A 144,179-nucleotide genomic window follows, 5' to 3' on the forward strand; every position below is an offset into this window, starting at 1 on the left:
TCACTAATGTTCACACTGGTAAACTAACATCAGATATGTTCATACTGGTAAACTAACATCACTAATGTTCATACTGGTAAACTAACATCACTAATGTTCATACTGGTAAACTAACATCACTAATGTTCATACTGGTAAACTAACATCACTAATGTTCACACTGGTAAACTAACATCACTAATGTTCATACTGGTAAACTAACATCACTAATGTTCATACTGGTAAACTAACATCACTAATGTTCACACTGGTAAACTAACATCACTGATGAGTCACTGGTAAACTAACATCACTGATGAGTCACTGGTAAACTAACATCACTGATGAGTCACTGGTAAACTAACATCACTAATGTTCACACTGGTAAACTAACATCACTGATGTTCACACTGGTAAACGAACATCACTGATGAGTCACTGGTAAACTAACATCACTGATGAGTCACTGGTAAACTAACATCACTAATGTTCACACTGGTAAACGAACATCACTGATGAGTCTCTGGTAAACTAACATCACTGATGAGTCACTGGTAAACTAACATCACTAATGTTCACACTGGTAAACTAACATCACTAATGTTCATACTGGTAAACTAACATCAGATATGTTCATTCTGGTAAACTAACATCACTAATGTTCACACTGGTAAACTAACATCACTAATGTTCACACTGGTAAACTAACATCACTGATGTTCACACTGGTAAACTAACATCAGATATGTTCATACTGGTAAACTAACATCAGATATGTTCATTCTGGTAAACTAACATCACTAATGTTCATACTGGTAAACTAACATCAGATATGTTCATACTGGTAAACTAACATCACTAATGTTCATACTGGTAAACTAACATCAGATATGTTCATACTGGTAAACTAACATCACTAATGTTCATACTGGTAAACTAACATCACTAATGTTCATACTGGTAAACTAACATCACTAATGTTCATACTGGTAAACTAACATCACTAATGTTCATTCTGGTAAACTAACATCAGATATGTTCATACTGGTAAACTAACATCACTAATCTTCATACTGGTAAACTAACATCACTAATGTTCATACTGGTAAACTAACATCACTAATCTTCATTCTGGTAAACTAACATCACTAATGTTCACACTGGTAAACTAACATCACTAATGTTCATACTGGTAAACTAACATCACTAATGTTCATACTGGTAAACTAACATCAGATATGTTCATTCTGGTAAACTAACATCACTAATGTTCATACTGGTAAACTAACATCACTAATGTTCATACTGGTAAACTAACATCACTAATGTTCACACTGGTAAACTAACATCACTGATGAGTCACTGGTAAACTAACATCACTAATGTTCATACTGGTAAACTAACATCACTAATGTTCATACTGGTAAACTAACATCACTAATGTTCACACTGGTAAACTAACATCACTAATGTTCATACTGGTAAACTAACATCAGATATGTTCATACTGGTAAACTAACATCACTAATGTTCATACTGGTAAACTAACATCACTAATGTTCACACTGGTAAACTAACATCACTAATGTTCATACTGGTAAACTAACATCAGATATGTTCATACTGGTAAATTAACATCACTAATGTTCATACTGGTAAACTAACATCACTAATGTTCATACTGGTAAACTAACATCACTAATGTTCATACTGGTAAACTAACATCACTAATGTTCACACTGGTAAACTAACATCAGATATGTTCACACTGGTAAACTAACATCACTAATGTTCATACTGGTAAACTAACATCACTAATGTTCATACTGGTAAACTAACATCACTAATGTTCACACTGGTAAACTAACATCACTAATGTTCATACTGGTAAACTAACATCACTAATGTTCATACTGGTAAACTAACATAACTGATGTTCACACTGGTAAACTAACATCACTGATGAGTCACTGGTAAACTAACATCACTAATGTTCACACTGGTAAACTAACATCACTGATGAGTCACTGGTAAACTAACATCACTGATGAGTCACTGGTAAACTAACATCACTGATGAGTCACTGGTAAACTAACATCACTGATGAGTCACTGGTAAACTAACATCACTGATGAGTCACTGGTAAACTAACATCACTAATGTTCATACTGGTAAACTAACATCACTAATGTTCACACTGGTAAACTAACATCACTAATGTTCACACTGGTAAACTAACATCACTGATGAGTCACTGGTAAACTAACATCACTAATGTTCATACTGGTAAACTAACATCACTAATGTTCACACTGGTAAACTAACATCACTGATGAGTCACTGGTAAACTAACATCACTGATGAGTCACTGGTAAACTAACATCACTGATGAGTCACTGGTAAACTAACATCACTGATGAGTCACTGGTAAACTAACATCACTGATGAGTCACTGGTAAACTAACATCACTGATGAGTCACTGGTAAACTAACATCACTAATGTTCACACTGCTAAACTAACATCACTAATGTTCATACTGGTAAACTAACATCACTAATGTTCATACTGGTAAACTAACATCACTAATGTTCACACTGGTAAACTAACATCACTAATGTTCATACTGGTAAACTAACATCACTAATGTTCATACTGGTAAACTAACATAACTGATGTTCACACTGGTAAACTAACATCACTGATGAGTCACTGGTAAACTAACATCACTAATGTTCACACTGGTAAACTAACATCACTGATGAGTCACTGGTAAACTAACATCACTGATGAGTCACTGGTAAATTAACATCACTGATGAGTCACTGGTAAACTAACATCACTGATGAGTCACTGGTAAACTAACATCACTAATGTTCATACTGGTAAACTAACATCACTAATGTTCACACTGGTAAACTAACATCACTGATGAGTCACTGGTAAACTAACATCACTAATGTTCATACTGGTAAACTAACATCACTAATGTTCACACTGGTAAACTAACATCACTGATGAGTCACTGGTAAACTAACATCACTGATGAGTCACTGGTAAACTAACATCACTGATGAGTCACTGGTAAACTAACATCACTGATGAGTCACTGGTAAACTAACATCACTGATGAGTCACTGGTAAACTAACATCACTGATGAGTCACTGGTAAACTAACATCACTAATGTTCACACTGGTAAACTAACATCACTAATGTTCATACTGGTAAACTAACATCACTAATGTTCATACTGGTAAACTAACATCAGATATGTTCATACTGGTAAACTAACATCACTAATGTTCATACTGGTAAACTAACATCACTAATGTTCATACTGGTAAACTAACATCACTAATGTTCACACTGGTAAACTAACATCACTGATGAGTCACTGGTAAACTAACATCACTAATGTTCATACTGGTAAACTAACATCACTAATGTTCACACTGGTAAACTAACATCAGATATGTTCATACTGGTAAACTAACATCACTAATGTTCATACTGGTAAACTAACATCACTAATGTTCATACTGGTAAACTAACATCACTAACGTTCATACTGGTAAACTAACATCACTAATGTTCACACTGGTAAACTAACATCAGATATGTTCACACTGGTAAACTAACATCACTAATGTTCATACTGGTAAACTAACATCACTAATGTTCATACTGGTAAACTAACATCACTAATGTTCACACTGGTAAACTAACATCACTAATGTTCATACTGGTAAACTAACATCACTAATGTTCACACTGGTAAACTAACATCACTAATGTTCATACTGGTAAACTAACATCACTAATGTTCATACTGGTAAACTAACATAACTGATGTTCACACTGGTAAACTAACATCACTGATGAGTCACTGGTAAACTAACATCACTGATGAGTCACTGGTAAACTAACATCACTGATGAGTCACTGGTAAACTAACATCACTAATGTTCACACTGGTAAACTAACATCACTGATGAGTCACTGGTAAACTAACATCACTGATGAGTCACTGGTAAACTAACATCACTGATGAGTCACTGGTAAACTAACATCACTGATGAGTCACTGGTAAACTAACATCACTGATGAGTCACTGGTAAACTAACATCACTAATGTTCACACTGGTAAACTAACATCACTAATGTTCATACTGGTAAACTAACATCACTAATGTTCATACTGGTAAACTAACATCAGATATGTTCATACTGGTAAACTAACATCACTAATGTTCATACTGGTAAACTAACATCAGATATGTTCATACTGGTAAACTAACATCACTAATGTTCATACTGGTAAACTAACATCACTAATGTTCATACTGGTAAACTAACATCACTAATGTTCACACTGGTAAACTAACATCACTGATGAGTCACTGGTAAACTAACATCACTAATGTTCATACTGGTAAACTAACATCACTAATGTTCATACTGGTAAACTAACATCACTGATGAGTCACTGGTAAACTAACATCTAATGTTCATACTGGTAAACTAACATCACTAATGTTCATACTGGTAAACTAACATCACTAATGTTCATACTGGTAAACTAACATCACTAATGTTCACACTGGTAAACTAACATCAGATATGTTCATACTGGTAAACTAACATCACTAATGTTCATACTGGTAAACTAACATCACTAATGTTCATACTGGTAAACTAACATCACTAATGTTCATACTGGTAAACTAACATCACTAATGTTCACTGGTAAACTAACATCACTAATGTTCACACTGGTAAACTAACATCACTAATGTTCATACTGGTAAACTAACATCACTAATGTTCATACTGGTAAACTAACATCACTAATGTTCATACTGGTAAACTAACATCACTAATGTTCACACTGGTAAACTAACATCAGATAATGTTCACACTGGTAAACTAACATCACTAATGTTCATACTGGTAAACTAACATCACTAATGTTCATACTGGTAAACTAACATCACTAATGTTCACACTGGTAAACTAACATCACTAATGTTCATACTGGTAAACTAACATCACTAATGTTCACACTGGTAAACTAACATCACTAATGTTCACACTGGTAAACTAACATCACTAATGTTCATACTGGTAAACTAACATAACTGATGTTCACACTGGTAAACTAACATCACTAATGTTCACACTGGTAAACTAACATCACTGATGAGTCACTGGTAAACTAACATCACTGATGAGTCACTGGTAAACTAACATCACTGATGAGTCACTGGTAAACTAACATCACTAATGTTCATACTGGTAAACTAACATCACTAATGTTCACACTGGTAAACTAACATCACTGATGAGTCACTGGTAAACTAACATCACTGATGAGTCACTGGTAAACTAACATCACTGATGAGTCACTGGTAAACTAACATCACTAATGTTCACACTGGTAAACTAACATCACTAATGTTCACACTGGTAAACTAACATCACTGATGAGTCACTGGTAAACTAACATCACTGATGAGTCACTGGTAAACGAACATCACTGATGAGTCACTGGTAAACTAACATCACTGATGAGTCACTGGTAAACTAACATCACTAATGTTCACACTGGTAAACGAACATCACTGATGAGTCACTGGTAAACTAACATCACTGATGTTCACACTGGTAAACTAACATCACTGATGAGTCACTGGTAAACTAACATCACTAATGTTCATACTGGTAAACTAACATCACTAATGTTCATACTGGTAAACTAACATCACTGATGAGTCACTGGTAAACTAACATCACTAATGTTCATACTGGTAAACTAACATCACTAATGTTCATACTGGTAAACTAACATCACTAATGTTCATACTGGTAAACTAACATCACTAATGTTCATACTGGTAAACTAACATCACTAATGTTCATACTGGTTCATAAACTAACATCACTAATGTTCATACTGGTAAACTAACATCACTGATGTTCACACTGGTAAACTAACATCACTGATGAGTCACTGGTAAACTAACATCACTAATGTTCATACTGGTAAACTAACATCACTAATGTTCATACTGGTAAACTAACATCACTGATGAGTCACTGGTAAACTAACATCACTAATGTTCATACTGGTAAACTAACATCACTAATGTTCATACTGGTAAACTAACATCACTAATGTTCATACTGGTAAACTAACATCACTAATGTTCACACTGGTAAACTAACATCAGATATGTTCATACTGGTAAACTAACATCACTAATGTTCATACTGGTAAACTAACATCACTAATGTTCATACTGGTAAACTAACATCACTAATGTTCATACTGGTAAACTAACATCACTAATGTTCACACTGGTAAACTAACATCAGATATGTTCACACTGGTAAACTAACATCACTAATGTTCATACTGGTAAACTAACATCACTAATGTTCATACTGGTAAACTAACATCACTAATGTTCACACTGGTAAACTAACATTACTAATGTTCATACTGGTAAACTAACATCACTAATGTTCACACTGGTAAACTAACATCACTAATGTTCATACTGGTAAACTAACATCACTAATGTTCATACTGGTAAACTAACATAACTGATGTTCACACTGGTAAACTAACATCACTGATGAGTCACTGGTAAACTAACATCACTAATGTTCACACTGGTAAACTAACATCACTGATGAGTCACTGGTAAACTAACATCACTGATGAGTCACTGGTAAACTAACATCACTGATGAGTCACTGGTAAACTAACATCACTGATGAGTCACTGGTAAACTAACATCACTAATGTTCATACTGGTAAACTAACATCACTAATGTTCACACTGGTAAACTAACATCACTGATGTTCACTGGTAAACTAACATCACTAATGAGTCATACTGGTAAACTAACATCACTAATGTTCACACTGGTAAACTAACATCACTGATGAGTCACTGGTAAACTAACATCACTGATGAGTCACTGGTAAACTAACATCACTGATGAGTCACTGGTAAACTAACATCACTGATGAGTCACTGGTAAACTAACATCACTGATGAGTCACTGGTAAACTAACATCACTAATGTTCACACTGGTAAACTAACATCACTAATGTTCATACTGGTAAACTAACATCACTAATGTTCATACTGGTAAACTAACATCAGATATGTTCATACTGGTAAACTAACATCACTAATGTTCATACTGGTAAACTAACATCAGATATGTTCATACTGGTAAACTAACATCACTAATGTTCATACTGGTAAACTAACATCACTAATGTTCATACTGGTAAACTAACATCACTAATGTTCACACTGGTAAACTAACATCACTGATGAGTCACTGGTAAACTAACATCACTAATGTTCATACTGGTAAACTAACATCACTAATGTTCATACTGGTAAACTAACATCACTGATGAGTCACTGGTAAACTAACATCGCTAATGTTCATACTGGTAAACTAACATCACTAATGTTCATACTGGTAAACTAACATCACTAATGTTCATACTGGTAAACTAACATCACTAATGTTCACACTGGTAAACTAACATCAGATATGTTCATACTGGTAAACTAACATCACTAATGTTCATACTGGTAAACTAACATCACTAATGTTCATACTGGTAAACTAACATCACTAATGTTCATACTGGTAAACTAACATCACTAATGTTCACACTGGTAAACTAACATCACTAATGTTCATACTGGTAAACTAACATCACTAATGTTCATACTGGTAAACTAACATCACTAATGTTCACACTGGTAAACTAACATCACTGATGAGTCACTGGTAAACTAACATCACTGATGAGTCACTGGTAAACGAACATCACTGATGAGTCACTGGTAAACTAACATCACTGATGAGTCACTGGTAAACTAACATCACTAATGTTCACACTGATAAACTAACATCACTGATGTTCACACTGGTAAACGAACATCACTGATGAGTCACTGGTAAACTAACATCACTGATGAGTCACTGGTAAACTAACATCACTAATGTTCACACTGGTAAACGAACATCACTGATGAGTCACTGGTAAACTAACATCACTGATGAGTCACTGGTAAACTAACATCACTAATGTTCACACTGGTAAACTAACATCACTAATGTTCATACTGGTAAACTAACATCAGATATGTTCATTCTGGTAAACTAACATCACTAATGTTCACACTGGTAAACTAACATCACTAATGTTCACACTGGTAAACTAACATCACTGATGTTCACACTGGTAAACTAACATCACTGATGTTCACACTGGTAAACTAACATCAGATATGTTCATACTGGTAAACTAACATCAGATATGTTCATTCTGGTAAACTAACATCACTAATGTTCATACTGGTAAACTAACATCAGATATGTTCATACTGGTAAACTAACATCACTAATGTTCATACTGGTAAACTAACATCAGATATGTTCATACTGGTAAACTAACATCACTAATGTTCATACTGGTAAACTAACATCACTAATGTTCATACTGGTAAACTAACATCACTAATGTTCATACTGGTAAACTAACATCACTAATGTTCATTCTGGTAAACTAACATCACTAATCTTCATACTGGTAAACTAACATCACTAATGTTCATACTGGTAAACTAACATCACTAATGTTCATACTGGTAAACTAACATCACTAATCTTCATTCTGGTAAACTAACATCACTAATGTTCACACTGGTAAACTAACATCACTAATGTTCATACTGGTAAACTAACATCACTAATGTTCATACTGGTAAACTAACATCAGATATGTTCATTCTGGTAAACTAACATCACTAATGTTCATACTGGTAAACTAACATCACTAATGTTCATACTGGTAAACTAACATCACTAATGTTCACACTGGTAAACTAACATCACTGATGAGTCACTGGTAAACTAACATCACTAATGTTCATACTGGTAAACTAACATCACTAATGTTCATACTGGTAAACTAACATCACTAATGTTCACACTGGTAAACTAACATCACTAATGTTCATACTGGTAAACTAACATCAGATATGTTCATACTGGTAAACTAACATCACTAATGTTCATACTGGTAAACTAACATCACTAATGTTCACACTGGTAAACTAACATCACTAATGTTCATACTGGTAAACTAACATCAGATATGTTCATACTGGTAAACTAACATCACTAATGTTCATACTGGTAAACTAACATCACTAATGTTCATACTGGTAAACTAACATCACTAATGTTCACACTGGTAAACTAACATCACTGATGAGTCACTGGTAAACTAACATCACTAATGTTCATACTGGTAAACTAACATCACTAATGTTCATATGTAAACTAACATCACTGATGAGTCACTGGTAAACTAACATCACTAATGTTCATACTGGTAAACTAACATCACTAATGTTCATACTGGTAAACTAACATCACTAATGTTCATACTGGTAAACTAACATCACTAATGTTCACACTGGTAAACTAACATCAGATATGTTCATACTGGTAAACTAACATCACTAATGTTCATACTGGTAAACTAACATCACTAATGTTCATACTGGTAAACTAACATCACTAATGTTCACACTGGTAAACTAACATCACTGATGAGTCACTGGTAAACTAACATCACTAATGTTCATACTGGTAAACTAACATCACTAATGTTCATACTGGTAAACTAACATCACTGATGAGTCACTGGTAAACTAACATCACTAATGTTCATACTGGTAAACTAACATCACTAATGTTCATACTGGTAAACTAACATCACTAATGTTCATACTGGTAAACTAACATCACTAATGTTCACACTGGTAAACTAACATCAGATATGTTCATACTGGTAAACTAACATCACTAATGTTCATACTGGTAAACTAACATCACTAATGTTCATACTGGTAAACTAACATCACTAATGTTCATACTGGTAAACTAACATCACTAATGTTCACACTGGTAAACTAACATCACTAATGTTCATACTGGTAAACTAACATCACTAATGTTCACACTGGTAAACTAACATCACTAATGTTCATACTGGTAAACTAACATCACTAATGTTCATACTGGTAAACTAACATAACTGATGTTCACACTGGTAAACTAACATCACTGATGAGTCACTGGTAAACTAACATCACTAATGTTCACACTGGTAAACTAACATCACTGATGAGTCACTGGTAAACTAACATCACTGATGAGTCACTGGTAAACTAACATCACTGATGAGTCACTGGTAAACTAACATCACTGATGAGTCACTGGTAAACTAACATCACTAATGTTCATACTGGTAAACTAACATCACTAATGTTCACACTGGTAAACTAACATCACTAATGTTCACACTGGTAAACTAACATCACTGATGAGTCACTGGTAAACTAACATCACTAATGTTCATACTGGTAAACTAACATCACTAATGTTCACACTGGTAAACTAACATCACTGATGAGTCACTGGTAAACTAACATCACTGATGAGTCACTGGTAAACTAACATCACTGATGAGTCACTGGTAAACTAACATCACTGATGAGTCACTGGTAAACTAACATCACTGATGAGTCACTGGTAAACTAACATCACTGATGAGTCACTGGTAAACTAACATCACTAATGTTCACACTGGTAAACTAACATCACTAATGTTCATACTGGTAAACTAACATCACTAATGTTCATACTGGTAAACTAACATCAGATATGTTCATACTGGTAAACTAACATCACTAATGTTCATACTGGTAAACTAACATCAGATATGTTCATACTGGTAAACTAACATCACTAATGTTCATACTGGTAAACTAACATCACTAATGTTCATACTGGTAAACTAACATCACTAATGTTCACACTGGTAAACTAACATCACTGATGAGTCACTGGTAAACTAACATCACTAATGTTCATACTGGTAAACTAACATCACTAATGTTCACACTGGTAAACTAACATCAGATATGTTCATACTGGTAAACTAACATCACTAATGTTCATACTGGTAAACTAACATCACTAATGTTCATACTGGTAAACTAACATCACTAATGTTCACACTGGTAAACTAACATCAGATATGTTCACACTGGTAAACTAACATCACTAATGTTCATACTGGTAAACTAACATCACTAATGTTCATACTGGTAAACTAACATCACTAATGTTCACACTGGTAAACTAACATCACTAATGTTCATACTGGTAAACTAACATCACTAATGTTCACACTGGTAAACTAACATCACTAATGTTCATACTGGTAAACTAACATCACTAATGTTCATACTGGTAAACTAACATAACTGATGTTCACACTGGTAAACTAACATCACTGATGAGTCACTGGTAAACTAACATCACTAATGTTCACACTGGTAAACTAACATCACTGATGAGTCACTGGTAAACTAACATCACTGATGAGTCACTGGTAAACTAACATCACTAATGTTCACACTGGTAAACTAACATCACTGATGAGTCACTGGTTAACATCACTGATGAGTCACTGGTAAACTAACATCACTGATGAGTCACTGGTAAACTAACATCACTGATGAGTCACTGGTAAACTAACATCACTGATGAGTCACTGGTAAACTAACATCACTGATGAGTCACTGGTAAACTAACATCACTAATGTTCACACTGGTAAACTAACATCACTAATGTTCATACTGGTAAACTAACATCACTAATGTTCATACTGGTAAACTAACATCAGATATGTTCATACTGGTAAACTAACATCACTAATGTTCATACTGGTAAACTAACATCAGATATGTTCATACTGGTAAACTAACATCACTAATGTTCATACTGGTAAACTAACATCACTAATGTTCATACTGGTAAACTAACATCACTAATGTTCACACTGGTAAACTAACATCACTGATGAGTCACTGGTAAACTAACATCACTAATGTTCATACTGGTAAACTAACATCACTAATGTTCATACTGGTAAACTAACATCACTAATGTTCATACTGGTAAACTAACATCACTAATGTTCATACTGGTAAACTAACATCACTAATGTTCATACTGGTAAACTAACATCACTAATGTTCATACTGGTAAACTAACATCACTAATGTTCATACTGGTAAACTAACATCACTAATGTTCATACTGGTAAACTAACATCACTAATGTTCATACTGGTAAACTAACATCACTAATGTTCATACTGGTAAACTAACATCACTAATGTTCACACTGGTAAACTAACATCACTGATGAGTCACTGGTAAACTAACATCACTAATGTTCATACTGGTAAACTAACATCACTAATGTTCATACTGGTAAACTAACATCACTGATGAGTCACTGGTAAACTAACATCACTAATGTTCATACTGGTAAACTAACATCACTAATGTTCATACTGGTAAACTAACATCACTAATGTTCATACTGGTAAACTAACATCACTAATGTTCACACTGGTAAACTAACATCAGATATGTTCATACTGGTAAACTAACATCACTAATGTTCATACTGGTAAACTAACATCACTAATGTTCATACTGGTAAACTAACATCACTAATGTTCATACTGGTAAACTAACATCACTAATGTTCACACTGGTAAACTAACATCACTAATGTTCATACTGGTAAACTAACATCACTAACTGGTAAACTAACATCACTAATGTTCATACTGGTAAACTAACATCACTAATGTTCATACTGGTAAACTAACATCACTAATGTTCACACTGGTAAACTAACATCAGATATGTTCACACTGGTAAACTAACATCACTAATGTTCATACTGGTAAACTAACATCACTAATGTTCATACTGGTAAACTAACATCACTAATGTTCACACTGGTAAACTAACATCACTAATGTTCATACTGGTAAACTAACATCACTAATGTTCACACTGGTAAACTAACATCAGATATGTTCACACTGGTAAACTAACATCACTAATGTTCATACTGGTAAACTAACATCACTAATGTTCATACTGGTAAACTAACATCACTAATGTTCACACTGGTAAACTAACATCACTAATGTTCATACTGGTAAACTAACATCACTAATGTTCACACTGGTAAACTAACATCACTAATGTTCATACTGGTAAACTAACATCACTAATGTTCATACTGGTAAACTAACATAACTGATGTTCACACTGGTAAACTAACATCACTGATGAGTCACTGGTAAACTAACATCACTAATGTTCACACTGGTAAACTAACATCACTGATGAGTCACTGGTAAACTAACATCACTGATGAGTCACTGGTAAACTAACATCACTGATGAGTCACTGGTAAACTAACATCACTGATGAGTCACTGGTAAACTAACATCACTAATGTTCATACTGGTAAACTAACATCACTAATGTTCACACTGGTAAACTAACATCACTAATGTTCACACTGGTAAACTAACATCACTGATGAGTCACTGGTAAACTAACATCACTAATGTTCATACTGGTAAACTAACATCACTAATGTTCACACTGGTAAACTAACATCACTGATGAGTCACTGGTAAACTAACATCACTGATGAGTCACTGGTAAACTAACATCACTGATGAGTCACTGGTAAACTAACATCACTGATGAGTCACTGGTAAACTAACATCACTGATGAGTCACTGGTAAACTAACATCACTGATGAGTCACTGGTAAACTAACATCACTAATGTTCACACTGGTAAACTAACATCACTAATGTTCATACTGGTAAACTAACATCACTAATGTTCATACTGGTAAACTAACATCAGATATGTTCATACTGGTAAACTAACATCACTAATGTTCATACTGGTAAACTAACATCAGATATGTTCATACTGGTAAACTAACATCACTAATGTTCATACTGGTAAACTAACATCACTAATGTTCATACTGGTAAACTAACATCACTAATGTTCACACTGGTAAACTAACATCACTGATGAGTCACTGGTAAACTAACATCACTAATGTTCATACTGGTAAACTAACATCACTAATGTTCACACTGGTAAACTAACATCATATGTTCATACTGGTAAACTAACATCACTAATGTTCATACTGGTAAACTAACATCACTAATGTTCATACTGGTAAACTAACATCACTAATGTTCACACTGGTAAACTAACATCAGATATGTTCACACTGGTAAACTAACATCACTAATGTTCATACTGGTAAACTAACATCACTAATGTTCATACTGGTAAACTAACATCACTAATGTTCACACTGGTAAACTAACATCACTAATGTTCATACTGGTAAACTAACATCACTAATGTTCACACTGGTAAACTAACATCACTAATGTTCATACTGGTAAACTAACATCACTAATGTTCATACTGGTAAACTAACATAACTGATGTTCACACTGGTAAACTAACATCACTGATGAGTCACTGGTAAACTAACATCACTAATGTTCACACTGGTAAACTAACATCACTGATGAGTCACTGGTAAACTAACATCACTGATGAGTCACTGGTAAACTAACATCACTAATGTTCACACTGGTAAACTAACATCACTGATGAGTCACTGGTAAACTAACATCACTGATGAGTCACTGGTAAACTAACATCACTGATGAGTCACTGGTAAACTAACATCACTGATGAGTCACTGGTAAACTAACATCACTGATGAGTCACTGGTAAACTAACATCACTAATGTTCACACTGGTAAACTAACATCACTAATGTTCATACTGGTAAACTAACATCACTAATGTTCATACTGGTAAACTAACATCAGATATGTTCATACTGGTAAACTAACATCACTAATGTTCATACTGGTAAACTAACATCAGATATGTTCATACTGGTAAACTAACATCACTAATGTTCATACTGGTAAACTAACATCACTAATGTTCATACTGGTAAACTAACATCACTAATGTTCACACTGGTAAACTAACATCACTGATGAGTCACTGGTAAACTAACATCACTAATGTTCATACTGGTAAACTAACATCACTAATGTTCATACTGGTAAACTAACATCACTAATGTTCATACTGGTAAACTAACATCACTAATGTTCATACTGGTAAACTAACATCACTAATGTTCATACTGGTAAACTAACATCACTAATGTTCATACTGGTAAACTAACATCACTAATGTTCATACTGGTAAACTAACATCACTAATGTTCATACTGGTAAACTAACATCACTAATGTTCATACTGGTAAACTAACATCACTAATGTTCATACTGGTAAACTAACATCACTAATGTTCACACTGGTAAACTAACATCACTGATGAGTCACTGGTAAACTAACATCACTAATGTTCATACTGGTAAACTAACATCACTAATGTTCATACTGGTAAACTAACATCACTGATGAGTCACTGGTAAACTAACATCGCTAATGTTCATACTGGTAAACTAACATCACTAATGTTCATACTGGTAAACTAACATCACTAATGTTCATACTGGTAAACTAACATCACTAATGTTCACACTGGTAAACTAACATCAGATATGTTCATACTGGTAAACTAACATCACTAATGTTCATACTGGTAAACTAACATCACTAATGTTCATACTGGTAAACTAACATCACTAATGTTCATACTGGTAAACTAACATCACTAATGTTCACACTGGTAAACTAACATCACTAATGTTCATACTGGTAAACTAACATCACTAATGTTCATACTGGTAAACTAACATCACTAATGTTCATACTGGTAAACTAACATCACTAATGTTCATACTGGTAAACTAACATCACTAATGTTCACACTGGTAAACTAACATCAGATATGTTCACACTGGTAAACTAACATCACTAATGTTCATACTGGTAAACTAACATCACTAATGTTCATACTGGTAAACTAACATCACTAATGTTCACACTGGTAAACTAACATCACTAATGTTCATACTGGTAAACTAACATCACTAATGTTCACACTGGTAAACTAACATCACTAATGTTCATACTGGTAAACTAACATCACTAATGTTCATACTGGTAAACTAACATAACTGATGTTCACACTGGTAAACTAACATCACTAATGTTCACACTGGTAAACTAACATCACTGATGAGTCACTGGTAAACTAACATCACTGATGAGTCACTGGTAAACTAACATCACTGATGAGTCACTGGTAAACTAACATCACTAATGTTCACACTGGTAAACTAACATCACTAATGTTCACACTGGTAAACTAACATCACTGATGAGTCACTGGTAAACGAACATCACTGATGAGTCACTGGTAAACTAACATCACTGATGAGTCACTGGTAAACTAACATCACTAATGTTCACACTGGTAAACTAACATCACTGATGTTCACACTGGTAAACGAACATCACTGATGAGTCACTGGTAAACTAACATCACTGATGAGTCACTGGTAAACTAACATCACTAATGTTCACACTGGTAAACGAACATCACTGATGAGTCACTGGTAAACTAACATCACTGATGAGTCACTGGTAAACTAACATCACTAATGTTCACACTGGTAAACTAACATCACTAATGTTCATACTGGTAAACTAACATCAGATATGTTCATTCTGGTAAACTAACATCACTAATGTTCACACTGGTAAACTAACATCACTAATGTTCACACTGGTAAACTAACATCACTGATGTTCACACTGGTAAACTAACATCAGATATGTTCATACTGGTAAACTAACATCAGATATGTTCATTCTGGTAAACTAACATCACTAATGTTCATACTGGTAAACTAACATCAGATATGTTCATACTGGTAAACTAACATCACTAATGTTCATACTGGTAAACTAACATCAGATATGTTCATACTGGTAAACTAACATCACTAATGTTCATACTGGTAAACTAACATCACTAATGTTCATACTGGTAAACTAACATCACTAATGTTCATACTGGTAAACTAACATCACTAATGTTCATTCTGGTAAACTAACATCAGATATGTTCATACTGGTAAACTAACATCACTAATCTTCATACTGGTAAACTAACATCACTAATGTTCATACTGGTAAACTAACATCACTAATCTTCATTCTGGTAAACTAACATCACTAATGTTCACACTGGTAAACTAACATCACTAATGTTCATACTGGTAAACTAACATCACTAATGTTCATACTGGTAAACTAACATCAGATATGTTCATTCTGGTAAACTAACATCACTAATGTTCATACTGGTAAACTAACATCACTAATGTTCATACTGGTAAACTAACATCACTAATGTTCATACTGGTAAACTAACATCACTAATGTTCATACTGGTAAACTAACATCAGATATGTTCATACTGGTAAACTAACATCACTAATGTTCATACTGGTAAACTAACATCACTAATGTTCATACTGGTAAACTAACATCACTTAATGTTCATACTGGTAAACTAACATCACTAATCTTCATTCTGGTAAACTAACATCACTAATGTTCATACTGGTAAACTAACATCAGATATGTTCATACTGGTAAACTAACATCACTAATGTTCATACTGGTAAACTAACAGATATGTTCATACTGGTAAACTAACATCACTAATCTTCATTCTGGTAAACTAACAGATATGTTCATACTGGTAAACTAACATCACTAATCTTCATTCTGGTAAACTAACATCACTAATGTTCATACTGGTAAACTAACATCACTAATGTTCATACTGGTAAACTAACATCAGATATGTTCATACTGGTAAACTAACATCACTAATGTTCATACTGGTAAACTAACAGATATGTTCATACTGGTAAACTAACATCACTAATCTTCATTCTGGTAAACTAACATCACTAATGTTCATACTGGTAAACTAACATCACTAATGTTCATACTGGTAAACTATCATCACTGATGTTCACACTGGTAAACTAACATCACTAATGTTCATACTGGTAAACTAACATCAGATATGTTCATTCTGGTAAACTAACATCACTAATGTTCATACTGGTAAACTAACATCAGATATGTTCATACTGGTAAACTAACATCAGATATGTTCATACTGGTAAACTAACATCAGATATGTTATTCTGGTAAACTAACATCACTAATCTTCATTCTGGTAAACTAACATCACTAATCTTCATTCTGGTAAACTAACATCACTAATGTTCATACTGTACAGTTGACACCGACGTGTAAAACATTAAATCTTTATTCAAAAACAAAACATGAAAAAACAAACAAGACAAACGTTCAAAATGTAACATAAATTGTATGTGAAGTTGCCAGATCTGCCTTCTATGAAACTTCATGGAACTATTTCCTGATTCATATTTTAAGTAATTCAAAGCAGTTGGTCACATAATGATATTTGAAGGGTATGAATGCATGTCACAGACAGGCTCAACAATATGACTGATTCACGATGCCTTTAAATCACTGTCCAGTGTGTCTCTTGGCTCATTTCACTAACGGTGAGACGCCAGCTACAGAGGAATGACAGACTCACCATAGCTGCCTCTGAAAACCTGATACATACACAGAGGTATTTAAGACAGACCTATCAACTTGAAGATCCCACTACTTTAACACATTAGGATGGATGAAAGAGAAGGATCCCACTAATCTATGACATTAGGATGGATGAAAGTGAAGGATCCCACTAATCTATGACATTAGGATGGATGAAAGAGAAGGATCCCACTAATCTAAGACATTAGGATGGATGAAAGAGAAGGATCCCACCATTGCTTCAGAGCAGTGGAGATCTTCAAGGAATGAAGATGTTCAGACAGGGTTTTACAAATACTACTGAACAAGAGTGCTTTATCAAGAGTGCTTTATAGTCCAGGAGACGAGAGTAATGTAGGTCTAATCCAGGTTAGAATGATTCCACCTCATCACTTTCACACACTCTCTCTCTCTCTCTCTCTCTCTCTCCTTCTCAGTTCTGGCTGAGTTTAGTTTTGGTGGCGAAGTCAACACTGAGTTTCCTCATTACCTCACCGTGGCTCTGACCCACCAGGTTTTGGCGAACACTGCCATAGTTCTCCTTGACAAAGTTGGCAAAGGGTGTGGGCGCCCGGGGCTTGGCGGGGGTGAGCAGGACCAGCTGACCCGTACAGAGGGCACACACAAACCTCTGGGTGTCCAGAGACTTAGAGTGACGACCGAGTCTACAGAGGGGAGGAAGAGAACAGTTTAGCCATCAACTGGTTTTAGAGTTTAGCCATGAATTGATGGGAATCCATGGTAGATTGAGGGATTCAACTACCTAGTCTGACAGTATAACTATAAACTGTGACAATACATACGGTAGTTTAGTCTCAGGCAACTAATAGAGCAATAATATAATGCAATTTAGTGGACACTTATCCGCAGTGATTAACACAGTGAGTATATATTGTTGGTGTACGTGACCCCTGCTGAGCCACACAGGACATTACTTCATTTGACGGAATGACTCCGTTTCCTTGGATTAAATAAATACATTTTAATATCCCCAAACTGCATTTTATTTGCAGCACTAAAACTAGCATTGGTGTAAGTGTAAGCCGGGGACAGACAGGACGTTAGTGTGGACCTACGTGTTTTTGCAGCGGCTACACTGGTACTGGTACTTGTAGTTAATGTCGTAGCTGTGGCAGCGGGTGACCACAGGCAGCTCGGGGTGTGCCAGCGTGGCCTTGCGGGCGTACAGCTTCCAGAAGGGGCCGTGTCCATCCCTCACACTGTTGATCAACCAGGTGGCAGCGTGACACATCTCATGGACTAACGTGTCACGCAGACGGTCTGGGAGGAGAGAAGGGGGAGGACGGGGATTGGAAGAGAGAGGAGAGGAAGGAGAGAGGGAATGAGGGAAGGTGGGAGATAAGAGATATTTGAAATCATACAGACACAGGCTATTCACATTAAAGTTGAACTTTAAATGACTTACATTAGAACCTAATTTAAAATGTTACAACACACATTTAATGTCATTAGTTCTTCAACCAGTGAAGCCTTACCTGCAGAGTCACAGACTTTCTCCGAGAGTTGGATACGTGCGTATCGGTTCCCTCCTCCTCTCTCCTGCCCTGTGATGCAGTAGCCAGCAGTCTTTCTCATCTTGTTATTCCAGCTCACTGACATGTTACTGGGCAGCTGGGGAACAAAGACGCTACAAAGGTAAGAAGAGGTAAAACATGCAAGATAATCCCAGGTCACATGATGGTAAGATACAAGTCAACACAAAACACTTTATAAGATTCCATCTTTATCTCCAAGTGATCTGGCAGTATATGTATGTGTGTGTTTAACACTGTATATATAGCCTGTTGATGGGTTGACTTCTAAACGTGAAAATATGAAATATCCTTATTCACGTCACTGAGGGAGAGAGGGGAACGTAGAACGTTTACATTCTGCACGTCACTGAGGGAGAGAGGGGAACGTAGAACGTTTACATTCTGCACGTCACTGAGGGAGAGAGGGGAACGTAGAACGTTTACATTCTGCACGTCACTGAGGGAGAGAGGGGAATGTAGAACGTTTACATTCTGCACGTCACTGAGGGAGAGAGGGGAATGTAGAACGTTTACATGTCACTGAGGGAGAGAGGGGAATGTAGAACGTTTACATTCTGCACATCACTGAGGGAGAGAGGGGAATGTAGAACGTCTACATGTCACTGAGGGAGAGAGGGGAATGTAGAACGTCTACATGTCACTGAGGGAGAGAGGGGAATGTAGAACGTCTACATTCTACACGTCACTGAGGGAGAGAGGGGAATGTAGAACGTTTACATTCTGCACGTCACTGAGGGAGAGGGGAATGTAGAACGTTTACATGTCACTGAGGGAGAGAGGGGAATGTAGAACGTCTACATTCTGCACGTCACTGAGGGAGAGAGGGGAATGTAGAACGTTTACATTCTACATGTCACTGAGGGAGAGAGGGGAATGTAGAACGTTTACACGTCACTGAGGGAGAGAGGGGAATGTAGAACGTTTACACGTCACTGAGGGAGAGAGGGGAATGTAGAACGTTTACATTCTGCACGTCACTGAGGGAGAGAGGGGAATGTAGAACGTTTACATTCTACATGTCACTGAGGGAGAGAGGGGAATGTAGAACGTTTACATGTCACTGAGGGAGAGAGGGGAATGTAGAACGTTTACATGTCACTGAGGGAGAGAGGGGAATGTAGAACGTTTACACGTCACTGAGGGAGAGAGGGGAATGTAGAACGTTTACATTCTGCACGTCACTGAGGGAGAGAGGGGAATGTAGAACGTTTACATTCTGCACGTCACTGAGGGAGAGAGGGGAATGTAGAACGTTTACATTCTGCACGTCACTGAGGGAGAGAGGGGAATGTAGAACGTTTACATTCTGCACGTCACTGAGGGAGAGAGGGGAATGTAGAACGTTTACATTCTGCACGTCACTGAGGGAGAGAGGGGAATGTAGAACGTTTACATGTCACTGAGGGAGAGAGGGGAATGTAGAACGTTTACATGTCACTGAGGGAGAGAGGGGAATGTAGAACGTTTACATGTCACTGAGGGAGAGAGGGGAATGTAGAACGTTTACATGTCACTGAGGGAGAGAGGGGAATGTAGAACGTTTACATTCTGTCAGAGCATGTTATTGTTAGACATCAGGGCTCCTTTGGAAAGGAGAAGGGCCACTGTCTGGTCGTTACACCAGAACTTAATGGTAGGAAGAATGTATATGGTGGAGACGATGAAGCTGGGAATGTTACTGAGTAAAGGGAAAGGCAATCGAACGGGTGGAGAGCTGTGGATTAGTGAGGAATGAGAGGTCAGGTCACATTAAGGCAGAAGGAACAGTTTACTGCCCACATCACTTAACTTCCTGCCTAGCAATAAAGATGTGATGTTTAGAGGGAAGGAGGAGTTGACCTAAATCAGAGTATCTATACTGGTGCTGGTGGGAACATGTCTTTGTCTGTTCACCTGTCTGACCCACTGGATGAATAAACTTGGTTTGAGCATTTCATAGTTGTCCGTCAGTTTTGACCCTGTTATTAAGAACCTAACACTATGTATAGTTCAAGTGTGTGTTTACCTTGCTGTCGAACACGCTGGTGTTGTACAGGCGATACAGTTTGCTGGTGAGCTCCTCCTTGGTCTGTTTGAAGTTGCGGCTGTAGCTGGAGCCTGGTCCAGACAGAGACTGGAGGAAACACCCAGGAGTCATACACCCTGCTGATACACTGAGGAGAGAAACACCCAGGAGTCATACACCGAGGAGAGAAACACCCAGGAGTCATACACCCTGCTGATACACTGAGGAGAGAAACACCCAGGAGTCATACACCCTGCTGATACACTGAGGAGAGAAACAACAAGGAGTCATACACCCTGCTGATACACTGAGGAGAGAAACAACAAGGAGTCATACACCCTGCTGATACACTGAGGAGAGAAACAACAAGGAGTCATACACCCTGCTGATACACTGAGGAGAGAAACAACAAGGAGTCATACACCCTGCTGATACACTGAGGAGAGAAACACCCAGGAGTCATACACCCTGCTGATACACTGAGGAGAGAAACACCCAGGAGTCATACACCCTGCTGATACACTGAGGAGAGAAACACCCAGGAGTCATACACCCTGCTGATACACTGAGGAGAGAAACACCCAGGAGTCATACTGAGGAGAGTAACACAGCCTGGAGTCCAACACACTGAGGAGAGAAGACAGATTTAACCACACAAACACTTCACTGAACCTATGTATTTAGATCAGTGTAGAACAGGTGAAGGAGAGGAGACAATATTGAGCTACACCCTGCCCTAGGCCCTGGTCAGTAGAGTATTGAGCTACACCCTGCCCTGGTCAGTAGAGTATTGAGCTACACCCTGCCCTGGTCAGTAGAGTATTGAGCTACACCCTGCCCTGGTCAGTAGAGTATTGAGCTACACCCTGCCCTGGTCAGTAGAGTATTGAGCTACACCCTGCCCTGGTCAGTAGAGTATTGAGCTACACCCTGCCCTGGTCAGTAGAGTATTGAGCTACACCCTGCCCTGGTCAGTAGAGTATTGAGCTACACCCTGCCCTGGTCAGTAGAGTATTGAGCTACACCCTGCCCTGGTCAGTAGAGTATTGAGCTACACCCTGCCCTGGTCAGTACACCCTGCCCTAGGCCCTGGTCAGTAGAGTATTGAGCTACACCCTGCCCTAGGCCCTGGTCAGTAGAGTATTGAGCTACACTACCAGGCCCTGGTCAGTATTACCTGGAGGAAGAAAGGCCGCTGGTCTTGAGTCTGGATTCCGGCTGGGACACAGCGGGTTTAGAGACGAGCAGCCGCACCGGGGTCTTCAGATCCAAGGGCGTTCTCACCAATGGCCGAGGGCACACCTCTTTCGAGGCTTTTTGCCGTGGAGCTGACAGGGGGGGCTTCTGATTGGGCCCTGGATTGACACACACCAGGAAGCAGCAAATGAGATGACACGATATAGAAACGAAAAAGGAAATGTACCAATTAAAGACCACAGCTGGCAGAAGCCTTGTTGGTGGACACGGTCTGAACAGAAATATACGAGTTATATTGAAACATGTTGGGAGCAGTATACCAGCGTGCAGATTTACTCTGTTACGTTACCCTCTCTGATCTAACACCTTCTTAGGTATGTGCCTCCCCATTTTACAGAAAGAGCCCCCTGTATTACACTCATTATGGCAACTGCTCGACCTCCGACCGCAAGGCACTACAGAGGGTAGTGCGTACGGCCCAGTACATCACTGGGACCAAGCTTCCTGCCATCCAGGACCTCTATACCAGACGGTGTCAGAGGAAGGCCCCCCCAAAAATTGCCGAAGACTCCATCCACCTTAGTCATAGACTGTTCTCTCTCTGCGATCGCACGGCAAGCGGTACCGGAGTGTCAAGTCTAGGTCCACATAGACTCTGTACCGGTACCCCCTGTATATAGCCTCCACATTGACTCTGTACCAGTACTCCCTGTATATAGCCTCCACAATGACTCTGTACCGTACCACCCTGTATATAGCCTCCACATTGACTCTGTACCGTAACACCCTGTATATAGCCTCCACATTGACTCTGTACCGTAACACCCTGTATATAGCCTCCACATTGACTCTGTACCGTAACACCCTGCATATAGCCTCCACGTTGACTCTGTACCGTAACACCCTGTATATAGCCTCCACATTGACTCTGTACCGGTACCCCCTGTATATAGCCTCCACGTTGACTCTGTACCGTAACACCCTGTATATAGCCTCCACATTGACTCTGTACCGGTACCCCCTGTATATAGCCTCCACGTTGACTCTGTACCGTAACACCCTGTATATAGCCTCCACATTGACTCTGTACCGTAACACCCTGTATATAGCCTCCACATTGACTCTGTACCGGTACCCCCTGTATATAGCCTCCACATTGACTCTGTACCGGTACCCCCTGTATATAGCCTCCACGTTGACTCTGTACCGTAACACCCTGTATATAGCCTCCACATTGTCTCTGTACCGGTACCCCCTGTATATAGCCTCCACATTGACTCTGTACCGGTACCCCCTGTATATAGCCTCCACGTTGACTCTGTACCTTAACACCCTGTATATAGCCTCCACATTGACTCTGTACCGTAACACCCTGTATATAGCCTCCACATTGACTCTGTACCGTAACACCCTGTATATAGCCTCCACATTGACTCTGTACCGTAACACCCTGTATATAGCCTCCACATTGACTCTGTACCGTAACACCCTGTATATAGCCTCCACACTGACTCTGTACCGTAACACCCTGTATATAGCCTCCACATTGACTCTGTACCGTAACACCCTGTATATAGCCTCCACATTGACTCTGTACCGTAACACCCTGTATATAGCCTCCACACTGACTCTGTACCGTAACACCCTGTATATAGCATCACTACTTATTTTATTGTAGCTCCTTAATTATTCTGAATTGTTCTTATTTAATACATTTTTTACTTCAGCTTATTTTTGTAAATACTTTAAAACATTTTACTAACTGCATTGTTGGTTAAGGGTTTGTAAGTAAGCATTTCACTGTAAGGTTGCATTCAGCGCATGTGACAAGCATATGATTTTATTACTGTGACCTGTGTTTGGGTCTTACCCGTATTGTGTTTGGGTGTTGGGGCCTTACCCGTATTGTGGTTGGGTGTTGGGGCCTTACCCGTATTGTGGTTGGGTGTTGGGGCCTTACCCGTATTGTGTTTGGGTGTTGGGGCCTTACCCGTATTGTGTTTGGGAGTTGGGGCCTTACCCGCGCTGGGAGTTGGTTCCTTACCCGCGCTCGGAGTTGGGGCGTTACCCGCGTTGGGAGTTGGGGCGTTACCCGCGTTGGGAGTTGGGGCGTTACCCGCGTTGGGAGTTGGGGGAGTTGGGGGGGCGTTACCCGCGTTGGGAGTTGGGGCGTTACCCGCGTTGGGAGTTGGGGCGTTACCCGCGTTGGGAGTTGGGGCGTTACCCGCGTTGGGAGTTGGGGCGTTACCCGCGTTGGGAGTTGGGGCGTTACCCGCGTTGGGAGTTGGGGCGTTACCCGCGTTGGGAGTTGGGGCGTTACCCGCGTTGGGAGTTGGGGCGTTACCCGCGTTGGGAGTTGGGGCGTTACCCGCGTTGGGAGTTGGGGCGTTACCCGCGTTGGGAGTTGGGGCGTTACCCGCGTTGGGAGTTGGGGCGTTACCCGCGTTGGGAGTTGGGGCGTTACCCGTGTTGGGAGTTGGGGCGTTACCCGTGTTGGGAGTTGGGGCGTTACCCGTGTTGGGAGTTGGGGCGTTACCCGTGTTGGGAGTTGGGGTGTTACCCGTGTTGGGAGTTGGGGTGTTACCCGTGTTGGGAGTTGGGGTGTTACCCGTGTTGGGAGTTGGGGTGTTACCTGTGTTGGGAGTTGGGGTGTTACCCGTGTTGGGTTTAGGTGTTGGGGTGTTGCTGGTCTTGTGGTTCTTCTTAATTCTGTCCAGTAAGCTGAGGAACTCTTCCTCTGAGCTGGCTGAGTCCTCCACCTTCGACGGGGCTGAGTGGGTCCGCTGTGGAAGGGGGGTCAGGGAGGGGGTGAAGGAGGAGCGGAGAGGAGGAGGGGAGGGAGAGAGGGTAGGCAGAGGAGGAGGGGAGGGAGAGAGGGAAGGCAGAGGAGGAGGGGAGGGAGAGAGGGAAGGCAGAGGAGGAGGGGAGGGAGAGAGGGAAGGCAGAGGAGGAGGGCAGGGAGAGGGAAAGAAGATGTTGCCCTTCTGGTTACTTTGTAGGACGTTGACTTTGTGCGTCTGTGGCGGCGGCTGGTGCACAGGGTGGCATGTCCTCCACGTGCTCTTCATCACAATACCATCATCTTCTTCACTGTCGCTGAGGAAAACTGGAGTGTTACACTGGGACAAGGGTCTTCTGACCGGGGTCTGGAAGGATGACGGCTTAGGGGTCTTAAAGGCACCTGTAGAAGACAGGATGAGTCTCCATGTAACGCTGTAGGCCGAACAACTCCCCCTAGCCATGACAATATATCATATTAACCAAGGCGTCCTGGGTATTACTTCAAGTCTGGCTATGCAAATAGAAGTAATCACAGTGCTGAACTGAAATCAAGCAGAAATAACTTATTAGAAACAGATTTCAGATTATTACAAGCAAGTATGAGGACAGTCAACGACAGGGTGTCAAAAGGCAACCGATACCCTAAATAGTCCTCCACTTTTGAATAGAGCCCTATTCGCCCTGGTCAAAAGTAGTGCACTACATAGGGAATAGATTGCCACTAGGGAAGCAGTCGATGTTACCTTTAGAGGTAGGTTTTTTCTTCCTCTCAACGACAAAGTCATCATCGGAGGAAAAGCTGTCGACAATGAAGTTTCTGAGGCTGAGGAAAAAACAGGAGATAAACCTGAGTATTTAACACAGGATAGGGACCATATTCACAGTAAGAGGTTGGGACCACTGTACCGGTCTCCACTGTACCTGTCTCCACTGTACCTGTCTCCACTGTACCTGTCTCCACTGTACCTGTCTCCACTGTACCGGTCTCCACTGTACCGGTCTCCACTGTACCGGTCTCCACTGTACCGGTCTCCACTGTACCTGTCTCCACTGTACCTGTCTCCACTGTACCTGTCTCCACTGTACCGGTCTCCACTGTACCGGTCTCCACTGTACCGGTCTCCACTGTACCTGTCTCCACTGTACCTGTCTCCACTGTACCTGTCTCCACTGTACCTGTCTCCACTGTACCTGTCTCCACTGTACCTGTCTCCACTGTACCTGTCTCCACTGTACCGGTCTCCACTGTACCGGTCTCCACTGTACCGGTCTCCACTGCCACGCTCGGCTTCCTTAGGCTTCGGCTTGGGAGTTTTCACACGGCTCAGGACTTCAGGGGCACCAGACGAGACAAGGGAACAATAAACATGTCATCCCCCATAATGCATCAGCGCCAGTTATACCGCTCGCTTGGCCTTCTCCTCTCTGCTGTGACTAACACATTTCCGTTAATTACCTCATCATTCACCAGAGATGAGTCAAAATCATGTGACTAACGTACGAATGTATGAAAAGGCGGGTGGAGATCGATCTACAGTCCCCTCCCCGATTTCTTCGTGGGGACAATGACACGAGTTTGGAGATGTGGAAGGGACCTGGGCCCGGTTTCCCCAATAGTGATGGAACTTACGAGTGTTTTAACGATGCATCTTTCCTACAACGGCCCAAGACGTAAAATGCGTTTCCCAAAACCCCACGCAGAGAGAACATTCACCAAGTACGTTGTTGGAGAATGTGTCCATACTGATATGTGCAAGGACTACTGTATGTAGGCTATTTATAATATAGACCTATAGTCTATACTGTAGTTAGGCTATTTATAATGGAGGTAGGCTATTTATAATATATAGGCCTATACTGTAGGTAGGCTATTTATAATATATAGGCCTATACTGTAGGTAGACTATAATATATAGGTCTATACTGTAGGTAGGCTATTTATAATATATAGGCCTATAGTCTATAATGTAGGTAGGCTATTTATAATATATAGGCCTATAATCTATAATCTTTGGAGGGAGCTGAAAGTCCGTATTGCCCAGCGACAGCCCCGAAACCTGAAGGATCTGGAGAAGGTCTGTATGGAGGAGTGGGCCAAAATCCCTGCTGCAGTGTGTGCAAACCTGGTCAAGAACTACAGGAAATGTATGATCTCTGTAATTGCAAACAAAGGTTTCTGTACCAAATATTAAGTTCTGCTTTTCTGATGTATCAAATACTTAGTCGTATGAAAACTTTTGGGCACCCCTCTTGAGGCTGCATAATAATTTACTGTCGTCACAAAAAATGATCACAGTGGCATGCCATTCATTTTCTTATAAGAGCTGAGTACTGGGGTATTGTCCAGACAAAGATTTTTAGTGTAGCAATATTAAGTTGTAGGAAATTAAATCAGATGTGAAAAATATGCAAAAATGTGGGCACCCTTGTCATTCTGATGATTTGAATACCTGTAACTACTTAGCACTGATTCATTGGAACACACAATTGGTTTGGTGAGCTCATTAAGCCTTGAACTTCATAGACAAGTGCATCCAATCGGGTGCATCCAATCTGTCGTGGCAGAATCTTTAGGTAACATTTATAAATAAGATATTTTATTTATATTCATAAGCTTAAGTGGGATAAGTTACTTGGGCCCAGAGAGGGGAGAGGTCGGGTTAGTCTTATCTGTGAATGTGTCTAACTATTCCTAAACCATGTGAAGGAATGGTGTGATTAATGGGGAACCAGTTAGGTTGGCTCCACAATGTCTGTGTACAAGTCACGTCTCTCTGTGATCTTGTCCAGGAGGGGGTGTATTTGATATATGCCATTGGATGAGGTAATGTTTTTGGTTCTAAGTGGTACTAAGAACGAGATAGGAACTTAGTTTAGGAGACCAAACTGAACAATAATTTATAGCCAATGCTGTCTGGCTATGTGTGTCTGCTATAAAGGATCTCAGTTGCCATTATGTAAGCACTCTCAGAGAATTCATTTATGACACTGAATTGATCTGAGAGTCACAGGGCTATGGTGAAGCTCATATAATTAAAGATGGCCTTTATGATAACTCTGACTTGTGTGTGGTTTGCGCTCATGATTTGGTAATACAGGACATTTCCGTGACCAATCATGAGAAAAGGTATTTAAGGCCAATTGCAAGTTGTTGTTCTCTTTGACTCTCCTCTGAAGAGTGGCAACATGGGGGCCTGAAAACAACTCTCAAATGACCTGAAAACAAAGATTGTTCAACATTATGGTTTAGAGGAAGGCTACAAAAAGCTATCGCAGAGATTTAAGCTGTCAGTGTCCATCGTGAGGAACATAGTGAGGAAATGGAAGACCACAGGCACAGTTCTTGTTTAGGCCAGAAGTGGCAGGCCAAGTAAAATATCGGAGAGGCAAAGGCGAAGGATGGTGAGAACGGTCAAAAACAGCCCTCAGACCACCTCCAAAGACCTACAACATCTTGCTGCAGATGGTGTCACTGTGCATCGTTCAACAATTCAGCGCACTTTACACAAGGAGAAGCTGTATGGGAAGAAGCCTTTTCTGCACACACACCACAAACAGTCGCTTGAGGTATGCAAATGCACATTTGGACAAGCCAGCTTAATTTTGGAATAAGGTGCTGTGGAATGATGAACCAAAGATTGAGTTATTTGGTCATAATAAGGGACGTTATGCATGGCGGCAAAAGAACACAGCGTTCCAAGAAAAACACTTGCCACCCACAGTAAAATATGGTGGGGGTTCCATACCTAGGATAGGATAAAGTAATCCCTCTCACCCCCCCTCCCCCTGAAAAGATTTAGATGCACTACTGTTCCACTGGAGGTCATAAGGTGAATGCACCAATTTGTAAGTCGCTCTGGATAAGAGCGTCTGCTAAATGACTTAAATGTAAATGTAAATCATGCTGTGTGGCTGTGTGGCCAGTGCCGGTACTGGGAATCTTGTTCAAGTTGAGGTTCGCATGGATTCCACTCAATATCAGCAGATTCTTGGGAATAATGTTGAAGAATCAATCACAAAGTTGAAGTTACGCCGGGGCTGGATATTTCAACAAGACAACGACCCAAAACACTGCTCAAAATCTACCCGGGCATTTATGCAGAGGAACAAGTACAATGTTCTGGAATGGCCATCCCAGTCCCCAGACCTGAATATCATTGAGAATCTGTGGGATGATTTGAAGCGGGCTGTCCATGCTCGGCAACCATCAAACCTAACTGAACTGGAGATGTTTTCTACGGAGGAATGGTCCAAAATACCTTCATCCAGACACTTATTAGAGGCTATGGGAAGCATCTAGCTGTTATTTTAGCAAAAGGAGGCTCTACTAAATATTGATGTGATTTTTCTATTGGGGTGCCCAAACAGATTCATACGACTGTTTGTCATGCAATAAAATGCAAACTTAAAAATCATACAATGTGATTTTCTGGATTTTGGTTTTAGATTCCGTCTCTCACAGTTGAAATGTACCTATGATAAAAAATTACAGACCTCTACATGCTTTGTAAGTAGGAAAACCTGCTAAATCGGCAGTGTATCAAATACTTCTTCTCCCCACTGCAAGTGTTTTCAAGTACAATTTTAGTAAGGACTGTTTTGGGAAACAGCTGTGAGATTTAACGATGCTCCTACGAAGGTTCTAACAACCTTCGAACTTAAATGCATTTAGGAAACCGGGCCCTGGACAGTCAGAAAGACTTCTGTTCTTTGACTTAGAAATGACATGCATCAAATTAGACATGGCGAAGACCCATTTACATACAACATTGTTTCAATGAAGAATTCTGAAGCCTCATTGGGTTTCAGAATATGATGACAATGATCAAAACATGACTTCCCCAATACTTATGTCAAGGCACCAGTATGATACTTACAGTTTTCAAAGTAGTCATCACTGTCTGAGCTTAATACAAGGACTGGTTCACTAGAGGGGAGAGAATCAGAGAAGAAACAATAACACATTTAGTCCAATTGAATGACTAGATAGAGAAAAGGGGATTAAGGGCACTATTCAATCCGTATCGTGGAAGTTCAGTGTTACAGCGCGATTGAAATTTAAAGGCAATGTTACCAGGTTAGCGGAGACCGCATTCACGGTAAAATATGTCGGCACAATCGGACATTGATTGAATAGAGCCATAAGACGACAAGGCTTTTAAGGCTGGAAGTAGGACTGTGACAGTTATGGAATTTTGAATGACAGTAATTGGCCAGCCACGTGAGAGCTGTCACTAATAAATGCAAAGAAATTAATCAAATAAACAACAATTGTAATATTCTATTCTCCTCTGTATGTGCTGCCATAGAGATAGAATGAATAGAACGGGTGTCCCCATTCAGGTCAATTATGGCATAATGGGTGGACTGGCGGCCATTGTGAGTGTACCCAGATGAACAAAGCAGGAAGTAAAATGTGCTGCGATTTGTTGATTGAACTCAACTGACATTTTAAAAAATATATTCCGTTGCATGAGCCACATCACTTGAATGAACATTCTACATTTCCATGGAAATTACTGCAACACAATACCAAACAGGAAACAAGACACCCCACTCCCTCATTTTTTCTGGTTACGTTACAGTCAGCTGCTATTGTATTGGTGTCTATTGGAGAATCACCCCATTAAGCACACCAGAACTGACCAACTTTTTTTTATGGTAAAGTGAATGATCTTCATTTATCCACCGTGTTTGAAACGGACTCAACAGGGCACTAATGCTGTCCCATCTTTTTTGTTTTTTTACGGGTATTTTATTTTCATGACGGTCTTCATACATAACCGTCAGTTATATAATAATACGGTAATTGTGCCAACCTTAGCTGGACAAATCACTACTTTACCTGACTTTCTTAGCAGAACTGCAATGTTTCCGAGAAGCAGTTTTGGGTGTAGCCTGCTCCACAAGAACTACAGACAAGAAGAACATGGAGATTCATTCATTCAACTACATTATTTCAATGGATAGCTGCCATAGGCATACATGGTTGTCACCATGACAACCATAATCAGGAGTTGGCCAATGCTCATACAGCTCTGGACCAGGTGTAAAGGAATCTTCCAGGTGAACAAAAAGACAGCAGTCGTAGGTAAAGTCAAGCAAAAACCAATCCAGGTTTAATATAACTCGCAACAAGGTGACACCCTTCAGCACAGAAGCAGAGAACATGTTTAACAGCCCTCTTGGAAACAGCCCTTTATATCCTAATAGTCTAGTAACCCAACCCACCGACTCTCACTTACACTGGTCAAAATCATCGTCACTGGACTCCATGAACACCTTGGTCCTGTAACCGTTGCCCTTGGAGACCTGGTTCTCTTTCCCTGGGCCTCTGTCATCCTCTTCCTCAGTGTCGAGCAGATGTATCTGGACTGGAGGAGGAAGGTTTTGAGCACCCCTGGAGCCATGACAGTCTGTGGCCAGACGCCGAGTCTTACCGACGCTCTTAATCAGCTGCAGAGAAGACACAGGATGTGTTTGAAATAGCACCCTATTCCATATAGTGCACTACTTTCGACCGGGGACAATAGGACTCTGGTCAAAACAAATAGTGCACTATTCACCCTATTCCCTATATAGTGCACTATTCACTGTATTCCATATATAGTGCACTATTTTTGACCTGGTCATAGGAAATCGTGTGCAATTGATTAAGATAATCACTGGAGGTTGTAATTCATGTGCCTTAGTAAAACCACAACATACCCGTTGTTCTGCTGTTTCCAATCCTCCCTTCTCTGACCAGCCCAGTTTCTCTGCAACTCTTTGAAATAATCTGTGATTATCATCATCCATGGTCTCTCTCTCTCTGTCTGTAAGGGGGACAATATAACTATTATCTGGAGACAACACGGTAAAAACATGTCCGGGCTGCGAACCCACGGATTGTTAGCAATGCCCTGGCCAGCCCTCTTTGGGCAATGAAAACAAACAAGACACATTTTGATGATGCAGTATCTTGATTAGCTAACAATAGCTAGTAGCAAGACACATTCTTGTAGCAGGCAAATGTATTTTAGCTAGGTATTTGATTATGCACGGGGTGTAAGTAGTAGCCTAGCGAGCTAATCGTGTGCGCTATCCGATATATCCTTGGGACGTCCCTAACCTAAAGCCTAACTCCAACTAACCTAAACCCCAACTAACCTAAACCCTACCCATTACTCTTACCTAGTATCGTCGAGATCCAGGCTTCCATAGACGTGATTTGAGGTATTGCAACGTTAGACTAACTCTTACCAAACCATTTTAAATGTAAACTTCAATGAGGGGATATGAACGACCCAATGATACCTGATTGGGCGCTAGCTAATGCCTGCCACTAAAACCCTTATAACCACGACTGTAAATAAATGCTAAACGTTACCGTTTCTCAAGTTTAACTCAATATGCATTATTATTTGTTTATTCAATATCAGATGTTCGCGAATCGGGACATAACGTTACCTTTGAAGATGATGGTCAATACATTTGCTTTGGGCCCAAGTCTCGGATAGCAACCGAAAGACACCAAACGAAGATTCAAAACGGTGCACCGGAAGTTCTCATAGGCCGAGCGGAAAACTAGTGGTAATGACGTAGATAAAGTTACACAGAACAGGTTTGAATTGACGACATGCAATTGTATTAACATAAATCATTCATGTGGCATCTTGGCAAGATAGAAGCCAAAAGTACACGATTGTAAATATACAAGTAGAAAGGCAACGCTGCAATTGTAATGTTGAATCCCATAGCAGTATTCTCTTTGTACTAAATCCCAAAGTATTCTCTTTGTACTAAAACCCAAAGTATTCTCTTTGTACTAAATCCCAAAGTATTCTCTTTGTACTAAATCCAAAAGTATTCTCTGTGTACTAAATCCCAAAGTATTCTCTGTGTACTAAAATCCCAAAGTATTCTGTGTACTAAATCCCAAAGTATTCTCTGTGTACTAAATCCCAAAGTATTCTCTTTGTACTAAATCCCAAGGTATTATCTTTGTACTAAATCCCAAGGTATTATCTTTGTACTAAAACCCAAAGTATTCTCTTTGTACTAAAACCAATAAACTAGTTAGCTTTTTCAAATTTTGTAATTGCATGTTTTAGACAGGACCTAGAGAAGAACACTTTGGGATTTAGTTTTAAACCAAATATTTATTGAATTATCATTGACTTTATCAGATCCCCAAAAGCTCACTCTCCCCATATCTGAAGAGGTTCCTCCTGAGCAGCAGCACTGAGGAGCAGAGCCCCAGTTTGAGGCAGGAGGACCCAGAGCTCACACACATTAAAATGAACAGGGGGAAGAGGAACTCAGGACCAGTCAGGAGGAAGAGCAGCTTCAAGGACTGGGGGAGGCTAATATCATAGAGTTCAAATTCTCTCCTGCATGTGTGGAAAATGACTGATCAGGAGAACCCACCTCAGCCCTCATCTTCACCAAACCGTGGAGGACGGAGAGAGGGACTCTCTAACCCACCAACATAACTGAAGAAAACAGACTCTGATGGAGAGGATTACAGAATATCCGAACCAACCAGTGACTCAACCCCTCTGCAGTAAATCCAGACTGTTCTGCAGCTCAGAGTGAAAACAGGGTAAGTGATGAAGTGGAGAGTGGAGGATGACAGATGTCAGGGTCTAAGATACTCAAATCAAAGAGGAAATGGACAATGAAAGAAAGCTGTGCTGGGGGCAGGATGGCCACAAAAAAATATAGCTCACCTGCAAATTCACAGTAAAGAAACATTTTATTCTCATACTTCTGTCCAATTCTTCTCTAAAAATATGAGTCCCACAGGGGGAAAAAATCATATCGATGCCAAAAATGTGGCAAACAATTGACTCAAAGACGAACCCTTATTTAGTGGACTACTTAAAAAACTAAAATATCAAATAAATATGTATATGCAAATATACCCAGTGTATTTATGCAAATGCTGCACATACAGTTGAAGTCGGAAGATTACATACACTAAGGTTGGAGTCATTAAAACTCATTTTCAACCACTCCACAACTGTCTTGTTAACAAACTATAGTTTTTGGCAAGTCAGTTAGGACATCTACTTTGTGCATGACACAAGAAATGTTTCTAACAATTGTTTACAGACAGATTTGTTTTAATTTATAATTCACTGTATCACTATTCCAGTGGGTCAGAAATTCACATGCCCTAAGGTGACTATCTTTAAACAGCTTGGAAAATTCCAGAAAATTATGTCATGGCTTTTGATAACTGGATTTTGTTCATCATGATACAAGTTATTGCACAGAAAATGACAGAATGTTTTATTAATTTTGCAGTTTGTTGAACTTTCTATTTTGTATTTATTATAGAACTACTACTTATGGCTAACAAGTTATTACATTTATAAAATCTATTTACAGCCGCAGTTCTGTGTACACCGTTCAGAACATCTATTTACAGCAACAGTTGTGTGTACACCGTTCAGAACATCTATTTACAGCCAGTTCTTGTCTTGTGTACACCGTTCTGAACATTTACACATTTTGAAAATCTACATGGTTTAAAAAAATGTTTTTATACCAAATTGAGAAAAACATCTGTAAGGTGGAAGCAGTATTGGGGGAACGTGCCCATACACTACCCTGATTAAAGCAGAAAAACTATCACACATTCCAAGAGGTTTACCATATGTCTTTATTTCAACAGAAATGGAGTCCGAGCCTTGCAGCATACCAGACAAAGCTTCAATAAAACAGTTCACAGAAAGACGAGTACAAAACTAAAACTGCTTAGAAAATACTTACTTAAGCCATTCCTGGTTCGAGTGATAAAATCAATCATTATGTAGGGAGAGGTGGGCATAACTACGGGTGAAAGAAATGCAGGGCCTTTCAAATGGGTCGTACTGACAAGAACCTCCCGTCTGTCCAGTTTATCCATACGGTTTGGTCTTCACCAGCATAGAGTGACATCCAACAAGAGGACAAAGCAATTGAGAGTATTTTTTTAGTTTTCTTACATCGAAACATGACAAAATCCTTAAAGTTGGCATTTGGTAGTGGAAGGGAGTGGTTATGATCTTTCTCTCTGAAATGTGATACTAAACACCGACATCTACTCTCATCCTGAATAACCAATAGCCTAAGAGGAGAAAAACCAAGAGCAGCCACAAGACTAAAAACAAAATGTTGAAACATGTTGAAGCGGATTCAGCGTTTTTCGACCAGACTTGGTCCCTTTATACTCTCTTACCCCAGATTCAATTATTATATTGACATGGAAAAACATTGCTGCAGACTTGTGTAACAAGTCCCATATACACACAGAGAGAAGAAGAGAAAAGGCCACGGGAGCCTCTTCCAGGCGCTGGATGGAGAGGGGGAGTGTTCCTCCTCCTCGTCCTCTCGTACCCTGTATGGAAGATGTGGTTTGGGGAAGAGTCTCAGGTGAAGAGCAAAGTGCTTCAGGCTCAGTCTGGCTCAGGGAAACAGACATGGATGGGATATGACTAGAGTGGAGGAGGGATGAGGTGGGATGAGGTGACGACACGGTGGACACACCTGCAGGCTCTACAACAGAGAAGAGTCCAAGTCACAGGGGAGGGGAAGCAGAGTTGAAAGGGGCTAAAGAAGAGCAGATAGGAGCAAAGCTTTGGGCAGGAGGGGTAGAGTGAAGGCCGAGTGGGGGTCAGAGTTCCAGCCCAGACTCTTCCACTGCTCTAGAGGGGCTGGAGTTGGACAGGGTCAGGTGGTGAGGTTAGAGGTCAGGGTGGGGGGCGGCGTGCATCGATCGATGGGACATCTGGTCAGGGGCTGCATCCCATATAGCACCCTGTTCCTTTTTTGTAGTGCACTACCTTTGTCCACATCCTCTTTAGGTCCTGGTCATAAGCAGTGTACCGAATAGGGTGCCATTTGGGACGTACCCAGGGTCCGGGACTTCAGGCGCTCTCGCTGCTCTCGACGGGCTGCAGTTTGACCAGGTGGTCTGGCTTGCCGCCGCTGGCGTGACGCTCCCACATCTGCAGGTAGAGCTTCTCCAGATCCATCGTGTACTGCTTGGTGTTGAACAGAGGGCTGCAGATACGCTGCTTCCACACGCGGGACCGGATCATCTTCAGACTGGGGGGGAGAACCGGGTCAGTTACAGCAATGGTGAGAACCGGGTCAGTTACAGCAATGGTGAGAACCGGGTCAGTTACAGCAATGGTGAGAACCGGGTCAGTTACAGCAATGGTGAGAACCGGGTCAGTTACAGCAATGGTGAGAACCGGGTCAGTTACAGCAATGGAGAGAACCGGGTCAGTTACAGCAATGGTGAGAACCGGGTCAGTTACAGCAATGGTGAGAACCGGGTCAGTTACAGCAATGGTGAGAACCGGGTCAGTTACAGTAATGGAGAGAACCGGGTCAGTTACAGCAATGGTGAGAACCGGGTCAGTTACAGCAATGGTGAGAAACGGGTCAGTTACAGCAATGGTGAGAACAGCAATGGTGAGAACCGGGTCAGTTACAGCAATGGTGAGAACCGGGTCAGTTACAGCAATGGTGAGAAGAGGGAGAGATGCTCAACCACAGAAGAGATGGAGAGACAGATGGAGTGTGAGAAGAGGGGGTGATTTAGATAGAGCTAACTGGAGTGTGTGTGTTGGTCAGAGACTCTTACTATTCCATGTCACAGCCCAGTTTGACAGCCACGTCCTCATATTCCTGTCTGGTGTGGGCGATGAGCTCGGGACAGCCCAGACACTGTAGCTGAGAGGCTGCCACGCGCGACGCCAGGGTCTCACCTGTACGGGCACACGGCACATTTAAACCACCGACCTGTCGTTCACACACACACACACACACACCACTGCTATTACAACACACGTCACCTTTAAAACACAGACCTGTCGTTCACACACACACCACTGCTATTACAACACACGGAACCGTGCATCCCAATTATCTCTCCTTTCTCCGTAGTTCCCTTCATGCATTACAACTGGAAATGACTGGGACATAGAAACCGCTTCTAACCGAAGTCAACACGTTCTAATTTATGGAGAGTCGTGAACACTTCAGGAGGAAACGTCTCTGCGATCATACGCCGTCTCACCTGGCATGGTAACCATGGGTGTCCCGGCCCAGAGGACGTCCATGCCGGTGGTGTGTCCGTTACAGAGGGGCGTGTCCAGACACACGTCGGCCAGCTGGCCCCGTCTCACGTGCTCCTCCTTGGGCGCCACGGGAGAGAAGATGATGCGGGAGCCGGGCAGGCCGAAGTTCTGGGCGTACTGCTGGATGTTGGGCTCGCCCACCGCAGGGAAACGCAGCAACCACAGAATACTGTTGGGAACACGCTTCAGGATCTACAGGAGAGACCGGAGACGAGGTCAGTAAGAGGTGCTGTGTGTTTGAAACGGAATTTAAATGGCACTACTGTTGACCAGGGCCCCTATATAGTACACTACTGTTGACCAGGGCCCCTATATAGTGCACTACTGTTGACCAGGGCCCCTATATAGTGCACTACTGTTGACCAGGGCCCCTATATAGTGCACTACTGTTGACCAGGGCCCCTATATAGTACACTACTGTTGACCAGGGCCCCTATATAGTACACTACTGTTGACCAGGGCCCCTATATAGTACACTACTGTTGACCAGGGCCCCTATATAGTACACTACTGTTGACCAGAGCCCCTATATAGTACACTGCTGTTGACCAGAGCCCCTATATAGCACACTGCTGTTGACCAGAGCCCCTATATAGCACACTACTGTTGACCAGAGCCCCTATATAGCACACTGCTGTTGACCAGAGCCCCTATATAGTACACTATTGTTGACCAGGGCCCCTATATAGTACACTACTGTTGACCAGAGCCCCTATATAGTACACTGCTGTTGACCAGAGCCCCTGTATAGTACACTATTGTTGACCAGGGCCCCTATATAGTACACTACTGTTGACCAGAGCCCCTATATAGTACACTCCTGTTGACCAGAGCCCCTATATAGTACACTATTGTTGACCAGGGCCCCTATATAGTACACTACTGTTGACCAGAGCCCCTATATAGCACACTGCTGTTGACCAGAGCCCCTATATAGCACACTACTGTTGACCAGAGCCCCTATATAGTACACTACTGTTGACCAGAGCCCCTATATAGCACACTGCTGTTGACCAGAGCCCCTATATAGTACACTATTGTTGACCAGGGCCCCTATATAGTACACTACTGTTGACCAGAGCCCCTATATAGTACACTATTGTTGACCAGGGCCCCTATATAGCACACTACTGTTGACCAGAGCCCCTGTATAGTACACTACTGTTGACCAGAGCCCCTGTATAGTACACTACTGTTGACCAGAGCCCCTATATAGTACACTACTGTTGACCAGGGCATAGGGCCTGGTCAAAGCTAGTGCCCCTGTCACTTAGGAACCAGGGTGCCATTTCAGACACCCTGAGTCAGGAAACGGGGTATTCCTGAAGAGACAAACATCTCAGACAACAGGATCATGGAGAAAGGGGTTCCTAGCATGATGCTTACATTGGCCCACATCTGCAGGGTGGGAGGGTCGATCTTGTAGAGCTGGTTGAAGTTGCAGTAGACGATGGAGTCTTCAGGCAGGCCGTACTGGGAGCGGGTTGTCACCACGATGGTACGAGGTACCTCCTCTCCTGTAGCCGCCTTGTTGTTGAGCTGAGATGGAAGAGGTTATGATGGAGAGATTTATTATGAGCAGAGAGATAGACGGGGGCAGAGGAGAGGCCAGTGCATAGTGACCGTGTTAACATTACACCCCTGTTCTGACCCCTGTTCACTACAGTACTGGAACCGCTTTCCTCGGGGTCAAATCCCCAAAAGACCCAAAAGTAGACATGCAAGTGACCCAATGTCTTTATCCAGTACTAGCCAGTCTTTGTGCCATACCTGGAGGGATACAGACCCTGATACTACAACCTCCTCCCCTGGAAGTATCTGCTAATACACAGTATACATGAGATGTAACACTACAGACCCTGATACTACAACCTCCTCCCCTGGAAGTATCTGAAAATACACAGTATACATGAGATGTAACACTACAGACCCTCGTCATGTCACATGGCTGGGATCAAAGGTCAACCACACAGGTAACTCACTGCTTCACTACAACCAGCAAAATAACAGCCTGGTATTCTTATCCATTTCCTGTGTGTGTGTGTGTGTGTGTGTGTCTCCCTCCAGTACCTGTGTGGTGGCCAGTCCCCCCTCCCTCCAGTACCTGTGTGGTGGCCAGTCCATTGCTGACGGTGAATCCGTTGATGGTGACCTGTATCTGTCCCTGGTTGATCATGTTGATGATGGCCTCAGCTGCTGTGTTCATAGGGATGACTGGCATGGACAGAGCCCCGTTGGTTTCTGCTGCGCCACTCTCCTCAATGGAACACTTCATCTGGACAGGAAGGAAGGAGTCTGTGATCTACAAAGCATTTGCATCATACTTTCTGGAGGATAAGGGCAGGTCTTCACTGTTCAAATTTAAAGGACACAACAAGGAACAGACAATGACTCTGAATGACATTGGACTACGAACTACCTTTCCAATAGTTCATAGCCCAATGGAAATATGTTCACAGAACATTCCCCATGTCACAGTCTCACCTTGACGTCAGAGGCTTGTTCAGGAAGGGTTAGGGCTATTCACTATGTCACCTTGACGTCAGAGGCTTGTTCAGGAAGGGTTAGGGCTATTCACTATGTCACCTTGACGTCAGAGGCTTGTTCAGGAAGGGTTAGGGCTATTCACTATGTCACCTTGACGTCAGAGGCTTGTTCAGGAAGGGTTAGGGCTATTCACTATGTCACCTTGACGTCAGAGGCTTGTTCAGGAAGGGTTAGGGCTATTCACTATGTCACCTTGACGTCAGAGGCTTGTTCAGGAAGGGTTAGGGCTATTCACTATGTCACCTTGACGTCAGAGGCTTGTTCAGGAAGGGTTAGGGCTATTCACTATGTCACCTTGACGTCAGAGGCTTGTTCAGGAAGGGTTAGGGCTATTCACTATGTCACCGTCTCACCTTGACCACCTTAACGTCAGGCAGGCTGTCCAGGAAGGCCTTGAGGTCGATACCATTCAGAACGATGCGGTTGTCAAAGATGTGGCCGTTAGACTTGAAGTCAATCACCGCCTTTTTCTGTTGAAGAAAATAAAAAGAATACTGGAGGTGAACTGCATGTGAAGTCAGTGTTGAAGACCTAAAAGCATTATTTTTCATTCATTAAAGCACACCCTTTTCCTTTCAGATGACAGTTTATTTTTATGTAAGCTTTATGTGAGCTTTCCATAAGAAGGGGAAACCCATTGAGACCAGGGTCTCATTTTCAAGGGTGCCCTGGGAATAATAATTACCGCCATAGCACACGAGAGCATTGACAACGCAAGAAAAGCCCATTGGGCCTCCATCACCGGAATGCTAACAAAATTAGCACAAACTAATAGCGAAGTCACATAGCCTTTGTTAGCTGAAGGAAAACAAACTTTTTGCACAGGCAAATCCAGTTCAAAGTTACACAAGCATAGCTAGTAGCTACCGAATGCCATTGTCAGTGAGTGTGGACATTTACACGCTTAAGTGAATGAGAGAAATTGTGCAAATGAACAAATTTGTGATGCATGCTTTTTTCAGAAGGAAGAGCAGCATGTTCACCTGAAGCAGAGGGGAGAAGAAAACACTTGAAGCACAAGGGGAGGGAAAATGGCAGCTGTACAGATAACCCATCCAGAGCTCACTAGACGTCTGGCTGAAAGCCAGAAGATATCTGATGTCAAACATTTAGTAGTAAAATCTCATTTTATTGGTCACATATTTAGCAGATGTCATTGCAGGTGTAGTGAAATGCTTGTGTTCCAAGCTCCAACAGTGCAGTAGTATCTACAAAAATTCACTCAAATCTAAAAGTACAATGGAATTAAGAAATGTATAAATATTAGATTGAGCAATGTCGGAGTGGCATTGACTAAAATAGAATACAGTATATTTTTTAAGCGACCAGTGATTCCATGTATATGGGGCAGCAGCCTCAAATGTGCAGGGTTGCAAAAACCAGGTAGAAGCTGGCTAGTGATGGCTGTTTAACAGTCCGATTGCCTTGAGAGTGAAAAACAGCTTCTGTCTCACGATCCCAGCTTTGATGCACCTGTACAGACCATGCCTTCTGGATGATAGTGGGGTGAACAGGCTGTGGCTCAGGTGGTTGATGTCCTCGATGATCTTTAAGGCCTTTCTATGGCATCGGGTGCTGTAGGTGTCCAGGAGGGCGGGAACTTGCATTTTTGGGGGCGGTACAGTTGCCATACCAGTCAGTGATACAGCCCGACAGGATGCTCTCAATTGTGCATCTATAAATGTTTGAGGGTTTTAGGTGACAAGCCAAATCTCTTCAGCCTCCTGAGCATTCAGATCGTCAGCGAGGAACTTGAAGCTTTTCACCCGCTCCACTGCGGCCCCATTAATGTGGATAGGGGCGTGCTCCCTCTGCTGTTTCCTGAAGTCCACAATCATCTCCTTTGTTTTGTTGACGTTGAGTGTGAGGTTATTTTCCTGGCACTACTCTGCCCGGGCCCTCGTCTCCTCCCGGTAGACTGTCTCGTCATTGTTGGTAATTAGGCTTACTACTGTTGTGTCGTCTGCAAACTGCATAATTGAGTTGGAGGCGTGCGTGGTCACGCAGTCATGGATGTCCAGGAGGGGGCTGAGCGCACACCCTTGTGGGCCCCTGTGTTGAAGATCAATGAAGATGTTGTTTCCTACCTTCACCACCTGGGGGCAGCCCATCAGGAAGTCCAGGGTGGGGTTCAGACCCAGGGCCCCAAGCTTAATGATGAGCTTGGAGGGTACTATGGTGCCGAATGCTGAGCTATAGTCAATAAACAGCATTCTTACATAGCATTCTTGTCCAGGTGGGATAGGGCAGTGTGCTGGCAATTGCATCGTCTGTGGATCTATTGTGGTGCTAAGCAAATTGAAGTGGGTCTAGGATGTCAGATAGGGGAAAGGTGATATGATCCTTAACTAACCTCTCAAAGCACTTCATGATGACAGAAGTGAGTGCTACGGGGCGATAGTCATTTAGTTCAGTTACCTTTGCTTTCTTGGGTACAGGAACAATGGTGGACATTTTGAAGCAAGTTGGGACAGCAGAGTGGGATAGGGCGAGATTGATTAAATCCCTAAACACTCAAACCAGCTGGTATACGCATATTCTGAGGACGCGGCTAGGGATGCCGTCTGGGCCAGCAGCCTTGAGGGTTAACACGTTAAAATGTCTTACTCACGTTGGCCACGGAGAAGGAGAGCCCACAGTCCTTGGTAGCGGGCCGGGTCGGTGGCACTGTGTTATCCCCAAAGCAGGTGAAGGTGTTTAGTTTGTCTGGAAGCAAGACGTCGGTGTCCGCAACGTGGCTGGTTTTCCCTTTGTAGTCCGTGATTGTCTGTAGACCCTGCCCACATACGTCTCGTGTCGGACTCCACGGTCTCTGTACTGATGTTTTGCCTGTTTGATTTGATATTTGATATGGAGGGAATAACTACAGGTTGTATTCAGCCATATTCCCAGTCTGGGAACCACCTTGCCATGGTTAAATGCAGAGGTTCGCACTTTCAGTTTTGCACAAATGCTGCCATCTATCCACGGTTTCTGGTTTGAGTAGGTTTTAATAGTCACAGCGGGTACAACATCTCCTATACACTTCCTGATGAACCCAGACACTGTATCTGTGCATTCGTCAATGTTATTCTCAGAGGCTACCCGGATCACATCAGTCCGCATGTGCAAAATCATCTTAGAGCATGGATTGGTCAGGCCAGCGTTGAATAGACCTTAGTACTTCCTGTTTGAGTTTCTGCCTATAGGAAGAGTGGAGCAAAACAGAGTTGTGATCAGATTTGCCGTACTACAGTACTAACATGTTGGTAGAATTTCAGAAGCGGTTTCCTCAAATTTGCTTTGTTAAAATCGTCAGCTACAATAAATGCAGCCTCAGGATATGTGGTTTCCAGTTTGCATAAAGTCTAGTGTGATTCCTTAGGGGCCGTCGTGGTATCGGCTTTAGGGGGATGATACAAGAAATTTCCCTTGGGAGGAAATACAGTCGGCATTTGATTGTGAGGTATTTTCGGTCGGGTTAACAAAAGGACTTGAGTTTCTGTACGTTATCACAATCACACCATGAGTAGTTAATCATGAAACATACACCACCAGCTTTCTTCTTCCCGGAGAGTTCTTTATTCCTGTCTGCGCGATGTACTGAGAACACAGATGGCTATATGGACTGGGACAGTATATCCCGAGAGGGCCATGTTTCTGTGAAACAGAGTAAATCCCTGACAATCCCTGATGTCTCTCTGGAAGGAGATCCTCGCCCTGAGCTCAATACTGTGGAACTCTTAAAGAGATGGGTATGATAGATATATGGAGAGAGACTAATAGCTAATCCATGGACTATACATACGACTTCAATGTCCATAACACCTACTCTCGTATAGATTACATGTTTATCCCAAAGTTTTCCATAAAGTCTGCCACTTCTACAAAATCGGACACACAGCACTTTCAGATCATGTCTTTGTCCGCCTCGACCTCCAAAAACATCCGGAGGTCAAAGAGCTGGAAATTCAACAGCTCCATGTTATCAAACGAAGCATTCCATACATCGGTTACTACATGGATAGACAACTACAAACAACAAAGTCTCTCCCATTTCTCCGGCCAATGTGAGACGCTGCCAAAGCCACACTTAAGAGGTCATCTAATTGCATATGCTTCCTCTAAGAACAAGGCAATGGAAGCACACAGATTAGATCTTCAGGGAGTTGGAACACAGCGAAAAAGTACATAAATAATCCCCAGGAAGCACCTCCTGGAGTCAACTTAAAGTAGCCAAAGCTAAACTAAACTTGGACTATACTCAGGAGATGTACTAAAACAGACAAACCATGAGTATAGCAATAGGCCTAGCAGACTGCTTGCCAATTTAAAAAGAGCAGTCGGAGCGGAGCGTACAATCATCGCCATATGAACAGCAGATGACGAGTTCACATACGATCCAAATAAAATACATTTAACTTTCCATGATTTGTACTGCAAATTATATACTTCTGAGAGAACACATACAGATGCAGAATTCCATTCCTTCCTAGAGGGATACTCGCAACCAAAACAAATCAGAGACTCACCAAGAGCTCAACTCCCCTTTCACTGCTGAGATCCTCAAAGCAATCATCTCCATGCCACCTAACAAGTCCCCAGGCCCAGATGGATTTCCCCAGAGAGTTCTACAAAGCTTTTTGGCCCCAGCTTAGCCCTATTTTCATGCAGGATGATTTTTTTGTTGCAAAAACACAGCCCGCATTACAGTGTTGTTAAAAATGGGAGCTCTCCCAGACTAGTATCAGTGTTGTTAAAAATGGGAGCTCTCCCAGACTAGTATCAGTGTTGTTAAAAATGGGAGCTCTCCCAGACTAGTATCAGTGTTGTTAAAAATGGGAGCTCTCCCAGACTAGTATCAGTGTTGTTAAAAATGGGAGCTCTCCCAGACTAGTATCAGTGTTGTTAAAAATGGGAGCTCTCCCAGACTAGTATCAGTGTTGTTAAAAATGGGAGCTCTCCCAGACTATGTTCACAGCCCTCATTACGGCGTTGCTATAAAAGACAAGGACCCTCTATCCTGCACGTCCTTCCGGCCCATTCTGACTATAAAATAACTACCAAATTGCTCGGCAAAAGACGAAAACACTTCCTCCCAAAGAAAAAAAAGCGGATCAAACTATATTTATTAGAGACTCTTCATTCACCATCTTTTTTTAGATTATAGATCAAGTAAAACGCACAGAAGACCACTGTCCTGCTGTCATCACTGGATGTTGAGAAGGTGTTTGACAGGACGGAGTGGAACTGTTCCCAGTCTTAGAAAAGTACAATATACGCCCAAACTTTATTAAATGGATTAAGTCCTTATATTCTCATCCAAATGCCATGGTGACTACTAACGGTCTGAATTCTGATAGATTCACTTTGGGACGTGGCACAAGGCAAGGATGCTCACTGTCACCCCTGCTCTATTTGTTGGGGGCAGAGTTGATAAGGCGCAATCCAAGTATTATGGGTGTTTCTGCAGGCAGCCTTCAGCACAAGATTTCGCTCTATGCGGATGATGTCTTGCTCTACATACCCAACCCTGAGAAATCCCTCCCATTTTAGACAAATGCATAGTACGGCAAGTTTACAGGATATAAGATGCATTTGAACAAATCCATTGTTTCCCCTCTCAATCTTACCCTCACCAGCTCTATGGAGACACTGTCCGTTCCAATTGGAGACCGGGGTTTCAATGCCTTGGGATCTTTGTAACACCAGATCTGAATTGCCTTTTCAAGAAACACTCCTGATGGAATCAAGAAAGATCTCTGAACCTGGATCTCTTTCCCAATTAGCTTAGTCGGAAGAATCAATGTTATCATATGAACATCCTCCCTAGATTGAACTATTTATTTCAGATGCGCCCATACTATCTCCCAGTTTCCTTTTTCAAAACAACCAACCAAAGCATTAAACGTATATGGGGCAATAAAAACCTAGGCTCAAGAGCATCACTATCGAAAACCTGAATCTAAGGGTGGTCTTGCCCTGCCTTCAAACTGTACTACTGGTCTGCACAAATCCGCAACATGCTAACATGGATCACAAACAGACAGGACTCAATGTGGATTCAGATAGAGGCCCAATCCTGTGGTTCATTGCACCTAAGCTCAATTATATTCATTAATAACTTTAGTGAAGTGGGCAACATAGCCAAAACCTTAGAGATTTACAGCACCCGACAAGCATGGAAGGTCTGTAGGAAATACTTTTTGCCATTTCCTCAGATATGCTCTCATTCGCCAATAGCATGCAACCCAGACTTGCCAAAAGCCCTGAGTGATGCCAACTTGCCACATTTTATAACAGTCCAGTGAGACTCCATCGAATGAAAACAGACATTTCTCCTGATTGTAAAATATGTACCTGTTCTTAGTTAGGTTAGGCCCCAGAGTAATTAATTATCATAAGGCCATAAACAATAACAATTAATGCTGCATACTTTCTGATAAAAATAATTATAAATTGCTGAGGAGTATTCACTTGAAGACAAGCACACAGTTACAAATATGAAACATTTTATGATGCATTTCCTAGTCAACAATAATGTATGAATAAGGTTTGAAATGACATATGCTTTCTAAATAAAGCATTATAAAAACAACTAATTATACAATTTTGCCTTCCTTATAACTGTAAAGTACATATTTGATTGTTTAGTGTTAGAGAGAATAGAAAATATGCACAAAGGTCTCTCTTGATCAAAACGTCTGCCCCATCGCTGTGACCGCCGCAGGGCTCTAGCTTTGCTTCCTGAACTCGCCATTAATCTCATACTCATCTTGTCCGTCTATGATAAACAGAAAGTGTTTTGTTTTATTCATTATTTTACATGAATGCGCTACGATGTAACGATTGCAGGAATGTGCTTTGTCAGTGGCTGCGATGTAGGGTTGAGGTAATGGACAGTCGGAAGAGCGAATGAAATGGTAGGAGGGACATCCCAGCTTCAAGTGGTTTCAGATTTCACATCCTACATCACAGGCTCATTTAAAAAATAAAAAATAAAACAAATAAACTGTCCGTGGGAAACAGGGCTATCGTTCAACGCAGGCCATTCTGATCCACAGGTCGATTTAAGCAACATTGACGGTCGGAACCGGTAACAGGAGCACTTTGGTTCCCAAAACAGGGGACCTTACATCTAAGAGGTTTTAAATGATCTGCTGCACTGAAGGGGAATAAATAACTCACCCGCACAGTCCCATGTATTAATAAAAAGGCACAAACCAACATTATTAAACGTAAATAGTGTACAATAAAGGGCCTAGTATTGAGCCAGGCCGCTTGCTCTCGACCAATTACTACACCTTTAGATTTAAATTCACTGCAGTGATATCCTTGATGCTGAAACTTGACCTTTGACTCAGAAAAACATACAGACAAAAAAAAAACTTTGTATATATGCATATTATTTTATTGCTCTAGGGAAGTAATTTACTATGCATAGACCCCCCCCTCCACTCTATGCGATGCGCAATGCATAGAACACAAGAAGAATTGTAATTATCATAGTGAATTATTGTAATGTTTGTGCGACAACTAAACCCATAAGGGATGTGTTGTTAACTGGCGATTTGACACGAAAATAAAATTCATTCATTCACAGGAAACATGGCAACAGGACAAAACAGTCCCTCCAGGATTCCCTGATTGCAACAGGACAAAACAGTCCCTCCAGGATTCCCTGATTGCAACAGGACAAAACAGTCCCTCCAGGATTCCCTGATTGCAATTTGTTTGGCAAAATCAACAATTCCCTATATATTATGTGAGGGCTTGCAAATTTGACCCATCACTGCACATTAGCAACATAATAACATTAAAATCAAGACACTCAACAAACTTTACTTGATAAACAGGAATCTCACCTTGAGGTGGGGGAACATGTTAGCGTGGTCTCCGATGAAGAAGGTGTGTGGCATGTAGGCTAGCTTCTCAGAGTACTGCTCTGCCACCTCGAAGGGGGACGTCTCCTTGTCTGACACAATGTAGTCCATGAAGGGAGCTCCGCTGGTCCCCGGGTAGCCCAGCCACATACACTGAGAAGGAGAGAACAGTTGGCACAGTCAACTTTATTTGGACATTATATCCCAGCTGTCGTGTAGTGACTTTTTTTGATGAGGGAGCGCACTTAAATAAAAAAATAATTCAAAGTTTAATGGCAGATGTAGCCTACTGAATATCATTGTAGAACAGGCCTACCCCCAAATATGTTGTCTCAAGTAAAGGTGGCCTTTTTAATACCATCAAAACACCAAGTACGGCTTAACTCCTTTCCAAGTAGGCCATCACTGTCAATCGTAAATGATAATTGTTCATGTGTTAACGATGAAATGTCCAAACGGAATGCCTGCCAATCATTTAATCTCAATCAGTTTCATGGAAATATGCAGTTAGATCTTCTTGAATTACTTTGCAAAAAAGATTGTGTTAAAATATTAGCCTTTCTTCTAGGCCTCTTTTGTTTCAGTTAAAGCATAGTGTACAAAACATTAGGAACAGCTGCTCTTTCCATGACAGACTGACCAGGTGAACGCTACGATCCCTTAATTATGTCACCTGTTCAATACACTTCAGTGTAGAGGAAGGGGAGGAGACAGGTTACAGAATGATTTTAAAGCCTCGAGACATGGATTATATGTGTGTGCCATTCAGAGGGTGAATGGGAAAGACAGAAGATTAACGTGCCTTTGAACAGGGTATGGCAGGCGCACCGGTTTGAGAATGTCAAGAACTGCAACGCTGCTGGGTTTTCCCACACTCAGTTTCTTGTGTGCGTCAAGCATGTGCTATCGCCCCAAGTACTTCTAGCCAATGTGACAACTGTGGGGAAACATTGGTCCAGAACCCCTGTGGAATTTATTTGACATCTTGTAGAGTTCATGCCATGACGAATTAAAGGTTCTGAAAAAGGGGGTGCAACTCAAAAATACGGACACCCCTTAAAAATGAGTGGATTCGGCTATTTCAGCCACACCTATTGATGGCAGGTGTATAAATACAGTTGAAGTCATAAGTTTACATACACTTAGGTTGGAGGCATTAAAACTCGCTTTTCAACCACTCCACAAATTTCTTGTTAACAAACTATAGTTTTGGCAAGTCGCTAAGGACATCTACTTTGTGCATGACACCTAATTTTTCCAACAATTGTTTAGAGACAGATTATTTCACAATTCCAGTGGGTCAGAAGTTTACATACACTAAGTTGACTGTGCCTTTAAACAGCATGGAAAATTCCAGAAAAATGTCATGGCTTTAGAAGCTTCTGATAAATGATGTCAATTAGCCTGAGTCAATTGAAGGTGTACCTGTGGATGTACTTCAAGGCCTACATTCACACTCAGTGCCTCTTTGCTTGACATCACGGGAAAATCAAAAGAAAATCAGCCAAGACCAATTTCCAAACGCCTGACGGTACCACGTTCATCTGTACAATAGTACGCAAGTATAAATACCATGGGACCACGTAGCCATCATACCGCTCAGGAAGGAGACACGTTCTGTCTCCTAGAGATTAACGTACTTTGGTGCAAAAAGCGCAAATCAATCCCAGAACAACAGCAGAGGACCTTGTGAAGATGCTGGAGGAAACAGGTACAAAAGTATCTATATCCACAGTAAAACGAGTCCTATATCGACATGGCCGCTCAGCAAGGAAGAAGCCACTGCTCCAAAACCTACATAAAAAAGCCAGACTACGGTTTGCAACTGCACATTCGAGCAAAGATCGTACTTTTTGGAGAAATGTCCTCTGGTCTGATGAAACAAAAATAGAACTGTTTGACCATAATGACCATCGTTATGTTTGGAGGACAAAGGGGGAGGCTTGTAAGCCGAGGAGCACCATCCCAACCGTAAAGTACTCGGGTGGCAGCATCATGTTGTGGGGGTGCTTTGGTGCACTTCACAAAATAGATGGCACCATGAGGAGAAAAATTATGTGGATATATTGAAGCAACATCTCAAGACATCAGTCAGGAAGTTAAAGCTTGGTCGCAAATGACTCTTCCAAATGGACAATGACCCCAAGCATACTTCCACATTTGTGGCAGGACAACAAAGCCCTGACCTCAATCTTATAGGAAATGTATGGGCAGAACTGAAAAGGCGTGTGCGAGCAAGGGGGCCTACAAACCTGACTCAGTTACACCAGCTCTGTCAGGAGGAATGGGACAACATTCACCCAACTTATTGTGGGAAGCTTGTGGAAGGCTACCCGAAACATTTGACCCAAGTTAAACAATTTAAAGGCAATGCTACCAAATACAAATTGAAACTTCTGACCCACTGGGAATGTGATGAAATAAAATCTGAAATAAATAATTCTCTCGACTATTATTCTGACATTTCACATTCCTAAAATAAAGTGGTGATCCTAACTGACCTAAGACAGGGAATTTTTACTAGGATTAAATGTCAGGAATTGTAAAACTGAGCTTAAATATATGTAAACTTCCGACTTCAACTGTATGTGTGTGTTTTATATATATATATTTTTTTTAAATCAAGCACACAGCCATGCAATCTCCATAGAGAAACATTGGCAGTAGAATGGCCTTAAGAACTCAGTGACTTTCAACATGGCACAGTCATAGGATGCCACCTTTCCAACAAGTCAGTCATATTTCTGCCCTGCTAGAGCTGCCCAGGTCAACTGTAAGTGCTGTTATTGTGAAGTGGAAAAGTCTAGGTGCAACTACGGCTCAACAGTGAAGTGGTAGGCCACACAAGCTCACAGAACGAGGACGCCGAGTGCTGAAGCCCGTAAATATTGCCTGTCCTCGGTTGCAACACTCACTACCAAGTTCCAAACTGTCCTCTGTTGCAACACTCACTACCAAGTTCCAAACTGTCCTCTGTTGTAACACCCACTACCAAGTTCCAAACTGTCCTCTGTTGCAACACTCACTACCGAGTTCCAAACTGTCCTCTGTTGTAACACTCACTACCAAGTTCCAACCTGTCCTCTGTTGTAACACCCACTACCAAGTTCCAAACTGTCCTCTGTTGCAACACTCACTACCGAGTTCCAAACTGTCCTCTGTTGCAACACCCACTACCAAGTTCCAAACTGTCCTCTGTTGCAACACTCACTACCGAGTTCCAAACTGTCCTCTGTTGCAACACTCACTACCGAGTTCCAAACTGTCCTCTGTTGCAACACTCACTACCAAGTTCCAACCTGTCCTCTGTTGTAACACTCACTACCAAGTTCCAAACTGTCCTCTGTTGTAACACCCACTACCAAGTTCCAAACTGTCCTCTGTTGCAACACTCACTACCAAGTTCCAAACTGTCCTCTGTTGCAACACTCACTACCAAGTTCCAAACTGTCCTCGGTTGCAACACTCACTACCAAGTTCCAAACTGTCCTCGGTTGCAACACTCACTACCAAGTTCCAACCTGTCCTCTGTTGCAACACTCACTACCAAGTTCCAAACTGTCCTCTGTTGTAACACTCACTACCAAGTTCCAAACTGTCCTCTGTTGCAACACTCACTACCAAGTTCCAAACTGTCCTCTGTTGTAACACTCACTACCAAGTTCCAAACTGTCCTCTGTTGTAACACTCACTACCAAGTTCCAAACTGTCCTCGGTTGCAACACTCACTACCAAGTTCCAAACTGTCCTCGGTTGCAACACTCACTACCAAGTTCCAACCTGTCCTCTGTTGCAACACTCACTACCAAGTTCCAAACTGTCCTCTGTTGTAACACCCACTACCAAGTTCCAAACTGTCCTCTGTTGTAACACTCACTACCGAGTTCCAAACTGTCCTCTGTTGCAACACTCACTACCAAGTTCCAAACTGTCCTCTGTTGCAACACTCACTACCAAGTTCCAAACTGTCCTCGGTTGCAACACTCACTACCAAGTTCCAAACTGTCCTCTGTTGCAACACTCACTACCAAGTTCCAAACAGCCTCTGGAAGCAACGTCAGCACAGGAACTGTTCATTGAGAGCTTCATGAAATTGGTTTCCATGGAATAAGATCACCATGCGCAATGCCAAGCGTCGGCTGGAGTGATGTAAAGCTCGCGGCAATTGGACTCAGGAGCAGCGTAAACGCTGTCTGTGGAGTGATGAATCACACTTCACCATCTGGCAGTCTGACGGACCAACCCGGGGTTGGCGGATGCCAAGAGTTCGCTACCTGCTCCAACTAAAGTTGGAATAATGGTCTGGGGCTGTTTTTCATGGTTTGCACTAGGCCCCTTAGTTACATTGAAGGGAATCTTAACACTACAGCATACAATTCATTCTGTTATTCAATGCGTTTGCATGGTCAAATAGCAGTAAGGCCGATTACAATTTGTTTTATACTTCGAGTATTAAAATTCTAGATCAAATAGCAAAAGGATCGTTGGTATGACCTTAAAACAATGAAATACAGCTCATGAAACATGGCACAAACACTTCACATGATGCGTTTCTATTGTTGTTGAGTATAGAAATGAACACGGCTAAATAACGCCTGATTATCTCACCTGGATGGGAGCGGGACGCAGGGCAAACAGCTCGTTGCGGGCTCCTTTGGTATAGCCGTTCATATTGACCAGGATGTGGAGTCCATCCTGGTGGATCCTGTCTGCTGCCTTACCGTTACACGGGAGCTGACAGACAGGAGGAGTGGAGATGGAGGGAGAGACAGACAGGAGGAGAGGGAGGGGAGAGACAGGAGGAGATGGAGGGGAGAGACAGGAGAGAGACAGGAGGGGAGAGACAGGAGGGGACAGACAGGAGGAGTGGAGATGGAGGGAGAGACAGACAGGAGGAGTGGAGATGGAGGGAAGGGAGAGACAGACATGAGATGGAGGGAGAGAGACAGGAGGAGTGGAGATGGAGGGAGAGACATGAGGAGAGGGAAGGGAAAGACAGACAGGAGGAGGGAGGGAGAGACAGACAGCAGGAGTGGAGATGGAGGGAAGGGAGAGACAGACATGAGATGGAGGGAGAGAGACAGGAGGAGTGGAGATGGAGGGAGAGACATGAGGAGAGGGAAGGGAAAGACAGACAGGAGGAGTGGAGATGGAGGGAGAGACATGAGGAGAGGGAAGGGAGAGAGACAGGAGCAGTGGAGATGGAGGGAGAGACAGGAGGAGAGGGAAGGGAAAGACAGACAGGAGGAGTGGAGATGGAGGGAGAGACATGAGGAGAGGGAAGGGAGAGAGACAGGAGCAGTGGAGATGGAGGGAGAGACAGGAGGAGAGGGAAGGGAGAGAGACAGGAGCAGTGGAGATGGAGGGAGAGACAGGAGGAGAGGGAAGGGAGAGGATTTAAATCTTTACTCTGAAGTGTTGGATGTGGCCGAGTGGACAGAGAAAAGGAAGCTACTTCTGAAGTACTTCAGTTCTCAATCTGAGTTTACTCACCTGTGACAGGTCAGTGAAGTGATGGGCCTCGGCCACCACTTTAACCCTAAAGTTGGTGTTGTCATCTGGGCTCAGGGCATAGCAGAACACCTGGGGAGAGAATGTTATAACCATGTTACGACCAACCGTTAGAACCCCGGCCAAACATGTTACGACCAACCGTTAGAACCCCGGCCAAACATGTTACGACCAACCGTTAGAACCCCGGCCAAACATGTTACGACCAACCGTTAGAACCCCGGCCAAACATGTTACGACCAACCGTTAGAACCCCGGCCAAACATGTTACGACCAAGCGTTAGAACCCCGGCCAAACATGTTACGACCAACCGTTAGAACCCCGGCCAAACATGTTACGACCAACCGTTAGAACCCCGGCCAAACATGTTACGACCAACCGTTAGAACCCCGGCCAAACATGTTACGACCAACCGTTAGAACCCCGGCCAAACATGTTACGACCAACCGTTAGAACCCCGGCCAAACATGTTATAACCATGTTATGACCAACCGTTAGAACCCCCGCCAAACATGTTATAACCATGTTATGACCAACAAATTTCAAGTAATGTTTGGTCACTATTACATAAAAAAAAACATTGTTTTAAATGACAATCGAATCTAAGTAAACAAACATCAGTTAATTTGAAATCATTGGTTGTTGCCAGTCTAGTGGTAATATGTCACACAACAGTTAGAAACCCTCACCTCAAACTTCTCAGAGTTGTGCATGCCGGGGATGGACTGCATGAGGTGGGAGGTGGGGTGGTTCCCGAAGTCAGAGCTGACATATCCCACCCTCAGACGACCCGCGCTGGCCTTCAGGTCCTTGGGGTACTCAAAGGCCGGCTTGTGGAGCGCATTGATCTGTGGAGGGACGGGGGACGTTAGACTAACCAGGATACATCCCAAACGGCTTTCTATTCCCTATATAGTGAACTACTTAACCAAAAATACTGCTCTACGTAATGAAAAGGGTGCCATTTGAAACCTAGTCCAAGGCTCTATTCTAGCATAATACATAGAATGATTGCTAGTATGGACACTGGAACATCATAGCCTGTCAGACAATGACCATAAACCCTAGCTCCTTTCACGTGGTCCAACTAGACAAGGCAGATTGAAACCAGATCCCTCGTCCATTACACAGTTACAACTAGCCTGAACCTGACCTTAACATCCAACCCTAACCAATCTATGACTGGACCAAGCTCTTCCCCCTGCAAGCAACCCAACCACCTTCTGCCATCTATGGCTGCTTTTAATGTATATTTTCAACTAAATAAAAGACTTAAGGGCTTAAGTTTCCTTAAATTGCGCCAGGCAGGTAACTTCCAAACCATCCCACCTTACCGTTTACCCTTCACCATGCAAGCATCCCAGCCCAACTTTCACCTGAATAGAAGGTCAATGCTGCACTTGCTTTGATGAGGGCCTGTACCTTGTCCAGACAGAGGTTGCCGTGCCTCTCAGCGATGGCCTTGCGGAAGCCGTGAGAGAGGGGGTACAGCATGCTGTGGTGGGGGTGCACCGAGGGCAGACGGTTCTTATCCAACTGGTCAGCCACGATGCTCACCAGCTTCTTCATACGATCGTCATAGTCTGTCCAGTCACACACAATCTGGGGAGAGGAGAGGACTGCTGTCTAAGTGGTGAGGTGTGTGTTGGCGTGAGAAGTTTTGTGAGGCAGTCTGAAGTGGAACATCTGGGAAATGTAAATCAAAGAGCAGTAACTTGAGCCTTACTTGGTTTAACTTTGACGATAGATGCGGATTTGGCCTCAAGCGTATCTGCAGTAACTTGACATAGGAGACTAGTGTGTGTGTGTGTGTACCTGCAAGCAGTGTGCTAGGTTGCAGTAGGCATCAGGGAAGTCAGGCTTCAGTTTCAGGGCTGTACGGTATGAAGCAATGGCTTCTGGGATGTTTCCAGAGTCCTGAGGGGGGAGGGGACAATAACTGAATCATAACACAACTTCCTTTATAAATAAAATGAATTTTAATATTTCCATTCATTAAAAAACGAATTACAGACCCAATTTTGTTCTGCGGAATATCAGTGAAGTCGACTTCACTGCCTTTTGTAGGTCTGATAAGAGTTGATTTAGAATTGGGGTTGAGAACAGAGATGGCAGATGAGTCACCTTGTGTATGGAGGCCAGGTTAGAGTGAGCGTCAGCGAAGGCAGGGTTGATCTGGATGGCTCTGGTGTAACACTGTAGAGCTCCCTGGATATCCTGCATCTCCTTCAGAGTGTTGCCCATGTTGGAGTAGGCATCAGCAAACGTAGGGCTGATTCTACAGACACACAAACAATTCAGTAGGACGCCAATCAACTCCATTCAGAACCTTGAAACAGCATCCCTATAAGTTGCCTCTGTCGATTGTCAAACCACAACTGATTGAGATGAGAGGGCGAGACGGAGGGAGGCGTCTGTCTACGGACCTGATGGCCTCCTTGTAGTGCATGAGGGCCTCCTGGAGTTTCCCCTGCTGCTGCAGAACGCTGGCCAGGTTAGAATGGGCCGCAGCAAACTCTGGAAACACCTGAAGACAACAACCACACCTTAAAATACATATTACAACAGAACACTGGCCAGGTTAGAGTGGGCCGCAGCCAACAACCACACACACAGGTTATAGGGTGTCCAATCAAAAATCAAAAAGTGCATAATTTGACCACTAGAGGATTATCTAAGGTATTAACATATTAAAACCCTTGTTCCAAACATCAGGTCTCTACCATGATCCATTCAAAAGTTATTGGAGTGTTGACAACGTGTAGGATGGCCAGAATCAGTGTTGACAACGTGTAGGATGGCCAGAATCAGTGTTGACAACGTGTAGGATGGCCAGAATCAGTGTTGACAACGTGTAGGATGGCCAGAATCAGTGTTGACAACGTGTAGGATGGCCAGAATCAGTGTTGACAACGTGTAGGATGACCAGAATCAGTGTTGACAACGTGTAGGATGGCCAGAATCAGTGTTGACAACGTGTAGGATGGCCAGAATCAGTGTTGACAACATGTAGGATGGCCAGAATCAGTATCAGTGTTGACCCTTGTAGGATGGCCAGAATCAGTGTTGACAACATGTAGGATGGCCAGAATCAGTGTTGACCCTTGTAGGATGGCCAGAATCAGTGTTGACAACATGTAGGATGGCCAGAATCAGTGTTAACCCTTGTAGGATGTCCAGAATCAGGACGACTAAATCAGGCCAGAAAAAAAAGTAGTAATAAAATACAAGTGTGGAAAGTTGCATCGCGTCAGATAGGTAGCCTTAACCTGTCTAGGGCAACAGCCAGTGAAAGCGCCAAATTAAAAACAGCAAAAATCTCATAATTAAAATTCCTCAAGCATACAAGTATTTTACACTATTTTAAAGATAAAATTCTCGTTAATCCAGCCAGTGTCTGATTTCAAAAAGGATTTACAGCGAAAGCACCACAAACGATTATGTTTGGTCACCACCAAGCCACAGAAAAACACAGCCATTTTTTCCAGCCAAAGAGGAGTCACAAAAAGCAGAGAGATAAAATGAATCCCTAACCTTTGATGATCTTCATCAGAGGACTTCATGTATGTTTTGTTTGATAAAGTTCATATTTATATAAAAAAATCTGAGTTTACATTGGCGCGTTACGTTCATATTACCGGATGTATTATGTTATGAAATCCAACACTTTGCATATCATGTTAATGGTATGTTAGAGAAAGACCACCACTGAACAATTCAGAACATGAATAAATCATATTTGTCTTGGTATAATGTATGTTATAACACAAGGAGGCGAAATGATCGCCAAAGCACGTTTTCACCCACTCTGGGCAGAGTAAGACACCTATAGGTTAAAATACATACTACAATAGGACACTAGCCAGTTTAGAGTGGGCCTGTGGTAAACTCTGGAAATAACACCCCCCCCCTGAAAAGGTTCAGTCACCACCAGATTCATGAAATGACACTTCCCTAAAAAGAGGACACTGAGCTGACGTGATTAAGATTGCGAAAAGAAAAAAAACCCAAGGGCTTATAAACAGTCTTCCTTTAACCTATCAGGTAAAATACTTTTCAATGCTACCGTCAATGCTTTCTATGAGCATTCTGCCATATAGTTAACTCTCTCACCTCCAGGGCTTTCCTGTAGAGCTGGACGGCGTCCTCGATGTTGCCCTGCTCCCTCTTGATGTTGGCCAGGTTGTTGAGAGAGTCTGCGTGGGTGGGACACAGACGCAGGGCCGTGTTGTAACACTCCTCAGCTTCGGACACCTGGGAGAGGCAGGGTTCAAACCACACATGGTTAAACCAGAGACACACACAGCCAGACACATTCACAGACACCCCACACACAAACACTCACATTCACCCCACACACAAACACTCACATTTTCAGACAGACACCAAGGCCCCGAGAGGGCCAACAGAAAAGGAAACCCCAACAGACAGACACCAAGGCCCAGAGGGGGCCAACAGAGAGGCAGAACAGAGGCAGAACAGCGACGGCTAACGGACAGCTGGAACCCATATCAATCTTCATCTATTTGCAGCTGAACAGAAGACATCTAAGCATCCCAAAACAATCTTTGTGTAGAGTAGTGGTGAAAGGGATAACCGCAACAATCACAAAGACCAGTGTGTCATGCATATCCATCTAACACACCCCAGTCTGATCTCTGACCCCCGTCATCTCCTAAACTGGGTCAAGGAGGACATGGCATGCACAGGGCACAGTGAACTGCTGCGGCCTGCTGGGACAGCCGTGCCTCTCACACTGGGAGTAGGGATGCAGAATAACGGAGCAGTCGCTCACTGCGTGGACACACACACACCGTGTTCTTCCTTACATTGCCCTTCTCCTTGAGGGCGTTGGCCAGGTTACAGTAGGCGTCGGGGAAGTGGGGCTGCAGCTCGATGGCGCGGCGGTATGTGTCGATGGCCAGATCGATAAGACCCTGCTCGTAGTAGACGCATGCCAGGTTGCCGTGGACGACTGCGTGGTTGGGGCTCAGGCTGAGGGCCCGCAGGTAGCCAGCCACCGCTCTGAATGGTTGGAAGAAGAGAGAAGGGTGGGTAAACTACTGGTAACAATTAAGGCAAATACTACTAAAGGCTGAACACTCAGATGCTGCCCACCACCGCTCTGCAGAGCAGAGAGCAGAGAGGCACTAGTGCTACTGAGCTGTAGTAACATTAGTCTTTGTGAAGATGGCGCTGTACTGGATGGCCTCCGTTTGGCCAACTTTGAGATTATTTGGCACTTTATTTTCTCTAAATGTATTCGCTATCATTCTTACAAACGGACAACTTTTGAACATCAGATCGGCAGTTACTGTATTCCGGCTTCAACTTATCTGCCCTGGACTCTTCATGTTATTCCGACCAAATTCAGGCTACCCAAGAGGAAACACCAACATTAGAGGTAAGGGGGGGTCATGGAGAGATTAAGGTGAAGGGAGAACTTGCCATCTCTTCTCTCCATTGTACTTGATAGAAAGATAACCTCTGATCACAGATTTGCTAACAACGGGACTCCCAAAGCTGAAATGGCCTCTGCTTTTCTGAAACATGACTCTTGGGCAAGATGCTATTCAACTCGATTTGGGCTGTCACACAAAAGAAAGTAGTAATGCTCTGATCCTATAGAAACGTCGTAAAACAGGCCTACCGGTTTTCTTTTTATCCCTTGCACAGATAGTGGTAGGTAGTTCCAGACATGTCTGTCCGGAGCTCACTGGGAAACAGAGATGAGAATATTTTATACAATTAGCAAGTTTGCTCTCGTGAACTTCAGGCCGGACCCAAGTTAATAGTCGATACAACGTTCCAAGTTCCTTGCAGACAGGCCATGCTAGCCCATGTGATTTATACAGCCTGTCAACCACACAAATCGACCCATCGACTAAATGGGGTCAGCCCTACACTCAACGGATTCTCCATTCACCGTGTCGACAGGACAGTGGGAGAAATAGAGGGGGGGGGGGGGGGGGCTTTTGCCACTTCGACAACTGGTGTGCTAACTAGAGCGTGGTGGAGGTGTCGACTCATTGTTCACCAGTTTTGAAATACATGGTCAAACGCTGTCCCTTTTCCTTCCAGAGGCTGCTTTTCAGGTTACCGGAGATTTTTATTCTGCATCATTAAGACACTTGATGCCCAACTTCCATCAACAAGCCCTGACCTCAACCCCATCGTACACCTTTGAGATGAATTGGAAATGAATTGGGCTAAGAGTTACGCCTAATCGGCCAAAATCAGTGCCCGACCTCACTAATGCTCGAGACTGAATGGAAGCAAGTCCCCGCAGCAATGTTCCAACAGCTAGTGTTTAGTGAAGAGCACTTTTTGTCAGTCCTGTCTGGTCCAGCGATGGTGGGACTGTGCCCATATGCGACGTTGTTGCCCGTGATGTCTGGTGCGGACCTGCCTTACAACAGGCCTACAAGCCCTCAGTCCAGCCTCTCTCAGCCTATTACGGGCAGTCTGAGCACTGATGGAGAGATTGTGCGTTCCTGGTGTAATTTGGGCAGTTGTTGTTGTCATCCTGTACCTGTCCCGCAGGTGTGATGTTCGGATGTACCGATCCTGTGCAGGTGTTGTTACACGTGGTCTGCCACTGCGAGGATCAGCTGTCCGTCCTGTCTCCCTGTAGCGCTGTCTTAGGAGTCTCACAGTACGGACATTGCCATTTATTTCCCTGGCCACATCTGCAGTCCTCATGCCTCCTTGCAGCATGCCTAAGGCATGTTCATGCAGATGAGCAGGGACCCTGAACATCTTTCTTTTGGTGTTTTCAGAGTCAGTAGAAAGGCCTCTTTTAGTGTCCTAAGTTTTCATAATTGTGACCTTAATTCCCTACCGTCTGTACAGGTGCATGTTCATGCATGGGAAACAGCATGGGAAACAGCATGGGAAACAGTGTTTAAACCCTTTACAATGAAGATCAGTGAAGTTATTTGGATTTTATTTTCCATAACCAAAAATATTGCATTTTCAGCTAGTGGACAAAACCGAAAGTACGAGAAGAATAGAAATAGGGCACATAGAACAGTTCTACATCTTGGATTTGCTTTCAATGAGAAAGACAGATCTATAACTCACATTTCTACGTGAATATGGTTGGGTCGCCCAAAAAAGTGATATATTCCAGCTTTAAATAAAAGGTTAAATACTACAGAAAGTCAGATTTTGTACAATTTATACAATATAAAACATACTTACCCACAAGATACTATACTACCCTTACAAACCAGAACAAAGGCTCGACAAAAGCTCTACTTGCGGCAGAAACATTGGGTGTGCGCGCTGCTGCTATTACCTACCACCACCAAATCTACTACTAAATCTGCCTACCACCAAATCTACAGCTCCTACCTACCACCAAATCTACAGCTCCTACCTACCACCAAATCTACAGCTACTACCTACCACCAAATCTACAGCTACTACCTACCACCAAATCTACAGCTACTACCTACCACCAAATCTACAGCTCCTACCTACCACCAAATCTACAGCTACTACCTACCACCAAATCTACAGCTACTACCTACTACTAAATCTGCCTACCACCAAATCTACAGCTCCTACCTACCACCAAATCTACAGCTCCTACCTACCACCAAATCTACAGCTACTACCTACCACCAAATCTACAGCTACTACCTACCACCAAATCTACAGCTACTACCTACCCCTACTACTAAATCTACCTACCCCTACTACTAAATCTACCTACCACCAAATCTACAGCTCCTACCTACCACCAAATCTACAGCTCCTACCTACCACCAAATCTACAGCTCCTACCTACCACCAAATCTACAGCTCCTACCTACCACCAAATCTACAGCTACTACCTACCACCAAATCTACAGCTACTACCTACCACCAAATCTACAGCTACTACCTACCACCAAATCTACAGCTACTACCTACCACCAAATCTACAGCTACTACCTACCACTACTACTAAATCTGCCTACCAGCACAAGAGCTACTACCACCATGCATATGGTTCTGTGTGTGTTTGACTTTCTTCAAAATGTAATTACAAGGTGTCAGAGTGTCATACCTAGGTCTGCGTCCCAAAATGGCACCCTATTCCCTATACAGTACACAATTCTGACTGGAGCCCTACGGACCTGGTCAAAAGTAGTGCACTACACAGGGAATAGGGTGTCATTTTGAACACATTCCCTATTATTAGCCTAAGACTCACTAGGTGAATTGAGGATAATTAGGACTGAACGAGGGAGTGTCTTCAGGTCTAACAGGTTATGCCACGGGAAAAGTCTCTGACCTGTCAAAGATGCGAGCCTCTTTCAGAACGTTGCCCAAGTTGATGTAGGCATCCAGGAAGTTGGGATCCAGAGTCACAGCCTGACAAACACCCATAAATACATCAAAACAGACAGGACATACTGTATTAGAAGGGTGTTAAACATGTCCTCCCAACACCAGTTGTATTGTGGAAATACTTCAGATTAATAAAGTTCCTTTTCAATTTAGAGTAATTAACACAATGCTTGGCATATTTATATACGTTTTCCCATGTTATCCACACCATTTAGAGTAATTAACACAATGCTTGGCATATTTATATACGTTTTCCCATGTTATCCACACCATTTAGAGTAATTAACACAATGCTTGGCATATTTATATACGTTTTCCCATGTTATCCACACCATTTAGAGTAATTAACACAATGCTTAGCATATTTATATACGTTTTCCCATGTTATCCACACCATTTAGAGTAATTAACACAATGCTTGGCATATTTATATACGTTTTCCCATGTTATCCACACCATTTAGAGTAATTAACACAATGCTTAGCATATTTATATACGTTTTCCCATGTTATCCACACCATTTAGAGTAATTAACACAATGCTTAGCATATTTATATACGTTTTCCCATGTTATCCACACCATTTAGAGTAATTAACACAATGCTTGGCATATTTATATACGTTTTCCCATGTTATCCACACCATTTAGAGTAATTAACACAATGCTTGGCATATTTATATACGTTTTCCCATGTTATCCACACCATTTAGAGTAATTAACACAATGCTTGGCATATTTATATACGTTTTCCCATGTTATCCGCACCATTTAGAGTAATTAACACAATGCTTAGCATATTTATATACGTTTTCCCATGTTATCCACACCATTTAGAGTAATTAACACAATGCTTGGCATATTTATATACGTTTTCCCATGTTATCCGCACCATTTAGAGTAATTAACACAATGCTTAGCATATTTATATACGTTTTCCCATGTTATCCACACCATTTAGAGTAATTAACACAATGCTTAGCATATTTATATACGTTTTCCCATGTTATCCACACGGTTTTAAGTGTTCTATTTGTGACACAGGTTGGTCACAAGTTGTAATGCTGGATGTTACTCATATCTGTTGAAAAGGGACTGACGCTAGACTGCAGTTTCAAGGAGACTGATTGTTGTTGTATTCTGTGGAACACTGATTCTGTGGATAGCAGCCGACAAGGTCTTGGCTTTCTGGTGCTGTAGAATTACGATGAGGACCTTCTCTGCGAAGGCCAAGCTAAAACATTCTCTCTGCTCCTGTTGCAACTTGAATTAAACAAAATAGATTTTCTGATTGACTATATCCACCATTGCGCTCGCTTTTGTTCACCTAAAACAATCCCCTTTAGACCAGTGAACAGGGACAGAATATTCCACAGTACTCTACTTAAAATGTTCTCAGACATTAATAGTATTGTGTGTGAATTATCAAATGTTTCAGCCCAGACATGTATCATTAGTCAGTGACACTCGACTATCCTGGTCTGTCCTTTGTTCTTACATCATCGGCTGTGTAGTAAAGTCTCACCTTCTCAAAGTGGTGTATGGCCAACCATATCTCTCCCTGGGCGTTGAACACACAGCCCAGGTTGCTCCACGCCACCGCAAAGTTGGGCTGAGTCTCAATAGCCTTCAGGTAACACGCCTTTAATGGGTTAACAATCAAAACCAGAGGAGAGGAAGAGTAGTGGTAGGAGGAGGGAGAGGAAGAGTAGTGGTAGGAGGAGGGAGAGGAAGAGTAGTGGTAGGGGGAGGGAGAGGAAGAGTAGTGGTAGGAGGAGGGAGAGGAAGAGTAGTGGTAGGAGGAGGGAGAGGAAGAGTAGTGGTAGGAGGGAGAGGAAGAGTAGTGGTAGGGGGAGGGAGAGGAAGAGTAGTGGTAGGGGGAGGGAGAGGAAGAGTAGTGGTAGAGGTTGTAAAAATCAAATAAAAATGGAAAAAAAAATCAAATAAAAAAGGGTAGAAGAAACAGAATTAGTGACCGTTCTCAACTAAAGCAAAAAGTGAGTGCGCAGCATGGGCTCGCCTGCGCTGAAATCTGCGGCGCTAAGCTGCCTTGCTTATTCCTACGCTGCGCAGATCCAACCAGCACCCACACGCAGACCGACATTCTGCAGTTATCATCACGGCCTCTTTCACAACACGAGGAACCGAAACGACTAGACACTACTAGACTTTTCTTCTGTTTTGTTATGAAAATGTACAGCCCTTAAGCTGCTGATATGAGTGAAGGAAAATACCTAAATGATATTCAAATGTCTAAAACAACCAGTAACTTGGTTAGTTGCAGTCTATTTGATAGCTGTATCTCTCACAACCTTGAATGGCGGGTGCTGCGTGCAGGTGGAGGTCCCTGTAATGCGTGCGCACAAAAATCTACGTGGGCCGGGCGTGTCCTAGGTGTGTGTCTGACTACAACCAAAGTCACCCCGCACGCCACCGACCCTGCTGCTGCTTAGCAACACAAGGTCGTTGTTCGCCGCAGCTGCGCTCGCTGACCCCGGCCGCCTTGCGGACCGGCTGCAGACCCAGAGTCCCGGGAGACGCCCTGCTTACCCAGACTGTCACACTCTGTACCCACAATGCCTTTCAGAACCAACGTGCAGCAGGGGAGAGGGTTGGGGTTAGAGGTCATTGAGACCGCAGCCAAGCGGCTGATTAGATAGAGGGGGAATACAGAGAAGGGGAGTTTGAAATGTAGGGGCATCAAGACGGCCAAGTGTCTGACACCCTAAGAGGACAGGAGAGCTGATCTACCACCAGAGCCCAGGGACTGCTCTGCAGGGCAATGAGGAAATAGAGGAGTTGTTTTAGAGAGACAAATTGTGTCCTGTTGGAGTTTGGGGGTACGCTGGGTGCCAGGCTGACAGAGGGCGTCAGGGGGAGGGTCTGTACCCAGCAGGCCGGGGGGGGGGGAAGCGTCGCTTGAGCCTGAGGCCTTTTTGCCCTTGGAAGGTTTGTTCGCTGCGCAGCCCCTGCGTTACTGCACACTCACAGCGCAGTCTGCACCATCGGCAGAACGCTGCAGCTCCAAAACCAAGAAGGAAATCAAATCAACAGGAAAAAAAACGCAACCAACAAGTCAGAGTTAGATGGTTCTTTTTCTTTAAATTCATATTTTCCCTCTAATTGCTTCCATGTTTGGTATATTTTTGGAATTTATCGATATAGGTTTTGGCCGTTGTTGTCATGGTAATTTAAGGTATTTAAAGGAATGCTTACTGTACTTCTCTTTTTGTTTTTGTTTGTTTTACTGTTCTTTTCTTGTTTTGTTTCTCTGCTCTTCAGAGGAAGCCACAAGACAGAGGCATGACGTAGTAGTTCGTGGGGTTTTCTTTTGCTGGCAGTTTACAAACCCGTTACCACATTGTTTGGACTTTGTCAGAGGGGAGGGCGGCAGCCTCAGCAGCTGGTGGTTGAGGACTGATGCTGCCCTAGTGATCCGTGTTTCAGCCAGGGCACCTAGGGTACGGTAGCAGGAGTAATGTCATCACCCACCTGAAACAACCTTCTAAATAACATCATCAGTTGTGGAAAAAAACCCAAGAGACAAAATAAAACAAGAGCGTTAGTAAGAGTTGGCAAACAATACATTTTTTTTCTTCCTCTCATATGAAAATTAAATAAAACATCCCAAGAAATAAACAGCACAAAAATAAGACAACCTGCTCTGTTAACATTCATGTTTATTTTCCAAGGGAAAAAAGTGATGTTTCGGGGGGTGTGGGGGTTGGCACGAGGGAAGAAAGGCTTCGATAAAATGTGTTATCAACCACTAATATTAATAGTTTGGCCAAGCTAGGAGAAAGGATAACTAGCTTGATCTTCATCAAATGAACTGATGACATTTCTTTGGGAATAATATGTCATAGCATACGCTCTCCTTCAACCTCTTCAAAAAGGATATTTTTTTTTTTATTATGCTTGGTCTTTTCTTTGTCCTGTTGTGCTTGAATCCTGGCCAATGGGGAGTGAGAAGAAAAGCCTTGGCTGTGTAATGTTTGGACATCTAGAAGCCTCCATAGGTAGCTCTGAAATAAAGAGGGTTTCTTTCTAACCCAGCCAACTGAACGCGGGCGGCGGAGTGCAGATTGTGAGCTGTCTGCCTGACGCAGCATCAGACTGTACTACGGGCTCTTGTAAGGAGGGGTGTATGTGAGAGATAGGGTATGAAAACGTGGTACAGTCCTGACTATTCTATTAACCCACTCTTACAGCAGGGGCAGTCAGATAAGATAACCAGTAGGGGGGTGGAGCCTCTGATTGGGGTGTAGCTGGGGTGTCAGGAAGGCAGCTCTTAGCGCCACACTCCACCGGACCTAGCGAGCGCGCGGGGGGGAGGAGCAACAGCGCAGGGATGGCTGGCCTGGCAGCTCCCTGGAGCTCCTCCCCCTTCTGGCACCAAATAAGATAGCCTGGCACCAGGTCACCTAGCAAGATGTCAACTCCACAGCTCCAGCTTTCACCCAACCCAGGGAAGGTATAGATATCGTATCGGGGAGATGAATAGAGATATCACTAAAAAAAATAGCCAACGTATGCATGGCTTAGAGGAGGTAAATAAAGATGGAATGACAGGGTCAAAGGGCAAGACTAGCAAATCTGCATGGGTACGGAGTAGTGGGAAAACTGGACTGACTGACAGAGCTGTCAATTGGTTGTTAAATAACTGGAGTAATGTGGTTTGGTTAGAGGCCATCTTATCTGTTGCATTGCAGAGATGAACTATCTTCATCAGTTCATTTATCCTTCCAAGACCGAGCCAGCATTATCCCTCCAAAACCACCTTCGTTTTTTATCATTTCAGGAGTTTTTAAATGGGAAGAGAAAAAGAAAATCCATATCAGAACCCTCATTATTGCTAGCCATTTGAAAAGCCCAGCCTTTCTTCCTGTGAGGGGAGGGGAAATGACCTGAGGTTGAGAGGTCAGAGCATTGTGAGAGGAAGTAGGGGAGTTGTGTGGGGGTGTTGGAAGTGGAGCTCAACAGGAACAAAGTATAAAGCAGTCTGAAAAGTCACTTACAGGGAGAGAAAAAAAGGGTTTAATGGGTTGGGGGTCTAGAGAATCACCCCCCCCTGAAAAAAAGGCCTCATAAGAGGAATTGGGAATCTGCCCAGAGCCAGGGTGTACTGGGGTGGGGCCTGCCAAGGCCCAGGGCGATATGGCCTGCCCAAGGCGTAGTTGGGGGGAGGGTGGGGCCTGAGATTGGCATCAGGGACAGAAAAATCACACTCAAGTGAATGAGTGGGGGGGGGGGATAGAACTGACAAACAAAATATCTACAAAGAAATCAAAGTACAAAGTAAATTTTAAAATAAAAGATAGATAAGCAAAAAGCTGTGCCGGTGTCAAGCCCCTGGAACATACCTTAGCCTCTTCCAAACGCCCCAGCGCTTTCAGCAAGTTCCCCAGGTCGCTGCGGACACAGTACAGATCCTGAGGGACAGGAAACAGATTAGAAAACGCACTACCAGACTGACTAACACATGTCATTTCAGATCTACACCCGCATTGACATCTGCTAAATACGTGTATGTGACCAATAACATTTGATGTCAGATTGGGGCAGCTTGCAGGTGCAAGACATGTTCAGAGTCAAGGTCTGGCAGAACACCAAAACATTGGGTTTTGTGCTGGGTCCAAGGTCTACTCACAGGGTTGTACTGTAGGGCTGAGACGTAGGCCTGGACGGCTCCCTCCATGTCCCCCGCTGCCACCAGGGCTGCTGCCAGGTTGATGTACCCGTCGATGAAGTCTGGTTTCAGCCGCAGGGCGTGGCGGTAGTGCTCTATAGCCTCCTGCAACTGGCCGCGCTCCTTGTAAACGTTGCCCAGGTTGGAGTAGGCCTCAGCCAGCATAGGATTCTGCTTGATGGCCAAGGTGCTGAAGTGGGCAGATCTGGAAGGACGGAGGGGTTGGTCACGAAGCTGGTAGGCAGTACTGGAGAGATGTGGTGGTGTGTGGTCCAGGCTGGTAGGCAGTACTGGAGAGATGTGGTGGTGTGTGGTCCAGGCTGGTAGGCAGTACTGGAGAGATGTGGTGGTGTGTGGTCCAGGCTGGTAGGCAGTACTGGAGAGATGTGGTGGTGTGTGGTCCAGGCTGGTAGGCAGTACTGGAGAGATGTGGTGGTGTGTGGTCCAGTACTGGTACTTTGGTCAATGGGAGATCTCATTTAGTAACACGCTAGCTGGTGTGTTGTGAGATAGTGGGATGACTAAATGATTGTGTGTGTGGGGGGGGGGGTAAAACTTATGTTTCATTCAAATCACTTCCGTGTGCTTATAGTACATAGTAAGAGCAACAAGCCAAAACAGCAGAGAAAAACAGCGAAATCCAAGCCGACAGCTGGATCACCTGTGAGAAGAGAAAACAGCCACCAAACTCTGTAAGAGTCATTTTAGAGAAGCATGAAGATTACTGACAGACCAGCTGCACAGCCAGCCATTCCTTACTCCCCAACACCACAGGTGTAGTAGTAACATGCACTGTAGCAGCCAGAGCGCTGTGGGCCCAGTATTCTCTCCAGACTGACTGCAGTGTGAGCTGACAACCCGCGCTGTCCACCTCACCTGTCGAGCCTGCGACACTGGAAGTGGATGGAGGAGAGCAGCAGCAGCACGCCCGTGTTGTCGGGCTCCTGCCTCCACAGCTGCATACAGTGGCGCTCGGCAGCCTCAAAGTCACCCGACTGGTACTCCCTGTGCGCCAGCTCGGCCAACCCTTGGAAGGAAAGCATACGTTGTTTTGTCGGTTCTGTATCACCAACACCCAACAACCCGAGGAGGGGGGAAACAACACGTTAGAAGAGATGGAAGAACAAGGACAGAGACAAAATAATAAACAAGATTAGGTACTTGAGAAATCAAATGAGACTATTTATAAAATGCCCTTGGGTGCTAAATAAACTGCACCGTTGTAGATCAATCAATAGTTTAATGCAAAATCGCTGTGTAGCAATGGACTGTCAATCACAGGGTATTAGTCATGTTTTAGAGACAAATATGGGGCTACAGGTCAGATAGCTACTGTTATATAGGCCAAGAAGTCAACCGTCCTTGAAAATAGCAGCAGGCATTCTTCCTTTGAAAGATACACTACATGACCAAAAGTACATAGAGTACTTTTGACCAAAAGTACATAGAGTTGGTCCCCACACTTCACAGCCTCCACTCTGCCACTAGATGTTAGAACATTGCTGCCACATTCAGCAACAAGAGCATTAGTGAGGTCGGGCACTGATGTTGGGCTCGCAGTTGGCGATCTAATCATCCCAATGGTGTTCAGTGGGGTTGAGGTCAGGGCTCTGTGGTGGTTAGTCAAGTTCTTCCACACTGATCTCAAAACCATTTATGGGTGGACCTCGCTTTTTATTTTACCTTTATTTAACTAGGCAAGTCAGTTAAGAACAAATTCTTATTTTCAATGACGGCCTAGGAACAGTGGGTTAACTGCCTGTTCAGGGGCAGAACGACAGATTTGTACCTTGCCAACTCGGGGATTTGAACTTGCAACCTTCCGGTTACTAGTCCAACGCTCTAACCACTAGGCTACCCTGCCGCTTTGTGCACAGGGGCATTGTCATGTTGAAACAGGAAAGGGCCTTCCCCAAACTGTTGCCACAAAGTACAAAATAGTCTAGAATGTCATTGTATGCTGTAGCGTTAAGATTTCCCTTCACTAAGGAACGTAGCCCGAACCATGAAAAACAGCCCCAGACCATTATTCCTCCTCCACCAAACTTTACAGCTGGCACTATGCATTCGGGCAGGTAGCGTTCTCCTGGCATCCGTCAAACCTAGATTCGTCTGTCGTATTGCCAGATGGTGAAGCGCGATTCATCACTACAGAGAACATGTTTGCACTGCTCCAGAGTCCAATGGTGGAGAGCTTTACACCTCTCCAGCCAATGCTTGGCATTGCACGTGGTGATCTTAGGCTTGTGTATGGCTGCTCGGCCATGGAAACCCATTTCATAAAGCTCCCGGGCAAACAGTTCTTGTGCTGATGTTGCTTCCAGAGGCAGTTTGGAACTCGGTAGTGAGTGTTGCAACAGAGGACAGATGATTTTTCCACTCTACACGCTTCAGCGGTCCCGTTCTGTGAGCTTGTGTGGCCTACCACTTCGTGGCTGAGCCATTGTTTGTCCTAGACTTCCACTTCACAATAACAACACTTACAGTTGACCGGGGCAGCTCTAGCTGGACAGAAATTTGAAACTGACTTGTTGGAAAGGTGGCATCCTATGACAGTGCCATATTGAAAGTCACTGAACTCTTCAGTAAGGCCATTCTACTGCCAGTGTTTGTCTATGGAGATTGCATGGCTGTGTGCTCGATTTTACACTTGTCAACAGGTATGGCTGAAATAGTCGAATCCTTTAATTTGAAGGAGTGTCCACACTTTTGTATATATAGTGTAGCTAACTAGCTAAATGATTAGCCGCTGTTAGTTATATAACAGTCAAGAGCAGAAGAAAAATTGTCAATTGGGATTTTAACTAACGTCAGTTAGCTAGACAGTTCTAACTAGCAAATGTTGATAAGCTTCGTTATAAGCATCAACATTTGCTAGTTAGAACTGTCTGACACGAAATATTATGAAAGACGCAATGTTGTCCGATTAAATGAAAATGGACCAAAGTAACGTACATAGCTAGATGAAATGTGAGGTGATTGTTTACTAATGTACGCTAGTTGGCGGAAAAACAACCCATCAACATCTAACGTTCGCTAACCAGCTCAAATTAGATTGATGCCTAAAAATGTAAAGGGAAAACTAAACGGTCTATAGACAATAGTCAATAAACACAGTGTCAAATAATTATCCACGTTACCTAGCTAAATTTCATTGTATCAAACGTTGGGGAAGATAACTAAAATGTCATTTTGCTAGATTATGGTCAAGCTTGCTAATACAATAACATCCTTCGGGCTTCATGTCTGGCGGGTTCTACCTACATGATCTGTGTTGTGTATTCACACAACATATCGCTACATAGCCACACCTGGCTAAGTGACATGCTATAATTGAAGTTGAAGCAACATTTGGATTATTTACACGCCGGCATAAAGTTTTTTTTTTAATGGTTCTGCAAGATGTTAGCAGACTCGTGTCATGTTAACGTTAGCTAGCTAGCGAGAGTTCTACCTGTGCTGTCAGCCACGTTTCCCACGGAGCTCGCCATCTCCTCGGTCTTCGAGTCTTGCACGGTGGTCGTCAGTGTTGTGGTTTGATGATATCAAATTAAGAGAAACGTTTAATTATAGGCGTCGATTGGTCGACGTTTCTTGAACTGTTGCTAGCTAAAGCTGTTAGCCTAGCTATGCTAACCAGAGTCAATGCTAGCTAGTCAAGAAGAAAGCCACTCTCTTTTCAAGAGTTGGCTAGCTCCTAAGCGATTTACTGTCCTTGTAATATATACGTCTGACTGCTAACAATCAACGTACTGCTACAGGACTCAAATAATTATTCCTTCAAATTCGCAATCATGAAGTGCTGCTTCGTCTTCAACAAAGCGACTCAAGGGACACAAAATGGCGAATGAGCCTCAGCCAGGGACACATTTTTTGACAGAAAATAGATCCAATGAACATAATAAATCCACAAACTATACAGAAAATGAGCGTAATTTATTAACATTTTGATGACATATGAAATGTTCATTCATTATTCAAAGAGTACAAACCCAACGTTTAAAAACGAGTATATGCAAACTTTTTGTAAATAATCATTTTTAGTGCGGATGGATACATAACCGCAGTAAGGTTTTTTGTGACGCATGTGCACTGCGGCAAATCGAAGGCGAAGAGAATGTTCTGAAAGATGACGTTCATTTCAGGGTTGTGAAGAGAAACTACGGCATTTAGCAGATGGAGAGACTGAATTGTTATGACATTGATTGAAAGACATACAAATGCATGTGTTTGTTGGCTAACTAGAAGTAGTTTAAACTTGTCTGGGTAGGGCTGGATGCATAGTGTTTGACCGTCGTTGCAACATGATGGAACGATTGCTGCATATTCATTCTTTTCCTTTACCCCCTCTTTGAGAATTGTTGTGTTCATGTACAACTAAGTAGTAGGTCATGTACAGTGATAGTGCACACTTTGGCAAGGTGAGCGCCACCGACTTTAGGCATTTATTTTTTGTCCACGACCAACAGGGGGCAATCGCCACATACCTTTTGATTCATTTTTTAAATTTTTATTTTCATTATTATTTCATTAATTTCATTATTGTACGGAAATGTCAAAAGGCCGAGTGTGCGGTTTTCGCTCCTTCCTTTTACTTAATTAATGAATGGGTAAGGAACTCCCCACACATGGTTGTCTTGGGCTTAATTGAAAGAAAAAAATCTAAAACGTGGAGACACCATAGGCCCTCCATGGAATGAGATTGACACCCCTGATGTAAACGCTCTGCAAGATTGTCATGCACAGCCTATTATTATTATACCATACATGTTTATTATTATCCAATTACACACAGCTGTGTATATCCATGCTATGTATATCCATTCATGCATAACCATGTCATGTTGAACTTTTGACTGTATTTGTGGCTAAATGTAAATGTGAATACATGTTTCTCACCAGTGGTGTAACATACTTAAGAAGTGCTTTAAAGTATTTTTTGCTTAAGTGTTTTTGGGGGGGTTTCTGTACTTTACTATTTATAATGTTGACTACTTTTACTTTGACTTCACTACATTCCTAAAGACAATTTTGTACTTTTTACTCCATACATTTTTCTTGACACTCAAAAGTATTTTTTATGCTTAGCAGGACAGAAAATGTTCAAATTCACACACTAATCAATAGAACATCACTGGTCATCACTATTGCCTCTGATCTGACGGACTCACTAAACACATTCTTTGTCAATTATTTATGGATGTTGGAGTGTGCCCCTGGCTATCTTTAATTTTAAAAGATTTTTATAAGGAATTTGAAACTATTTATACTTACATTTTTTGGTACTTATGTATATTTTAGCAATTACATTTACTTTTGATACTAATTGGGTACTTTTTCCAACACCGTTACTCACAAATGTAGCCAGTTTAACAAGGCTATAACTTTTGTAAATACTTTTTAAAAAATTGCATGAGGGGCCTGTAACATGTCATCTCTGGTGTGCAAGCTCTTTCTCTCCATTCTCTCTTTTTCTCTCCTCTCGCTCTCCTCCCTTTCTCTCCTCTCTTTCTCTTCTCTCCGCTCTCTCCTCCCTTTCTCTCCTCTCTTTCTCTCCTCCCTTTCTCTCCACTCTCACTCTCCTCTCTTTCTCTCCTCTCGCTCTCCTCCCTTTCTCTCCTCTCTTTCTCTCCTCTCTTTCTCTCCTCTCTTTCTCTCCACTCTCCTCTCTTTCGCTCCACTCGCTCTCCTCTCTTTCTCTTCACTCTCGCTCTCCTCTCTTTCTCTTCACTCTCGCTCTCTCCTCTCTTTCTCTCCTCCCTTTCTCTCCACTCTCTATCTTTATTTCTATTTATCTCTCTTCAACCTGTGCCCTTTTCTGTATCCTCACTCTCCAGCTCTTTACCATGTAAATTAAAAACTGGGGTCTGGGAACAAACAGAACAGACCCCAAACATTTTCACCCCTTCTCCTCCTCCCTACCCCCCCCCCCCTAGCCTCTCCAGCTGATTGACATGTCTAAAGAGACCCTAAAGGATGTTGAGACCTTATATGAGAGTCATTAACTTCCCATTCTATGTTCTGCCCTGCCTGAGGATGTTGAAAAGGAGATCCTCTGCACCGCTCTTGTTTTCCAGAGCCCATCTATGGGAACAAGGCTGACATCATTGACCATGTCGGGTCCTCTCTAGTCCTCTCTGTGTGCTCAGAGCACAGCCGCATCCAGCTTGTGTGTTCGTCCCCCCTTTATTCATTCCATTCCCCTCCCTCCATCTCTTTCCACTCGGCTCTGCTGTGCCGGTTGACGATCGCCTAACGCAGCTAGGGCCAGGGAAGGGGAATGATGTCATGGGTAATGGGCTGCAGGGATTCTATCTCACAGGTTTTATCTTTGTTCAGGCCCCATTACTGGTTGGGCCAGTCAGGGTGGATACACACGCACACACTCTCCACTTCTTTTCAACCCAAAGTTAACTGCTGGGCAGATTCACCAAAACAAGGGTGGCCAGAAATATCACCCATTCACTAAACTTTCTCAGTCGGGGTTGTTCCTAATAGGCTGTGTTTACACAGACTGCCCAATTATGATCTTTTGTCCAATTATTGGTGTTTTGACCAATCAGATCAGATATTTGACCTATAATTCGGCAAAAGATCAGAATTGGGCTGCCTGTGTAAACGCAGCCATACAGTACTGAGCCCATTCTTAATGCGTTTGAGGCAATCATTGGTGTTGTGACAAGGTAAGGGTGGGATACAGAACATAGCCTTATTTGGCAACGACCAAGTACATATTATGGCAAGAACTGCTCAAATAAGCAAAGAGAAACGACAATCCATCACTACTTTAAGACATGAAGGTCAGTCAATATGGAACATTTCAAGAACTTTGAAAGTTTCTTCATGTGCAGTCGCAGAAATGAAGTGTTATGATGCAACTGGCACTCATGAGGACCACCACAGGAAAGGAAGACCCAGAGTTACTTCTGCTACACTTATTTACAGTTACCAGCCTCAGAAATTGCAGCCCAAATAAGTGAGTCACAGAGTTCAAGTAACAAACACATCTCAACATCAACTGTTCAGAGGAGACTGCGTGAATCAGGCCTTCATGGTCAAATTGCTGCAAAGAAACCACTATAAGGACACCAACCATAAGAAGAGACTTGCTTGGGCCAAGAAACACGAGCAATGGACATTAGACCGGTGGAAATCTGTTCTTTGGTCTGATGCACCCAATTTTAGATTTTTGGTTCCAACCGTCATTTCTTTGTGAGACACAGAGTAGGTGAATGAATGATCGCCGCATGCGTGGTTCCTCCCGTGAAGCATGGAGGAGGAGGTGTGATGGTACTTTGCTGGTGACACTGTCTGTGATTTAATTAGAATTCAAGGCACACTTAACCAGCATGGCTACCACAGCATTCTGCAGTGATACGCCATCCCATCTGGTTTGCGCTTAGTGGGATTATCATTTGTTTTCAACAGGACAATGACCCAACACATCTCCAGGCTGTTTAAGGGCAATTTGACCAAGAAGGAGAGTGATGGAGTGCTGCATCAGATGACCTGGCCTCCACAATCACCCGACCTCAACCAAATTGAGATGGTTTGTGATGAGTTAGACCGCAGAGTGCAGGAAAAGCAGCCAACAAGTGTTAAGCATATTTTGGTTACTACATGATTCCATATGTGTTATTTCACAGTTTTGATATCTTCACTATTATTCTACAATATTGAAAATAGTGAAAATAAAGAAAAATCCTTGAGTGAGTTGGTGTATCCAAACTTTTGACTGGTACTGTATTTGCCGGTATCAGAAACTGGACCATCCGTACCCTAAAACAATTTGGCTGAGATCCCTCTGGTCACCCATGAGATAAGATGTGGTCCAATAGGTTTAACTAAGAAGCACAACAACATCCCCAAAAAAGAGACACAACTATCGGTACAGAACATTATTGGAGGAAAGAAATTCCACAAATGAACTTTTAACAGGGCACACCTGTTCATTGAAATGCATTCCAGGTGACTACCTCATGAAGCTGGTTGAGAGAATGCCAAGAGCGTGCATAGCTATCATCAAGGCAAAGGGTGGCTACTTTGAAGAATCTCAAATATAACATATATTTTGATTTGTTTAACACTTTTAGGTTACTACATGATTCCATGTGTTATTTCATAGTATTGATGTCTACACTATTATTCTACAATGTATCCCTGTTGAATATACAATGAACAAAAATATAAACGCAATATGTAAAGTGTTGGTCTCATGTTTCATGAGTTGAAATTAAAAAAAGAACATACATTTTCCATACATACAAAAAGGCTATTACTCTCTAATTTTGTGCACAAATGTGTTTACATCCCTGTTAGTGAGCATTTTGCTAAAATAATCCATCCACCTGACAGGTGTGGCATGTCAAGAGGCTGATTAGGCCTCCTGGGTGGAACAGTGGTCTAAGGCACTGCATCGCAGTGCTAGCTGTGCCACCAGAGATTCTGGGTTCGAGTCCAGGCTCTGTTGCAGGTGGCTGCAACTGGGAGACCCATGGGGTGGTACACAATTTATGTGGGTTAGGGAGGGTTTGGCCAGCAGGGATATCCTTGTCTCATTGTGCACTAGTGACTCTTGTGGCAGGCTGGGCACACTGCCCAGGTCACCAGGTGTACGGTGTTCTCTCTGACACATTGGTGTGGCTGGCTTCTGGGTTGGGATTGGCATTGTGTCAAGAAGTAGTGCGGCTTGGTTGGGTTGTGTTTCAGGAATGTCCACCACATAATTTAACGTCAATGTCTCTATCATAAGCTTGCCAATGTTGTTTTAGAGAATTTGGCCTCACAACTGCAGACCACGTGTAACCACGCCAACCCAGGACCTCCTCAACCACAGACCACGTGTAACCACGCCAACCCAGGACCTCCACATCCACAGACCACGTGTAACCACGCCAACCCAGGACCTCCACATCCACAGACCACGTGTAACCACGCCAACCCAGGACCTCCACATCCACAGACCACGTGTAACCACGCCAACCCAGGACCTCCACATCCACAGACCACGTGTAACCACGCCAACCCAGGACCTCCACATCCGGCTTATTCACCTGCGGGATCATCTGTGCGGTGCTGAGGAGTATTTCTGTCTGTAATAAGGCACTTTTGTGGGGAAAAACTCCTTCTGATAGGCTGGGCCTGCCAAGTGGGTGGGCCTAAGCCCTCCCAGGCCCACCCATCGCTGCACCCCTGCCCAGTCATGTGAAATCCATAGATTAGGGCCAAATGAATTTATTTCAATCGACTGATTTCCTTTATATGAACTGTAACTCAGTAAAATCTTAGAAATTGTTGCATGTTGCTTTTATATTTTTGTTCAGTACTCTTGTTCACTTTTGTTCACCTTTAGGGAACCATAAATTATCAACCTCAGAAGAAGAGAAGATTACAATACTGTGTAGAATATAGTTGGGTTACGTTGGGATCTTCCCCCTTTCCCGTATGTCCCTGACTTGCAGTAGGAGGAACAGCCAGTAGGTGGAACAGCCAGTTGGTGGAACAGCCAGTAGGTGGAACAGCCAGTTGGTGGAACAGCCAGTAGGTGGAACAGCCAGTTGGTGGAACAGCCAGTTGGTGGAACAGCCAGTTGGTGGAACAGCCAGTAGGTGGAACAGCCAGTTGGTGGAACAGCCAGTTGGTGGAACAGCCAGTAGGTGGAACAGCCAGTAGGTGGAACAGCCAGTTGGTGGAACAGCCAGTAGGTGGACCACAAAGTTACCTTGAAAGTACACTGACTTTGTAAAGTAAACACGTCAGCAGAAGAAACACAAATATTATAGTTGTCAGCTGATCCTGACATTTTTCTGACTGAGGACCAATCCTCAAGGTTGTTTGAGAAAATGAATGGAGAGATAAAGTTGACAACCTTTTCTATCGAATTACTTCAATGTAATAAAACAGCCTGTGTAGGGAAACACTATTACTGTGATTCCTATTTGTCACCATTCTTATAAACAGCATACTGGGGAAATTCCCATATAGATACACACAATAAATAATGAGCTACAAGATGGATACACTGAGTAAATAACAAGCTAGTTAGTATCCTGTTTATGCTCTGGACAAACTGTCACACTGTTGTTGTTGATACACGAGCATACTGAGATGGTTCCCTTATGTTATGAGTCACTTCCAGGGTTGTGGTAACTTGTGGGAATACTTCCAGCCATCACAGATCTGATCCATGCGATTATACATGACATTCAGTCAGTCACATTACTATAGTTATACATTATTCAGCCAAGATAAATGATTAGGCTAAGGGTTCCTGTCACCTCAGTTGACACCTCTGAGAGGTTTTACAAGGCTGGACATGTAGCCTACATATCTGGGTTCAAATAGTATTCATTTTATTTCAAATATAAATATACATGGGCAGGGTTTTCACTTTGGGGACATTTATGTTAGCTCCATTATGACAACCATGCTCAATCAAAGGCAGCTAAAGTATTTGAAAGAAAACGAATGATATTTGAACCCAGATCTGGTACATACTAATTATGCTGTGTGGAAAACAGTTAGCCAGAGAGAGAGAGAAAACATCCGAGGTAGAGTTAATGTAGGGTCTCCTGCCAGCTACCTCCTGCTAGTTCTTAAATATCAGGTGCTGGGTGTTTGATTCATGGCCCTGGTCTTTATTCAAGGCGATTGTCAGGTGCGGACTGATTCACATGTTTTATAGCCACACATTTTGTGGTCAGGGTTGTTTCCCCGAACAAAACAAGTAGACAGAAAAATCTGCCCTTTTTAAAGCTGTCTGTTTCTGTTTGAAGACATTTAACCTCCTGATTGTCCTCCAGCAATATGGGGGCGTAGGTGCAAAAACAGTGTGTTCATTGAAAAACACTTTATAGTCCCATAGGGCAGCGCACAATTGGTCCAGTGTCATCCGGGGTTTGGGGAGGGTTTGGCCGGGGTAGGCTGTCATTGTAAATAAGAATTTGTTCTTAACTGACTTGCCTAGTTAAATAAAGGTTAAATAAAATATCACATAACTGCATTTCTGGTCATTGATCTAGGATATCTATCTCAACCTTATTCTACTCAGTGAGCAGTAAATTCATCTCAAGTCTAGTAACTGTCAAATGAGAAATGGCTTTTATGAGCAAAAGCAGAAGAACGGATCCTTTGGTACCGTTGGCAGTTTGTTTTAACCAACTCCTGGTGTCAATAAATGAGAGTGAATGAGAGAGAGAATAACACAGTGCAGAATTTGGCCGATAAGGGCTATTTATCAATATCCTGAAAAGAGACGTTAAATTCTACAACCACCTAAAAGGAAGAGATTCCCAAACCTTCCATAACAAAACTATCCCCTACAGAGAGATGAACCTGGAGAAGAGTCCCCTAAGCAAGCTGGTCCTGGGGCTCTGTTCACAAACACTAACACACCCCACAGAGCCCCAGGACAGCAACACAATTAGACCCAACCAAATCATGAGAAAACTAAAATATAATTATTTGTACTTATAAGAAATCCTGCTATGTCTTCAGACTAACAATCAAACCATCAAACAGGCAAAGAGTCAATACAGGACTAAGATTGAATCCTACTACACCGGCTCTGATGCTCGTCTGATGTGGCAGGGCTTGCAAACTATTACAGACTACAAAGGGAAACACAGCCGCGAGCTGCCCAGTGACACGAGGTTACCAGACAAGCTGAATGCCTTTCATGCTCACTTTGAGGCAAGCAACACTGAAGTATGCATGGGAGCACCAGCTGTTCCGGACGACTGTGTGATCACGCTCTCCATAGCCGATGTGAGCAAGACCTTTAAACAGGTCAACATTCACAAGGCCGCAGGGCCAGACGGATTACCAGGACGTGTACTCAGAGCATGCGCTGACCAACTGGCAAATGTCTTCACTGACATGTTCAACGTCTTCCTGACCGAGTCTGTAAACCCACTTGTTTCAAACAGACCACCATAGTCCCTGTGCCCAAGAAAACAAAGGTAACCTGCCTAAATGACAACCGCCCTGAAACACTCACGTTGGTAGCCATGAAGTGCTTTGAAAGGCTGGTCATGGCTCACATCAACACCATCATCACGAAACCCATCACTAAGCTAAGGACCCTGGGATTTAACACCTCCCTCTGCATCTGGATCCTGGACTTCCTGACGGGCCACCCCCAGGTGGTAAGGGTAGGCAACAACACATCTGTCATGCTGATCCTCAACACGGGGGCCCGTCAGGGGTGTGTGCTTAGTCCCCTCCTGTACTCCCTGTTCACCCACAACTGCGTGGCCAAGCAAGACTCCAATTCCATCAGTAAGTTTGCTGACGACACAACACAAAACCAACAATGATGAGCCTATAGGGAGGAGGTCAGAGACCTGTCAGTGTGGTGTCAGGACAACAACCTCTCCCTCAACGAGAGCAAGACAAAGGAGCTGATCATGGACTACAGGAAACGAAGGGCCGAACAGACCCCCATTCACATTGACGAGGCTGTAGTGGAGAGGGTCGAGAGTTTCACGTTCCTTGGTGTCCACATCAACAACAAACTGTCATGGTCTTAACACACCAAGACAGTCCTGAAGACACCTTTTCCCCCTCAGGAGACTGAAAATATTTGACATGGGTCCCCAGTTCCTCAAAAAGTTATACAGCTGCACCATCGAGAGCGTCCTGACTCGTTGCGTCACCGCCTGGTATGGCAACTGCTCGGCATCTGACCGTAAGGCGCTACAGAGGGTAGTGCGTATGGCCCAGTACATCACTGGGGCCAAGCTTCCTGCCATCCAGGACCTATATAATAGACGGTGTCAGAGGAAGACCCCAAAAATTGTCAAAGACCCCAGTTACCTATGTCATAGACTGTTCTCTCTGCTTCCGCACAGCAAGCGGTAACGGAGCGCCAAGTCTAGGTCCAAAAGGCTCCTTAACAGCTTCTACCCCCAAGACTGCTGAACAATTAATCAAATGACCACCCATACTATTTACATTGACCCCCCCCCCTCCCCCCTTTGTTCTTATACTGCTGCTACTCACTGTTTATTATCTATACATATTCACTTCCTAACCTCCTGGCAAATGTATGACCATATTAGAGATACATATTTCCCTCAGATTACACAGACCCACAAAGAATTTGAAAACAAATCTGTCACGCCTGCTCCTGCTCCTCCTCTCTGGCGCTTGAGGGCGCCAGGCTACCCGTCATCATACTCACCTGTTACCATCATTACGCGCAGCTGCGCTCATTGGACTCACCTGGACTCCCTCACTTTGTTGATTACCCCTGTTCCTCTGGGTTGTTCCTCGTAGAAGCATTGTCGTGTCGTGTTTATGTCCAGACGCTGTTCCTGTTCCGTTGCATGTCCGTCTATATTAAATGGTTCACTTCCTGTACCTGCTCCTCATCTCCTGCATTGGGCGTTACACAAATCCAGTTTTGATCAACTCCCAGATCTATTGGGTGAAATACCACAGTGTTCCATCACAGCAGCAAGATTTGTGACCTGTTTCCACAAGAAAAATGCAACCAGTGAAGAACAAACACCATTGTAACTACAACCCATATTTATGTTGATTTATTTTCCATTTTGGAAAATGGAAACTATTTGCACATTGTTACAACACTGTTTATGGACACATTTCTTTATTATTTTGGAACTTTTGTGAGTGTAATGTTTACTGTTAATATTTTTTGTTTATTTATTTCACTTGCTTTGGCAATGTAAGCACATGTTTCCTATGCCAATAAAGCCCTATAAATTTAATTGACTTGAGAGAGAAAGAGAGAGGGAGATTGTGTGTGTGTGTGAGGGAGGGAGGGGGAGAGTGAGAGAGAGAGGAAGATTGTGTGTGAGGGAGAGAGAGAGAGAGAGTTAGAAAGAGAGAGAGGGAGATTGTGTGTGAGGGAGAGAGAGAGAGTTAGAAAGAGAGAGAGAGAGAGATAGAAAGAGAGAAATAGAAAGAGAGAGAGAGGGAGATAGAAGGAGAGAGAGAGAGACAGAGGGAGGGAGATAGAAAAGAGAGAGAGAGAGAGAGAGAAAGAGAGAGAAAGACAGAGAGAGAGCGTGTGGAAGATCATAGCAGAGAGCAGTGTGTCAGTAGGGTTCAAGACCTTTCCTCTATATCTCTCCATTCTTCACCTGACCCCTCTTCTCGTCTTCTCCTCCTCCTCCCGTTCCCTCTGTCCCTGTGAAGAGGAGAGAGGTGATGAGAAGGTGGTATCATAGTGACAGAAGCTCTCAGTCTCTGCTATCCATTGCTGTGGTGGGGTGACTGACATGCTCTGACACTCTCTTTCTCTCCTCCCAGCAGATCCCTGCTTTTTATCCTCCTGGGAATTAGCCCATACCACCTTCCCCCTCCACCTCCCTAACACATCTACCCATAACCCCTTTACCCCCCCCCCCACCAGCTCTCCTAACCCTTCCTAGTCCTCTACCCATAACCCCTCTACCCACCCCCCACCAGCTCTCCTAATCCTTCCTAGTCCTCTACCCATAACCCCTCTACCCACCCCACCAGCTCTCCTAACCCTTCCTAGTCCTCTACCCATAACCCCTCTACCCACCCCACCAGCTCTCCTAACCCTTCCTAGTCCTCTACCCATAACCCCTCTACCCACCCCACCAGCTCTCCTAACCCTTCCTAGTCCTCTACCCATAACCCCTCTACCCCCCCACCAGCTCTCCTAACCCTTCCTAGTCCTCTACCCATAACCCCTCTACCCACCCCCCACCAGCTCTCCTAACCCTTCCTAGTCCTCTACCCATAACCCTCTACCCCCCCACCCCCAGCTCTCCTAACCCTTCCTAGTCCTCTACCCATAACCCCTCTACCCCCCCACCAGCTCTCCTAACCCTTCCTAGTCCTCTACCCATAACCCCTCTACCCACCCCACCAGCTCTCCTAACCCTTCCTAGTCCTCTACCCATAACCCCTCTACCCACCCCACCAGCTCTCCTAACCCTTCCTAGTCCTCTACCCATAACCCCTCTACCCACCCCACCAGCTCTCCTAACCCTTCCTAGTCCTCTACCCATAACCCTCTACCCACCCCACCAGCTCTCCTAACCCTTCCTAGTCCTCTACCCATAACCCTCTACCCACCCCACCAGCTCTCCTAACCCTTCCTAGTCCTCTACCCATAACCCTCTACCCCCCCACCAGCTCTCCTAACCCTTCCTAGTCCTCTACCCATAACCCCTCTACCCCCCCACCAGCTCTCCTAACCCTTCCTAGTCCTCTACCCATAACCCCTCTACCCACCCCACCAGCTCTCCTAACCCTTCCTAGTCCTCTACCCATAACCCCTCTACCCACCCCCACCAGCTCTCCTAACCCCCTTCCTCTACCCATAACCCCTCTACCCACCAACTAACCCTTCCTAGTCCTCTACCCATAACCCCCACCAGCTCTCCTAACCCTTCCTAGTCCTCTACCCATAACCCCTCTACCCACCCCACCAGCTCTCCTAACCCTTCCTAGTCCTCTACCCATAACCCCTCTACCCCCCACCAGCTCTCCTAACCCTTCCTAGTCCTCTACCCATAACCCCTCTACCCACCCCACCAGCTCTCCTAACCCTTCCTAGTCCTCTACCCATAACCCACCCCACCCTCTACCCCCCACCAGCTCTCCCTAACCCTTCCTAGTCCTCTACCCATAACCCCTCTACCCACCCCACCAGCTCTCCTAACCCTTCCTAGTCCTCTACCCATAACCCCTCTACCCACCCCACCAGCTCTCCTAACCCTTCCTAGTCCTCTACCCATAACCCCTCTACCCCCCCACCAGCTCTCCTAACCCTTCCTAGTCCTCTACCCATAACCCCTCTACCCCCCCACCAGCTCTCCTAACCCTTCCTAGTCCTCTACCCATAACCCCTCTACCCATAACCCCCACCAGCTCTCCTAACCCTTCCTAGTCCTCTACCCATAACCCCTCTACCCCCCCCCCCACCAGCTCTCCTAACCCTTCCTAGTCCTCTACCCATAACCCTCTACCCCCCACCAGCTCTCCCCCTTCCAGCTCTACCCTAACCCCTTCCTAGTCCTCCTAACCCTTCCCCATAACCCCTCTACCCACCCCACCAGCTCTCCTAACCCTTCCTAGTCCTCTACCCATAACCCCTCTACCCCCCCACCAGCTCTCCTAACCCTTCCTAGTCCTCTACCCATAACCCCTCTACCCACCCCACCAGCTCTCCTAACCCTTCCTAGTCCTCTACCCATAACCCTCTACCCACCCCCACCAGCTCTCCTAACCCTTCCTAGTCCTCTACCCATAACCCCTCTACCCCCCACCAGCTCTCCTAACCCTTCCTAGTCCTCTACCCATAACCCCTCTACCCACCCCACCAGCTCTCCTAACCCTTCCTAGTCCTCTACCCATAACCCCTCTACCCCCCCACCAGCTCTCCTAACCCTTCCTAGTCCTCTACCCATAACCCCTCTACCCACCCCACCAGCTCTCCTAACCCTTCCTAGTCCTCTACCCATAACCCCTCTACCCCCCCACCAGCTCTCCTAACCCTTCCTAGTCCTCTACCCATAACCCCTCTACCCACCCCACCAGCTCTCCTAACCCTTCCTAGTCCTCTACCCATAACCCCTCTACCCACCCCACCAGCTCCTAACCCTTCCTAGTCCTCTACCCATAACCCCTCTACCCACCCCACCAGCTCTCCTAACCCTTCCTAGTCCTCTACCCATAACCCCTCTACCCACCCCACCAGCTCTCCTAACCCTTCCTAGTCCTCTACCCATAACCCCTCTACCCCCCCACCAGCTCTCCTAACCCTTCCTAGTCCTCTACCCATAACCCTCTACCCACCCCACCAGCTCTCCTAACCCTTCCTAGTCCTCTACCCATAACCCCTCTACCCACCCCACCAGCTCTCCTAACCCTTCCTAGTCCTCTACCCATAACCCCTCTACCCCCCACCAGCTCTCCTAACCCTTCCTAGTCCTCTACCCATAACCCCTCTACCCCCCCACCCACCCCACCAGCTCTCCTAACCCTTCCTAGTCCTCTACCCATAACCCCTCTACCCACCCCACCAGCTCTCCTAACCCTTCCTAGTCCTCTACCCATAACCCCTCTACCCCCCCACCAGCTCTCCTAACCCTTCCTAGTCCTCTACCCATAACCCTCTACCCCCCCACCAGCTCTCCTAACCCTTTCCTCTAGTAACCCCTCTACCCATAACCCTTCCTAGTCCCCACCCCATCCACCCCCCAGCTCTCCTAACCCTTCCTAGTCCTCTACCCATAACCCCTCTACCCCCCCCACCAGCTCTCCTAACCCTTCCTAGTCCTCTACCCATAACCCCTCTACCCCCCACCAGCCCCACCAGCTCTCCTAACCCTTCCTAGTCCTCTACCCATAACCCCTCTATCCACCCCCACCAGCCCCATCCTTCCAGCTCTCCTAACCCTTCCTAAGTCCTCCTAGTCCCTACCCATAACCCCTCTACCCCCCACCAGCTCTCCTAACCCTTCCTAGTCCTCTACCCATAACCCCTCCCCACCCCCACCAGCTCTCCTAACCCTTCCTAGTCCTCTACCCATAACCCCTCTACCCACCCCACCAGCTCTCCTAACCCTTCCTAGTCCTCTACCCATAACCCCTCTACCCCCCCACCAGCTCTCCTAACCCTTCCTAGTCCTCTACCCATAACCCCTCTACCCCCCCACCAGCTCTCCTAACCCTTCCTAGTCCTCTACCCATAACCCCTCTACCCCACCCCACCAGCTCTCCTAACCCTTCCTAGTCCTCTACCCATAACCCTCTACCCACCCCACCAGCTCTCCTAACCCTTCCTAGTCCTCTACCCATAACCCCTCTACCCACCCCACCAGCTCTCCTAACCCTTCCTAGTCCTCTACCCATAACCCCTCTACCCCCCCACCAGCTCTCCTAACCCTTCCTAGTCCTCTACCCATAACCCCTCTACCCCCCCACCAGCTCTCCTAACCCTTCCTAGTCCTCTACCCATAACCCCTCTACCCCCCCACCAGCTCTCCTAACCCTTCCTACCCATAACCCCTCTACCCCCCCACCAGCTCTCCTAACCCTTCCCCTCTACCCATAACCCCTACCCCCCACCAGCTCTCCTAACCCTTCCTAGTCCTCTACCCATAACCCCTCTACCACCCCCACCAGCTCTCCTAACCCTTCCTAGTCCTCTACCCATAACCCCTCTACCCACCCCACCAGCTCTCCTAACCCTTCCTAGTCCTCTACCCATAACCCCTCTATCCCCCCACCAGCTCTCCTAACCCTTCCTAGTCCTCTACCCATAACCCCTCTATCCACCCCCACCAGCTCTCCTAACCCTTCCTTGTCCTCTACCCATAACCCCTCTATGCCCACCCCCCACCAGCTCTCCTAATCCTTCCTAGACCTCTACCCATAACCCCTCTACCCACCCCACCAGCTCTCCTAACCCTTCCTAGTCCTCTACCCATAAGCCCTCTACCCCCCCACCAGCTCTCCTAACCCTTCCTAGTCCTCTACCCATAACCCCTCTACCCCCACCAGCTCTCCTAACCCTTCCTAGTCCTCTACCCATAACCCCTCTACCCCCCACCAGCTCTCTAACCCTTCCTAGTCCTCTTCCCATAACCCCTCTACCCCACCAGCTCTCCTAACCCTTCCTAGTCCTCTACCCATAACCCCTCTACCCCCCACCAGCTCTCCTAACCCTTCCTAGTCCTCTACCCATAACCCCTCTACCCACCCCACCAGCTCTCCTAACCCTTCCTAGTCCTCTACCCATAACCCCTCTACCCCCCCACCAGCTCTCCTAACCCTTCCTAGTCCTCTACCCAGCCCCTCCACTGCCCCCCTCAGCTTCTCACAACCTTCTCACCTCTCTACCCAGACCCTCCACTGCCCCACAGCCTCTCCCAACCCCTCACCCCTCTATACCCAGCACCTCTACTGCCCCCCAGCCTCTCCCAACCCCTCACCCCTCTATACCCAGCACCTCTACTGCCCCCCCCTCAGCCTCTCCCAACCCCTCACCCCTCTATACCCAGCACCTCTACTGCCCCCCCCTCAGCCTCTCCCAACCCCTCACCCCTCTATACCCAGCACCTCTACTGCCCCCCCCTCAGCCTCTCCCAACCCCTCACCCCTCTATACCCAGCACCTCTACTGCCCCCCTCAGCCTCTCCCAACCCCTCACCCCTCTATACCCAGCACCTCTACTGCCCCCCTCAGCCTCTCCCAAGCCTCACCCCCTGTTTCCTGGGAGTAGCATCACATCCCCACTAAAGATCCCAGCAACAACGTACTGCCTGGCACAGTGTTCTCTGAGTGTCCTACAAAACAACCTACAACACGTTCACTCCACTGCCTTGTGCTAAGCTGTTTATTTAACGGTGACCAGTTAGGTTACAACAACCAACCAACCAACAGACGTTCTGTTCCAGTGAACTTCAACACGAGGTCCCTCTACAGCTATGAGCCCTGCAGCACACAGTAGTATATTTATATTACAACCCAACGATGTGTTCATGTCCATATAGAAACGCAGCTTGTCTCGTATTGTTACTCCTTTATAATGGCTTAGGCAAATACAACACATCTGGTATTGTAGCCCTACTGTGATTGGTTTGATAGTGATGCATGTGAGACTCCTCCTTTGGTGCTTTGAAGTCAAATCTCCCTCGTATGAAGTCTCTCTGAAGTCTCCTTGGAGGGAGAAGTCCACTGATCATGGCTCTGCCCGATTTCATTTAGATCCAGCTGAGGGTGGCAGCGAGCGGGAAGGGAACCCAGAGACGGGCTGTCTGGGCTGGGGGAGGATTAGAGGAGACTACTCCTGGCCCAGGCCGACCAAGCTGTCTGAGGGGTTCCTGTGTAGTGTGTGTGTGTGTGTGTGTGTGTGTGTGTGTGTGTGTGTGTGTGTGTGTGTGTGTGTGTGTGTGTGTAGTGTGTGTGTGTGTGTGTGTAGTGTGTGTGTGTGTGTGTGTGTGTGTAGTGTGTGTGTGTGTGTGTGTGTGTGTGTGTGTGTGTGTAGTGTAGTGTGTGTGTGTGTGTGTGGCAGTACGTTACTAGGAGGAGTTAATCTGTTAGTTTAATTGACTCCCATTCCGTGAACTTTATGATTCCAGCCACTGAAAAGAACAATCTTCTTAAACGACAGTTTGCTCTCTACAGACAGTTAATGATGCTCATAGTCACCTGGTATCTCCACAGACACCTCCACAATGGAGAGGCTCCTTCTCATAGTCACCTGGTATCTCCACAGACACCTCCACAATGGAGAGGCTCCTTCTCATAGTCACCTGGTATCTCCACAGACACCTCCACAATGGAGAGGCTCCTTCTCATAGTCACCTGGTATCTCCACAGACACCTCCACAATGGAGAGGCTCCTTCTCATAGTCACCTGGTATCTCCACAGACACCTCCACAATGGAGAGGCTCCTTCTCATAGTCACCTGGTATCTCCACAGACACCTCCACAATGGAGAGGCTCCTTCTCATAGTCACCTGGTATCTCCACAGACACCTCCACAATGGAGAGGCTCCTTCTCATAGTCACCTGGTATCTCCACAGACACCTCCACAATGGAGAGGCTCCTTCTCATAGTCACCTGGTATCTCCACAGACATCTCCACAATGGAGAGGCTCCTTCTCATAGTCACCTGGTATCTCCACAGACACCACAATGGAGAGGCTCCTTCTCATAGTCACCTGGTATCTCCACAGACACCACAATGGAGAGGCTCCTTCTCATAGTCACCTGGTATCTCCACAGACACCACAATGGAGAGGCTCCTTCTCATAGTCACCTGATATCTCCACAGACATCTCCACAATGGAGAGGCTCCTTCTCATAGTCACCTGGTATCTCTACAGACACCTCCACAATGGAAAGGCTCCTTCTCATAGTCACCTGGTATCTCCACAGACACCACAATGGAGAGGCTCCTTCTCATAGTCACCCGGTATCTCCACAGACACCTCCACAATGGAGAGGCTCCTTCTCATCTTTAATCAGGCTCTTTCTCTCACTGTGTACTTCCCTTTCTCTCACTGTGCACCTCCCCCTCACTGTGCACTTCCCTTTCTCACACTGTGCACCTCCCTTTCTCTCACTGTGTACCTCCCTTTCTCTCACTGTGTACCTCCCTTTCTCTCACTGTGTACCTCCCTTTTCTCACTGTGTACCTCCCTCTCTCTCTCTCTCACTGTGTACCTCCCTCTCCCGCTCTCTCACTGTGTACCTCCCCCTCTCTCACTATGTACCTCCCCGTCTCTCACTGTGTACCTCCCCGTCTCTCACTGTGTACCTCCCGCTCTCTCACTGTGTACCTTCCTCTCCCGCTCTCTCACTGTGTACCTTCCCCTCTCTCACTGTGTACCTCCCCCTCTCTCACTGTGTACCTCCCCCTCTCTCACTGTGTACCTCCCCCTCTCTCACTGTGTACCTCCCCCTCTCTCACTGTGTACCTCCCCCTCTCTCACTGTGTAACTCCCGCTCTCTCACTGTGTACCTCCCCCTCTCTCACTGTGTACCTCCCGCTCTCTCACTGTGTACCTTCCCCTCCCGCTCTCTCACTGTGTACCTTTCCCTCTCTCACTGTGTACCTTTCCCTCTCTCACTGTGTACCTGTCCCTCTCTCACTGTGTACCTCCCCCTCTCTCGCTGTGCACCTCCCCCTCTCACACTCTTGCTCTCATCCAACCCCCCCTCTCCACACTCCCCTTCTCTCCCACCCTCCATCTCTCCCTCCTCCCTCCCTCTCTCTCTGTGTACCTCCCCTCTCTCGCTGTGCACCTCCCTCTCTCACACTCTTGCTCTCATCCAACCCCCCTCTCCACACTCCCCTTCTCTCCCACCCTCCATCTCTCCCTCCTCCCTCCCTCTCTCTCTGTATGTCAGTCAGTCAGGTGGCTTGATCCTGTTACAACATAGTTGACCCTCGGCCAACCTTGGGCTTAGAAAAACAGTCCCTTTTGTTGTTTCTCATTCTCACGCAGCTAGCTACCCACAGTCCGAGAGGGATCACCTCCCGTCACCCCTTCTGCCTCCCCTGTTCTCTCACTCCTCCCCTCTCAAGTCACCCCTCTCTCCCCATCTCACCTCTCTGCTGTCTCCCCCACCCCTCCTCCCCTCTCTCTCCACCCTCCCCCTCTCCCCATCTCACCTCTCTGCTGTCTCCCCCCCCCAACCCCTCCTCCCCTCTGTCTCCAACCTCCCCCTCTCTCCCCCTCCCCTTTCTCCCCCTCTTTCCCTCTCTCCCCTCTCACTCCTCCCCTCTCTCCTCTCCCCTTTCTCCCCCTCTTTCCCCTCTCTCCCCTCTCACTCCTCCCCTCTCTCTCCTCTCCCCTTTCTCCCCCTCTTTCCCCTCTCTCCTCTCCCTTTCTCCCCCTCTTTCCCCTCTCTCCACCCTCCCCCTCTCCCCATCTCACCTCTCTGCTGTCTCCCCCAACCCCTCCTCCCCTCTCTCTCCACCCTCCCCCTCTCCCCTCTCTCTCCTCTCCCCTTTCTCCCCCTCTTTCCCCTCTCTCCTCTCCCCTTTCTCCCCCTCTTTCCCCTCTCTCCTCTCCCCTTTCTCCCCCGTCTTTCCCCTCTCTCCCCTCTCTCCTCTCTCTCCCCCCTCCCCTCTCTCCCCTCTCACCCCTCCCCTCTCTCACTCCTCCCCTCTCCCCTCTCTCACTCCTCCCCTCTCCCCTGCCCTCTCTCCATGTATGGATCTGTTCCTCCTGTTGATCAGTGTTCGGTGGTCCAAAACTCATGCATGAAGTATTGTGTGTGTGTGTGTGTGTGTGCGTGCGTGCGCTCGCGTGTGCTTGTAAGAGCTTGTGAGAACCTGTGTGCCCATTCTGAAATGCATTATGTAACTGGTAAGTCATGCCACAGTATTGGATTAGCCCCACATTGAGATGTTAAGATTCACTAATAAGACCTTACAGCTGCTTTTCATGTACCGTCGCTTTTCACAGCATCTCTGCGTGTTTGTACCCTCTCATCTACCACCAATGTCGCTTACGTGCTGGTATCAATGCCCTGCATGATGGCACGCCATCGCTGCCTGTTTCTCATAGAAGCTGCAATGTCCATGACCAATGTAGTGTTGTTATTATTGTGTTACACAGGCAGAGGTCTCAGCTGTTTTAGTTGATGACTGGAGGAGAAGAGGCAGAGGTCTCAGCTGTTTTAGTTGACGACTGGAGGAGAAGAGGCAGAGGTCTCAGCTGTTTTAGTTGAAGACTGGAGGAGAAGAGGCAGAGGTCTCAGCTGTTTTAGTTGACGACTGGAGGAGAAGAGGCAGAGGTCTCAGCTGTTTTAGTTGACGACTGGAGGAGAAGAGGCAGAGGTCTCAGCTGTTTTAGTTGACGACTGGAGGAGAAGAGGCAGAGGTCTCAGCTGTTTTAGTTGACGACTGGAGGAGAAGAGGCAGAGGTCTCAGCTGTTTTAGTTGACGACTGGAGGAGAAGAGGCAGAGGTCTCAGCTGTTTTAGTTGACGACTGGAGGAGAAGAGGCAGAGGTCTCAGCTGTTTTAGTTGACGACTGGAGGAGAAGAGGCAGAGGTCTCAGCTGTTTTAGTTGACGACTGGAGGAGAAGAGGCAGAGGTCTCAGCTGTTTTAGTTGACGACTGGAGGAGAAGAGGCAGAGGTCTCAGCTGTTTTAGTTGACGACTGGAGGAGAAGAGGCAGAGGTCTCAGCTGTTTTAGTTGACGACTGGAGGAGAAGAGGCAGAGGTCTCAGCTGTTTTAGTTGACGACTGGAGGAGAAGAGGCAGAGGTCTCAGCTGTTTTAGTTGACGACTGGAGGAGAAGAGGCAGAGGTCTCAGCTGTTTTAGTTGACGACTGGAGGAGAAGAGGCAGAGGTCTCAGCTGTTTTAGTTGAAGACTGGAGGAGAAGAGGCAGAGGTCTCAGCTGTTTTAGTTGACGACTGGATTAGTTTAGTCTCCCCTCCTCTTCTCATGCTTTTCTGTATACTTTGGTTTCCTCAATGATTTAATACAATGACAACCACACACAAACACACATACAATAATGTGTAATGTGTTGCTCATTCAATGGCTTTACAACAGTTTGGTTCATATTATCTCAGCCTGCGCCAGTCTTTCCCTTTCCCACCCTCCTCTCTTCCCCTCCAGGTATCCTGTTTACATGTCACCCCACAGTGGAAATACATTGGAGAAGGAAACATTTAACAGTCCAGACAGAGTGATTTCTAACAGGCCAACCTCACCCACCCTGCCAATGTGCAGACAGAGTAACATGGAAACTGATCAGAACCACTGCTGTCTGAAGGGCCCAACTCACAATACCAGAGATAAGGGACCACCCCACTACCTCCACTAAGAAAACAAGGGTGGGGTCATGCTGTGTGTGTGTGTGTGTGTGTGTGTGTGTGTGTGTGTGTGTGTGTGTGTGTGTGTGTGTGTGTGTGTGTGTGTGTGTGTGTGAACTACAGGATGGAACCGGGTGGGCCGTGTTGTGTACTGTGGGCTGAATGGGCAGGTGGTGGTTGTATTTAGGCAGGGTTGACATCAATTCTATTTCAATTTCCAGTCAAATTAGAAAGCTAACCAAATTCAAATTCCACATTTTCCTAAATTGAAAAGCATGGAAGAAAATTGGAATTGGAAATGTAGTTTATGAAAGTTAATTCAGGAATTCTGGTCTGAAGGCTTGTTTAACTTCATCCTGTAAACAGAACATAATTCACTTTGTTTCCTATTCCAGGGACGTAGTGGGAATGAATACAAACGTATCATCATCAGCATAGCGTCTAGTTTCTTCTCGTCTTTCCTATTAGCCATGTGTGGAATGTCATTCACCCATTTTCCTTATAGCCTATAACCCTCAAACTCAACTGTGGACCTGGAAGCTAGTTTCACTGCATGTTATAATTGTTCCCCTCAGTGACTGATTTAGACCTGGGACACCAGGTGTGTGCAATTCTTTATCAGGTAGAACAGAAAAACAGCAGGCTCCGGACTTCGCTCCAGTCAGAGTTGAGTACTCCTCGGCACAATAATGCACATTCCTTGCTGTTTAACCTATGGGATCACTCTTGTAATTATCACCATCCTCTCTCAACCAATGGGTGTCTTGGGATGTACAGTATTTAAATGCCAACTTCCCCTCGTTGTCTTGCTTGTTTGACAACCATCCACCACCCCACCACCACCACCTATAACCACCACCACCTATAACCACCTATAACCACCTTAAGGCCCGTCACTGAAACTCTTTTCCCTCAGCGGGGGGGTTCGATGCCAGCAGCCCCGCAGAGGGCTACCTGCCATCACACCATCTGGCTCAGAGGATCTTCCCTCAGAGGATATTCCCTCAGAGACGTGGCCATTCCCCAAAATATTTAATAACATGTCATATTTCATTCAGGCAGTGTTGTTCATTCAGTTAAGCCTGTACTCGATTTACTTGGAATTACAGTATATTTCCTACATTTACTGGAATTGAAATGGAATTAACCTCAACCCTGTATATGTTTGTGTTTCTAGCTCCAACAGTGCAGTAATACCTAACAACTGTAATGTAATATGAGTCAGGAAGCCTGTTTTGCATGTTATTTTTGCATTAATACGTGTCACATATCAGTTAGCAAACAATGTAAAAAACAAACAAAAAATAACATTTGAGTTAATAAAGCTGCATACAAACATGGTCACTTTTAAGCTTTCTTGAGAAAGGCAGCTCCAAAACACAGGTGTTTCAGCTCAGTGCCTTCTTTGGTGTAGGGGCAGCCAGCAGACAATACAGGTGTTTCAGCTCAGTGCCTTCTTTGGTGTAGGGGCAGCCAGCAGACAATACAGGTGTTTCAGCTCAGTGCCTTCTGTGGTGTAGGGGCAGCCAGCAGACAATACAGGTGTTTCAGCCTAGCTCAGTGCCTTCTGTGGTGTAGGGGCAGCCAGCAGACAATACAGGTGTTTCAGCCTAGCTCAGTGCCTTCTGTGGTGTAGGGGCAGCCAGCAGACAATACAGGTGTTTCAGCCTAGCTCAGTGCCTTCTGTGGTGTAGGGGCAGCCAGCAGACAATACAGGTGTTTCAGCTCAGTGCCTTCTGTGGTGTAGGGGCAGCCAGCAGACAATACAGGTGTTTCAGCTCAGTGCCTTCTGTGGTGTAGGGGCAGCCAGCAGACAATACAGGTGTTTCAGCTCAGTGCCTTCTGTGGTGTAGGGGCAGCCAGCAGACAATACAGGTGTTTCAGCTCAGTGCCTTCTTTGGTGTAGGGGCAGCCAGCAGACAATACAGGTGTTTCAGCTCAGTGCCTTATGTGGTGTAGGGGCAGCCAGCAGACAATACAGGTGTTTCAGCTCAGTGCCTTCTGTGGTGTAGGGGCAGCCAGCAGACAATACAGGTGTTCCAGCCTAGCTCAGTGCCTTCTGTGGTGTAGGGGCAGCCAGCAGACAATACAGGTGTTTCAGCCTAGCTCAGTGCCTTCTGTGGTGTAGGGGCAGCCAGCAGACAATACAGGTGTTTCAGCCAGCTCAGTGCCTTCTGTGGTGTAGGGGCAGCCAGCAGACAATACAGGTGTTTCAGCTCAGTGCCTTCTGTGGTGTAGGGGCAGCCAGCAGACAATACAGGTGTTTCAGCTCAGTGCCTTCTGTGGTGTAGGGGCAGCCAGCAGACAATACAGGTGTTTTAGCCTAGCTCAGTGCCTTCTGTGGTGTAGGGGCAGCCAGCAGACAATACAGGTGTTTCAGCCTAGCTCAGTGCCTTCTGTGGTGTAGGGGCAGCCAGCAGACAATACAGGTGTTTCAGCTCAGTGCCTTCTGTGGTGTAGGGGCAGCCAGCAGACAATACAGGTGTTTCAGCTCAGTGCCTTCTGTGGTGTAGGGGCAGCCAGCAGACAATACAGGTGTTTCAGCTCAGTGCCTTCTGTGGTGTAGGGGCAGCCAGCAGACAATACAGGTGTTTCAGCCTAGCTCAGTGCCTTCTGTGGTGTAGGGGCAGCCAGCAGACAATACAGGTGTTTCAGCTCAGTGCCTTCTGTGGTGTAGGGGCAGCCAGCAGACAATACAGGTGTTTCAGCTCAGTGCCTTCTGTGGTGTAGGGGCAGCCAGCGGACAATACCGAGCGTAGGGGTTGGTAATGTTCTCTAGTTGTGCCGGGATTGGCTCAGTGTTCTGTCACTCATAGTATAATGGCACAAGACGAGAACCAGATTCAGACACGGGAGGCAGATGGTTTTAGCTCTGAAATGTATTATGATCCAAGGGGTAGGCAAAAGACAGGTCGGGGACAGGCAAGAGTTCAGAACCAGGTCCAAAACAGTACAGGGCAGCAGGCAGGCTGGGGGTCAAGGGCAGACAGAATGATCAGGCAGGCAGGCTCGGGGTCAAGGGCAGACAGAATGATCAGGCAGGCTCGGGGTCTAGGGCAGACAGAATGATCAGGCAGGCAGGCTCGGGGTCAAGGGCAGACAGAATGATCAGGCAGGCAGGCTCGGGGTCAAGGGCAGACAGAATGATCAGGCAGGCAGGCTCAGGGTCAAGGGCAGACAGAATGATCAGGCAGGCAGGCTCAGGGTCAAGGGCAGACAGAATGATCAGGCAGGCAGGCTCAGAGTCCAGGACAGGCAAGGGTCAAAACCAGGGGGATGCAAAAAAATATATAAACTGGGAAACAACAGGAGCTAGAAGAAAACCTCTGGTTGACTTGACAAACAAGAAGTGGCAACAGACAGGTGGAAAACACAGGTATAAATACAAGGGGAAGATGGGGAAGATGGGCGACACCTGGAGGGGGTGGAGACAAGCACAAGGACAGGATCACGGTGTGACAAATGGGGACATTATGTCACCGCCAAATCTAAGGGTAGAGCTCTAAAATTCAAGCCCCCTTGGGTGCTGGTATAGAGTTACATTGGAAGTGCCTATCCCATTGGCCACAGATACAATCACGTCAACTCACGTTATATCATTCTTTAAAATTATTATCTAGCAAGCTAGCAGACATCAACATAAATCAAGATGAAAATCTACTGGCAAATCCTTTTTACTCCTTGTCATGTGAAGAGAAATTATAAAGTATCAGTGCTCATCGGCCATTGGACATCAACATTACACAACAAGTCGTAAATCGCAAATTCAACAATCAGTGGCTAACTGCAAGCATTGCAAAGCAATCACTAGCCTGCTATTTAGTGGAGTGGGTGTGTGGTCCCAAGTCTGGGTTTAAGGGTCTCTTTTCCAAGCTTAAAAGGAGAAGTATTCAACATTGGCCATGCTGTCAATCCAGTATGACTTCTGCTACTCTCAAAACAACTGGGAACTCAGAACTGGGAAATTTGATTTCAGTGAGTACAAGACAACTGGGAACTCAGAACTGGGAAATTTGATTTCAGTGAGTACAAGACAACTGGGAACTCAGAACTGGGAAATTTGATTTCAGTGAGTACAAGACAATACGTTTTGAACAGTCATCGAACTCGGAACTGCAAGTCGTGAACTCAGGCCTCTTTCTAGATCTCCAACTTGAAGATCACTGATATCATGATTCAAACTTGTTTTTTTAGAGTTCCCAGTTGTCTTGAAAGCACCATAACTCCAGAGAATGCCAGACTTTGATGACAACGTTTGATGACTTCCTGTTCAAGTGAGCACAGCAAAACAAGGTGAGCTCAAAATGTCTTGTATGCTGCTGCCTAAATTATGTAATATGCCAGGGAGATATGTATACTGTAGCTGGGGGCTCCCGAGTGGCGCAGCGGTCTAAGGCACTGCGTCTCAGTGCTAGAGGCATCACTACAGACTCTGGTTTGATTCTGGGCTGTATCATAACTGGCTGTGGTTGGGAGTCCCATAGGGCAGTGCACAATTGGCATAGCGTCATTAGGGTTTGGCCAGGGTAGGCCGTCGTTGTAAATAATAATTTGTTCTTAACTGACTTGCCTAGATAAATAATATAAAAAATGTAAAGTAATGAGTGTATGTTGTGCAGTAAGATGTTAGCAGGCCGTATGCCTCATCCTAATAATTTGGTCCCATTTCCCCTCTTAATTTTGCCTACTTTTCTGACTTGGTGGTGCACATGTAGCCTATAAGCCTATTTTAGAGAAATGTAATCATCAAATATGGTAAGAGTTTTCATTGTCTGCTTATACGTTCCCTTTATTTATACCACGATTCTGACTTGGTGGACAGTGAGAATACTGTACGAACTGTCCATGTTCTGAATTCTGCCGCTGTACATTTTAAAACTACTGAAAAAAAAGAGTTATATTGACTATGTCCGTCCTAGCTCGCTCATTGATGTCTTGATCGAAATTACAGATTGCCTCTTATCTGCTTGTCATCCCCTTATGCCATAGTTTGTACATCTCAGTCAGTAGAAACCACAATAGTTTGTCACCCATCAGCTATGTTTTTTTTAAAGAGAGTAAACAAGGCTGAATTAACTGTTTCGCTGCCAGACAAGGCACCACTGATGCCAGGTGTAGCATTGGTAAGGTGTTGGGACTCTGCTGTAGGGAAAGCCTTTATGTATAACCTAACAGTTTGTGGGGACCATTTGTCACCATTATAGTGCAATACATTAATTGTTTAGTGTTCTGTTGTGCAGTGGGTTTGCTAGTATGCATCAAACATTTTTCTGTGGGGCTTTGACCCACCAAGATTAACATACAAAAATCAGCACTGCTAATGTAAACTGAGGGCTAAATAAAGGGGGAGTAATCACAGAGAAAATGATGACCAGGTGTGCATAATGATGGGAACAGGTATGCGTAATCATAGTTGTCAGGGCCGGTGGTTAGTAGACAAGTGACATTGAGTGCCAGAAGGAGGGAGCAGGTGTGAAAGTACCCCCTCCCCCTCCTGGATGATGTTGGGGTCCAGGATGCCCACCACCGGGACACTAGAGCACTCCTCAAGACTGTAGCTCTCCCAGTCCTCCAGGTACTGGAGCCAACCCCCACAACGTCGGGAGTCCAGGAGGGACCTAACAGCATAGGCGGAGGTACCCTTGATGTCCAGGGGAGTTGGAGGGGTGTCACAGGGGACAGCATCAGCCAGGGGACCAGGAACCACCGGCCTGAGGGACACATGAGAGGGTGGAGAGTTTTAGACGATAGGTTACCTCATTGACCCTTCAGAGTCCTGACAGTGACTCCTTAGGAACCTCCCCAGCTCCTGGTTGGTCCTTTCCACCTGCCCGTTGGACTGAGGCTGGTACCCGGATGTCAGGCTGACCGTGACCCCCAGCTTCTCCATAAAGACTTTCTAGACCCGCTATGTGAATTAGAATTATCTGTAAGGCCATAATGTCAGAAGACCTGCTGGAATAGTGCTTCAGCGACCTGGAGAGTGCTTTTGAAGTTATGTTCAGGGAGGCGGCGAGGGCCTGGTCGATGAAGTTCCTAACGGCACCAGAGTCCACTAGAGCTGTAGGGACAACACCTGAGGGCCAGCAGCGAAATGGGAACAATAAAGGGTTTGGTGGAAAACGATGATGTAATACTCACGCCTACCCTGGGAGACGGATGATCACGGGGCCGCCCCTCTGCTCTAGTGGACCCCGGGTTGGGACTCACTGGACACCTCTGAAATGGTGCCCCTACTGGCCGCAATAGGGACAAAGCCCCAGCTGTCTCTGGCGACGCTGCTCTGCCATGGAAAGGCCCCCACCTCCATGGGTTCAGGCTCTGCCTCAGGACAGCCAAAGGAGGCAGACGAGTGGCGATGTGGGTACCGGAACTCCTGAAGAAGGTGATCAGACTATGAGTGTGTCCAAGGATAGGTTGTCATCCAACACGTCAACGCCATCTGGACCTCTTCTTGCAGTCCTCTCCGGAATAGAGTTCAGAGTGTGGTCTGGGCACCCTGCTGGAGTTGGAAAAGTCACTCACATCCCTCTCTGCCCTCTAGAGAATGGTCGAAGACCACCCTGAACAGAACCATAAACCTCTCATAGGAACTCAGCTCCTCCTCTCTCCCAGACAGCTGTAGCCCACTCCAACACCTACCCGGTCAGCACGGAAATGACTGTGGCAACCTTGGACATCTCGGTGGTGGGGGCTCCCGTCTGATAGGTGAAATAAAGGGAGCACTGGAGTAGGAACCCACAGCATTTCGACGGAGTGCCTTCATAATTCTCCAGAAGGGACAGTCAGACGTCGCTGACCTGGGCGTACGGCAGTGGCTCACTGTGAGGACCCGTGGTAGGAGGCCCTGTTAGGTGTATGGAGAGCCTTGCGGATGGTGTTGAGGTGGTGGAGAACGAGGAGGACCTCCTCCATGGCCGTACCCAGTTGCGCCAGCTGGTCGTGGTGTTGGTGGAGTAGATGACCCTCTTCTGTGACCTGGAAGATGGTGGTATCCTCTGCTGCTTCCATTTCTCTGAGGTAGTAGTCTGTAACATAATACGCTGGGAGTCAAGAAGTAGGTCAGTTTAATAATAATACAATACAGATGACCAAACATGAGCCGCGTACAGAACGTGAGAGAAAACAATACTACCTAATGACTGATGTCAACTGAGGGCTAAATAAAGGTGGAGTAATCACAAAGAAAATGATGACCAGGTGTGCATAATGATGGGGAACAGGTGTGCGTAATCATAGTTGCCGGGGCCTGTGGTAAGTAGACCGGTGATGTAGAGCACCTGACCCAGGGAGCAGGAGTAGGCGAGACAACACTGCAAAACAATACACACAAATCCCCAAATAAAGCCAGGACATTATGAACTGTGTCAGTGGTGTTTCAGGGCTGGGAGAGAAGCCAGGACATTATGAACTGTGTCAGTGGTGTTTCAGGGCTGAGAGAGAAGCCAGGACATTATGAACTGTGTCAGTGGTGTTTCAGGGCTGGAAGAGAAGCCAGGACATTATGAACTGTGTCAGTGGTGTTTCAGGGCTGAGAGAGAAGCCAGGACATTATGAACTGTGTCAGTGGTGTTTCAGGGCTGGGAAGCCAGAGAGGCCAGGACATTATGAACTGTGTCAGTGGTGTTTCAGGGCTGAGAGAGAAGCCAGGACATTATGAACTGTGTCAGTGGTGTTTCAGGGCTGGGAGAGAAGCCAGGACATTATGAAAAGTGTCAGTGGTGTTTCAGGGCTGGGAGAGAAGCCAGGACATTATGAACTGTGTCAGTGGTGTTTCAGGGCTGGGAGAGAAGCCAGGACATTATGAACTGTGTCAGTGGTGTTTCAGGGCTGGAAGAGAAGCCAGGACATTATGAACTGTGTGAGTGGTGTTTCAGGGCTGGGAAGCCAGGGAAGCTAGGCCAGTGCATATAACAGTCAATTTACTCTGAGAAGGAGACAGTATGGAGAGGTCAACATTGACCCTAGAGTAAGTCTAGTCTTGCTGCTCCTAGAGAGCCAGGTGATATGAACAGGGCCCTGAGTTTCACCTAACCATGTGATCTGACCAGTTCCTGATTTTTCCTGAGATATACACCACTGGTCAAAAGTTTTGGAACACCTGCTCATTCAAGGGCTTTTCTTTATTTGTACTATTTACTACATTGTAGAATAATATCAAAACGATGAAATAACACACATGGAATCATGTAGTAACCAAAAAAGGGTGAAATACTGTGCCTTGATAACAGCTTAAACAAATCAAAATATATCTGAGATTTTTCAAAGTAGTCACCCTTTGCCTTGATGACAGCTTAAACAAATCAAAATATATTTGAGATTTTTCAAAGTAGTCACCCTTTGCCTTGATGACAGCTATGCATACTCTTGGCATTCTCTCAACCAGCTTCACCTGGAATGCTTTTCCAACCGTCTTGAAGGAGTTCCCACATATGCTGAGCACTTGTTGGCTGCTTTTCCTTCACTCTGCAGTCCGACTCATCCCAAACCATCTCAATTTGGTTGATGTTGGGGGATTGTGGAGGCCAGGTCATCTGATGCAGCACTCCATTACTCTCCTTCTGGTCATATAGCCCTTACACAGCCTGGAGGTGTGTTGGGTCATTGTCCTGTTGAAAAACAAATGATAGCAACACTAAGCTCAAACAAGATCGGATGGTGTATCGCTGCAGAATGCTGTGGTAGCCATGCTGGTTAAGTGTGACTTGAATTCTAAATAAATCACAGACAGTGTCACCAGCTAAGCTCCCCCACATCATCACACCTCCTCCTCCGTGCTCCATTCCACGGTGTGAAATAGACATGCAGAGATCATCCATTCACCCACACCGTGTCTCACAGAGATCATCCATTCACCCACACCGTGTCTCACAGAGATCATCCGTTCACCCACACCGTGTCTCACAGAGATCATCCGTTCACCCACACCGTGTCTCACAGAGATCATCCGTTCACCCACACCGTGTCTCACAGAGATCATCCGTTCACCCACACCGTGTCTCACAGAGATCATCCGTTCACCCACACCGTGTCTCACAGAGATCATCCGTTCACCCACACCGTGTCTCACAGAGATCATCCGTTCACCCACACCGTGTCTCACAGAGATCATCCGTTCACCCACACCGTGTCTCACAGAGATCATCCGTTCACCCACACCGTGTCTCACAGAGATCATCCATTCACCCACACCGTGTCTCACAGAGATCATCCGTTCACCCACACCCTGTCTCACAGAGATCATCCATTCACCCACACCGTGTCTCACAGAGATCATCCGTTCACCCACACCGTGTCTCACAGAGATCATCCGTTCACCCACACTGTGTCTCACAGAGATCATCCATTCACCCACACTGTGTCTCACAGAGATCATCCGTTCACCCACACCGTGTCTCACAGAGATCATCCATTCACCCACACCGTGTCTCACAGAGATCATCCGTTCACCCACACCGTGTCTCACAGAGATCATCCGTTCACCCACACCGTGTCTCACAGAGATCATCCGTTCACCCACACCGTGTCTCACAGAGATCATCCATTCACCCACACCGTGTCTCACAGAGATCATCCATTCACCCACACCGTGTCTCACAGAGATCATCCATTCACCCACACCGTGTCTCACAGAGATCATCCATTCACCCACACCGTGTCTCACAGAGATCATCCATTCACCCACACCGTGTCTCACAGAGGTCATCCGTTCACCCACACCGTGTCTCACAAAGACACGGCAGTTGGAAACAAAAATCTCCATTTGGACTCCAGACCAAAGGACACATTTCCACTGGTCTAATGTCCATTACTTGTGTTTCTTGACCCAAGCAAGTCTCTTCTTATTATTGGTGTCCTTTAGTAGTGGTTTCTTTGCAGCAATTCGACCATGAAGGCCTGATTCACACAGTCTCCTCTGAACAGTTGATGTTGAGATATGTCTGTTACTTGAACGCATTTCTTTGGGCTGCAATTTCTGAGGCTGGTAACTCTAATGAACTTATCCTCTGCAGCAGAGGTAACTCTGGGACTTCCTTTCCTATGGCGGTCCTCATGAGTGCCAGTTTAATCATAGCACTTGATGGTTTCTGCGACTGCACCTGAAATTGAAATTTGCCCTTCATGTCTTAAAGTAATGACGGACTGTCGTTTCTCTTTGCTTATTTGAGCTGTTCTTGCCATAATATGGACTTGGTATTTTGCCAAACAGGGATATCTTCTGTATCCCACCCCTACCTTGTCACAAAACAACTGATTGGCTCAAACGTATTAAGAAGGAAAGAAGTTCCACCAATGTAATTTTAACAAGACACACCTGTTCATTGAAAAGCATTCCAGGTGACCTCCTCGTGAAGCTGGTTGAGAGAATGCCAAGAGTATGCATAGCTGTCATCAAGGCAAAGGGTGACTACTTTGAAGAATCTCAAATCTCAAGTATATTATGATTTGTTTAACACTGTTTTGGTTACTACATGATTCCATATGTGTCATTTCATAATTGTGATGTCTTCACTATTATTCTACAATGTAGAAAACTACTGTAGGGCCCAGAGTTGCCTATAGGACCCTGAGTTTTCCTGAGATATACAATGAGCTCCAATGGTATTTGGACAGTGACACATTTTTGTTATTGTGTTGGCTTTGGACTCCAGCACTTTGAATTTGAGATGATACAACAACAAAACACGAGTCACTCTCCCAATACTTTTGGAGCTCACTGTAGCCTGTGTCACCTATTGGGCCCGGAATATTCCTGAGATATAGCTTATATCCACGGTAGGGCCCAGAGTTGCCTATTGGGCCTTGAGTGTTCCTTTTTATTTTACTTAGTCATTTATTTTATTCAACCTTTATTTAGCTTGGCAAGTCAGCTAAGAACAAATAATTATTTACAATGACTGCCTGCCCCGGTCAATCCCGGACGACGCTGGGCCAATTGTGTGCCACCCTATGGGACTCCCAATCACGGTCGGTTGTGATACAGCCTGGAATCAAACCAAGGTCTGTAGTGATGCCTCTAGCACTACGAAGTAGTGCCTTAGACCGCTGCACCACTCGGGAGCCACGAGTTATGGCCTTGGGCCTATGCAGGTTTTTTTTATGGTCAGGTGACATGGTCAGGTGACATGGTCAGGTGAGACTCAAGGCCCTAACTATGAGTAATGGTTTAGACTGCTCAGAGAGTGGGATGTTGTTGCAGTTTGTATCCAGAAGGATTATGACAGCTCTGTGGCACTATGCTGCATGACCACTCTGAGCTGGTGTCAAGTTCTGACTGTTACTGGGTTATCTCTCAAAAAACAATCACAGAAATCCTAGGGACTTTCATCTCTCTCTCTCTCGCTCTCTCTCTCTATCTCTCTCTCTCTGTCTCTCTCTCTCTCTCTCTCTGTCTCTCTCTCTGTCTCTCTCTCTGTCTGTCTCTCTCTCTCTCTCTCTCTCTCTCTCTCTCTCTCTCTCTCTCTCTCTCTGTCTCTCTCTCTGTCTCTCTCTCTCTGTCTCTGTCTCTGTCTCTCTCTGTCTCTGTCTCTCTCTGTCTCTGTCTCTCTCTCTCTCTCTCTCTCTCTCTCTCTCTCTCTCTCTCTCTCTCTCTCTGTCTCTCTATGTGTGTCAGTGAGAAAGTGAATGTTGCGTCATGTCGTTGACAGAGCCAAGGTCAGGTTGATAAGGGTGGTCCTGCTATGGCCTTGATCCTGTACACTACTGGGGTTCCTTACAGAACTATGTAACTGCTGATTAAACCGTACTTACAGCTGACTCATACTGTACGACATCCTAGAACACAAGACTTTTAGGGGAACAACATGACTGGACTAGATTGTAGTTAAACCGGTGAGTGAGGTTACACCTTTAGGGTAATTCTTATGGAAAGTTTGGTATATTCCAATTGGTTGGTTGTAATCACTCACGAGGTAACTTGTTACCAAACAGCGGGGATCCAGAGACAAACTGTAGTAAAATTGTGCTTCATAACGTTTGTCCTCTTTCTCAAGTTAATGGAAAAAAAACGATTCTTCACAAGAAAAGTAAAAACTCTCCCTTTGTGGTTGATTCCCTGTGTCTTTAGGATCTCTGCTCTCCTCTGTTTAGACAGCACGAGCCTGTAGAGACGTGTTCAGTGTTCATAATGTTCACTGGACTGAGGAGGGACAGAGGATATGGCTTTAGATGTGAAGAGTTGAATTAGGTTTTTGGCTCTTCCTTCCAAGTGCCTGCATTAGTTGTAAGTGGACGTTTGAGTTCTGGTCATTTCGTTGTTTGAGGCCCAACTCGCACCCTGTTGCTTATATAGTGTAAAAAAGTAGTGCACTAAATAGGGAATAGAGTGCCATTTAGTTCTCAAGTCGTGGTCTTTTCATGCCCTCTTGTTAGTCTTGGCCTGATGGGCAGCTGGGAGAGGCTTTGAAGTTGCAGGGCTGATGGAAAGCTTAGAGAGCCTCAACAGCCAAGGGAAGGGGTGTGTGTGTGTGTATATAAGTGTGTGTGTATATGCGTGTGTGTGCCCAGCTAAGGCGCAGAGTTGACTTCAACCTCTCTGAGAATGTTTGGTCCTGCCTGATCAGAGACTTAATGTATACATGGCACTGGAAATAAAACATGTCGTTAATCAACATTTGACAGGGATGTGTAACGATCGTCTGTGGTGGAAGAAGGTGAGGACCACAGGGTGGTAAGTGTTCATGTTTTTAATAAAATAACTGAACACTGAACAAAACAACAAACGACAAACGAACAGTCCCGTAAGGTGAATGAATAAACACTAAACAGGAAATAAACACCCACAACTCAAAGGTGAAACCAGGCTACCTAAGTATGAGTCTCAATCAGGGACAACCAGGCTACCTAAGTATGAGTCTCAATCAGGGAAAACGATTGACAGCTGCCTCTGATTGAGAACCATACTAGGCCGAACACAGAAAATCCCAAATTATAGAAAAAAAAAAAAAAAGAACATAGACAACCCACCCAACTCACGCTCTGACCAGACTAAAACAAAGACATAATAAAAGAACTAAGGTCAGAACGTGACAGAGAAACACAACGACAACAGCAGAGGGAAAATGATATAATAACAGATTACACAACGGTGAGCTAAGTGTGCGTGATTACTTTGAAGCTTGTAGTCTCTGAGTGATTAATTGATCATAACAGGAATACACGCAGTTATAGTTAGTGGACAAAGCAGGAAGGAGGTGTGAGCAGTAGCCCAGGGGTCACGTTTTGGGTTGTGTTGTGTTTGGCTCAGCTGAAGGGAGGTTTGTGGAGTTCTACAGGGCTGGGATCTAATGCTCTGTTTGGCTTTAGGTGTGTTGGTAACATTGTGAAACTCTGCTGTGGATTTATGAGAGAGAGAGAGAGAGAGAGAGAGAGAGAGAGAGAGAAATCAATCCATAGACTCTAACCACTTCTGGGAAAATTGGAAAACACTAAACAAACAACAACATGAAGAATTATCTATCCAAATTGGAGATGTATGGGTAAACCACTTCTCTAATCTTTTTGGCTCTATAACAAAGAATAAAGAGCAAAAACATATACATGATCAAATACAGATCTTAGAATGAACTATTAAAGACTACCAGAACCCACTGGATTCTCCAATTACCTTGAATGAGTTACAGGACAAAATAAAAACCCTCCAACCCAAAAAGGCCTGTGGTGTTGATGGTATCCTTAATGAAATGATCAAATATACAGACAACAAATTCCAATTGACTGTACTAAAACTCTTTAACATCATCCTTAGCTCTAGCATCTTCCCCAATATTTGGAACCAAGGACTGATCACCCCAATCCACAAAAGTGGTTGTAAAACATACAACATTATAAAATCCATGTACACAAACAACAAGTGTGTGGGGTGAGACAGGGATGCAGCTTAAGCCCCACCCTCTTCAACATATATATCAACGAATTGGAGTGGGCACTAGAAAAGTCTGCAGCACCCGGCCTCACCCTACTAGAATCCGAAGTCAAATGTCTGCTGTTTGCTGATGATCTGGTGCTTCTGTCCCCAACCAAGGAGGGCCTACAGCAGCACCTAGATCTTCTGCACAGATTCTGTCAGACCTGGGCCCTGACAGTAAATCTCAGTAAGACCAAAATAATGGTGTTCCAAAAAAGGTCCAGTCGCCAGGACCACAAATACAAATTCCATCTAGACACTGTTGCCCTAGAGCACACAAACAACTATACATACCTCGGCCTAAACATCAGCGCCACAGGTAACTTCCACAAAGCTGTGAACGATCTGAGAGACAAGGCAAGAAGGGCATTCTATGCCATCAAAAGGAACATCAATTTCAACATAGCAATTAGGATCTGGCTAAAAATACTCAAATCAGTCATAGAGCCCATTGCCCTTTATGGTTGTGAGGTCTGGGGTCCGCTCACCAACCAAGACTTCACAAAATGGGGCAAACACCAAATCGAGACTCTGCACGCAGAATTCTGCAAAAATATCCTCCGTGTACAACGTAGAACACCAAATAATGCATGCAGAGCAGAATTAGGCCGATACCCACTAATGATCAAAATCCAGAAAAGAGCCGTTAAATTCTACAACCACCTAAAAGGAAGCAATTCCCAAACCTTCCATAACAAAGCCATCACCTACAGAGAGATTAACCTGGAGAAGAGTCCCCTAAGCAAGCTGGTCCTGGGGCTCTGTTCACAAACACAAACACACCCCACAGAGCCCCAGGACAACAGCACAATTAGACCCAACCAAATCATGAGAAAACAAAAAGATAACCACTTGACACATTGGAAAGAACTAACAAAAAAACAAAGCAAACTAGAATGCTATTTGGCCCTAAACAGAGAGTACAGTGGCAGAATACCTGACCACTGTGACTGACCCAAACTTAAGGAAAGCTTTGACTATGTACAGACTCCGTGAGCATAGCCTTGCTATTGAGAAAGGCCACCGTAGGCAGACATGGCTCTCAAGTGAAGACAGGCTATGTGCACACTGCCCACAAAATGAGGTGGAAACTGAGCTGCACTTCCTAACCTCTTGCCCAATGTATGACCATATTAGAGAGACATTTTCCCTCAGATAACACAGATCCACAAAGAATTCGAAAACAAATCCAATTTTGATCAACTCCCATATCTACTGGGTGAAATTCCACAGTGTGACATCACAGCAGCACGATTTGTGACCTGTTGCCACAAGAAAAGGGCAACCAGTGAAGAACAAACATCGTTGTAAATACAACCCATATTTTTGTTTATTTATTTCCCCTTCACCATTTGTACATTGTTACAACACTGTATATATATATATATATATATATATATGAATATATATATATATATATATATATATATATATATATATATATATATATATATATATATATATAATATGAAATTTGTAATGTCTTTATTGTTTTGAAACTTCTGCATGTGTAATGTTTACTGTACATTTCTATTGTTTATTTCACTTTTGTACATTATCTACCTCACTTGCTTTGGCAATGTTAATGTTAACATGTTAACACAGAGAGAGAGAGACAGAGAGAGAGAGAGAGGGAGAGAGACAGAGAGAGAGAGAGGGAGAGAGAGAGAGAGACAGAGAGAGAGAGACAGAGAGAGAGAGACAGAGAGAGAGAGAGGGAGAGAGAGACAGAGAGAGAGAGACAGAGAGAGAGAGACAGAGAGAGAGAGAGGGAGAGAGAGAGAGACAGAGAGAGACAGAGGAGAGAGAGGACAGAGAGAGAGAGAGAGAGAGAGAGAGAGAGAGAGAGAGAGAGAGAGAGAGAGAGAGAGAGAGAGAGAGAGAGAGGAGAGAGAGAGAGAGACAGAGAGAGATAGGGAGAGAGAGAGACAGAGAGAGAGAGAGAGAGAGAGAGAGAGAGAGAGAGAGAGAGAGAGAGAGAGAGAGAGAGAGAGAGAGAGAGAGAGAGAGAGAGAGAGAGAGAGAGAGAGAGAGAGAGAGAGAGAGAGAGAGAGAGAGAGAGAGAGAGAGAGAGAGAGAGAGAGAGACAGAGAGAGAGAGAGAGAGAGAGAGAGAGAGAGAGAGAGAGAGAGACAGAGGGAGAGAGAGAGAGAGACAGAGAGAGAGAGAGAGAAAGAGACACACAGAGAGAGAGAGAGAGAGAGAGAGAGAGAGAGAGAGAGGAGAGAGAGAGACAGAGAGAGAGAGAGAGAGAGAGAGACAGAGAGAGAGAGAAAGAGACACACAGAGAGAGAGAGAGAGAGAGAGAGAGGAGAGAGACAGAGAGAGAGAGACAGAGAGAGAGAGAGAGAGAGAGAGAGAGAGAGAGAGAGAGAGAGAGAGAGAGAGAGAGAGAGAGAGAGAGAGAGAGAGAGAGACAGAGAGAGAGAGAGACAGAGAGACAGAGAGACAGAGAGACAGAGAGAGAGAGAGAGAGAGAGAGAGAGAGAGAGAGAGAGAGAGAGAGAGAGAGAGAGAGAGAAAGAGACACACAGAGAGAGAGAGAGAGAGAGAGAGACAGAGAGAGAGAGACAGAGAGAGAGAGAGAGAGAGAGAGAGAGAGAGAGAGAAAGAGACACACAGAGAGAGAGAGAGAGAGAGAGAGACAGAGAGAGAGAGAGAGAGGGGAGAGAGAGAGAGAGAGAGAGAGAGAGAGAGAGAGAGAGAGAGAGAGAAAGAGACACACAGAGAGAGAGAGAGAGAGAGAGAGAGAGAGAGAGAGAGAGAGAGAGAGAGAGAGACAGAGAGAGAGAGACAGAGAGAGAGAGACAGAGAGAGAGAGAGAGAGAGAGAGAGGGAGAGAGAGAGAGAGAGACAGAGAGAGAGAGAGAGAGAGAGAGAGAGAGAGAGAGAGAGAGAAAGAGACACACAGAGAGAGAGAGAGAGAGAGAGACAGAGAGAGAGAGAGAGAGAGAGAGAGAGAGAAAGAGACACACACAGAGAGAGAGAGAGAGAGAGAGAGAGACAGAGAGAGAGAGAGAGAGAGAGAGAGAGAGAGAGAAAGAGGCACACAGAGAGAGAGAGAGAGAGAGAGAGAGAGAGATGAGAGGAAAACCCCAGTCATAAAAAGAGAGGCAGAGGTCAGAGCAATCAGGGTGAGAGAGAGAGAAAGAGGACAAAAACTGCAGTACAAAGCTGGTTTGCTTGCAAGTCCTGGTTAGAGGAGGGGTTAACCAAGCCAAGTACAATAGGAACAGTGTGTTTTTGACGCAGTCAGCCAGGCAGGCAGGCAGTGGGTCGCGGGCATGGGGCAGTGGGTATGGGGCAGTGGGTATGGGGCAGTGGGTTTGGGGCAGTGGGTATGGGGCAGTGGGTATGGCGCAGTGGGTATGGGGCAGTGGGTTTGGGGCAGTGGGTATGGGGCAGTGGGTATGGGGCAGTGGGTATGGGGCAGTGGGTATGGGGCAGTGGGTATGGGGCAGTGGGTATGGGGCAGTGGGCATGGGGCAGTGGGTATGGGGCAGTGGGTATGGGGCAGTGGGTTTGGGGCAGTGGGTTTGGGGCAGTGGGTATGGGGCAGTGGGTATGGGGCAGTGGGCATGGGGCAGTGGGCATGGGGCAGTGGGCTTGGGGCAGTGGGTTTGGGGCAGTGGGTTTGGGGCAGTGGGTTTGGGGCAGTTGGTTTGGGGCAGTGGGTATGGGGCAGTGGGTTTGGGGCAGTGGGTTTGGGGCAGTGGGTATGGGGCAGTGGGTATGGGGCAGTGGGTTTGGGGCAGTGGGTATGGGGCAGTGGGTATGGGGCAGTGGGTATGGGGCAGTGGGTATGGGGCAGTGGGTTTGGGGCAGTGGGTTTGGGGCAGTGGGTATGGGGCAGTGGGTATGGGGCAGTGGGTTTGGGGCAGTGGGTATGGGGCAGTGGGTATGGGGCAGTGGGCATGGGGCAGTGGGCATGGGGCTTTGGTTATGGGGCAGTGGGCATGGGGCTTTGGTTATGGGGCAGTGGGTATGGGGCAGTGGGCATGGGGCTTTGGTTATGGGGCAGTGGGCATGGGGCTTTGGTTATGGGGCAGTGGGTATGGGGCAGTGGGTATGGGGCAGTGGGTATTGAGTACTGGGCCGAGCTGTGCTACTTAAGGGCCTTGGAAAAGTTGCCATGAAGCATTGTGCCTGTATTAAGGGCCCTGGCATTCCGTGGGGTGATGTATCCTGTGTGCAACGCCAACCATGCTGAAATGTGTGTGTGTGTGTGTGTGTGATGCATTCTGGGTGCCACGCCATGACGAACCAAGCTGCTGGGCTGGCAGATCATTAGCCATGCCTGGTAATGACGTAACCACTCCTGGAGTGTTGCTAATCCGTTGTGAGGGAGACATGACAAGATACATCGCCAAACAGCTGGTCACAGAAACATTTTTCAAAAGACCACCCTCTTAAGGAAAGAGGAGGGAGGATGAGGAAGTAGGGAGAGAGGGAAGGAGAGAGGTTGACGAGGGAAGAAAAGAGGGGGAGAAGGGAGGGAAGAGGAGAGGGAGAGAGGGAGGGAAGAGGAGAGAGAGAGACAGGGGGAGGGAAGAGGAGAGGAGAGGAGAGGAGAGGAGAGGACAGGAGAGGAGAGGAGAGGGGAGGGAAGAGAAGAGGAGAGGGAGAGAGGCAGGGAAGAGGAGAGGAGAGGAGAGGAGAGGAGAGGGAGAGAAGAGAAGAGGAGAGGGAGAGAGGCAGGGAAGAGGAGAGAGAGAGTCAGGGGGAGGGAAGAGGAGAGAGAGAGACGGGAGGGAAGTGGAGAGAGAGAGACAGGGGGAGGGAAGAGAATAGAAGAGGAGAGGGAGAGAGGGAGGGAAGAGGAGAGAGGGAGACAGGGGGAGGGAAGAGGAGAGAGAGAGACAGGGGGAGGGAAGAGGAGAGAGAGAGACAGGGGGAGGGAAGAGAAAGAGGAGAGGGAGAGAGGGAGGGAAGAGGAGAGAGAGAGACAGGGGGAGGGAAGAGAAGAGGAGAGGGAGAGACAGGGGGAGGGAAGAGGAGAGAGAGAGACAGGGGAGGGAAGAGGAGAGAGAGGGAGAGAGGGAGGGAAGAGGAGAGAGAGACAGGGGGAGGGAAGAGAAGAGGAGAGGGAGAGAGGCAGGGAAGAGGAGAGAAGAGGAGAGGGAGAGAAGAGAAGAGGAGAGGGAGAGAGGCAGGGAAGAGGAGAGGAGAGCGAGATGTATGTATAAAACAATATTGGAATATACAGTATAGTATCACAATAAAACAATGGAGGTCGGAAGATCAGAGAGCAGACACTAGTACTAAAGGGTTTGTCACTACTGGCTGGCAGCTATAATCACAACCCTGCACATCTCTACTGTTGCTGTTTTTATGTGTGAGCACTGTGTTGCTTGTTATTACTTCCTGTGTTATTACTTCCTGTGTTATTACTACATGTTATTACTACCGTGTTATTTCTTCCTGTGTTAATACTTCCTGTGTTATTACTTCCTGTGTTATTACTTCCTGTGTTATTACTTCCTGTGTTATTACTACATGTTATTACTTCCTGTGTTATTACTTCCTGTGTTATTACTACATGTTATTACTACCCGTGTTATTCCTTCCTGTGTTATTACTTCCTGTGTTAATACTTCCTGTGTTATTACTTCCTGTGTTATTACTTCCTGTGTTATTACTACATGTTATTACTACCTGTGTTATTTCTTCCTGTGTTATTACTTCCTGTGTTAATACTTCCTGTGTTATTACTTCCTGTGTTATTACTTCCTGTGTTATTACTTCCTGTGTTATTACTACATGTTATTACTACTGTGTTATTACTTCCTGTGTTAATACTTCCTGTGTTATTACTTCCTGTGTTATTACTACATGTTATTACTATCCGTGTTATTTCTTCCTGTGTTAATACTTCCTGTGTTATTACTTCCTGTGTTATTACTACATGTTATTACTTCCTGTGTTATTACTTCCTGTGTTATTACTACATGTTATTACTTCCTGTGTTAATACTTCCTGTGTTATTACTTCCTGTGTTATTACTACATGTTATTACTACCTGTGTTATTTCTTCCTGTGTTATTACTTCCTGTGGTAATACTTCCTGTGTTATTACTTCCTGTGTTATTACTTCCTGTGTTATTACTTCCTGTGTTATTACTACATGTTATTACTACCCGTGTTATTTCTTCCTGTGTTTTTACTTCCTGTGTTATTACTACATGTTATTACTACCTGTGTTATTACTACATGTTATTACTTCCTGTGTTAGTACTACCTGTGTTATTACTTCCTGTGTTGTTACTTCCTGTGTTATTACTTCCTGTGTTATTACTTCCTGTGGTATTACTACCTGTGTTATTACTACCTGTGTTAATACTTCCTGTGTTATTACTTCCTGTGGTATTACTACCTGTGTTATCATTTCCTGCATTATTACTTCCCCGTGTTAATACTTCCTGTGTTATTACTACCTCTGTTATCACTTCCTGTGTTATTACTTCCAATGTTATTACTTCCTGTGTTATTACTTCCTGTGTTATTACTTCCTGTGTTATTACTTCCTGTGCTTTCACTTCCTGTATTATTACTTCCTGTGTTTTTACTTCCTGTGTTAGTACTACCTGTGTTGTTACTTCTTGTGTTATCCATTCCTGTGTTATTACTTCCTGTGTTATTACTACCTGTGTTTTCACTTCCTGTATTATTACTTCCTGTGTTTTTACTTCCTGTGTTAGTACTACCTGTGTTGTTACTTCCTGTGTTATCACTTCCTGTGTTATTACTACCTGTGTTATCACTTCCGGTGGAGCAGCAGGGTGGCTCTGGGCACACACACTCACACGCACGCACGCACACACACACACACACACACACACACACACACACACACACACACACACACACACACACACACACACACACACATACACACACACACACACAACCTAGTAAGGAGGTTAGGCAATAAATGGCCATAGTGGCGAAGTAATTACAATTTAGACATTTACACTGGAGTGATAGATGTGCAGATGAGGATGTGCAAGTAGAAATACTGGTGTGCAAAAGAGCAGGGGATGAGGTAGGTAGTTGGTTGGATGGGCTATTTACAGATGGGCTGTGTACAGCTGCAGCGATTGGTAAGCTGCTCTGACAGCTAATGCTTGAAGTTAGTGAGGGAGATATAAGTCTCCAACTTCAGTGATTTTTGCAATTCGTTGCCGTCATAGGCAGCAGAGACCTGGAAGGAAAGGCAGCCAAATGAGGTGTTGGCATTGGGGATGACCAGTGAAATATACAGTGCCTTGCGAAAGTATTCGGCCCCCTTGAACTTTTCGACCTTTTGCCACATTTCAGGCTTCAAACATAAATATATAAAACTGTATTTTTTTGTGAAGAATCAACAACAAGTGGGACACAATCATGAAGTGGAACGACATTTATTGGATATTTCAAACTTTTTTAACAAATCAAAAACTGAAAAATTGGGCGTGCAAAATTATTCAGCCCCTTTACTTTCAGTGCAGCAAACTCTCTCCAGAAGTTCAGTGAGGATCTCTGAATGATCCAATGTTGACCTAAATGACTAATGATGATAAATACAATCCACCTGTGTGTAATCAAGTCTCCGTATAAATGCACCTGCACTGTGATAGTCTCAGAGGTCCGTTAAAAGCGCAGAGAGCATCATGACGAACAAGGAACACACCAGGCAGGTCCGAGATACTGTTGTGAAGAAGTTTAAAGCCGGATTTGGATACAAAAATATTTCCCAAGCTTTAAACATCCCAAGGAGCACTTACAGCTGTAATCGCAGCAAAAGGTGGCGCTACAAAGTATTAACTTAAGGGGGCTGAATAATTTTGCACGCCCAATTTTTCAGTTTTTGATTTGTTAAAAAAGTTTGAAATATCCAATAAATGTCGTTCCACTTCATGACTGTCCCACTTGTTGTTGATTCTTCACAAAAAAATACAGTTTTATATCTTTATGTTTGAAGCCTGAAATGTGGCAAAAGGTCGCAAAGTTCAAGGGGGCCGAATACTTTCGCAAGGCACTGTACCTGCTGGAGCGCGTGCTACGGGTGTGTTTTGCTATGGTGACCAGTGAGCTGAGATAAAGCAGAGCTTTACCTAGCAAAGACTTATAGATGACCTGGAGCCAGTGGGTTTGGCAATGAATATGTAGCGAGGACCAACCAACGAGAGCATTCAGGTCGCAGTGGTGGGTGGTATATGGGGCTTTGGTGACAAAACGGATGGCACTGTGATAGACCGCATCCAGTTTGCTGAGTAGAGTGTTGGAGGCTATTTTGTAAACAACATCGCCGATGTCAAGGATCGGTAGGATAGTCAGTTTTACGAGGGTATGTTTGGCAGCATGAGTGAAGGATGCTTTGTTGCAAAATAGGAAGCCGATTCTAGATTTAACTTTGGATTGGAGATGCTTAATGTGCGTCTGGAAGTAGAGTTTACAGTCTAGCCAGACACCTAGGTATTTGTAGATGTCCACATATTCTAAGTTAGAACCGTCCAGAGTAGTGATGCTAGTCGGGCTGACAGGTGCGGGCAGCGAACAGTTGAAAAGCATGCATTTAGTTTTACTAGCATTTCAGAGCAGTTGGAGGTCACGGAAGGAGTGTTGTATGGCGTTGAAGCTCGTTTGGAGGTTAGATAGCACAGTATCCAAAGAGGGGCTAGAAGTATACAGAATGGTGTCGTCTGCATAGAGGTGGATCAGAGAATCACCAGCAGCAAGAGCAACATCATTGATATATACAGAGAAAAGAGTCGGCCCGAGAATTGAACCCTGTGTCACCCCTATAGAGACTGCCAGAGGTCCGGACAACATGCCCTCCAATTTGACACACTGAACTCTGTCTGAGAAGTAGTTAGTGAACCAGGTGAGGCAGTCATTAGAGAAACCAAGGCTATTGAGTCTGCTGATAAGAATCACAGTGATTGACAGAGTTGAAAGCCTTGGCCAGGTCGATGAAGACGGCTGCACAGTACTGTCTTTTATCGATGGCGGTAATGATATCGTTTTGGACCTTGAGCGTGGCTGAGGTGCACCCGTGACCAGCTCGGAGATCAGATTGCACAGCGAAGAAGGTACGGTGGGATTAGAAATGGTTGGTGGTCTGTTTGTTAACTTGGCTTTCGAAGACTTCAGAAAGGCAAGGATAGATATAAGTCTGTAACAGTTTGGGTCTAGAGTGTCTCCCCCTTTGAAGAGGGGGGTGACCGGGGCCTCTTTCCTATCTTTAGGAATCTCAGACGATACGAAAGAGAGGTTGAACAGACTAGTAATAGGGGTTACAACAATGGCGGTGGATAATTTTAGGAAGAGAGGTTCCATTATGGTTCTGAAAATGAAGAGGTGCCTCCTTGCATTTGGCTGATGACATAGTGAATTACATGTAAATATTCATTTAAATCCTACGCCAACGTAGCCTATTACCTCAGACAGTCAGATCAGGTTACGTGGAGGCTGATCAAAGGGGACAGCATTCAGTGTTCACAGTGCCCCCCCACACATCAAAGTATTCCTACACACACACACACACACACACACACACACACACACACACACACACACACACACACAGATCAGAGGCCTACAGGCTGCTCAGCGTTATGTGGAACATGTATAATGGCACCAGAGGGGATTTCTGCTGCTTTACGGGCTCCTAACCAACTGTGCTATTTTGTTTGTTTTTTCACATTGTTTATAACTTATTTTGTACATAATGTTGATGCTACCGTCTCTTATGACCAAAAAGAGCTTCTGGACGTCAGAACAGCGATTACTCGCCTCGAACTAGACAAAGATGTTTTGTTTTATGAGTCCGACGCGAAGGATATACTGCTTTGTCAAGACAAGGCCCAAATCCCCGTCGTCAGTGTGAAGAAAAGATGGAGGAAAAGGGGGAGGAGGGCGCGGTGCCTTTTAAGAATTCGCCGGCAAGTAGGTAAACCACCACTACCCTCCATATTATTGGCCAACGTGCAATCATTGGAAAACAAACGGGATGATCTACGATTAAGACGATCCTACCAACGGGACATGAAAACTGTAATATCTTATAACCGAGACGTGGCTGAACGACGACACGGATAATATAGAGCTGGCTGGCTTCTCAGTGCATCAGCAGGACAGAGCAGCTACGTCTGGTAAGACAAGGGTAGGGGTGTGTGTCTGTTTGTCAGTAACTGCTGGTGCACGTCTAATATTAAAGAAGTCTCGAGGTATTGCTCGCCTGAGATAGAATACCTCATGATAAGCTGTAGACCACACTGTCTACCAAGAGAGTCCTCATCTATATTATTCGTAGCCGTCTATTTACCACCACAAACCGATGCTGGCACTAAGACCACACTCAACCAGTTATGTCATTTATTATGTCATAACGCTACTTTTTGATTTTATCAAATATATTTTACTTTCATTTATTTAGTAAATATTTTCATAACACTATTTCTTGAACTGCATTGTTGGTTAAGGGCTTGTAAGTAAGCATTTCACGGTAAGGTTGTATTCAGCACATGTGACAAATACAATTTGATTTGAGAATTCTCTCAGGGTCACTGGAGCTGACTGATGTCGACCTGAACTCATAATGGAGCTGACTGATCCCGACCTGGACTCATAATGGAGCTGACTGATGTCGACCTGGACTCATAATGGAGCTGACTGATGTCGACCTGGACTCATAATGGAGCTGACTGATGTCGACCTGGACTCATAATGGAGCTGACTGATGTTGACCTGGACTTATAATGGAGCTTACTGATGTCGACCTGGACTCATAATGGAGCTGACTAATGTTGACCTGGACTCATAATGGAGCTGACTGATGTCGACCTGGACTCATAATGGAGCTGACTGATGTTGACCTGGACTTATAATGGAGCTTACTGATGTCGACCTGGACTCATAATGGAGCTTACTGATGTCGACCTGGACTTATAATGGAGCTTACTGATGTCGACCTGGACTCATAATGGAGCTTACTGATGTCGACCTGGACTTATAATGGAGCTGACTGATGTCAACCTGGACTCATAATGGAGCTTACTGATGTCGAACTGGACTCATAATGGAGCTTACTGATGTCGACCTGGACTTATAATGGAGCTTACTGATGTCGACCTGGACTCATAATGGAGCTTACTGATGTCGACCTGGACTTATAATGGAGCTGACTGATGTCGACCTGGACTCATAATGGAGCTTACTGATGTCGACCTGGACTCATAATGGAGCTTACTGATGTCGACCTGGACTCATAATGGAGCTTACTGATGTCGACCTGGACTCATAATGGAGCTTACTGATGTCGACCTGGACTTATAATGGAGCTGACTGATGTCGACCTGGACTCATAATGGAGCTTACTGATGTCGACCTGGACTCATAATGGAGCTGACTGATGTCGACCTGGACTCATAATGGAGCTGACTGATATTGACCTGGACTCATAATGGAGCTGACTGATGTTGACCTGGACTTATAATGGAGCTGACTGATGTTGACCTGGACTCATAATGGAGCTGACTGATGTTGACCTGGACTCATAATGGAGCTGACTGATGTTGACCTGGACTCATAATGGAGCTGACTGATGTCGACCTGGACTCATAATGGAGCTCCTCCATGGTGGAGGACTCACAACTAGAACCTCAACAAGCTGATGTAATGCTGACAATGGTTCTGGTGATGTTTGGAGGCGGCAGGATCAGATATGGAGCCCAGGGTGCTGTAGAGTAAAGGCTGATCCACCCCTTCTCTTCCTCCCCCCACCCCTCCCCTTCTTTCCCCTCAACCAGTAGAGATCACCTCTATAGAGTCTTAACCAGTAAAGATCACCTCTACTGAGTCTTAACTAGTAGAGATCACCACTACAGAGTCTTAACCAGTAGAGATCCCGTCTATAGAGTCACACCACCTTCAATAAACAAATCACCTCCGTTAACCCGTTCAGTTACACTTGGACCCATGGACAACAGGCAGGTGTGTGTGTGTGTGTGTGTGCATACGTGTGTGTGTGTGTCTGAAACAACATTTAGGTGTGGGATCATCAACAACAGGATGACGGAGATCAACACCACAAATCCCCGCTGACTTCCTCTCCTCTACCACACCCAGAGCTGGGGGGCAGTGTATGTGTGTGTGTGTGTGTGTGTATGTGTGTGACAGGAGGCATGCAATTTGGTCTCCTCTTTTTGGTTTTATCCCCTGTATACCTGATGTTTGCTCTTTACTGGTTAATTAATCTGTCTGGCTGCTGAAAGTATCCCACAGTCTCTATCCATACCACAGCCTCTATCCATACCACAGCCCCTATCCATACCCACAGTCCCTATCCATACCACAGTCTCTATCCATACCCACAGGCTCTATCCATACCCACAGCCCCTATCCATACCCACAGCCTCTATCCATACCCACAGCCCCTATCCATACACACAGCCTCTATCCATACCCACAGTCTCTATCCATACCTACAGCCCCTATCCATACCCACAGCCCCTATCCGTACCCACAGACCCTATCCATACCCACAGCCCCTATCCATACCCACAGCCTCTATCCATACCCACAGCCCCTATCCATACCCACAGCCCCTATCCATACCCACAGTCTCTATCCATACACACAGCCCCTATCCATACCCACAGCCCCTATCCATACTCACAGCCCCTATCCATACCCACAGCCCCTATCCATACCCACAGCCCCTATCCATACCCACAGTCTCTATCCATACACACAGCCCCTATCCATACCCACAGCCCCTATCCATACCCACAGTCTCTATCCATACCCACAGCCCCTATCCATACCCACAGCACCTATCCATACACACAGCCTCTATCCATACCCACAGCCCCTATCCATACACACAGCCTCTATCCATACCCACAGTCTCTATCCATACCTACAGCCCCTATCCATACCCACAGCCCCTATCCGTACCCACAGACCCTATCCATACCCACAGCCCCTATCCATACCCACAGCCTCTATCCATACCCACAGCCCCTATCCATACCCACAGCCCCTATCCATACCCACAGTCTCTATCCATACACACAGCCCCTATCCATACACACAGCCCCTATCCATACTCACAGCCCCTATCCATACCCACAGTCTCTATCCATACACACAGCCCCTATCCATACCCACAGTCTCTATCCATACACACAGCCCCTATCCATACTCACAGCCCCTATCCATACCCACAGCCCCTATCCATACTCACAGCCCCTATCCATACCCACAGTCTCTATCCATACACACAGCCCCTATCCATACCCACAGCACCTATCCATACACACAGCCCCTATCCATACCCACAGCCCCTATCCATACCCACAGCCCCTATCCATACCCAGTCTCTATCCATACCCACAGCCCCTATCCATACCCACAGCCCCTATCCATACCCACAGTCTCTATCCATACCCACAGTCTCTATCCATACACACAGCCCCTATCCATACTCACAGCCCCTATCCATACCCACAGCCCCTATCCATACTCACAGCCCCTATCCATACCCACAGCCCCTATCCATACCCACAGTCTCTATCCATACACACAGCCCCTATCCATACTCACAGCCCCTATCCATACCCACAGTCTCTATCCATACACACAGCCCCTATCCATACTCACAGCCCCTATCCATACCCACAGTCTCTATCCATACCCACAGCACCTATCCATACACACAGCCCCTATCCATACCCACAGCCCCTATCCATACCCACAGCCCCTATCCATACCCAGTCTCTATCCATACCACAGCCCCTATCCATACACACAGCCCCTATCCATACCCAGTCTCTATCCATACCACAGTCTCTATCCATACACACAGCCCCTATCCATACCCACAGCCCCTATCCATACCCACAGCCCCTATCCATACCCAGTCTCTATCCATACCCACAGCCCCTATCCATACCCACAGCCCCTATCCATACCCACAGTCTCTATCCATACCCACAGTCTCTATCCATACCCACAGCCCCTATCCATACCCACAGCCCCTATCCATACCCACAGCCCCTATCCATACCCACAGCCCCTATCCATACCCACAGCCCCTATCCATACCCACAGTCCTATCCATACACACAGCCCCTATCCATACCACAGCCCCTATCCATACCCACAGTCTCTATCCATACACACAGCCCCTATCCATACCCACAGTCTCTATCCATACACACAGCCCCTATCCATACTCACAGCCCCTATCCATACCCACAGTCTCTATCCATACACACAGCCCCTATCCATACCCACAGTCTCTATCCATACACACAGCCCCTATCCATACTCACAGCCCCTATCCATACCCACAGTCTCTATCCATACCTACAGCCCCTATCCATACTCACAGCCCCTATCCATACCCACAGCCCCTATCCATACTCACAGCCCCTATCCATACCCACAGCACCTATCCATACCACAGCCCCTATCCATACCCACAGCCCCTATCCATACCCACAGCCCCTATCCATACCCACAGTCCCTATCCATACCCACAGCCCCTATCCATACCCACAGCCCCTATCCATACCCACAGTCTCTATCCATACCCACAGCCCCTATCCATACCCACAGCCCCTATCCATACCCACAGTCCCTATCCATACCCACAGTCTCTATCCATACCCACAGTCTCTATCCATACCCACAGTCTCTATCCATACCCACAGTCCCTATCCATACCCACAGCCCCTATCCATACCCACAGTCTCTATCCATACCCACAGCCCCTATCCATACCCACAGTCTCTATCCATACCCACAGCCTCTATCCATACCCACAGCCCCTATCCATACCCACAGCCCCTATCCATACCCACAGCCCTATCCATACCCAGTCTCTATACATACCCACAGCCCCTATCCATACCCACAGCCCCTATCCATACCCACAGTCTCTATCCATACCCACAGTCTCTATCCATACCCACAGCCCCTATCCATACCCACAGCCCCTATCCATACCCACAGCCTCTATCCATACCCACAGCCCCTATCCATACCCACAGTCTCTATCCATACCCACAGCCTCTATCCATACCCACAGCCCCTATCCATACCCACAGCCCCTATCCATACCCACAGCCCCTATCCATACCCAGTCTCTATACATACCCACAGCCCCTATCCATACCCACAGCCCCTATCCATACCCACAGTCTCTATCCATACCCACAGTCTCTATCCATACCCACAGCCCCTATCCATACCCACAGCCCCTATCCATACCCACAGCCTCTATCCATACCCACAGCCCCTATCCATACCCACAGCCTCTATCCATACCCACAGCCCCTATCCATACCCACAGTCTCTATCCATACCCACAGCCTCTATCCATACCCACAGCCCCTATCCATACCCACAGTCCTATCCTATCCATACCACAGTCTCTATCCATACCCACAGCCCCTATCCATACCCACAGCCCCTATCCATATCCCCACAGCCCCTATCCATACCCACAGCCCCTATCCATACCCACAGCCCTATCCTATCCATACCCACAGCCCCTATCCATACCCACAGCCCCTATCCATACCCACAGCCCCTATCCATACCCACAGCCCCTATCCATACCCACAGTCTCTATCCATACCCACAGCCCCTATCCATACCCACAGTCCCTATCCATACCCACAGCCCCTATCCATACCCACAGCCCCTATCCATACCCACAGTCTCTATCCATACCCACAGCCCCTATCCATACCCACAGCCCCTATCCATACCCACAGCCCCTATCCATACCCACAGCCCCTATCCATACCCACAGTCTCTATCCATACCCACAGCCCCTATCCATACCCACAGCCCCTATCCATACCCACAGCCCCTATCCATACCCACAGCCCCTATCCATACTCACAGCCCCTATCCATACCCACAGCCCCTATCCATACCCACAGTCTCTATCCATACACACAGCCCCTATCCATACTCACAGCCCCTATCCATACCCACAGTCTCTATCCATACACACAGCCCCTATCCATACCCACAGTCTCTATCCATACACACAGCCCCTATCCATACTCACAGCCCCTATCCATACCCACAGTATCTATCCATACACACATCCCCTATCCATACCCACAGCCCCTATCCATACCCACAGTCTCTATCCATACCCACAGCCCCTATCCATACCCACAGTCTCTATCCATACACACAGCCCCTATCCATACTCACAGCCCCTATCCATACCCACAGTCTCTATCCATACACACAGCCCCTATCCATACCCACAGCCCTATCCATACCCACAGCCCCTATCCATACCCACAGTCCCTATCCATACCCACAGTCTCTATCCATACCCACAGTCTCTATCCATACCCACAGTCTCTATCCATACCCACAGTCCCTATCCATACCCACAGTCTCTATCCATACCCACAGTCCCTATCCATACCCACAGCCCCTATCCATACCCACAGTCTCTATCCATACCTACAGCCCCTATCCATACCCACAGTCTCTATCCATACCCACAGCCTCTATCCATACCCACAGCCCCTATCCATACCCACAGCCCCTATCCATACCCACAGCCCCTATCCATACCCACAGCCCCTATCCATACCCAGTCTCTATCCATACCCACAGCCCCTATCCATACCCACAGTCTCTATCCATACCCACAGTCTCTATCCATACCCACAGTCTCTATCCATACCCACAGCCCCTATCCATACCCACAGCCTCTATCCATACCCACAGCCCCTATCCATACCCACCGTCTCTATCCATACCCACAGCCTCTATCCATACCCACAGCCCCTATCCATACCCACAGTCTCTATCCTAGTCCCTATCCATACCCACAGCCCCTATCCATACCCACAGCCCTATCCATACCCACAGCCAGCCCTATCCATACCCACAGCCCCTATCCATACCCACAGCCCCTATCCATACCCACAGCCCCTATCCATACCCACAGCCCCTATCCATCACAGCCCCTATCCATACCCACAGCCCCTATCCATACCCACAGCCCCTATCCATACCCACAGTCCCTATCCATACCCACAGTCCCTATCCATACCCACAGTCTCTATCCATACCCACAGCCCCTATCCATACCCACAGCCCCTATCCATACCCACAGTCTCTATCCATACCCACAGCCCCTATCCATACCCACAGCCCCTATCCATACCCACAGCCCCTATCCATACAGTCTCTACAGCCCCTATCCATACCCACAGCCCCTATCCATACCCACAGTCTCTATCATACCCACAGTCTCTATCCATCCATATCCATACTCACAGCCCCTATCCATACCCACAGCCCCTATCCATACTCACAGCCCCTATCCATACCCACAGCCCCTATCCATACCCACAGTCTCTATCCATACCCACAGCCCCTATCCATACCCACAGTCTCTATCCATACCCACAGTCTCTATCCATAACCACAGCCCCTATCCATACCCACAGTCTCTATCCATAACCACAGCCCCTATCCATACCCACAGTCTCTATCCATAACCACAGCCCCTATCCATACCCACAGTCTCTATCCATAACCACAGCCCCTATCCATACCCACAGTCTCTATCCATAACCACAGCCCCTATCCATACCCAGTCTCTATACATACCCACAGCCCCTATCCATACCCACAGCCCCTATCCATACCCACAGCCCCTATCCATACCCACAGCCTCTATCCATACCCACAGCCCCTATCCATACCCACAGTCTCTATCCATAACCACAGCCCCTATCCATACCCACAGTCTCTATCCATAACCACAGCCCCTATCCATAACCAGTCTCTATACATACCCACAGCCCCTATCCATACCCACAGCCCCTATCCATACCCACAGTCTCTATCCATACCCACAGCCCCTATCCATACCCACAGTCTCTATCCATAACCACAGCCCCTATCCATACCCAGTCTCTATACATACCCACAGCCCCTATCCATACCCACAGCCCCTATCCATACCCACAGTCTCTATCCATACCCACAGCCCCTATCCATACCCACAGTCCCTATCCATACCCACAGCCTCTATCCATAACCACAGCCCCTATCCATACCCACAGTCTCTATCCATACCCACAGCCCCTATCCATACCCACAGTCCCTATCCATACCCACAGCCTCTATCCATAACCACAGCCCCTATCCATACCCACAGCCCCTATCCATACCCACAGCCTCTATCCATAACCACAGCCCCTATCCATACCCACAGTCTCTATCCATACCCACAGCCCCTATCCATCTATCCATCCATATACCCACAGCCCCTATCTATACCACAGTCTCTATCCATACCCACAGCCCCTATCCATACCCACAGCCCCTATCCATACCCACAGCCCCTATCCATACCCACAGCCCCTATCCATACCCACAGTCCTATCCATACCCACAGCCCCTATCCATACCCACAGCCCTATCCATACCCACAGCCCCTATCCATACCCACAGCCTCTATCCATACCCACAGCCCCTATCCATACCCACAGTCTCTATCCATACCCACAGTCCCTATCCATACCCACAGCCCCTATCCATACCCACAGTCTCTATCCATACCCACAGCCCCTATCCATACCCACAGCCCCTATCCATACCCACAGCCCCTATCCATAACCACAGCCCCTATCCATACCCACAGTCTCTATCCATACCCACAGCCCCTATCCATATCCATACCCACAGCCCCTATCCATACCCACAGCCCCTATCCATACCCACAGCCCCTATCCATACCCACAGTCTCTATCCATAAGCCCCATACCCACAGCCCCTATCCATACCCACAGCCCCTATCCATACCCACAGCCCTATCCATACCCACAGTCTCTATCCATACCACAGCCCCTATCCATACCCACAGTCTCTATCCATACACACAGCCCCTATCCATACCCACAGCCCCTATCCATACCCACAGCCCCTATCCATACCCACAGTCCCCTATCCATACCCACAGTCTCTATCCATACCCACAGCCCCTATCCATACCCACAGCCCCTATCCATACCCACAGTCTCTATCCATACCCACAGCCCCCATACCCACAGTACCCACATCCATACCCACCCTATCCATACACAGCCCCTATCCATACCCACAGTCTCTATCCATACACACAGCCCCTATCCATACCCACACCCTATCCATACCACAGCCCCTATCCATACCCACAGTCCCTATCCATACCCACATCCTATCCATACCACAGCCCCTATCCATACCCACAGTCCCTATCCATACCCACAGCCCCTATCCATACCCACAGTCCCTATCCATACCCACAGCCCTATCCATACCCACAGCCCCTATCCATACCCACAGTCTCTATCCATAACCACAGCCCCTATCCATACCCACAGTCTCTATCCATCCATACCCACAGCCCCTATCCATACCCACAGCCCCTATCCATACCCACAGTCTCTATCCATACCCACAGCCCCTATCCATACCCACAGTCCCTATCCATACCCACAGCCCCTATCCATACCCACAGCCCCTATCCTACCCACATCCATACCCACAGCCCCTATCCATACCCACAGTCCCTATCCATACCCACAGCCCCTATCCATACCCACAGCCCCTATCCATACCCACAGTCCCTATCCATACCCACAGCCCCTATCCATACCCACAGCCCCTATCCATACCCACAGCCCCTATCCATACCCACAGCCCTATCCATACCCACAGCCCCTATCCATACCCACAGCCCTCTATCCATACCCACAGCCCCTATCCATACCCACAGTCTCTATCCATACCCACAGCCCCTATCCATACCCACAGCCCCTATCCATACCCACAGCCCCTATCCATACCCACAGTCCCTATCCATACCCACAGCCCCTATCCATACCCACAGTCTCTATCCATACCCACAGCCCCTATCCATACCACAGTCTCTATCCATACCCACAGCCCCTATCCATACCCACAGCCCCTATCCATACCCACAGCCCCTATCCATACCCACAGTCTCTATCCATACCCACAGCCCCTATCCATACCCACAGCCCCTATCCATACCCACAGCCCCTATCCATACCCACAGTCTCTATCCATACCTATCCATACCCACAGTCTCTATCCATACCCACAGCCTATCCATACCCACAGCCCCTATCCATACCCACAGTCCTCTATCCATACCCACAGCCCCTATCCATACCCACAGTCCCTATCCATACCACAGCCCCACATCCATACATACCACAGTCTCTATCCATACAGCCCCTATCCATACCCACAGCCCCTATCCATACCCACAGCCCCTATCCATACCACAGCCCCTATCCATACCCACAGCCCCTATCCATACCCACAGTCTCTATCCATACCCACAGTCTCTATCCATACCACAGCCCCTATCCATACCCACAGTCCCTATCCATACCCACAGTCTCTATCCATACCCACAGCCCCTATCCATACCCACAGCCCCTATCCATACCCACAGTCCCTATCCATACCCACAGCCCCTATCCATACCCACAGTCTCTATCCATACCCACAGTCTCTATCCATACCCACAGTCCCTATCCATACCCACAGTCAGCCTCTATCCATACAGTCCCACAGCCCTCTATCCATAGCCCCTATCCATACCCACAGTCTCTATCCATACCCACAGCCCCTATCCATACCCACAGTCCTATCCATACCCACAGCCCCTATCCATACCCACAGTCTCTATCCATACCCACAGCCCCTATCCATACCCACAGCCCTATCCATACCCACAGTCCCTATCCATAACCACAGTCCCTATCCATACCCACAGTCTCTATCCATACCACAGCCCCTATCCATACCCACAGTCTCTATCCATACCCACAGCCCCTATCCATACCCACAGTCCCTATCCATACCCACAGCCTATCCATACCCACATCCATACCCACAGCCCCTATCCATACCCACAGTCTCTATCCATACCCACAGCCCCTATCCATACCACAGCCCCTATCCATACCCACAGCCCCTATCCATACCTATCCATACCCACAGCCCCTATCCATACCCACAGTCCTCTATCCATACCCACAGCCCCTATCCATACCCACAGTCCCTATCCATACCCACAGCCCCTATCCATACCCACAGCCCCTATCCATACTCCACAGCCCCTATCCATACCCACAGTCTCTATCCATACCCACAGCCCCTATCCATACCCACAGTCCTATCCATACCCACAGTCCCTATCCATACCCACAGCCTCTATCCATACCCACAGCCCCTATCCATACCCACAGTCTCTATCCATACCCACAGCCTCTATCCATACCCACAGCCCCTATCCATACCCACAGCCCCTATCCATACCCACAGCCCCTATCCATACCCACAGTCTCTATCCATACCCACAGCAGTCCCTATCCATACCCACAGCCCCTATCCATACCCACAGTCTCTATCCATACCCACAGCCCCTATCCATACCACAGTCTCTATCCATACCCACAGCCCCTATCCATCACATACCATACCCACAGTCTCTATCCATACCCACAGTCCCTATCCATACCCACAGCCTATCCATACCCACAGTCTCTATCCATACCCACAGCCCCTATCCATCCATATCCCCACAGCCCCTATCCATACCCACAGCCTATCCATACCCACATCCATACCCACAGTCCCTATCCATATCACAGCCCCTATCCATACCCACAGTCTCTATCCATACCCACAGCCCCTATCCATACCCACAGCCCCTATCCATACCCACAGCCCCTATCCATACCCACAGCCCCTATCCATACCCACAGCCTAACACAGCCCCTATCCATACCCACAGCCCCTATCCATACCCACAGCCCCTATCCATACCCACAGCCCTATCCATACCCACAGCCCCTATCCATACCCACAGCCCCTATCCATACCCACAGCCCCTATCCATACCCACAGCCCCTATCCTATCCATACCACAGCCTCTATCCATACACACAGCCCCTATCCATACCCACAGCCCTATCCATACCACAGCCCCATCCCCACAGTCCCTATCCATACCACAGCCCCTATCCATACCCACAGTCTCTATCCATACCCACAGCCCCTATCCATACCCACAGCCCCTATCCATACCCACAGTCTCTATCCATACCCACAGCCCCTATCCATACCACAGTCCCTATCCATACCCACAGTCCCTATCCATACCCACAGCCCCTATCCATACCCACAGCCCCTATCCATACCACAGCCCCTATCCATACCCACAGCCCCTATCCATACCCACAGTCTATCCATACCCACAGCCCCTATCCATACCCACAGTCTCTATCCATACCCACAGCCCCTATCCATACCCACAGCCCCTATCCATACCCACAGTCTCTATCCATACACACAGCCCCTATCCATACCCACAGTCTCTATCCATACCCACAGCCCCTATCCATACCCACAGCCCCTATCCATACCCACAGCTCTATCCTATCCATATCCATACCACAGTCTCTATCCATACCCACAGTCTCTATCCATACCCACAGCCCTATCCATCCAGTCCCTATCCATACCCACAGCCCCTATCCATACCCACAGTCCCTATCCATACCCACAGCCCCTATCCATACCCACAGCCCCTATCCATACCCACAGTCTCTATCCATACCCACAGCCCTCTATCCATACCCACAGCCCCTATCCATACCCACAGCCCCTATCCATATACCCACAGCCCCTATCCATACCCACAGCCCCTATCCATACCCACAGTCTCTATCCATACCACAGCCCCTATCCATCCAGTCCCTATCCATACCCCAGTCTCTATCCATACCACAGTCTCTATCCATACCCACAGCCCCTATCCATACCCACAGTCCCTATCCATACCCACAGCCCCTATCCATACCCACAGCCTCTATCCATACCCACAGCCCCTATCCATACCCACAGTCCCTATCCATACCCACAGTCTCTATCCATACCCACAGTCCTATCCATACCCACAGTACCCCCTATCCATAACCACAGCCCCTATCCATACCCACAGTCCCTATCCATACCCACAGCCCCTATCCATACCCCAGTCCCTATCCATATACCCACAGCCCCTATCCATACCCACAGTCCCTATCCATACCCACAGTCCTATCCATACCCACAGTCCTATCCATACCACAGCCCCTATCCATACCCACAGCCCCTATCCATACCCACAGCCCCTATCCATACCCCAGTCTCTATCCATACCCACAGTCCCTATCCATACCCACCCCTATCCATACCCACAGTCCCTATCCATACCCACAGTCCCTATCCATACCCACAGCCCCTATCCATACCCACAGCCCTATCCATACCCACAGTCTCTATCCATACCACAGTCCCTATCCATACCACAGTCCCTATCCATACCCACAGCCAGTCCTATCCATACCCACAGTCTCTATCCATACCCACAGCCCCTATCCATACCCACAGCCCCTATCCATACCCACAGTCTCTATCCATAACCACAGCCCTATCCATACCCACAGTCCTATCCATACCCACAGCCCCTATCCATACCACAGTCTCTATCCATACCCACAGCCCCTATCCATACCCACAGCCCCTATCCATACCCACAGCCCCTATCCATACCCACAGCCCCTATCCATACCCACAGCCAGTATCTCTATCCATAACCACAGCCCCTATCCATACCCACAGTCTCTATCCATACCCACAGCCCCTATCCATACCCACAGTCTCTATCCATACCCACAGTCTCTATCCATACCCACAGCCCCTATCCATACCCACAGTCTCTATCCATACCCACAGCCCCTATCCATACCCACAGCCCCTATCCATACCCACAGCCCCTATCCATACCCACAGTCTCTATCCATACCCACAGCCCCTATCCATACCCACAGTCTCTATCCATACCCACAGTCCTATCCATACCCACAGCCCCTATCCATACCACAGTCTCTATCCATACCCACAGCCCCTATCCATACCCACAGCCCCTATCCATACCCACATCCATACCCACAGCCCTATCCATACCACAGCCCCTATCCATACCCACAGCCCCTATCCATACCCACAGCCCTATCCATACCCACAGCCCCTATCCATACCTCCACAGTCTCTATCCATACCCACAGCCCCTATCCATACCCACAGTCTCTATCCATACCCACAGTCCCTATCCATACCCACAGCCTCTATCCCACAGCCCCTATCCATACCCACAGCCTATCCATATCCTCTATCCATACCCACAGCCCTATACCCACAGTCCATAGTCTCTATCCATACCCACAGCCCTATCCATACCCACAGTCCCTATCCATACCCACAGCCCCTATCCATACCCACAGTCTCTATCCATACCCACAGCCCCTATCCATACCCACAGCCCCCTATCCATACCCACAGTCTCTATCCATACCCACAGTCTCTATCCATACCCACAGCCCCTATCCATACCCACAGTCTATCTATCCATCCATACCCACAGCCCCTATCCATACCACAGTCTCTATCCATACCCACAGCCCCTATCCATACCCACAGTCCCTATCCATACCCACAGCCCCTATCCATACCCACAGCCCTATCCATACCACAGTCTCTATCCATACCCACAGTCCTATCCATACCACAGCCCCTATCCATACCCACAGTCTATCCTATCCATACCCACAGCCCCTATCCATACCCACAGTCTCTATCCATACCCACAGCCCCTATCCATACCCACAGCCCCTATCCATACCCACAGCCCCTATCCATACCCACAGTCTCTATCCATACCACAGCCCCTATCCATACCCACAGCCCCTATCCATACCCACAGTCTCTATCCATACCCACAGCCCCTATCCATACCCACAGCCCCTATCCATACCACAGCCCCTATCCATACCCACAGTCCTATCCATACCCACAGTCTCTATCCATACCCACAGCCCCTATCCATACCCACAGCCCCTATCCATACCCACAGTCCTATCCATACCCCACATCCATCCATACCCACAGCCCCTATCCATACCCACAGCCCCTATCCATACCCACAGTCTCTATCCATACCCACAGCCCCTATCCATACCCACAGTCTCTATCCATACCCACATCCTATCCATACCCACAGTCCTATCCATACCCACAGCCCCTATCCATACCCACAGTCTCTATCCATACCCACAGCCCCTATCCATACCCACAGTCTCTATCCTATCCATACCCACAGCCCCTATCCATACCCACAGTCCTATCCTATCCATACCCACAGCCCCTATCCATACCCACAGTCCCTATCCATACCCACAGTCTCTATCCATACCACAGCCTCTATCCATACCCACAGTCCTATCCATCCACAGCCCCTATCCACAGCCTCTATCCATACCCACAGCCCCTATCCATACCCACAGCCCCTATCCATACCCACAGCCCCTATCCATACCCACAGTCCCTATCCATACCCACAGTCTCTATCCATACCACAGTCCTATCCATACCCACAGTCCCTATCCATACCCACAGCCCCTATCCATACCCACAGTCTCTATCCATACCACAGTCCCTATCCATACCCACAGCCCCTATCCATACCCACAGTCTCTATCCATACCCACAGCCTCTATCCATACCCACAGTCCCTATCCATACCCACAGTCCCTATCCATACCCACAGTCCCTATCCATACCCACAGTCTCTATCCATACCCACAGCCCTATCCATACCCACAGTCCCTATCCATACCCACAGTCCTATCCATACCCACAGCCCCTATCCATACCCACAGTCTCTATCCATACCCACAGTCTCTATCCATACCACAGTCTCTATCCATCCACAGTCCCTATCCATACCACAGTCTCTATCCATACCCACAGCCCCTATCCATACCCACAGCCCCTATCCATACCCACAGCCCCTATCCATACCCACAGTCTCTATCCATACCCACAGTCTCTATCCATACCCACAGCCCCTATCCATACCCACAGTCTCTATCCATACCACAGCCCCTATCCATACCCACAGTCTCTATCCATACCCCAGCCCCTATCCATACCCACAGTCCTATCCATACCCACAGCCCCTATCCATACCCACAGTCCCTCTATCCATACCCACAGCCCTATCCATACCCACAGTCCCTATCCATACCCACAGCCCCTATCCATACCCACAGCCCCTATCCATACCCACAGCCCTCTATCCATACCCACAGCCCTATCCATACCCACAGCCCCTATCCATACCCACAGTCTCTATCCATACCCACAGCCCCTATCCATACCCACAGTCTCTATCCATACCCACAGCCCCTATCCATACCCACAGTCTCTATCCATACCCACAGTCTCTATCCATACCCACAGTCCCTATCCATACCACAGCCCCTATCCATACCCACAGCCCCTATCCATACCCACAGTCTCTATCCATACCACAGCCCCTATCCATACCCACAGTCTCTATCCATACCCACAGCCCCTATCCATACCCACAGTCCCTATCCATACCCACAGTCTCTATCCATACCACAGCCCCTATCCATACCCACAGTCCCTATCCATACCCACAGCCCCTATCCATACCCACAGTCTCTATCCATCTATCCATACCCACAGCCCCTATCCATACCCACAGTCCCTATCCATACCCACAGCCCTATCCATACCCACAGTCCCTATCCATACCCACAGCCCCTATCCATACCCACAGTCTCTATCCATACCCACAGCCCCTATCCATACCCACAGCCCCTATCCATACCCACAGTCTCTATCCATACCCACAGCCTCTATCCATACCCACAGCCCCATCCATACCCACAGCCCCCTATCCATACCCACAGTCTCTATCCATACCCACAGCCCCTATCCATACCCACAGTCTCTATCCATACCCACAGTCCCTATCCATACAGTCTCTATCCATACCCACAGTCTCTATCCATACCCACAGCCCCTATCCATACCCACAGCCCCTATCCATACCCACAGCCCCTATCCATACCCACAGTCTCTATCCATACCCACAGCCCCTATCCATACCCACAGTCTCTATCCATACCCACAGTCTCTATCCATACCCACAGTCCTATCCATACCCACAGTCCCTATCCATACCCACAGTCCCTATCCATACCCACAGTCCCTATCCATACCCACAGCCCCTATCCATACCCACAGTCCCTATCCATACCCACAGTCCCTATCCATACCCACAGTCTCTATCCATACCCACAGTCTCTATCCATACCCACAGTCTCTATCCATACCCACAGTCTCTATCCATACCCACAGCCCCTATCCATACCCACACTATCCATACCCACAGTCTCTATCCATACCCACAGTCCCTATCCATACCCACAGTCTCTATCCATACCACAGCCTCTATCCATACCCACACTATCCATACAGTCCCTATCCATACCCACAGCCCCTATCCATACCCACAGCCCCTATCCATACCCACAGCCCCTATCCATACCCACAGTCCCTATCCATACCCACAGTCTCTATCCATACCCACAGCCCCTATCCATACCCACAGTCTCTATCCATACCCACAGTCCCTATCCATACCCACAGTCCCTATCCATACCCACAGTCCCTATCCATACCACAGCCCCTATCCATACCACAGCCTCTATCCATACCCACAGTCTCTATCCATACCCACAGCCCCTATCCATACCCACAGTCTCTATCCATACCACAGCCCCTATCCATACCCACAGTCTCTATCCATACCCACAGTCTCTATCCATACCCACAGCCCCTATCCATACCCACAGTCTCTATCCATACCCACAGCCCCTATCCATACCCACAGTCTCTATCCATACCACAGCCCCTATCCATACCCACAGCCCTATCCATACCCACAGTCCCTATCCATACCACAGTCTCTATCCATACCCACAGCTATCCCTATCCATACCCACAGCCCCTATCCATACCCACACTCCACAGCCCCTATCCATACCCACAGCCCCTATCCATACCCACAGTCTCTATCCATACCCACAGCCCCTATCCATACCCACAGCCCCTATCCATACCCACAGCCCCTATCCATACCCACAGTCTCTATCCATACCCACAGCCCCTATCCATACCCACAGTCCTCTATCCATACCCACAGTCCTATCCATACCCACAGTCTCTATCCATACCCACAGTCTCTATCCATACCCACAGCCCCTATCCATACCCACAGTCCCTATCCATACCCACAGCCCCTATCCATACCCACAGTCTCTATCCATACCCACAGTCTCTATCCATACCCACAGCCCCTATCCATACCCACAGTCTCTATCCATACCACAGCCCCTATCCATACCCACAGTCCCTATCCATACCCACAGCCCCTATCCATACCCACAGCCCCTATCCATACCCACAGTCCCTATCCATACCCACAGCCCCTATCCATACCCACAGTCCCTATCCATACCCACAGTCCCTATCCATACCCACAGTCTCTATCCTATCCATACCCACAGTCCTCTATCCATACCACAGTCCTCTATCCATACCACAGCCCCTATCCATACCCACATACCTCCCTATCCATACCCACAGCCCCTATCCATACCCACAGTCTCTATCCATACCCACAGTCTCTATCCATACCACAGTCTCTATCCCCCACAGTCTCTATCCATACCCACAGTCCCCTATCCATACCCACAGCCCCTATCCATACCCACAGCCCCTATCCATACCCACAGTCTCTATCCATACCCACAGTCCCTATCCATACCCACAGTCCCCTATCCATACCCACAGTCCCCTATCCATACCCACAGTCTCTATCCATACCCACAGCCCCTATCCATACCCACAGTCCCTATCCATACCCACAGCCCCTATCCATACCCACAGCCCCTATCCATACCCACAGCCTCTATCCATACCCACAGTCTCTATCCATACCCACATCCATACCCACAGTCTCTATCCATACCCACAGCCCCTATCCATACCCACAGCCTCTATCCATACCCACAGTCTCTATCCATACCCACAGTCTCTATCCATACCCACAGTCCCTATCCATACCACAGTCTCTATCCATACCCACAGTCCCTATCCATACCCACAGCCCCTATCCATACCCACAGCCCCTATCCATACCCACAGTCTCTATCCATACCCACAGCCCCTATCCATACCCACAGTCCTATCCATACCCACAGTCTCTATCCATACCCACAGCCTCTATCCATACCCACAGTCTCTATCCATACCCACAGTCCCTATCCATACCCAGCCCCTATCCATACCCACAGTCCCTATCCATACCCACAGCCCCTATCCATACCCACAGTCCCTATCCATACCCACAGTCCCTATCCATACCCCAGTCCTATCCATACCCACAGCCCCTATCCATACCCACAGTCTCTATCCATACCCACAGTCTCTATCCATACCCACAGTCTCTATCCATACCCACAGCCCTATCCATACCCACAGCCCCTATCCATACCCACAGCCCCTATCCATACCCACAGCCCCTATCCATACCCACAGTCTCTATCCATACACACAGCCCCTATCCATACCCACAGCCCCTATCCATACCCACAGTCATAGTCCCTATCCATACCCACAGCCCCTATCCATACCCACAGTCTCTATCCATCCATATCCATACCCACAGCCCCTATCCATACCCACAGTCTCTATCCATACCCACAGCCCCTATCCATACCCACAGTCCCTATCCATACCCACAGTCTCTATCCATACCCACAGCCCCTATCCATACCCACAGTCTCTATCCATAACCACAGCCCCTATCCATACCCACAGGCCCTATCCATACCCACAGTCTCTATCCATACCCACAGCCCCTATCCATACCCACAGCCCCTATCCATACCCACAGCCCCTATCCATACCCACAGCCCCTATCCATACCCACAGTCTCTATCCATACCCACAGTCTCTATCCATACCCACAGTCTCTATCCATACCCACAGTCTCTATCCATACCCACAGTCCCTATCCATACCCACAGTCCTATCCATACCCACAGTCCCTATCCATACCCACAGCCCCTATCCATACCACAGCCCCTATCCATACCCACAGTCTCTATCCATACCCACAGTCCCTATCCATACCCACAGCCTCTATCCATACCACAGTCCCTATCCATACCCACAGCCCCTATCCATACCCACAGCCCCTATCCATACCCACAGTCCCTATCCATACCCCAGTCTCTATCCATACCCACAGTCTCTATCCATACCCACAGTCCCTATCCATACCCACAGCCCCTATCCATACCCACAGTCTCTATCCATACCCACAGTCCCCTATCCATACCCACAGTCCCTATCCATACCCACAGCCCCTATCCATATCCTATCCATACCCACAGCCCCTATCCATACCACAGTCCCTATCCATACCCACAGTCTCTATCCATACCCACAGCCTCTATCCATACCCACAGTCCCCTATCCATACCCACAGCCCCTATCCATACCACAGTCTCTATCCATACCCACAGTCCCTATCCATACCCACAGCCCCTATCCATACCCACAGTCTCTATCCATACCCACAGTCTCTATCCATACCCACAGTCACCTATCCATACCCACAGCCCCTATCCATACCCACAGCCTCTATCCATACCCACAGCCCCTATCCATACCCACAGTCTCTATCCATACCCACAGCCTCTATCCATACCCACAGCCCCTATCCATACCCACAGCCCCTATCCATACCCACAGCCCCTATCCATACCCACAGCCCCTATCCATACCCACAGCCCCTATCCATACCCACAGCCCCTATCCATACCCACAGTCTCTATCCATACCCACAGTCTCTATCCATACCCACAGCCCCTATCCATACCCACAGCCCTATCCATACTCACAGCCCCTATCCATACCCACAGCCCCTATCCATACCCACAGTCTCTATCCATACCCACAGCCCCTATCCATACACAGCCCCTATCCATACCCACAGTCTCTATCCATACCCACAGCCCTATCCATACCCACAGTCTCTATCCATACCCACAGCCCCTATCCATACCCACAGCCCCTATCCATACCCACAGTCTCTATCCATACCCACAGCCCCTATCCATACCCACAGCCCCTATCCATACCCACAGTCTCTATCCATACCCACAGCCCCTATCCATACCCACAGTCTCTATCCATACACACAGCCCCTATCCATACTCACAGCCCCTATCCATACCCACAGTCTCTATCCATACCCACAGCCCCTATCCATACCACAGTCCCTATCCAGCCCCTATCCATACCCACAGCCCCTATCCATACCCACAGTCCCTATCCATACCCACAGTCTCTATCCATACCCACAGTCTCTATCCATACCCACAGTCCCTATCCATACCCACAGTCTCTATCCATACCCACAGTCCCTATCCATACCCACAGCCCCTATCCATACCCACAGTCTCTATCCATACCTACAGCCCCTATCCATACCCACAGTCTCTATCCATACCCACAGCCTCTATCCATACCCACAGCCCCTATCCATACCCACAGCCCCTATCCATACCCACAGCCCCTATCCATACCCACAGCCCCTATCCATACCCACAGCCCCTATCCATACCCAGTCTCTATCCATACCCACAGCCCCTATCCATACCCACAGCCCCTATCCATACCCACAGTCTCTATCCATACCCACAGTCTCTATCCATACCCACAGCCCCTATCCATACCCACAGCCCATATCCATACCCACAGCCCCTATCCATACCCATAGCCTCTATCCATACCCACAGCCCCTATCCATACCCACAGTCTCTATCCATACCCACAGCCTCTATCCATACCCACAGCCCCTATCCATACCCACAGCCCCTATCCATACCCACAGCCCCTATCCATACCCAGTCTCTATACATACCCACAGCCCCTATCCATACCCACAGCCCCTATCCATACCCACAGTCTCTATCCATACCCACAGTCTCTATCCATACCCACAGCACCTATCCATACCCACAGCCCCTATCCATACCCACAGCCTCTATCCATACCCACAGCCCCTATCCATACCCACAGTCTCTATCCATACCCACAGCCTCTATCCATACCCACAGCCCCTATCCATACCCACAGTCTCTATCCATACCCACAGCCCCTATCCATACCCACAGTCTCTATCCATAACCACAGCCCCTATCCATACCCACAGTCTCTATCCATACCCACAGTCCCTATCCATACCCACAGTCTCTATCCATACCCACAGTCCCTATCCATACCCACAGCCCCTATCCATACCCACAGTCTCTATCCATACCTACAGCCCCTATCCATACCCACAGTCTCTATCCATACCCACAGCCTCTATCCATACCCACAGCCCCTATCCATACCCACAGCCCCTATCCATACCCACAGCCCCTATCCATACCCACAGTCCCTATCCATACCCACAGCCCCTATCCATACCCACAGTCTCTATCCATACCCACAGCCCCTATCCATACCCACAGCCCCTATCCATACCCACAGTCTCTATCCATACCCACAGTCTCTATCCATACCCACAGCCCCTATCCATACCCACAGCCCATATCCATACCCACAGCCCCTATCCATACCCATAGCCTCTATCCATACCCACAGCCCCTATCCATACCCACAGTCTCTATCCATACCCACACCCCTCTATCCATACCCACAGTCCCTATCCATACCCACAGCCCCTATCCATACCCACAGTCCCTATCCATACCCACAGTCCTATCCATACCCACAGCCCCTATCCATACCCACAGCCCTATCCATACCCACAGCCCCTATCCATACCCACAGTCCTATCCATACCCACAGCCCCTATCCATACCCACAGCCCCTATCCATACCCACAGCCTCTATCCATACCCACAGCCCCTATCCATACCCACAGTCTCTATCCATACCCACAGCCCCTATCCATACCCACAGTCTCTATCCATACCCACAGTCCCTATCCATACCACACAGCCTCTATCCATACCCACAGTCTCTATCCATACCCACAGTCTCTATCCATAACCACAGCCCCTATCCATACCCACAGTCCCTATCCATACCACAGCCCCTATCCATACCCACAGTCCCTATCCATAACCACAGCCCCTATCCATACCCACAGTCTCTATCCATACCCACAGCCCCTATCCATACCCACAGTCTCTATCCATAACCACAGCCCCTATCCATACCCACAGTCTCTATCCATACCCACAGCCCTATCCATACCCACAGCCCCTATCCATACCCACTATCCATACCCACCCTATCCATACCCACAGCCCCCATCCATACCCACAGTCTCTATCCATACCCACAGCCTCTATCCATACCCACAGTCCCTATCCATACCCACAGCCCCTATCCATACCCACAGTCTCTATCCATACCCACAGCCCCTATCCATACCCACAGCCCCTATCCATACCCACAGTCTCTATCCATACCCACAGCCCCTATCCATACCCACAGCCCCTATCCATACCCACAGCCCCTATCCATACCCACAGTCTCTATCCATACCCACAGCCCCTATCCATACCCACAGGCTCTATCCATACCCACAGTCCCTATCCATACCCACAGTCTCTATCCATACCCACAGTCTCTATCCATACCCACAGCCCCTATCCATACCACAGCCCCTATCCATACCCACAGCCCCTATCCATACCCACAGTCTCTATCCATACCCACAGTCTCTATCCATACCCACAGTCTCTATCCATACCCACAGTCTCTATCCATACCACAGTCTCTATCCATACCCACAGTCCCTATCCATACCCACAGCCCCTATCCATACCCACAGTCCCTATCCATACCCACAGTCCCTATCCATACCCACAGCCCCTATCCATACCCACAGTCCCTATCCATACCCACAGTCTCTATCCATACCACAGTCTCTATCCATACCCACAGTCTCTATCCATACCCACAGTCCCTATCCATACCCACAGCCCCTATCCATACCCACAGCCTCTATCCATACCCACAGTCCCTATCCATACCCACAGTCTCTATCCATACCCACAGTCTCTATCCATACCCACAGTCTCTATCCATACCACAGTCTCTATCCATACCCACAGTCCCTATCCATACCCACAGCCCCTATCCATACCCACAGCCCCTATCCATACCCACAGTCTCTATCCATACCCACAGTCTCTATCCATACCACAGTCTCTATCCATACCCACAGCCCCTATCCATACCACAGTCTCTATCCATACCCACAGTCTCTATCCATACCCACAGCCCCTATCCATACCCACAGCCCCTATCCATACCCACAGCCCTCTATCCATACCCACAGTCTCTATCCATACCCACAGCCCCTATCCATACCCACAGTCTCTATCCATACCCACAGCCCCTATCCATACCCACAGCCTCTATCCATACCACAGTCTCTATCCATACCCACAGTCCCTATCCATACCCACAGCCCCTATCCATACCCACAGCCCCTATCCATACCACAGTCCCTATCCATACCCACAGCCCCTATCCATACCCACAGTCTCTATCCATACCCACAGCCCTCTATCCATACCCACAGCCTCTATCCATACCACAGTCTCTATCCCCCACAGTCCCTATCCATACCCACAGCCCCTATCCATACCCACAGTCCCTATCCATACCCACAGTCTCTATCCATACCCACAGTCTCTATCCATACCCACAGCCCCTATCCATACCCACAGTCTCTATCCATACCCACAGTCTCTATCCATACCCACAGTCTCTATCCATACCACAGTCTCTATCCATACCCACAGTCCCTATCCATACCCACAGCCCCTATCCATACCCACAGCCCCTATCCATACCCACAGTCTCTATCCATACCCACAGCCTCTATCCATACCACAGTCTCTATCCATACCCACAGTCCCTATCCATACCCACAGCCCCTATCCGTACCCACAGCCCCTATCCATACCCACAGTCCCTATCCATACCCACAGCCCCTATCCATACCCACAGTCCCTATCCATACCCACAGTCTCTATCCATACCACAGTCTCTATCCATACCCACAGTCTCTATCCATACCCACAGTCCCTATCCATACCCACAGCCCCTATCCATACCCACAGCCTCTATCCATACCCACAGTCCCTATCCATACCCACAGTCTCTATCCATACCCACAGTCTCTATCCATACCCACAGTCTCTATCCATACCACAGTCTCTATCCATACCCACAGTCCCTATCCATACCCACAGCCCCTATCCATACCCACAGCCCCTATCCATACCCACAGTCTCTATCCATACCCACAGTCCCTATCCATACCACAGTCTCTATCCATACCCACAGCCCCTATCCATACCACAGTCTCTATCCATACCCACAGTACCTATCCATACCCACAGCCCCTATCCATACCCACAGCCCCTATCCATACACACAGCCCCTATCCATACCCACAGCCTCTATCCATACCCACAGTCTCTATCCATACCCACAGCCCCTATCCATACCCAGTCTCTATACATACCCACAGCCCCTATCCATACCCACAGCCTCTATCCATACCCACAGTCTCTATCCATACCCACAGTCTCTATCCATACCCACAGCCTCTATCCATACCACAGTCTCTATCCATACCCACAGTCCCTATCCATACCCACAGCCCCTATCCATACCCACAGCCCCTATCCATACCCACAGTCCCTATCCATACCCACAGCCCCTATCCATACCCACAGTCTCTATCCATACCCACAGTCTCTATCCATACCCACAGCCTCTATCCATACCACAGTCTCTATCCATACCCACAGTCCCTATCCATACCCACAGCCCCTATCCATACCCACAGTCCCTATCCATACCCACAGTCTCTATCCATACCCACAGTCTCTATCCATACCCACAGCCCCTATCCATACCCACAGTCTCTATCCATACCCACAGTCTCTATCCATACCACAGTCTCTATCCATACCCACAGTCCCTATCCATACCCACAGCCTCTATCCATACCACAGTCTCTATCCATACCCACAGTCCCTATCCATACCCACAGCCCCTATCCATACCCACAGCCCCTATCCATACCCACAGTCCCTATCCATACCCACAGCCCCTATCCATACCCACAGTCTCTATCCATACCCACAGTCTCTATCCATACCCACAGCCTCTATCCATACCACAGTCTCTATCCATACCCACAGTCCCTATCCATACCCACAGCCCCTATCCATACCCACAGTCCCTATCCATACCCACAGTCTCTATCCATACCCACAGTCTCTATCCATACCCACAGCCCCTATCCATACCCACAGTCTCTATCCATACCCACAGTCTCTATCCATACCCACAGTCTCTATCCATACCACAGTCTCTATCCATACCCACAGTCCCTATCCATACCCACAGCCCCTATCCATACCCACAGCCCCTATCCATACCCACAGTCTCTATCCATACCCACAGTCTCTATCCATACCACAGTCTCTATCCATACCCACAGCCCCTATCCATACCACAGTCTCTATCCATACCCACAGTCCCTATCCATACCCACAGCCCCTATCCATACACACAGCCCCTATCCATACCCACAGCCTCTATCCATACCCACAGTCTCTATCCATACCCACAGCCCCTATCCATACCCAGTCTCTATACATACCCACAGCCCCTATCCATACCCACAGCCTCTATCCATACCCACAGTCTCTATCCATACCCACAGTCTCTATCCATACCCACAGCCTCTATCCATACCACAGTCTCTATCCATACCCACAGTCCCTATCCATACCCACAGCCCCTATCCATACCCACAGCCCCTATCCATACCCACAGTCTCTATCCATACCCACAGTCTCTATCCATACCCACAGCCTCTATCCATACCACAGTCTCTATCCATACCCACAGTCCCTATCCATACCCACAGCCCCTATCCATACCCACAGTCCCTATCCATACCCACAGTCTCTATCCAAATCCACAGTCTCTATCCATACCCACAGCCCCTATCCATACCCACAGTCTCTATCCATACCCACAGCCCCTATCCATACCCACAGTCTCTATCCATACCCACAGTCTCTATCCATACCCACAGTCTCTATCCATACCCACAGCCCCTATCCATACCCACAGTCTCTATCCATACCCACAGCCCCTATCCATACCCACAGTCTCTATCCATACCCACAGCCCCTATCCATACCCACAGTCTCTATCCATACCCACAGCCCCTATCCATACCCACAGTCTCTATCCATACCCACAGTCTCTATCCATACCCACAGTCTCTATCCATACCCACAGCCCCTATCCATACCCACAGTCTCTATCCATACCCACAGCCCCTATCCATACCCACAGTCTCTATCCATACCCACAGCCCCTATCCATACCCACAGTCTCTATCCATACCCACAGCCTCTATCCATACCCACAGCCTCTATCCATACACACAGCCTCTATCCATACCCACAGTCTCTATCCATACCCACAGCCCCTATCCATACCCACAGTCTCTATCCATACCCACAGTCTCTATCCATACCACAGCCTCTATCCATACCCACAGTCTCTATCCATACCCACAGCCTCTATCCATACCCACAGCCTCTATCCACAGCCTCTATCCATACCCACAGCCTCTATCCATACCCACAGCCTCTATCCATACCCA

The 144,179-nt window shown here is 46.0% G+C and overlaps 2 protein-coding genes across 9 annotated transcripts; both read right to left on the reverse strand.

The window, feature by feature from the left end:
- Positions 1 to 18,282: 18,282 nt before the first annotated feature.
- On the reverse strand, positions 18,283 to 33,689 carry LOC115129124 (germ cell nuclear acidic protein-like). 2 transcript variants are annotated; one of them, XM_065018384.1, is made up of 13 exons: positions 33,588 to 33,689; positions 32,847 to 32,953; positions 32,384 to 32,594; positions 31,984 to 32,050; positions 31,016 to 31,065; positions 27,105 to 27,468; positions 26,882 to 26,961; positions 25,990 to 26,538; positions 23,338 to 23,515; positions 22,161 to 22,308; positions 20,096 to 20,231; positions 19,676 to 19,880; positions 18,283 to 19,264 (listed from the first exon to the last, which is right to left on the reverse strand). In XM_065018384.1, exons 2-13 carry the CDS (start codon positions 32,934 to 32,936, stop codon positions 19,033 to 19,035), a joined length of 2,310 nt encoding a protein of 769 aa, XP_064874456.1. In that variant the 5' UTR covers positions 32,937 to 32,953; positions 33,588 to 33,689; the 3' UTR covers positions 18,283 to 19,032. The 2 variants fall into 2 exon arrangements, with proteins under 2 accessions (XP_064874456.1, XP_064874455.1); XM_065018383.1 differs by having other exon boundaries at positions 27,060 to 27,468.
- Positions 33,690 to 35,769: 2,080 nt separating this feature from the next.
- Positions 35,770 to 72,049, reverse strand: ogt.1 (O-linked N-acetylglucosamine (GlcNAc) transferase, tandem duplicate 1). Of its 7 annotated transcripts, none has more exons than XM_029659295.2 (22): positions 71,657 to 72,046; positions 69,079 to 69,229; positions 68,164 to 68,407; positions 67,877 to 67,945; positions 64,039 to 64,155; positions 62,460 to 62,539; positions 58,990 to 59,200; positions 58,289 to 58,429; positions 56,602 to 56,702; positions 56,300 to 56,453; positions 55,991 to 56,092; positions 55,580 to 55,777; positions 54,865 to 55,023; positions 54,157 to 54,246; positions 53,272 to 53,397; positions 48,646 to 48,816; positions 41,155 to 41,271; positions 40,359 to 40,529; positions 39,641 to 39,793; positions 38,194 to 38,446; positions 37,759 to 37,882; positions 35,770 to 37,214 (listed from the first exon to the last, which is right to left on the reverse strand). In XM_029659295.2, the coding sequence occupies exons 1-22, from the start codon at positions 71,691 to 71,693 to the stop codon at positions 37,034 to 37,036; spliced, it is 3,150 nt and encodes a 1,049-aa protein (XP_029515155.1). In that variant the 5' UTR covers positions 71,694 to 72,046; the 3' UTR covers positions 35,770 to 37,033. The 7 variants fall into 7 exon arrangements, 6 of the variants coding, with proteins under 6 accessions (XP_029515155.1, XP_029515152.1, XP_029515151.1 ...); XM_029659292.2 differs by having other exon boundaries at positions 59,005 to 59,200; positions 69,079 to 69,262; XM_029659291.2 differs by having other exon boundaries at positions 69,079 to 69,262.
- Positions 72,050 to 144,179: the final 72,130 nt, after the last annotated feature.

Source organism: Oncorhynchus nerka, linkage group LG5 (genome assembly GCF_034236695.1).
Source record: "Oncorhynchus nerka isolate Pitt River linkage group LG5, Oner_Uvic_2.0, whole genome shotgun sequence".
Taxonomy (NCBI): Eukaryota; Metazoa; Chordata; class Actinopteri; order Salmoniformes; family Salmonidae; genus Oncorhynchus; species Oncorhynchus nerka.

Coding starts and splice junctions, on each gene's coding strand:
- LOC115129124 (XM_065018383.1), bottom strand. CDS start 32,936: ATGGATGATGATAATCACAGATTATTTCAAAGAGTTGCAGAGAAACTG. Junction 26,962..27,059: donor GACAGGTACAGTGGAGACAG/GTACAGTGGAGA, acceptor TTTTTTCCTCAG/CCTCAGAAACTTCATTGTCG. Junction 19,881..20,095: donor GAAAGTCTGTGACTCTGCAG/GTAAGGCTTCAC, acceptor CTCTCCTCCCAG/ACCGTCTGCGTGACACGTTA.
- ogt.1 (XM_029659291.2), bottom strand. CDS start 71,693: ATGGCGAGCTCCGTGGGAAACGTGGCTGACAGCACAG. Junction 56,454..56,601: donor CACTACAAGGAGGCCATCAG/GTCCGTAGACAG, acceptor GTGTGTCTGTAG/AATCAGCCCTACGTTTGCTG. Junction 40,530..41,154: donor CTGACGTTAAGGTGGTCAAG/GTGAGACGGTGA, acceptor CTTCCTGTCCAG/ATGAAGTGTTCCATTGAGGA.